The sequence below is a fragment of the Grampus griseus genome, assembly GCF_964374135.1.
Source record: "Grampus griseus genome assembly, chromosome: 1".
In the NCBI taxonomy this organism is placed as follows: domain Eukaryota; kingdom Metazoa; phylum Chordata; class Mammalia; order Artiodactyla; family Delphinidae; genus Grampus; species Grampus griseus.
In genome coordinates, this window is record NC_139017.1 from 68,473,757 (window position 1) to 68,601,340 (window position 127,584).

Genomic DNA, 127,584 nt, shown 5'->3' on the forward strand with positions numbered 1-127,584 from the left:
CACATGCTTTGAACATGGGTGAACAAATACCTGTCTGAGTCCCTGCTTTCAATTCTTTTGGGTATATACCCAAAAGTAGAATTGCTAGATATATGGTAATTTTTTTTAAAATTTTATTTATTTATATATTTGGCTGCATTGGGCCTTAGTTGCGGCACACGGGATCTTCATGGCGGCATGTGGGATCTTTCGTTGCAGTGCACAGGCTCTTCATTGCGGCGGGCGGGCTTAGTAGTTGTAGCACGCAGGCTCGCTAGTTGTGGCATGTGGGCTCCAGATAGCGTGGGCTCAGTAGTTATGGTGCATGGGTTTAGTTGCTCCATGGCATGTGGGATCTTATTTTTTTTAATTAATTTATTCTATTTATTTATTTTTGGCTGCATTGGGTCTTTGTTGATGTGTGCAGGCTTTCTCTAGTTGTGGCGAGTGGAGGCTACTCTTCGTTGCGGTGTGTGGGCTTCTCATTGTGGTGGTCTTGTTGCAGAGCACAGACTCTAGACACACGGGCTTCAGTAGTTGTAGCACGTGGACTCAGTAGTTGTGGCTTCCGGGCTCTAGAGCGCAGGCTCAGTAGTTGTGGTGCATGGGCTTAGTTGCTCTGTGGTATGTAGGATCTTCCCGGACCAGGGCTCGAACCCGTGTCCCCTGCATTTGCATTCTTAACCACTGTGCCACCAGGGAAGCCCCGGCATGTGGGATCTTAGTTCCCCGACCAGGGATCGAACCCATGTCCCCTGCATTGAAAGGTGGATTCTTAACCACTGGCTCACCAGGGAAGTCCCTCTGGTATTCTATTTGATAAGGATTGTGAAGAGTATCCAGAGGTATGGGCAGAGAGACTGTGAAGTGCACATCACCCAGTCTCAAGGCCTCTTAGGTACAAACTGCCCACTTGGCCCTGAGTCTGCTCCTGCTGCCTCTTCAGGCCCACAAAGTGGGGAAGGGGCTTCTCAGGAAAAGGAGCCCACGTGCTCCTTAGGCATGGGGTGGTGAGCTCCACACTCATGAATGAGGGCAGGGACTGGAGTCCACTTGAGTCCCCATAATCCAGGGACTAGCTGTGGGACTTGAGGAAGGTTCTGGAGACCTTGCAGCTTGCCAAACTTTGTTATTTTTGCCATCCTTTGCCATCACTATCAGTGTAATGATTGGCAGTAGAGCCTTTAAGATGGGGGTCAGCTGTGTGTATGTCTTTTTAAAATAATTAATTAATTAGGTTGCACTGGGTCTTAGTTGCAGCATGTGGGCTCCTTAGTTGTGTCTTGCAGGCTTCTTAGTTGTGGCATGCAAACTCTTAGTTGCAGCATGTATGTGGGATCTAGTTCCCTGACCAGGGATCAAACCCAGGCCCCCTGCATGGTGAGCTCAGAGTCTTATCCACTGTGCCACCAGGGAAGTCCCAGCTGTGTGTATGTCTTTAGGGACAACTGGTGAAGGAAGCTGGGAGGCCTTTTTCTGGTCTACGGCCACTCTTGGGGTGAGGGTGAAGAAAGGAAAGCAAGCTGAATCCCTGATGGTTGCAGAGGTTTGACAGTTGTAAGACCCATGCACCGTTTCTGGACAGAGTTAAGTTTTCTATTCAAAAGAGTCACCCCAATTGTGGAATTTCAAGAACGGGGGCAGACTGTTGGGTAAACATTTTGGAGCAGATGGCAGGGATTAAAAAATAGTGTATGGTATGGAGGCAACAGGCTCCTGCTAAGCCACACTGGAGGATGGTGCTCTGAGCTCACTGGATGTCTCAAAGAGAAAGTGACAACTACCTCCTTCTGCCCTGGGGCAGGAACCCACACTGTGTCTGAGGCTAATTGAACTTACTCTCTTGGTTTAGCTGGACCTGGCAGTCAAGAATTAAGGGTGCTCCCAGGAATGTCTCTTGGACAGCATCATAAAGATACAAAAAAGAGGAAGCAGATGAGTGCCAGGGGCATTTGCAAAGAAGTCAGTGTGTCTTACTGCTTTCCCTGAATGCTCAGGGCTTGCCTTTGTGTGTTCTCTTCAGCAAGGTTCAGAGACTCAGAGCGCTCTGTCAGGTGGAAACATAATGCGAGCCACACACAGAAATGTAAAGTTTCTAAGAGCCACTTTGATATAAAGGTAACATACAGGGAAAGGGAAACGGGGGAAATTAATTTTGATAATATATTTTATGTATCCACTATACCCAAAATATTATCATTTCAGCCTGTAATCCATGTCATAATTATTGAATTATTTTACATTCTTTTTTTTTTGGACTACGTCTTTGAAATTTGGGTATATTTCACACTTGTGGCACACCTCAGTTCAGACCAGCCGCATTTTGTGTGCTCAGTTGTCGCATGTGGCTTGTGGCTGCCATATTGGACAGTGAGGTTCTAAGAGATCCAAGGATATTTATAATAGCGGGCATTTATTGCACAACTACTATTACATGTATTAAATCATTGAATCCTCATAGTGATACTCCAAAGTAGTTGCTATCTGCTAAGGAATATGGATGCATCCCTTGCTTTGTGGCCCCCTTCCTGCATCTTTAAAAAGCTGGTGATATAGCATCTTCTGTCCCTGATCTGCTTCCCTCTACGTCCATCATCACATGGCCTTCTTCTGACGCTGACTTCTACTGAGTCCCTTTCATAAGGACCCTAGTGATTGCCTCAGGTCCTCCCAGTGATCCCAGCATAACCTCCCCATCTCAAGATTCTTAATTGAATCACATCTGCAAAGTTTCTTTTGCCATGTAATGTAACACTCACAGGTTCCGGGATTAAGGTGTGGGCATCTTGGGGGAACACTGTTCAGCCCACACGGAGTGGACTTTGTTTTCATAATCATGTAAGGAAAACGCTGCACTGAGGCCACACGTCTTCTACTTCCTCTTCTCACTGTCTGTGTAGTCAGCTCACCCTGCTCCTAGAGACCATCTCCTCTGCTCCATCAGATATGAAGCACTGGCTGCTGCTGGGACAAGTGTGGCCATGCTTCTCCTGGTGTCCTGGTCGCTTGCCGCTGGGCATAACCCTGCTGGGACTTCCATGTGTCTCTTCCTTGAGGGAACTGGTGACTTGTGAGGAACCTTCTTCCTGCCTTTTGCTTCTCATTTTGGGGGAGCGGAGAGAGGAGACTGACCAGAATCACTAACGAGAGGAGGCACCTCTATCCTCTTACAAGGGACCTAAAAACTCATCTAGCCTCACCACCCTACCCCTGCCCTGCCAGCATCCACCACCCTGCTCCACTAGCCAAGGCTGGTGGAGAGGTTAGGGATATGGCAGATGGGAGGAGGCTGGGAAGAGTGGCTGAAGGAAGAACACTAAGCTACATGAGAAGGTGAGTCTTTCTAAGAGCAGAACCAAAGACTCAGCTCCTTGTGGAGAGACGTCTGTGCCCCAGAAGCGCATCCTGGAAGTGTGCCTAGGAATCATGGTTCTAGTGGGTGGTTAGGGATGAGCTCTCAGAAGCAGAAATGGGAAAGAACGGAAGACTCATTGTAAATTGGCTCTAAACTTCCCTTGCCTTGGTCTTGCCCAGAGGCCCTAATGTTCTCTCCCATCTTCAACTAACTTCCCATTCCTACCTTATGATTCATCCAGACCTGACCACCTGACATTTCCTAAAATATATTGTGATTTCCCATCTGCGTGCCTTTGTTTATGTCAGTTCCTTGACATACAATCTATTTTACTTATAGCTGCCTCTAAATCCCTCCTATGCCTGCTGAGCCCTGCAACTGGGTGGGCTACCTCCCTTCATTGAACTCTCCCAGTACTCTGACACTTTGCTTTGTGTCTCCATATGTATTTTGTCCTGCATGGCAGACTGTCTGGGAAAGGGGACTGTTATATGCAATTTTGTGTCCCCAGTTTCACCTAGCACAGTGTCCTACATATAGTAGAATGAAATAGATCTTTGCTGAGTTAAATTGAAGGAGAAAAAAATTGCCTTATGTTATTTTCTCTAGGTCATTCATGGTAAAGAGTCCCATGAGAGTCTCTTCCAGTCGATAAAATATTTTTTTGGCTACCATACTTTGACGCTTAACTCCTGGTCTTGGAAGCTTAGGTTGCTTTAAATCTCTTTGCTTGAAATGCTTAAACTTGCACATTTACCAAAATGAGCTCATAGCTTCATCTCATCCTGCTTACCCAAGGAGATTTACATTTTTTTCCTAAACATTTACAAATATATTAGAACAGTTTTTAAGCAGAGATATGCTGTAGTTTCCTCTTATCTTCCCAGCAGTATTTGCATATTAAAGAAGAACTTGGGGGAAAGTAGTGACAACCAAAAAGAAATCAGTGGCGGGCGTGCGGGGAGGGGGGTGGCGGGGGGTGCGTCTAAGAGAGTTGTGCTTGAGAAGGGCTTCTCTAAAACAACTCAAACTTTACCACCTAGGTAGCCTTCTACTCCCTCTGATTTGTAAACAGTATTATAACTTCTGCCTACCCACACCAATTTTGCAAGAGTTTCTACTCGTGACCACACTAAGTGAGACAAAAACTCAGAAAATTGAACACCATCAAATAGAAGTTAAAAGGAAACAATATCAACAGCCTTGATGAGATGCATCTAATGATGTACAAGGCTCATGTAGTGCCTCATGATAAATAATCATAAGTGAATCCTCTGTCCTTCAAAACGAAAAGCAATCTGTATTTTCACACAGTCATATGAAGTATTTTCTGGGGTCAGCTTGGGAAACGATGGTTTGGAATGGGAGACTCTTCCCTTCCCATAAGAGGAGAGAGCCAGTTACAGCTCAGATTACAAGGAAATATTGCCTTCTGTGATAGTAACAAAACTCAGAACCTCTGAAGTTGGGCCTGGAACAAGGATCTCCTGGTGAGTGGACCAACTGGGCCACAGATCTGAGGTTCTTTTGGCTTTTGAGTTTCACCTTCTCTTGGGTGCTCTCCTTGGTGACCACTCCCAGTGTCTACCATGCTGGGTTTTGGAGAGCTCTGCTTCCTCTTCAACACACGACTGAGCTGGCCTGAAACCTTTAGACAGCTATTTACTAAAGGCTAGGGTAAGCAAAAGGGAAACAAAGAAAAAAGTACCAGGAATCTGTCTTGTAAGATACAGTTTAGGCATCTTTATCTGCCTCCCTTCTTAGGTCCTGGTCTGTTTGGATGCCATCCTAGCATCTGTTACCCAGGTGACTACAGTCGTCCATTTACCTGCAAGTTGGAGCCAGGCTCCTAAGAGATGAAGAGTCCTTTCCACGTGCTGAGAGCCACCTCATCAGCTCTGCTGTCCTGTATGAAGACCCACGTTTACCCTCATAACTGACATCAAAGTCAGTTATCCTTTCTAAAGTCCCCACCCCGACCCCAAGTCTTGTCCTGCCTGCTGCTTCTTAGAGGACGAGGCAGTTGTCATTTAAGTCCCATCTGGCTTCCTTTCCTCATTCCTCCTGAAGCAGGGAGGATAGGGAGTGGGGAGAGGTATGCCATGAGCTGGCTCCGTGGACACCCTAAAGTCATGATGGCCAGATGCTGGGCGGAAATGTTCCTATGAAGCTTCTCAGGAACTATGACCAACTGGGGGTGGGGAAGCAGTGGGGGCTGGTACTTACCAAATGTGTGTAGGAAGAGGGAGTAAGGGGGCCCACTCATCCTCCTGTATCCACCATTCCCATGTTGAATCTCTCTTTCCATCAGGAAGTCCTTATGGTCAAATCTAACCCCCATCACTTTTCTCCACTGCAGAGCCCTGTGATGGAAAGTTTGGTGTGTTCTTAGTTTCATGTCCTTGCTGTTTCTGTGTGTGTGGCAGTATTCACGTCCCCTTCTGACCACCCAGACTAGAAATGTCTGTCTGAGGGGACAACCATCCCGCCGAGGTTGCTACAGCCCCTGACTCTAAATCCGTCCGTAAGGCTGGCTTCACGGTGCTGAGCTGGAGCTTGTGTGCCCGTCTGTGCTGAGCCGTATGCCAGGTCTGAAGGCATGGGAGGTCTCAAGGTCTCTTCCCTCCTGCGAATGGCCTTGAACCCACCCCCTCCTTCCCAGTGCGCAGTGACGAACATCTGTGCCTGGGCCCATTCTGCTTTTCTCTCTCAGCCACTTTCTCCCATTCACACCAGGCCTCTCCACCAACGGAAGTCCTAGCCTTGCCTACAGGAGCTAGAAGATGCGTTACTAGCTCTGCTGTCAGCTCAGCATACAGGACAGAACAAATCTTTCCCATAACTGGAGAGAGAGCATGACGCCAGCAAAAAACCCTTCTTTTTGTCTCTGAGTGAAGACTGTATCTGCTCACCTTATGTGTCTTCCAGCATTACCTGGGACCTCGGCCTGTAACTCCAAGGACTCTGGCCCAGCCCTGCTTTGTGTCTCTCCTGTCTTCTGCCACCAACAAGAATGCAAGCCTATGGTCAGCTGTCAGTCTTCTCGCTTACTCACCCTGCTCTGCCTAAGCTGAGGTCGCCTGGATTCTTTTTTTTTTTTAATGTTTACCTTTAAAAAAAATTGTTTTTGTATTTATTTGTTTATGTATTTGGCTGAATCCGGTCTTAGTTGCGGCACGCAGGATCTTCGTTAGGGGATCGTTCCTTGCGGTGTGCAGGCTCTCTAGTTGTGGCGCGCGGGCTCCAGAGTGCGTGGCCTCAGTTGCCCCATGGCATGTGGGATCTTAATTCCCCGACCAGGGATTGTACTTGCCTCCCCTGCATTGGAAGGCAGATTCTTAACCTGTGGACCACCAGGGAAGTCCCTCACCCAGATTCTCGGTCCCAGAGTCTGTTCCTTACCTTCTCCTGAGCACCCTCCTTGTGCGATGAGAGACTCAGCTCCTCAGGGTCTCCTGCTGCAGGGAGCGGATCCCTACTCAGGTAATTCAGGCAGGAGGGGTTTATGAAAGGATGGAAAATGGGAAACAAAGGTTAGAATCTTTTGTTTTATCTAGTTTTTTTAATAAAAAAAATGTGAATGCGATAAAAACGTTAGAAAATTTTTAAAGAACAAAGAAGTGCATTGTGAAAACTGTTTTTCCCCAGACCTAGCCCACGAGTTACCCAGTCTACCCACTATATGCTAAAAATCTTATATGCATATGCAAACTTATAGATGTGTGAATATATATGTGTATACCTTTTTATACACGGTGGAGGTGCACTGTACACGTGGGTTCACATGTTACTTTTTTTTTTTTTTTTTTTTGCGGTACGCGGGCCTCTCACTGCTGTGGCCTCTCCCGCTGCGGAGCACAGGCTCCGGACGCGCAGGCTCAGCAGCCATGGCTCACGGGCCCAGCCGCTCTGCGGCACGTGGGATCCTCCCGGACGGGGGCACGAACCCGCGTCCCCTGCATCGGCAGGCGGACTCTCAACCACTGCGCCACCAGGGAAGCCCTCACATGTTGCTTTTAATTTTCTTTCACTAACGCTTTATCTTTGGGCTCACTCCACTTGGTATTTATGGACATACCTCTTTCTCACGGCTACGATATATTTCATTATATGGCTGGGCCGTAATTATTTAACCAGTCCCTGATTAATAAATATTTTAGTTGTTTTCACTCTTTTGCTGTTTTATGTATATATATAAATAGTCTTATATATTTATATATATTATATATGTATGTATATCTATAGTCTTCTAGATACTATCTCCTTAGCATCACTCTGCATCCCAGAAGCCGAGGGGGGAGACTCCAGGCTTTACTGGTGCGAGGCGGCCCTTGAGCGTGGCTGGGTCCAGAAACAGAGTCCCCAGCTGGAGGTCAGGGTGTGGGGTAAGGGGAGGACAGGGAAACCCTCCCCAGGGGCCTGGGCAGTGGGGCCCCCTGGGAATGTGGGGAGGGGTTCCTAAGGGAGGAGCCCGGGGGGGTCCTGCTGACCCTTCCAACTGTGTGCTGCCCCGGTTCCTGTGTCCCGTCCTCTGCTCACCTTGAGACCCACCAGCCGAGCTGTGGAGCTCCTCCCCTCCGATCCTCCTTCTACCTCAATGGGGACACCCTGCGGAACCACGTGACTCCCCATGGTGGAGCCGTCTCCTTCCTCTTCCCGGTGATGTCAGAGCAGGATGCTGGGGACTGCACCTGCGAGGCTGAGAACAGTGTCTCCAAAGAGACAAGCGAGGCTGAGACACTCTCCGTGGATGGTAGGTCTTGTCCCCCAACTGGGCTGTGAGCCCCAGCAAGCTGGCCAGGGTCAGATCTCACTCCTCTGTGTTCCTCCCGCCAGGCTGGGTACAGAGCATGGGGAACTTGGAGGAGGGAGATGTGTAGAGGGAGAGGAACCTCAGATCACACGAAAATAAGCAGTTAGATGGGTCCTCTTTTTACAGTCACAGATGCTGTGGACCCTTTAGAGAACCACTTTTCTGGGATCTCACTAAGTCTGAGCCATTTGGATTGTGGCCTCAGACACAGGCAACTTGTCTCCTGTGGATAGGCCTTAAGGTGTGTGTTATAGACTGAATGTTTGTGTAAACCCCAAATTCATAAGTTGAAGATCTAGCCCCCAATATGGTGGTATTGGAAGATGGGGGTTTCTGGAAGGTAATTAGGGTTAGATGAGATCATGAGGGTGGGGCCCTCATGATGTGATAAGTGCCTTTGTAAGAAGAGACACCAAGAGCCCCCTCTCTCTCCCTCTCCCCCATCCCCCTTCCCTTCCCCTCCCCCACCCCTTCCCCCTCCCCTCCTCTCTCTCTCTCTCTCTCTAGGCGTGCAAAAAGAAAAGGTCGTGTGAAGGTACATCGAGATGGCAGCCACCTACAAGTGAAGAGAAGAGGCTTCAGGATGAAACCTACCTTGGGCACCCTGATCTTGGACTTCTAGCCCCCAGAACTGTGAGAAATTACATTTCTGTTATTTAAGCCTCCTAGTCTGTGGCATTTTCTTATGGGATCCCGAGCTAAGACAGTGTGTGTTAGAGAGAGAGCAGAGAGGCGGAGAGCCTGACCGAGGCACACACAGGGACACGAGTAGAGAGGCAGAAGCTGGAGTCCCGGGTGCAGATGAGCTCCAGAGACCCACAAGAAGCCCCACAACCTCAGCTTGGCCCCCATTTCTCCCCATGTCTGCCGATGCCCTTCTCCCCTGGCTACTGGGGTGGGCAGTCACACGGTCTGCATACCTTTCTGCCAAGGGGACCCTGCGACCACACAGTCTGGAGGCATTTCAGGAACCTGAACTCCCAGGACTCCCTGGAGCACCAGAGGAGAAACGGCAGCTGCTTTGCCCGGGTGCTGGCTGAAGGCTCGCGAGAGTGGCTCTGAGGCTCTGGACCCTGAGTGCCGACTATGACCTTGACTCAGCATCCTTCCCAAACAGTTCTGCAAAGCTGCCAGGACTCCCACCCTTCTACTGCACACGTGCCCATCTTAGCCTACTACGCCTGGAATCCCTTCCCTAGTAACGTGAGAAGATGGCCAAGTCTGAATCCACCTCAGTCTCATCAGTATCTCCTTGCCTTCCCTGGCCTCAGAGGACACTGTCTCTCCTCCCCTCACTCAGGGCAGAGCAGCACCCTCGGCTCCCTCTTCCAACCCTGGGTACCACAAGAAGCACAACAGAGCGGCTCAGGCTGTGGGCTAGAGTCACTGCTGAGGTCCCTCACCTATTGTCAATAGAGGACTGTAGTCAGGAGTCTGGTCATGACTGGACTGATTCGATTTAACTGGTTGGTTTATTCCTTCTTTCCTTCTCCCCTTGCTGGAAAAATGAATTTAACACATTGTGTCGTGAAGAATTAATTTTCTCAAAGAGAGGTCTGGCTTTTGCCATTGGCTACTGGAAGTGATCTTTAGACCTTTGGAATATCAGGTCTGATAAGCATGTCTTCGTTTGCATGGGGACTTGGCCACCAGACCGTCTAACAATGTGATGTGTGATGAGGGCTTTGGGCCATGCAGTATTACTTCTCCCCGCAACCTTTGGAAGACTAGAGGCTAAAGATCAGTCATGAGGGCCGTATGTCATCAAGCCCCAACAAAACCGGCACCAAGGCTTGGGCGAGATTCTCTGTGTGTATTGTCACACACTGAGACCAGAAGAGTAACACTGTCCTAGGATTCCATAGAGAGAGGACATGTTTGGTACTTTTCCTGGGCCTCTGCACTTCCTCCCTAGGCTGATTTTTTTTTTTTTTCGGTACGCGGGCCTCTCACCGCTGTGGCCTCTCCCGTTGCGGAGCACAGGCTCCGGACGCGCAGGCTCAGCGGCCACGGCTCACGGGCCCAGCCGCTCCGCGGCACGCGGGATCCTCCCGGACCGGGGCGCGAACCCACGTCCCCTGCATTGGCAGGCGGACCCCCAACCACTGCGCCACCAGAGAAGCCCCCTAGGCTGATTTTTAACCTGTGAGAATAAAAGCTTTCAGTGTGTTCTATGAATCCCTTTAGCAAATCTTTGAACCTGAGGATGGTTTGGGGAAACCCCTGAAACTTGCAGTTGGTGTCAGAAGTGAGGGTGGTCTTCTATTCTCTCTAACTGTATGCTTAGCTAAACTTGCACAAGTTTTACAAAATGCATACAATGTGGCAAGATAAGACACCAATCAGGAAAATGAGATTAGAAGAAAGCAGGGTAGAAAGATAAGCCAGTGCCAGGAACACAGTCCTATCCGAATTGCATGCTTCAGTGTTCTATCCTGGCCATGGGAGGCCACCCACATGGCTCTCTACTTGACAGCAGCAACTCTGAGGGGGTAGTAACGTCAGATTACGGTCACAAGACTGCTCAGGGAAACAGCCCTGGACCCTGCAGTTTCTGCCACTTCGTTGGAACTTCCTAAATATTTGTAGGATGAGTGGCTACTTTTATCTATCAGTTGATGACAGCTCTGATAAGATGAGGCAGCCTCCCAGATTCTGATCGACTCTGGGACATTGATGAGCTGGAGTTTTGAGCCTGTGGTGGTGTGGAGAGCTGGAACCTGATCAGTGTTGAATTTGCTGAGAAAAGGGTCATTCTGTGCAGAGCTGTCTGGGCGGCCAGCTGGCTTCCCTCAGGCCACCCCACTTTGTTCCCATCGGGCTCTCTTTGAGCGCCTCCAGTCTCAAATAGAAATGAACAATAACGAATGAACACAAATACAAATTAATAATGACACCAGCAATACTAACATTTACTGAGGGTTTTCTGTGTTGGGACATCACAGATAGAGTGTGTTACATCCCAAATTTGTTTCATCAAGTCCTGCCACCAAGGTACCAGAGGACCTGGGTTTTGGCAACCGTGTGGCCTCGGAGAAGTCCCTCCACCCCATGGACCCCTGGTTTTTATTTTTGTTTTTTGTGTTGTTTTGTAAAATAAGGGGTTGGACAAGATTAGTAGGTTCTGAACTTTTTTTCTTTCCTATTTTCAAACGAGTTCTGCGTCCGCATCCTGCATGTCAAGGAATAAATGCAGGCGCACGTCTTGGGTTGAAGCTCTGGCCCGGATCTGCTTCCCTTGGCAGTCCTGGACACAGTGCTTCCTAATTCCCAGGGGGACTCCCAGGAGGACAGATCCAGAGGCCCCAGAGTCCATCTCATGTTCTAGGAAGCCCAGCCCAAGAAGGCAGCGTTTCACAGCTCTACTCACTGGGAAAGAAACATTTTGTGATTAGAGACAAAGGCAGCTCAGGCTGGGGAACTTTCTCTCTGCTTCAGCAAAACACAAGAGCAGGCAGCGTGGGGCATTCTCAACCTTTAGCGTACAGCAGAATCCCCTGGGGACCTGGATGAGCAGGTGGCTTCACAGCCACTGCCAGGTCCCACCCCTGTTGTGATTCCCTGGGTCTGGAGTGGAGCCCAAGGAATCAGCATTGTAACCAGCCCTCTGTGTGATTCTGATGCAGAAGATACAAAACCTGCACTGTGAGAACAATAAACAAAGCATATGGCGGAGAGTCGATTTTAGGAAAGAAGGGCAGACGCATCGTACTTACAAGGAAGGTTGAGGGAAGGGTGTGGGTATAGGAACCACTCTGGGATTTGGATGCCCAAGAGATAAGGAATGAGGGCTTCCCTGGTGGAGCAGTGGTTGAGAGTCTGTCTGTCGATGCAGGGGACACGGGTTCGTGCCCCGGTCCGGGAAGATCCCACATGCCGCAGAGTGGCTGGGCCCGTGAGCCATGGCCACTGAGCCTGCGCGTCAGGAGCCTGTGCTCCGCAACGGGAGAGGCCACAACAGTGAGGCCCGCGTACCGCAAAAAAAAAAAAAAAAAAAAAAGATAAGGAATGAGTCATCAGGCAGTGTGTTTTAAAGGGGCTCAGGGAATTCTCTAGTGGTCCAGTGGTTAGGGCTCCAAGCTTCCACTGCAGGGGGCAAGGGTTCAATCCCTGGTCAGGGAACTGAGAAACCACAAGCTGCCGAATGGCAAAAAAATAAAATAAAATAAAATAAGGCTCAGCCCAGCATGCTGCGTCTCTGCGTACATAACGGGCTGATCTGGTGAGCAGGCAGGTGGCATGGAAAGCACCGAGCTGGGCTGAACCTGCCGGCAGCAAAGCCCTCTGTGTCCTCAGATCAGGGGCTGATCGGTGCTGCCAGAGAACAGTCTCAAATCAGCCTGTTCACATATCTTCTGTTAGAGACTTCCTACCTATTCTCTTCCATAGCCACAGACCCTGGCCAAGTACAAAGGGGTCCCAGGTCTTCACAGTCCCCAAGCCCACCATCTCGACACTTAACCAACCTTCCGTAACAACCACAACGCACACTCTTCGATCCCTCGCTCTGTGCCGCTCTATGCTAAGTACTTTACAGGCGTCATCTCACTTCATTTTCACAACCGCCCTACAAAGCTGGTGTTGTGAGGATCCCATTCTGCAGACGAAGGCTCCAAACCAAGCAGTTTGGTTCCAGATACGTCATCGTTTCCCCTGCCCACTCCACAATCTTTCTCCAGATCTTTAGGGCAATTTGTTGACCAGAAAAGCTAAGGGTGGCCTTGAACTCTTAAAGCTTAGCTATTTCACTGTGATTCTTTTTCTAAGATTTTGCTCCTGTTTTAGGGTAATCACATAACTTACCCTACAAACCAGGATACTTTCTAAGAGTGAAAAGGAGTATGATTAATAATTAGGCCAGGACAACAGACTTAAGCTGGGACTGTCCCGAGACACCTGGACCCAGACTCACTTCATCTGTTTCAGACTTTGCCCATTCTCCTGAAATACCTGCCTTTGACAAACTCACCTCAACCTTCAGTTTCAGCAGATAACTTTGCCTCCACTTTACAGAGAAAATTGAAACCACCTGACAGGACACCCCTTAACTTCTTGCCACAGTCAAAGAAGATGCTACCTGCATCTCTGATCATCTTTTCTTATTATAATGAAGGACCATCTTGCAATGGAAGACTGGTCCTTCTTCCTGGCCTCTGAATCCCAGTTCCCTCCCGATTTCTGGGGGTGGTGGGGGAGGCCTTGCTCCACTGACCATCTCCTTTCTTTCCTGCAGCTCCACTCCCTACTTGCTTCTTCTCTTCCCAGCATTTAAATATGTTCACATCTCTCCCATTAAAAAAAAAAAAAAAATCAACAGCATAAACAACAAGGTCCTACTGTATAGCACAGGGAACTATATTCAATATCTATGGTACACCATAATGGAAAAGAATAGGAAAAAGAATGCATATATATGTATAACTGAATCACTTTGCTGTACAGCAGCAATTAACACAACATTGTAAAGCAGGCATACTTCAATAAAATTTCAAAAAATCAGCAGCAATAAAACTTTCCCTCTACCCTGTTTTCCCTTCACCTCCAGCCTCTATTTCTCCTGCCTATCAAAGTAAACTTCTTGAGAGACTATGACTTCTAAGCTCTTGAGCAGGTCTCCAAGGCTCTAAGGTGAGCTGTCTCCAGGGCACCTCTGCCGCCCCCTCTCTGATCCTCGCCACCTCACTCTTGCCCCACTTGGTCAGGCTGCCATCTGTGCCTCCGTGTGCTCTGCTCTCTCCCACCCCGGGGGTCCTGCCCAGGCTGGTCCCTCACAAGGAACACTCCTTTCTCCTCTGTTTCACAATGGTTCCTCTGGGTGCCCTTCAGCAGTCTGCGGGCTATTTCGGTTCTCACCTGCCACCTTCATAGTTCAACTGAATAATCACTCTTTTAACCCTGACATTTAAAAAAGAAAAAGAAAGGAAGAAGGTAAACCACGTATCAGGCGCAGCCCCTTTGATGGAACCGAAGACACGTGCAGGTCTCAATGTGCTTTGCTGTGGGAGGGAGGTGACTGATTTGGAACTTATCTGCTAATGGCTCTGCTGTGTGGGTCCCGGTTCCTGATGAGAAGCTGAAGAGAAAATCTGATCAAAGGTTGGACCCTTTATTATCCCCCCATCCTTTCATCAGAACAAGACCAGCTTTTCACCGGCCCCTGTTTCCCAAGGCTGTTACCTCAGGAGAATTGGTGTGGGAATTGGCTGCATACTGCGGCACACAGGATCTTAGTTCCCCGACCAGGGATCGAACCTGTGTCCCCTGAATTGGGAGCATAGGATCTTAACCACTGGACCGCCAGGGAAGTCCCGAGACTCATTTCTCATTAACTTATTTGCCCCCTAAAGACCCAGGCAGAGGAGACAGGGCATCTAACTTTGACTGGCTGAACTACTTTATCATATATAATAGTATCTTAATCTAGGTTCCTCCCAAAGCAGGGCCTTTGACAAGAACTTGGGTAGAGGTAGTATTTTCTGGGAGATGATCCAGGAAGCCAACATAAATGAATGAGGAACGTGAGATGCGGAAGGGAGGAAAGCCCATAAAAGGTGTGGACAACCGGGCTCAGTCTGCTGAAGAACTCTGGAGAACAAGCCCCAGAATTATCCCATGGAAGGTCAGGGAGGCTGGGGCATTTATCCACCAACGCAGCACTCTATGGGATCCAGCGGTTGCCTCTGGGGTCTGTACACTCCCTACGCTTTCCGGCTGCACTGCACCCGGGCTGATGCCCTTCCATTGCTGCAGAGATAGCCCTGAAGCAGAAAAGCAGAGGTGCAAACTTCAGGGTGGAGGGGCACAGTCGTGAAACTGTCCACCACAGCACTGCAGAAGTCAGCTGGGTCATAGGCTGTGGTAAGGGGACCCTATGTGTTAACTGGAACTCTCCCTGCCGTGGTTCCATGGAGGTGTCTATGGGACAGGAATGGAGAGATCAAAGGCAGCGTGAGGGAGACCTCCCCCTGTGAAATTTGCAACCAGAATGAAGGAGAACCTGTGTCACTTCTCCTGGAACCCCCTCATCCATGGATGGAGAGTTGAGAGAGGGAGATTGGAAAGAGATTTCTTTTCTCTCTCTCTCTTTTTTTTTGGCTGTGCCACGCAGCTTGTGGGATCTTAGTTCCCTGACCAGGGATCAAACCCGTGCCCCCTGCAGTGGAAGCACAGAGTCCTAACCACTGTACCACCACGGAATTCCAGAAAGAGAGTTCTTTAGAAATAACTGTTATTTTATTGTCAGTCCCCACCTTATCCCTCAAAGGATAGATGATTTTATGTCTGAGGGGACTTCAGAGAGAGCGCGTGTGCCTGCAGGTGAGAGTAAGGGGACCGGAGCCTAAATCAGGGCTCGGAGAATTAAAAACAACTGTGGACTGAGATGGGACTCCCACGAGGCAGCCAGGAGTGTGGCGATGTGCTGTAGATCTCGGAATCTGTCAGGGGCCAGGAATGTTTTTGGAGGGCAACCGAGGACCACCTATGAGACACAGCCTGTTTGGTTGGCCTGGGTACCATACAGTGGGAACAGTTGGAGGGGTGGAGATGAGACGTGCAGCCAGGTGTCCAGGAGCTGAGGAAGGACTTTCAGAGGACCACCCAGGGGCTTCCCTGGTGGTGCAGTGGTGAGGACACGGGTTCGTGCCCCGGTCCGGGAAGATCCCACATGCCGTGGAGCGGCTGGGCCTGTGAGCCATGGCCGCTGAGCCTGCGCGTCCGGAGCCTGTGCTCTGCAATGGGAGAGGCCACAGCAGTACAGCAGTGAGAGGCCCGTGTACCGCAAAAAAAAAAAAAAAAAAAAAAAGGACCACCCAGAAGAGAGATGCATCCTTCCTGGGTCAAGAGTAGGAGAGAAAGAACCAGCAGAAACCTGTAAAAACCCACGAAACTGCTCCTCAGAAGAGTTCATCTTAACCATCTGCCAGACCCGTAGAGCGCAAAGCCACTCAGCCAGATAAGAACAATTCTACCAGCTCTCCACCCTCCTGGGGAGGGGGAACATGAACTGGGGAGGCAAGCTGAGGGGAGAAGGAGGAAGGGGGAAGCTGAGCAGAGAGCAGGACCTCCCCCATTGCCCTGCTGTAAGCTTCCAGCCTGAAACAGACGCAAGCCAGGGCAAGGGGAGATTGCTTGATTCTGTTTAAGTTTGGAATTTGGTATATTATTGCCTTGGCCAAAAATTTCGTTTTTTTTTTTTTTTTTTTTTTCCGTAAGATGGTTGTAGTAGCGCTTAGTTGTCTTTAACTTCATTTGAAACAATTTTGTTAGATTCAGTTGTGACAGCTGTCATTTCAGCGTGCATTTAAAAAAATCTTATGAATATTTGTGAATTTTTGTGTAGCCATTTTAATATTGAAGATGGAAGAAAAAAGCAACATTTTTGGTATATTATCCTTTATATACCTTTAATAATAAAGGATAATATTATCCTTTATTATTTCAAGAAAGAAAGAATATTATTATTATTTCATTTTAATATTGAAGATGGAAGAAAAAAGCAACATTTCTGGTATATTATCCTTTATTATTTCAAGAAAGGTAGAAACCTTTCTACCAAAAAAAGATTTGTGCAGTGTATGGAGAAGGTGCTGTGACTGATCGAAAATGTAAAAAGCGGTTTTTGGATTTTCATGCTGGAGGTTTCTCGCTGGACGATGCTCCACGGTCGGGTAGACTAGTTGAAGTTGATAGCGATCAAATCAAAACATTAATTGAGAACAGTCAACGTTATACCACGCGGGAGATAGCCGACATACTTAAAATATCCAAATCAAACATTGGGAATCATTTGCACCAGCTTGGTTACGTTCATCGCTTTGATGTTTGTGTTCCACATAAGTTAAGCGAGAAAAACCTTCTCGACCATATTTCCACATGTGATTCTCAAGTAACAAAAACGTCCCATTTTTAAAACAGATTGTGACGGACAATGAAAAGTGGATACCGTACAGTAATGTGGAGCAGAAGAGATCGTGGGGCAAGAGAAATGAACCAGCACCAACCACACCAAAGGCTGGTCTTCATCCAAAGCAGGTGATGTTGTGTATATGGTGGGATTGGAAGGGAGTCCTCTGTTATGAGCTCCTTCTGGAAAACCAAACAATTAATTCCAAAAAGTACTGATCTGGATTAGACTAACTGAAAGAAGCACTTGATGAAAGCATCTGGAATTAGTCAACAGAAAACGCATAAACTTCCATCAGGATAACGCAAGACTGCATGTTTCATGATGACCAGGCAATAACCGTTACAGCCTGGCTGGGAAGTTCTGATTCATCCTCCGTATTCACCAGACATTGCACCTTCGGATTTCCATTTATTTTGGCCTTTACAAAATTCTCTTAATGGAAAAAATTTTAATTCCCCAGAAGACTGTAAAAGTCTTCTGGAACAGTTCTTTGCTCAAAAAGATAAAAAGTTTTGAGAAGATGGAATTATGAAGTTGCCTGAAAAATGGCATAAGGCAGTGGAACAAACTGGTGAATATGTTGTTCAATAAAGTTCTTGGTGAAAATGAAAAATATGTCTTTTATTTTTAGTTAAAAATGGAAGGAACTTTTGGGCCAACCCAATACATGGGACAGAAGTTCTCATTTCTGAACTGAGAGCAGAAACCTCAGGGGAAGACCACCCCACTGAATAAGATTGAAGAGGCAGTGAGAGACGGAAATGGAGTTGCATTTGGGTCGCAATCCATGAGCCAGAATAAAAAATCAGATTTCCAGACCACTTGAAAATCATGTTTGGAGAAGGGCTTTCTCCACACTGGACTGGAAAGGGCTTAGTGAGGGTGGGGTAGGGGCTGGGGAGGGAGTGATGCAAATTATTTCCCTCTGCTCAATAAGTATAATGTACTGTTTATGGAGACAAGTTTAATCAATCTGCACACAGTCACCTTTTGTCTGATCAGCATATTCACTGCAGCAGCCATGAAGGTGCCCCTGGATCTCCTTTCAAGAGAGAACCTGTCTTCAGCTGTGAGGGATGCAGTTAACTGGCAGCCTCCATCTGCAGCACCTGCAGCACCCATGCACTTCCTGGGCAGCCTTAGCCAATGACTGCACACAGTGAGGGTGCGGGAGCTCCGCTGCAGAGCTCCCTGCTGAATTAGCGGAGACTGTCTGCTCAGCATCATGGTCCCGGGCTCTCCTTGCGCATTTCTGCTTCCTTTCCCTTTTATCTTTTACAGGCTTTACCCCCCACACTCCCTCCCACACACACATTAAACCTCTTTCTGTTTTTAAAAAAATTAATTAATTAATTATTTTTTTTTGGACTGTGTTGGGTCATTGTTGCTGCTCATGGGCTTTCTCTAGTTGCGAGAGCAGGGGCTACTCTTCGTTGTGGTGCGCAGGCTTTTCATTGTGGTGGCTTCTCTTTGTTGTGGAGCAGAGGGTCTAGGTGCGCAGGCTTCAGTAGTTGTGGCTCGCAGGCTCAGTAGTTGTGGCTCACAGGCTCAGAGTGTGGGCTTCAGTAGTTGTGACACGTGGGCTCAGTAGTTGTGGCACACGGGCTTAGTTGCTCCGCAGCACGTGGGATCTTCCCAGACCAGGGCTCGAACCCGTGTCCCCTGCATTGGCAGGTGGATGCGTAACCACTGCACCACCAGAGAAATCCTAAACCTCTTTCACTCCTAATTCCAGTATCTGATTCTCAGAGAACCTAACTCATGTGCTGAAACCTTCAACTGAATTTTTTCTTCCTTGCTTTAATATTATTTTTTAAATGATTTTACGTTAAAAAGTTTTCATACTCAGACTGAGACCTGATGTACCTTTTCAAAAAACCCAGCCCCTGGGGTTTGATAATTGTATAAATTGAAGTTTAAGAAGTATCTCCTTCATTCTCTTCTTCACTTAGCAGATCTTACTCATCCTTGAGGTCTCAGCTTAAATATCATTTCTCCATGGGGACCAGCATCCGTAGAACATACAGAGATGTCCCAAAAGATAGAGTCTGCCTGGGGAGATAAAGATGTTTTTATGGTCATATGATCACAGCAACATAGGAACTGCTAAGGGAGACCCGAGGCAGAGCATCCTGAAAGCCAAATGATAGGGCTGGATAGAAAGTGTTCAAAGAACTTGGGGAAAGTGCTATGTCTGGGAAGTCTGGGAGTACAGAGAGTAGGGATCTAGGAAGGCTTCATTTAGGAAGTGGGATTTCAGCTGAGTTTGAGGGACAGGAAACATGAGGCAGTGGGTAAACCATCTTGCCAATCAGGCTCAGAGAGAGAACTCTTCCCAAGGTGGACACGGAGGGGCTTAGTGAGATGGAGGAAGTTAGAGGGCTGCTACATAGGGTGAGAGTCATTTCCCTCTCCTCAGGACTGTCAGTTGGTCACTCTGTCTCTCGCAGCATCCTGGCAGCTTGTCTTCTTCACAGCCTTCGGGGCTGACCAAGTCACACCTGGAGCACACCGGGACACAGGGCTGTGGACATGGGGGCCCTTCCATGGCTGCTCCTGCTCTTGCTGTTCCAGGAAGGTGAGACAGACTGCTAGCTCCAGGACAGGAGTATCTCTTTCCCCCTCTGTTCTCCTGCTGGGTCTTGGGCTAGCAAGTCACCACCTTTGGGACCAAATGCTTCAGCTCTTCTGGAGTAAAGAGGACTAGGGTGTGGCTTCAGTGCAGGACCAAGAGATGAGGAAACCTGGGGATATGGAAGGGGAAGCAGCCCCATATCCCTTCTGGGGATATGGAAGGACAGCGAATGGAGAAGAGAAAATTTGGAGGGTGGGGCACAGATGGAAGCCGAGCCCTGGTAGGTGCTCAAGTCAGGTGCAGCAAAAAGCTAGAGCCAGAAGAGGCAAATGGAGGGCAAGGTTGAGTGCGGGTCCTAGAAAATACTCAACTGAGATTGAGACCACAGCCCTGCTGCCAGTCTCAGCAGCCTAGAGACACCAGCTGTGTTGTTTCCATCTTTTCTTTCTTTATCTGCAGCCGAAGGGGACTCTGGAGATGGCGTGGATCCCGAGGAAATTGTTGCAGTCCTTCAGGAGTCCATCAGTCTCCCCCGGAAATACCATTGGATGAAGAGGTTGAGAACATCATCTGGTCCTCCCACATAAGCCTTGCCACTGTGATGCCAGGGGAAGAGGGACATCCGGCTACCATCATGGTGACCAACCCTCGCTATGAGGGCTGAGTGAGCTTCCTGGAGCCCACCTACTACCTGCACATCAGCAATCTGAGCTGGGAGAACTCGGGGCCTTACCAAGCTCAAGTCAACCTGAGGGCGTCCCAGATCTCCACCATGCAGCACTACAATCTTTGTGTGTCCCGTGAGTTTACTGGGAACCATAAAGCTGCTTTTTCTGGCTCTCCTGAACTTCTCACACAAAGGATCAGGGGTCTTAGGACTCGGGGTTATGGCTTGAGGGTCTGGGATGGGAAGGCAGTCTGCCTCCAGTGTGTCTGACCCCAGTATCTGCACTGCAGGTAAAGTGACCTGGAGTAGCAAGACCCTGGACTGAGGCTGTTCCTGTGGATGTGCCCAACGCAGTGAGACGGGTCAGGGGTTTCGTTTACAGACGTCTAGGGAGCCTTTCTCTCCCAGCGAGATTCTGCATCCTGGGCATGAATGCCACCTCCATTCTTGAGCCTTTTGTCCTCCTGTGTGATTTGAGGGCTACTAATCAGGGTCTCCTCCCTACTTGACCCCAAATTTCCTCTTAGTGCCTGTGACATTGACTGATTTTCTTTTTCTTTTTTCATTAATTAATTAATCTATTTTTGGCTGCGTTGGGCCTTCATTGCTGCGTGTGGGCTTTCTCTAGTTGCAGCGAGTAGAGGCTTCTTTTGCTGCGGAGCTCGGGCTCTAGGTGTGTAGGCTTCAGTAGTTGTGACTCCCGGGCTTAGCTGCTCCGCGGCATGTGGGATCTTCCCGGACCAGGGATTGAACCTGTGTCCCCTGCATTGGCAGGTGGATTCTTAACCACTGTGGCACCAGGGAAGTCCATTGACTGATTTTCTACCTTGAATCTTGCAGGGGCACTGATTAAACTATAAATGCCCCTGGGAGGTGTGATAATATTTTCTAAGATCAAGGAGGCAGGACAGAGTCTGAAAGAAGGTGGGGTGCCAAGGTAAGAGAGAGAAGGCAAGTCATAAAGGGGAGGTAGAAGATGCCAAAGGCAGCTCTGTCTGCTTGGCCGCTGCCCTGGGGACTCTGGAACAATAGGTTTGATGGTGGCTAGGTGCTGTTAGTTTGGCTTGTTTGTTAAGTGAAGCAGGTCTCAGTGGGCAGCGTCCATACCCCAGTGTTGAAGAGCTTAGGAAAACAGACCCAACCCCTGATTACTTAGAGGGTCTTTGTGTTTCTCCTTCATCTAGGATGGCTGTCATAGCCTCACATGGCTGTGAACTTTGAGATCTCTGGGGAAGAAGGTACTGTAATATGTCCTTGACATGATCCACAGGGAGGCAGGCCTGGATGTGACCTACTGCTGGATATCCTGGGAGGACGGCGCTGACACAGCCCATGAAGGCCCTGTCCTTAGCATGTCCTGGAGGCCCGGGGAAAAGTCTGTCTCCTACACATGCAGGGCAAACAACCCCATCAGCGACGTCAGTTCTCATCTCATCCCTGCTGGGCCCTTCTGTGCAGGTACCAGGGCCCCAGAGACAGCCCCTGAGCGACCACAGGGCCTCAAGTCTACCCGCTCCCTCCCTCCCTTCTCCCCAGGAGAGTACATGGAATCTAGACCTAACTACTCCCGTGGAGACTTGACCCCTGGATTGGGGAGGGGCCCCCCACTTTCCCTGTGCTCCTTCCTAGTCCTCCCAGCTTCCAAAGGTCCCTTCTAGTCTCTTACTCAGGTTGAGATTACTCCTCAGACCCCAGCCCCTGAAATTCTGTGAATAGAATATACATTTCCTGGGATACTTGCCAAGGAACATCAACAGACTGTGAACTTGAGACCCCCTGTGTGGAATTTGGGGTAGGTGTCTGCCCCCTAATCCAGGCCTTCCCTCTGGTGAGCCCCTCTCTCTTTGCCTTCTTCTGTCCCAGATATTGGCTACCCTTTGGAGAAGTCTTCCACTTCCTTCTGTCTCCTGGCCAAGGCATTGCTCATCCTCTTGCTTTTTGTAATTCTTGCTGTGGGGCTCTGGCTCATCCGAGTCCAGACAAGATGCAAAATGCCAAGAATGAAGAAACTCAGGAGAAACAGAATGAGACCGAGAAAGAAGGGGAAGCCTGGCCCCAGCCTGGCCTGACGGCCCCCTGGGGACCCCTGCCCTGAGCATTGTTTCTTCCCAGCCCCAAGGGAGACCTTCCTCTCCTTCCCAGACTCATCTCTTCCCAGGGGGCCAAAGGGTGGGTGTCCCAAGGGCCATGCTCCCCGAGGGAAGATTGTCTGGCAATAAAGTCAAATTAGGTGACCTCACTCGGGAGGAGCTGTTTGGTCCTTCCCTGGGTGACTCTGGCAGAACCTGCTTTCCTGCATTTCTTCCATTCCAGTTACCCTCTTCCAACCCCACGTGCTTCCCTCACCTGCCTTTGGGAAGGAAAGTGAGTCTAAAAGACCCGCTCACAATGAAGTGTTGGTATGTTATTATTCATGCCTAACCCATTCCCCACCAACACACATAACATTTACACTTCAATAAGAAAAGTGGGAGATTCCTTTTAACCTAATAGAAGCTGTGACTCCCGAATGGGAGATTTCAGGCAATGAGAACGCTACTTAAGAGCGGTGTTATTCCTGCCAATCTTTCTGCTCTCACACCCTCCTTCTGCCCTGCCCTTAGCTACTCCCACCCACCCCACCCCACCCCAGTCTAGCGGCTGTCCGGCACGGGCGCTCTGAAGCACCCCAGTGCAGTCCTGCTCTGGGTCTGACCTTTCTACTCTGACCTTTCGGTCATCTCCCTGGTGCCAGCTTCTCTGGGGCTCTGGTACCTGCCCCACAGAGATGGCAACTCAGCCGGATTAATAGCAGAGGTCTGCCCTTGACCTCTGTTTGTGGTTGGTGTTACTGTCCTGTCTGTCCCTTCTCCATAGACTTCCAGGCCTTACACCTTCTCTCTGGACTCTTGTCCTGGGTTAATGCCCACCCCCTACACATACATTACCTGTGCCCCCCACAGAAGCCTTTAAGTTTATATGTTCTTTCTCTTTCCCAAGTCCAGGGATCAGTCCGAATTCCTCACCCTCTGATTAAGTCTTGGTCATTCTCCCCACATCAGATCTTGTAGATGTTACTTAATGTGGCTGCTGTGGCCGGGTGGGGAGGGGGGGTGAATTGGGGAGGGAATGGAAAGCCACTCAACTCACAGGACATGCCTAGGGAGTGAGTGACCTGGAGGAGGGTGGTGTGTAGGATACGGTAGGGAGATCACTGGGTGAGATCTCAAGAGATATGGGCTGTGCTCTGCCACTGGTCTCTGGCTTGGGACACTTTGCCCAGCAGATGTCCATGGGGGCACCGTCCCTTTCCACCAGGAACACGCGCTTTGAAGGAGAGGCAGGCACAGGTGCAACTGACTGGCGCTCTTACAGAGACAGGGCTAAGTGAACGCCTTGGCTCCCACAGGGGCGGGAGGGGCCGGTAACCCCGGGGGATTTTAGAAGAGGGTCTGAGGGGTAGAGACAGAGCCATGTGGCAGAAGCCATGCCAGACGTCTCTCTGCATCTGGCTTTCCCCTCTCAGTAAGAAGGATGCTGACCTCCAAAGTGTTTCCCAAGAAAAGGAACACTGAGGCTGTGAAGGGGCAGTGGGACGCACTGGGGAACCACGGGGACCAAGGATGGCTTTAGGGAAAACAGGACACATGGACCAGGCACTGGGACACTCCAGGAGGGGGGCTCCACTGGGACACTCCAGCCAGGGGTATGGTGGAAACCAAGAGTCAGGGTCTCCAGGGCTGGAAAGGAAGCAGGGCCAGGAGGTAAGCAGGGGCTTCCTGTCTAGGTTTCTGGGCAGCAGATGGAACCCTGTAGGGCTTGGGAAGGACGTGATGAGGTTGGGAAACCTGTCCCCAAAGAGCTCCTAAGAATAGTAACCGATCCACTCTACTCCCTGAAGGCCTGAGTCCTTGTCCTGCTGGAAGGCAGTCCCTGGCCTGAGGCTGGTTCTCTGTGCCGCCCTTTGGGCTGAGGAGGCCCACCTCCAGAAACGCACGAAGTTCTAGGACCAAGCCTGCAGCACCCAACTCCTCTCATTCCTTTAATACCTTTCTGGAGACTGAGTGGAAAAGGCCAACAGCCATCTTGCACACACAGGGGCAGGTCTTTTCTTATCTATTTCAGAGTCTGGCCCAGGAAGTCAATAAGGGAATGAATGTCACTGTATGGCTGGCCCAGGGCCCTCCCTGGAATTTGGCAAAATACCTTCTCACACCCAGTCTCTGGACAGAGAAAGGCTGAGGTCCTCAACCAGTCCAGAGCACCTGGAAGAGGAAGGCTCAAACCCTCAAGAAGGTGGAATATAAGCTCAGAGAGACCCAGGCCCCTTCCTCTGCAGGAAGCCAGGATAATAATCACCCGACAGCACTTTGCCTTTTGCAAAGTTTGCTGTTTGGAAATAGGTGAAAAGCAAACTGAGGGGAGGAGGATAATATTTGAGCATTGACGTGCCAGGCATTGGGCTAGCCGTGGAGAGGCGGAAAAGACACTGTCTGCCCTCAAGGAACTCTTTGTGGGGTGTGTAAGATATAATTACAACGAGCTGTGACAAGGGCTATGGGTGAAGTTGAGGGCGTGGTGGGAGGAGTCGTTGATGGTGTCCTGGAGGGAAGAGGTAAACAGAATTTTGACCTGTGATTAGCAGTGAGTTCAGGGAAGGGAGAGAAGGACATTCTAGCTAGACAGACGATAAGTGGGAAGCCACTGATAAGTGAACAAGCACCATGAATTCTAGGGACTATGGGGCCACATGTGCTGCCCTGTGATGAAGGGGTAAGTGACAAATGAGTCTGGAGAGGTAGGCAGGGCCCCTCTGATAGGCTAAGGGCTGGGGAGGAATTCAAGGACGAACAAGACCAACTCCACACACTCATGGAGCTAGAGTCTCGTTGGGTCAGCAGATAGGCACGCCAACAGCCAAAGGACAATCAGTGAGGAACGATACCTCTTTTCTGATCAGGTGACAGGACCAGTGCTCCTAGCATGTGGTCAGCAAAGTCCCTGTAATTGACAACATTGTCTGATCTTCTTGTCAACAAGTTGAAAATACGTGGGCTGGCTGAAGCTTTGGTAGAATGATGCTAGGTAGAATCCTAGCAGATTGAATACACTATACCAGAGCGTGATGATTACAGATCCAGGACAACCTAGAGGAAAATCTTTAGTTTTGAGCCTCAGGGACTAATTTTACCGACTTTAACTCCTGGCATGGTGAGGGAACAAGTTAGGGTTAGGTTCCTTTTCTTACCAAAAAGCCAACAAGATGCATCTGAATCAGAGCAAAATGACAGTAATAATAAAACACAAAATAAACTTCCAGAAAAAAAAAATGACCATATTATAAACTTAAAAAAATTGAAAATCATTTTAAATCCCAATTTTACAAAAAGTTATTTTAATGTCCAAAAGAGTTTAACTTATCTTCAAGAAAACACTGGAGACAGCAGAAATGAAACCTTTGAACCAGAGATGGAGCTGATTCTAACATGGGGAAGGGAGATCTTTCCCACTAGTTGGTGAGGGGCCAAGATGTAAAACAGGTTGCGCTCTTCGACCATATTTCCTAGGCATTCTGCCTGGCCTTGCTTCCATGCTGTGTCCACTGACATGTTTTCATTAGAGTGTCAGCACTGTTAGGTCAATCTGTTACATTGTAACATTGGAAGCAGCCACTTTGGGAAAATGTGCTGAAGGGATTGTGGGAGAGATCAGGCCACTGCTCCTGCCTCCTCCCTCACTTCCCATCCCCCTATTTTCATCTCAGGCTGTGGCAAAAAGCACCCAGATGTTTACACCTGGAAGAACTTTCCAGTAGTCAAAGTCCCTGAAGATGGGGTTTCCCTGGGGCGCAGTGGTTAAGAATCCACCTGCCAATGCAGGGGACACGGGTTCAAGCCCTGGTCTGGGAAGATCCCACATGCTGCGAAGCAACAAAGCCCGTGCGCCACAACTACTGAGCCCATGAGCCACAACTACTGAGCCTGCGAGCCACAACTACTGAAGCCTGCGTGCCTAGAGCCCGTGCTCCGCAACAAGAGAAGACACCGCAATGAGAAGCCCGCGCACCGCACCGAAGAGTAGCCCCTGCTCGCTGCAACTAGAGAAAGCCTGTGCAGCAACGAAGACCCAGTGCAGCCAAAAAAAAAAAAAAGTCCCTGAAGATGGAATGAGTCACTCTAAGGGGTGGTGAACTTCCTGGCCCAGAATGTATGGGGCTGGATGACCACCTGGAAGGGAGGATGTGGCAGGGATACTGGTCCTGAGGTAGGAGATAGATGGGCACTTGGGCTGGACAGCTGGTGTTTGTCGTGTGGAGTAAAACCAAAGCTTTGTTCTCACCCAGACACTCCAAGGACAAAGTTAGTGGCGGAAGCTGAGCTCTGCTTAAGTAAAGAGATAAGGGTCCCACTCCTGAGGTCAAGGGAAACCTCCCTGTCTGCACATGTGCAGGAAGGCTCCTTGGGGGTCAAAAATGGAGGGGGCACCACCCCATAATAAGTGTGGATCCCACACAGGCCTCTGGGGTGGGATCCATCTTAGCAAAAAGTTGTGCATGCATGTTGGGGAGGTTCCTAGGACTGGTCAGGTGTGCAAAAAGAATCGAGATAATCGGCCAAAGGTAAACAGAGACACAGAAGGACTGTCCTGTATAAGTGATTTAAATCACCTCTTCACTGCTCTCCTCCTCATTAGAGAGGATGCCCATACCCTTTCTCTCCAGGTGTATATTTCTACCTTGCTTCAGTCTTAAATAAACTGTTTTTCTGTGTGCTCTCCCACTTGTGCTGTGTCTCTAATAATAAACTTTGTACCGGGCTTCCCTAGTGGCGCAGTGGTTGAGAGTCCGCCTGCCGATGCAGGGGACACGGGTTCGTGTCCCAGTCCGGGAAGCATCCCACATGCCACGGAGCGGCTGGGCCCGTGAGCCATGGCCGCCGAGCCTGCGCGTCCGGAGCCTGTGCTCCGCAACGGGAGAGGCCACAACAGTGAGAGGCCCGCGGACCGCAAAAAAAACAAAAAAACTTTGTACCTGTTTTTACAGTTTTTGCCTCCTTGAAACATTCTTACTTTCAATGGAGGTAAGAGCCAGGGAACTTTGTCTCTAGCCCCTAGCCCCTGGTGGTCTGGCGGTTAGGATTCCTGGTTTTCTTCCAGGCTTCTCAGGGTCAATTTCTGGGCAGAGAACTAAGATACCTCTTCAGGACCGCTTACCGATGTCCCTCCGAGTTCAGTGTGAGCCGTGGTTAGACCTAACCTGTTGGATCCCTCCTGGTGTTGAGGCCATGATTGGGAATGGTGCACTTGGAGTGGCAGGACTTCAGCCCGGGGGGAGATCAGAGTGCTGCTTTTAGGGAAGGCTTCCAGGGCAAGACCCGGACAGACTTAAGACTGCTTAAGCCTGGGGGGGAAGGTGTCATGACCCTGCATCCCCAAGGCGGCACCAAGGTGAGGAGGTAGAAAGCTCTATGGGGCACACATGCAAGATGTATTTTTGCCTGCTGTTGAAGTTTCCAAGGGGGTGGGTGTGATGGAGCCCCAGCTGGGTCTGATTCCAGTTCTGCCCTGTGCTAGACAGGAAGTCTTGGGCAGGTGACTGCACCTCGTGGAGCCTCAGTTTTCTTATTAGTCAAACAGAGCCATACCTACTTCTCAGGGTTTCTGTACAGGTTACGTAAGAGTCATGAAGCATGTAGTCCAGGATCTGGCTCCCTGTAGGGGTTCAGTAAATGATCACTTATTTCATTCCTCCTCTCTCAGTCTCCCGTGCCAGGATGTCTCTCCCCTCTGGGCCCGTTTCTCTGGGTAGCTGGTGCTGGTAGCTAACTTGGCAAACCTCAGGCTGGGAGCGCCGCCTTCCCCTCTGCACACTGTGGGCGGCGCCTGGGCAAGATTTGGGAGCTCGCCAGTGCAGACAGGTATTTCCAGTCCAGCCAGAGAAGAAATGTGTGGAGGTGGGAATGGGGATGGGAGAGGAGATCAGAGGAGCGGGGTGGGTCCCCTGGGAGGAGGGCGGGGAGTCCTGCTCCCCGCTTGGTGCTCCTGCCCCCAGGCTCAGATTTCAACCCTAGCTGCCACTTCTGCGGTTAAGCCCGTTAGGGGAGGGGAGAGGGTCCAAGGTGGCTTACACAGGAAGGGAGGTGTGCAAGGAGCCGGCTGAGGGCCGGCTCCTGCGACCCCGGGAGCCCGGGACCTGACCGGCGTAGCCCCTCAAGCTTGCGGCGGGAAGCGGCCAACCGGCCTTTCCACCCTTCGTTGTATCGAGCTCCACCAGGAGGCGACCCGGGCCCACGTGCCACCCAGTCCTGCTCTCTCGAAACTACAACTCCCAGGCCGCTCGGGGGTCGCGCCCGCCTTGCCTCGCCTTCTGCTCGCTCCAATTGGCCGCCGCGGGAGGGGGATTGGCGGTCTCCAGGGCGACGGGCGGCGCTCTGGGCATCCGAGGCTGGGAGGCGGGTCCGCCCCCTATTGTGTAGCTGGACGAGTGGAGCGGAGCGGTGCGGAGCAGGTGAGGGCGGGAGCGCCCTGGGGGCAATGGAACGGGGTGCCGGCGGGGGGATGGAGAACAGTGCGGGAGTTATGGGGGACAGGAAAAAGCGGGGGACTTGTGGAGAGAAGTGGAATTCTTCGGGGAGCAGAACTAGGGGAGTTCTGGGGAGTGAAGTGGAATTCTGGGTGGGTGGATGGGTGGGTGCTCCTGGAGAAGTGGAGGAGTTCTGGAGGTAATGACTGTGCCGGGGGTGGGGGATGGGGTTGGTGGGTTCCAAAAGCAGGGAGAAGTTCCAGGGGTCCGGAGAAGGCGAGGGAGAAGGGAATTGGGGGCGGGGTACCAAAAGTGTACTGTGGGCTGAGGCTAGCGAATTCTAGGGAGGGAAATTCCAGGGAAGAGAGGATAGAAGTGGGTGAGTGGCGATTCGGGAGGAGACAGGGAGTGCCTTGAAGCGGAGATAACCTGGTGCAATTGGAGATCAGGTGCGAAAAATAGGAATTTGGTGTGTGGGAGTTGTGAGAAGTGGGGATAACTGGGATGGGGGAATGAGAGAGTACTGGGTGGGGAGATTATTAGGTGAGGACGTAGTGGCCGACAGAAGAGTTGGAAGGATCTTAGGAAACACAGAGGAGTTCTGGGCAAACCTGGATCCTGAGGTTTTCAGAAAACTGAGCCAGGAGGGAACTGGGGGTTCCTATGCATTTGGAAAAAGATGTGTCCATGAGGTGGCTGGGGACAGTGGGAAGCAAGGGCGATGGGTGCTTGCTGGTGAGGTATCAGGAGTTAGACGTGCAGGGCCATTCAGTCCAGGCAGGGGTGTTTTATAGCCCATTCCGAGCTGTGAGGCCAAGAGTGGGGTGGAGGCGCGCAGAGCAGAGTCCACTTGGATCTTCCAGGCCCAAGGCAGCACCCCCCACCACCATCACCACCACCACCCCAGCCTGCTGTGACTTCCTTAGATGCTCAGGGGCTGGAGCTATCAAGAGTTCCTCCCCTCCATGCTCCAGGGCTCACTTTGTACACCCTAGAGACTGGTTGACTTTTTAGCTTCTCATGGACCATGCCTCTGGGGTTAGTGAAGGGGGAGCCTAGCAAACCTTAGACCCCGAAGATACTGGAGGGAGAGTAAGTGGGAGGAATTGGGTTAAGGCACTTGGGTCATGGTGTCTGGCAGAGGGAGGGCTGCCTGGCAGCATCAAGAAGAGGAAGTGGCGTCAGCCGCCAGCCCCAGGACCTGCCCAGACCTGGAGGATGCTGCCTGGGCCCCCTTACCAGCAGATGGGGAGGCAGTCATCCTCTCCCAAGTGTCTGACTCATTCACGGCTAAAGCAGTATTGGGAGGCTGATGGAGAAAGAGGTACAGGGCCTCCAGCTTGCAGGGTTCACAGAGGCTGGAGAAATGAGGCAAGGATTTGTGCTCTGGGGGCCACTTTCTCTGGGTTTTCATCCAGGCTTTGCCCTTAACTGGCTCTGTGCGCCTGAGCAAGGCTCTGAGATACCCAAGGTCCTTATTTGTCACCGTGGGGTGGAGGCGATAATACTGGTTCTACCTTGCTATCTGCTACCTTGTTATCAGCATCAGGACTAAGGAAAGAAGAGGGAGAAGAGGCTGGGCTATGGGGGTTCTTCATCTCCCATGCTTTCCTGAGAAGTCCTTTTCCAAGTGTGTAGGAACCCAATTTCCCTCCTGGCTCAGCTTTGCAAGAGCCTTGGTAACCTGCGTATCCCCAGAATCCCTCTGCTTTTTCTGAGATCTTTCCAGCTCCTCTGCTCCCCACATGTCCTCATCTGTCTGGTCTCCCCACCCGGCACTCCCTCACCCCAGCCCTTCCCCCACGCATCTGCTCTCCTCTCTCCTTCTTCTGCCTTTGCTCACCTCCAGCTTTTCTCTAGCTCGGGGTTTCTTCTGGTTTCCAACATTGGCCCACTCTGCACGTTGCCTTGCATTTTGCATCTAGATCTGGCGGTGCTCCAGAGGACGGCTTCATCAGGTGTTACATGAGCCAAGCCCTAACTGTCCAGAAGAGTGAGAGCTGACCCCCGTTACCCAGTCAGAAGGATTGACAGGGCTTGCTGGGCTGTGCAGGTCCCTGGGCCCCTCCGTCTGGGCCCCTGTGGATAGGAGGGGCCGGGCGAGCAGGCAGCTGGGCTATGGTTTGGTGCCTCAGTCTGGCCATCCTCAGCCTGATCATCGGCCAGGGGGCTGACGGTGAGCTGGACTTCCTGGGCTCTGGAACTCCCCGTTGGCCTTGGGGTGGGTGGTGGTCCCCTGGGGTTCTCTGTGCGCAGGTCAGCGGAGGGGAGGAGCAACACTGGTTCTGCAGAAGTCGAGGATTTCCTCAACCACTTCACAAAGGCCTGGGAAGCCCACAAAGATAGAGAGGGTATCTCCCCTCCCAGCCCTGATTCTGGCCCTCTGCTGTGTCCTCATGCCACGTGCCCTGCAGGTCGAGGGAAGCCTGAGGTGGTGTCGGTGGTGGGCCGGGCCGGGGAGAGCGCGGTGCTGGGCTGTGACCTGCTGTCCCCGGCTGGCCGGCCCCCTCTGCACGTCATCGAGTGGCTGCGCTTTGGATTCCTGCTTCCCATCTTCATTCAGTTCGGCCTCTACTCTCCCCGCATCGACCCTGCTTACGTGGGTAAGGCTTATCATCAGGTGGGAGGTCGGGAGGTGTCCCCAACAAAGGTGGACTGGGTAGAGTGGGAACAAGTCCTCTTCTTAACAGCTCTGTCCCTGTCCCAAACTCATCTCCAGCTCCACTGCCTGAACTCTGCTTAACAAGTGTGGCTCTGCTCCCAAGCAGTGTTCATTCATTGAAGGATTCATTCATTTACACACACACACACACACACACACACACACAGAGACACACATGTGGTCTCTTTAAAACTCCACATGGTCTGTTCCAAAGGAGATCCCGCAGCCCTATTCCAAGTGTCCATCCTACTTCTCTAATCGCTCTTTCTAGCTCATGAAACCTCCCAGACCATCCTCATTCTCCCTATTCTCCCTCCTTGGCCCTCTCCTGGTCCCTAGCTCTGCTATCTTCTCACTGCCCTGCCCTCTTCTTCCCCTACTTTCTTAAATGCTAGTTTGGGTGTTCTAGGCTTCTAGGGAGTGGGCTGAGGGGGCAGCAGGGTGGGTGGGTCTACGACCTGGCTGCTTTTCCACTGCTTCTGATTCTGGGTACAGCAGAGTTCGTGCATGGACAGGGTGGGCTGGGGATGGACCAGGCTCCCTTAAAGATCAGCAAATGGATGGAGCTGGGCTGGGTTCCTGCTTCAGCTGGTTTCTGTATGGACTTAAAATAGTGTATAGGCCTCCCTAGGGGCCTTCTCCTGTGCCCCAGCTGGCTCCCTCGAAAGGCTCAGCTTCCCCCTAATCCCCGATGGAGCCTTAATCTGAGCGGTTTAGTGCAGGTCTCCGAGGACAGTGTGTGGGAGAGCCTAGGGCTGGGGCTGGGGCTGCTGGGGAGAGAGTCTGGCTGCCTCCTCTTCAGAGGGGAAGCCCAGGAAAGGCCACCTGGGAGGACGTCGATGGGGGCAGGGGGACCCCCTCCCTTTTCCCTCTTTAGTTTGAATCCTGGGAGAAGCCACAGGATTGGCTGAGCTGTCGCCGCGGGGCAGGCTGAGCAGAGAGGGGAGGAGGCTCAGGCAGGTGCTGCAGGAGGGAAGAGTTTATTTTCAAACTGGGGTCAGTTGTTGGCAAACAGCCTGGTGGGAGCGTATGTGTCTGCACAAGCCCCCGGAGAACTGATGAAAGCGGGGCCCCAATTAGGACAAGTGGAGAGACAACGGCTGTGCCCACCAGCCCTCCCTGCCTCTGCCCGCCGGGCTGGCAGGAGCTGGGCTGCCAGGCTGAGGCTCCGCAGATGCAGAACGTTGCCCGACTGACGGCAGGGCACGGGGAGGTGGAGGACAGGGGAGAGAAGGGCTTTTCCTGGGCTTCCCCCAGGGAGATGTGCAACTCTCCTCCCCCCAACCCCCTGCCCTCTGTCCTGTCTTGAGGTCCCTCAGGCGGACAAACCCCTGGACGGTAGCAACTTTGCTACCTGTGGGTTTTCTTTCTGTCTCTGTGGTGTTCCTTTCAGCTGCAAGTCTTTCTTCCTACCCCTGCCCTTCATGCCCACCCCTGCCCCAACTCTGGAGCTCCTGGTCGGGCAGGGCTTGTCTGGGGAGTCAGGGCCCTGGGGAGAGGCCCCTGCACCCATTAACCCTTTTACTGCCTCCCAGTGTGGAAGGGGCCTCTCAGCCTTTGTGTAGGGGACTCTGAACTGCAGTTGCTAGGCAACGGGAGGTGAAGGTTGCTAAGGACAATGCTGTCCTGTCATAAACCCTCTGGGCAAGCGAAGGGGAGATGGCCTGGGACTGTGTGTGTGAGGCCCGTGGCCTAGAATGTGGGAGGGACCATGAGAGAGACTGGGGCTTCAGGGATGACACTGAAGAGAAGGCTTCCAATCTTTGAGGACCCTAGAACCCATCTAGCAGAGGAGACTGGATTTATAGACGAGTATAAAAGTAGTAAAAAGCAGGATAAAACAAGCCAGGACTAAATCCTAGGATGAAGTTAGCTGCTGTACGTAAGGAACCCAGCACAGAGCCTGTACAGAGTGCCTGCACGGTGTGAAACCGTGACTCGGCATGCAGAGGAAAGAGGGTCCACCTCCTCTACACCAGCTTTCCTGGGGTGGATCTGAGATCAGCTCTTCTAATTCATGGGACCAGCTTTGGGTCTTCGACTTCTGTGCTATATTTCTTGGGAGTTTCAAGATACCCCATGTGGCAGAAGGGACATGAATTTTCTCTCTGTCCTGAGTCATTTGATACAAATCAGTTACCTTATCCTCCACTTAGAACCACCTGGCTCCCTGTCATCATCTCCCCTCACTACCTTTAGCCTTGCATCCCCTCTGCAGAGTCACCTCTTCCTGGAAGCCTTCCATACTCCTCCTGCTTCTTAGCCTCTTGGAATATTTGTTAAGCTTCTGTGTGTATATGAACTTGCACGTGTCCATGAGTGTGGATTCCGTGCCTTCCTAGAGCTTGCAAGAATGGGGACTGTGCCTCCTTCCTCTACACTCCCCTGCACGTGGGGAGGTCCAAAGACACTCAGGCTCCGGCTCTGCGGGTGGAGGGGGGCCCAGGACTCAGGAGGATACAGGACGGCCTGCCCCTGGCCAGCGTCCTGTTCTTCTGCGACTCTACAGGTCTAGCCATTCGTACCTCACAGAAAAGTTAGGACATACTCTATGCTTTATTAGATGTTCTGATCAACAGACGTTTGGAGCTGTTACCCGTTGGCTACCAACATCCCCCGAGTGAGCATATACTGACTATGCTCAGCGATCAGTGCCCTGAGCGTCCCTTGATCCTCACACTAGTGTGCAATGGAGAGCACGCAGCATCATGAGAAAGGAGGCCTGGCTGGATCACCGAGTAGCTTATTGGAAAGAAGCTTAACATCAATTCCTTCTTCTATAATGGAATTCTTGGAAGGATTAAGTATGGTGACAATGCCTAATATTACGTGGCCCATATCCCAGACTCTATTTCCCTTCCCTCTTCTTCCTTCTTTGTAGCGACCGAAGATCACCGTAATGAAACGTTGCCATCACACGGGACGTAGTAGAGGTCGCAGGGAGTTCCCCGGTGGCCTAGTGGTTAGGATTCCGGGCTTTCACTGCCATGGCCGGGGTTCAATCCCTGGTTGGGGAGCAAGCCACGTAGTGCAGCCAAAAAAAAGAAAAACGAAGAGGTCGCAGTGGGGTCTGCGGGGGTCCCATGCCAGGCAGTTTAGGGTTACTGAGGAATCCCACTGGTGGGAGGAAGGGTGTGATCATATTCAATATTTACCTGCATGACCTAGGCTTATCTTCTAGGTGGGGATTTAAACACCTAGCCCTTTAAGCAGCTCCACCCTTTCTAGAGAATCTGCGCCCTTGGACCTCATTCTTGGAAGAAAAAAGTCCCTTGCCTGAGCACAGCGCCGGCCTCAGCCTGATCATCTCCTCTTTTTTCCTTGATGTCTTCAGGGCCCGCACGGGTTTTGATTCTATTTCAGAAAGGTGAACCCTAGAGGTAGAATGCAAGCAGATGGAAGGGGGCAAGTGTGTGAGCAGCTTCAGACTGCCCAGTCTTAGAACGGGCAAAGTAGGGGCACAGTCTGGTTGCTTTCGTTTGGCATAACCCACAAGAATTAGAAAATGTCAGCTGTCCCTATCAAAGGTCAAGGCGGGGTGGGTCGCTGATGAATGTGGAGGTCGGGAGGCTGGAGGCAGCGGGACCTCTTTGTGGACTCTTGGTGTAACCCAGGAGAGAGATGCTATGGGACTAAACTAAAGAGAAGGTGGCAGAGAGGGAAACAGCATCCAGGAGGTAGAACTGAAAGGCTTACTGGACAAGCAGATGTGGGGTTAATGGAGAGAGCAATCTGGGTGACACCAGGTTTCTGGTAGGGTGACGTGCGTGACGGCACTGTTCACTACTACAGGGGAGAAGACGGAGAGGGTGTGTTGTCAGGTGAGGGGTGGTGCCAAGGTTGAATGCAGGCTGCTGATTTCAGATCATGAGCTCCTTCATTTGTTCAACCGCTTTTATTTAAGCACCCGCCGAGGTCAGGCACCATGCTGCCAGCCTTCCATCCACCCTACCTGGATTTTTTTCTCTCTCATTTTATAGATGAAGAAGTTGATGTTGAGAGAGAAGTTAAGTGATCTGGCCAAAGAAGTAAATGGCAGAGCCGGAGGCTAGGTCTCTGTGGCTCCCCAGCGTGTGCCTTGCTTTCTAGGCTGCACTGCCAGGGACCCACGAAGCTGTCTGGGGTGCAGGGCTCCGTCGGGGTGGGAGGGCGCCGTCTGCTTGCGCTGGGGCTGGGTGATTTGTGGAGCTCTATGTAGTCTGTCAGCCGGGGCTTGGATGCCCTGGAGCGTGAGGGGATGGGGTGAGGAGGCTGCTGACCTTGCTGCCTGGCTGGTTTGGACTCTGGCCACCCTAAGGCGCTTAGGCCGCTGATAATAGCCCTGGCGGATTAGGGGGCTTTGGTAGGCGAGGTGTGGATCCCAAACCCAGCTGTGGTTTCTGGGCCCCGAGTCCTCTGGCAGGAGCACTCCCGGGACCCCCCTTACAAACAGAGCTCAGGGATGGGCAGATTCTGTACGAATCCAGAGGAGACTGAGTGTTGGCTCTTCAAGCCCCTTCCCCCTACAGTCCTGGAAGCTGGGCGTAGTTCAGTGCCCACCTGCTGCTGCTCTGGTTTCTCTTTGTCTAAGCTGGGTCCCAGCTGCTGAAAGGCAGGAGCCATCAGAGGGGCTGAAGGGAGAGATCTGCCCTCAGTGACCCCAACCCCATCTGTGCCTCTCTGGACCCCACTCTATCAGGGTAACTGGGAGACACTGAGCCTGTTCTTGATGTCTGAGAATGACCAGTGTGACCAGGGGCCTGGGGCTCCCATGGGGTCCCTTCTGCACCCTTGATCCAGGGCTCCTCCCCCAGGGCGTGTCCGGCTTCAGAAGGGGGCATCTCTCCAGATCGAGGGGCTGCGGGCTGAGGACCAGGGCTGGTACGAGTGCCGCGTGCTCTTCCTGGACCAGCACAGACCCGAGGACGACTCTGCTAACGGCTCCTGGGTGCACCTCACAGTCAATTGTATGAGGCTGGGAGCAGGCAGGCTGTGGAGGAGGGAGGGGAGAGGAAGGAGGAGGGAGGGGAGAGGAAGGGGGAAGGAGGGGAGGAAGGAGGAGGGAGGGGAGGAGAAGGAGGAGGAGGGGAGGGAAGGAGGGGGAGGGGAGGAGGGGGGAGGGGAGGAGGGCAGTCCCGATGCCCCACCCTTGCTGACACCTCCTGTTTGCTGGCTCCCTGTTTGCATCTTACCCCTGCCACCCCCACTCCTGCCCTTTCAGTTCCTCAAACCTGAATCCAATCAGCCTTCTCGACTCTTTGTTAGGAACTTCCTCTTCCTCTCTCTTCCCTGCTCCTGCCTCCCTGGCCAAGAGAGTGTAATGGGTAGGAGGGGATAAGGGGTTATTGAGCCTTGAGTGAAACATCACTCACGTGTATACAACATTTTGTTTTTTCAAAACACCTTTTGACCCAGTACCTCATGAATTCTGTCTCAACCCTAGGAAGCAAGGAGGTCATAATTATTCCCATTTCATAGATGGGGCATGGGGAGACTGGGTCATACCACTGATTAGTGGCAGAGCAGTCTAGAACTCAGGTCACCTGACTCCCAGGACAGTGCTTTCCTAGAGGGCACCTAGCTCTCTCCCAGCTCTGAACACCCAGCCTGGTGGTCAGCTCCCTAACCAACTCTGCAGGCCAGTGGGGGAACGGGCTTGTGCGTCCTTGCTGGGTCCTGGGTGCAGCAGACAGGGTGGCCCTGGGTTGGGAATTCCTATGAAGCTGGTGGGCTGATGGGCTGAAGGCTGAGGCCCTGATCTGCCTCTCTGGTCCTCGGACGCTGCTCTTTGGGCTGATGGCCCTTCTGGCAATCCCTGACGCCTCTCTCCTTGCAGCGCCCCCTCAATTCCTGGAGACGCCTCCCCAGGTGCTGGAAGTGCGGGAACTGGAGCCTGTGACCCTGCGTTGCGCGGCCCGAGGCAGCCCCCAACCTCGTGTGACTTGGAAGCTCCTAGGACAGGACCTCGGCCAGGGCCAGAGTCAGGTGCAAGTGAGTCCCAGGGCTGGACAGGGTGAGAGTTTGAGGCAGGTAGTGGCCTGGGAGCGGGGCTGGAGGCCAGGAGGTTGGGAGACGGGCCGGAGGAGGGCTTGGCATTGGCTTCCCTGAGCCCAGCACGCTGCCTCCCTCTGCTGGCCAGACTGGGAAGTGCGGGGTCTGAGGCCCGCCGTGGGCCGGGGAGACACAAGAGTCCTTCCTCACCCACTCTGACTCTAGGTGCAGAACGGGACGCTGAGGATCCGGAGGGTGGAGCGAGGCAGCTCCGGGGTCTACACCTGCCAAGCCTCCAGCACTGAGGGCAGCGCCATCCACGCCACCCAGCTGCTGGTGCTAGGTGCTGTCTCGGGGGAGGGCCGGGAAACAGGACACACACGTGAGAGGACTGACCTGTGGCTGGAGGTGCACACAGCCAGCAGCGGGGTGGGGGTGGGGGGCGGGGGAGGCTTGTGCCTGAGGTCAGGGGCCCATGGAGAGGGAGGGCGCTCCCAATACAGGCTCTTCCTCTAAAACCAGCATCTTGCCTGTAAAAGGATCAGTGAACGGAGATAGATGTTTAGAGCCAGCAATGTGGTATAGTGAGAAGGGCGTGGGTGCTGGTGTTAGACCATGAGCCATGGAACCCCCTTGACTTCCAGTTTCCTCATCTATACGAAGAGGTTCCTATGTTCCTTGCAGGATTGTTACAAGAATTAGGTTCAGACGAGCACAGTGATCATAGTAATTCCTGGCCAAGCCCTTCCCCTTAGAAAGCAAGCTGAGAAGTAGACTCTGCCTTCACGGAGCCTCTTATCCACAGGGGGAAATAAGACGCAGTGGCGAAGTGCCTCTCTCCTGGGTACTGTGGGAGAGGCAGTGCTGGGCAGTGGTGTCGAGTCTGGTGTTGAGAAGGCCTGAGTATGAATTTGCCTTCCCCGCTGATCTCGGGCAAGTCACCTCACAGTCTCTCTGCCTCTGAGCCTTCATGTCTTCACCTATGAAGTGGAGACAATAATTTCTACCACAAAAGGCTCTTGGGAGGATTAAATGAGAATAGTGCAGGTAAGGTGCTCAGCTATGCCCGGCATGCCTGTAAGTGCTCTATACACCAACTCATATCATTACCGCTTATTACTGACCACTTATTATAGGAGCCCAGAGAAGGGAAACAGCAGTGCAGCTGCAGACGCTAGGCTCTCAGGGAAGGCCAGGCTCTCAGGGAAGAGCATTCTAGACTGCGGGTCCAGAGAGCAAAGGCATGGAGATGGGAGTGAGTCTGGCCTAGGCGCAGTGAGCTGCCCATACTGACCTGAAAGAGTTCACAAAGACTTGACATATGAAAAGACAGTTGGCCAGGCAGGGGTTACAAGGGCCCACAGGGCTGGGTCAAGAAGTTTGAGCTTAATGTGCTAGGAGCCAGGAGCTGTTGTGGGTTCTTGAGTAGAAGTGTTCTGTGGCCAAAGGTGGGGGGGACATTTCTGCATGAATGGCCATCAGAGTGGCAGTGATGGCGGAGCCTGGAGTCAGGGATTGCTGCAGCATCTTGGGGTAAGGTACTGGGTACCCAGATTAGGGTAGGAGACATAGAGGTGATTTCAGGTGTGACAGATGAAGGATGGAAAGGGTAGTGGGTGTAAAGGTATAAAGGGTGATCAGAGGGGTAAAACTGATTCCCCCTCCCCAACACACACACACACACACACACACACACCCCCCCCGGAAACTAGGTGAATGGAGGTGATGGGAAGGGGAGCTAGCCAGGGCAGAGGAAGAACTTGTGTTAAATAAAAGGGTTAGGACCTGTTTCCACTCCCAAGGCTTTGTAGCAACCAGCCCTGTATTCCAGAGAGCGGACCTGGGAAGAACTGTAGAAGTGACCCTTAGGGTTCCTGGCAGACTGGGCTGAGGCCTCCCCTCCCCCGTGTGCTCCCCCCAACAGGACCCCCAGTCATCGTGGTGCCCCCCAAGAACAGCACGGTCAATGCCTCTCAGGATGTTTCCCTGGCCTGCCAGGCTGAGGCGTACCCCGCTAACCTCACCTACAGCTGGTTCCAGGACAGCACCAATGTCTTCCACATTAGGTGAGGCATGGGGTGAGGTGGGGGTGGGGTACTGATGGGCAGTCTGAGTCCAGCAAGACCTGGACCCCCCTTCCCACGTGCCATACTGCAGCCGCCTGCAGCCCCGAGTGCGGATCCTGGTGGATGGCAGCTTGCGGCTGCAGGCCGCCCAGCCTGATGATGCGGGCCGCTACACCTGTGTACCCAGCAATGGCCTTCCACGCCCACCCTCGGCCTCTGCCTACCTCACTGTTCTCTGTAAGCCTGACCCCAGCTCCCTCCCCAGACTGCTCTCCTCCCCTGGGCCAGGCCAAGCTCCTCCCCGACAACTTGTCACTGCTTCCCCCAGACCCCGCCCAGGTGACTGCCATGCCTCCTGAGACACCCCTGCCCATGGGCATGCGGGGGGTGATCCGGTGCCCGGTTCGTGCCAACCCCCCACTGCTCTTTGTCAGCTGGACCAAGGATGGGCAGGCCTTGCAGCTGGACAAGGTACAGGCTTGGGGCAGGGGATAGAGGACTTAGCTTGGTGGTATTCTAGTCAGGACAGCTGGGGCAGCATTAGATCAATTCAGTGACTGGGGAACATGCTGTGTAGGTTGTCGCATGGGGGACAGAAGCAGAGACACCCATGCCTAGAGGGGGCAGCACAGCCGTGCAGACACTGCTAGAAGGCCAGGAGGCAGCGAGCACCTTCCTCTTAGGACTGGTTGAGGATAGATCAGCAACAGCTTCTGGGACTCTGGTGATGGGCCTTGAAGGGTGGAGAGACATTCCATGCAGAAACCAGGGCAGGAACAGTATAGTGCATTTATGGCATAATGAGTCTCCCAGCTGGGGGGAGCTACAGTGCCTATGGGGACATGACTGGTGCAGAGAAATCTGGAAAGACTGGTTGGGACCAAAAGGAGGAACTATGGATGCCAAGTTAATATTACCTCATTCCACGGGGATTGAGATCTTTTGTTTGTCGGCAAAGACCACAAATTCCTTGTGGGCTAGTATTTCATCTTTTAATCCTAGTCTCCCCAGGGCTACTGCAACTGTAGTGGTGCTCAATAAATTTTTGTCTAAGGTTTAAAAAAAAAGTCCAAAGGCATTCGGAGGCAGTGAAGTTGCTTGGGCAACGGTGTGATAGGAATGGAGAGGAAGAGACTGGACAGACAGAGGGGGTACAGAGGCTATTGAAATGAGAGTGTGGGTGAGAGGTTACGAGGCCTGAGCTAGAAAGGAGGACATGAAGATAGATGGGACAAAAGGCCTTCCCAGGAGGACAGACGTGGGGCGTGAGACAGAGTGAGGAGTCGGATGTTAGCCTTTAACACAGAACTAGGGAAGCCAGGAAGAAGAACCGATTTGGGGTGGAAGATGCAGAATGTACTCTCGAGTGCTGGGAAGACAGCAGGCCGGGAGACCCACACCTTTCAAGCTCAACCCCAGGGTGTGCCGTGCACACTGGATTCCCCGTGAGTGGCTCTCCTGGAGGCTGCAGTCCCAGTCTTCACCCCCATTGGTAGTGGCCCCTCTGTAGGAAAGAGAAAGGAAGGATGGAATTCACAGAGAGGTCTGGCCTAGGGGTAGGGTTGTGGCATCCTCTGCATAGATGTGGGTCCCTCCCGGGCATTGCCTCTCTCCATCTCTGGTCTTGCCTCCGCTGAGTTTCTCTCTCTGGTTGTCATCTCCTCATGCCTCCAGTTCCCTGGCTGGTCCCAGGGCCCAGAAGGTTCTCTGATCATTGCCCTGGGGAATGAGGATGTGCTGGGAGAATACTCCTGCACCCCCTACAACCGTCTTGGCACTGCAGGGCCCTCCCCGGTGACCCGCGTGCTGCTCAAGGTGAGGCTTGGGGGGGCCAGCGGCAGCGGGTCAGGTGGCCGAAGATGCGAACCTAGTGCTGACACCGGGCTGACAGAGGCGGGTGGGACAGACACATGTGGGGAGGGGGGGTGGGCTTCCCAGTCTGTGTTTCCCACGGTGGCCACGGCAGCAGCTGTCAGATGCCATCACAGAGGTTTTTGCAGAGATGGTGCTGGGGAGGTGGGGCATCGGTCACCTCCACACAGTAAGATATCCTGCCTGCCCCGACCCTTTAATTTGGACCAGGCTGCCCTCCGCTCTAGAGGGAAGAGAGTGGGAAGCAGAGGGCAGGGTGAAGGGTGTTCTGCAGAGGTTTGTACGTCTCCAGAGAGGCCCTCGTCTCTCCAGCAATGTCCCTCCAGCTTCCCTGCTGGGGAACAGAGAGAAAGCTAGAGAGACACTGAGAGATGGAGACAGACGCAGCATGACGGGGGCCCCGCAGAGGGGAAGGAACGACCCTTAGACAGCAGTGTGAGAGAGCCCCCTCCCAATGCCAGATCTGGCTTACAGGCTCCCCCAGCTTTTCTAGAACGGCCCAAGGAAGAATATTTCCAAGAAGTAGGGCGGGAGCTACTCATCCCCTGCTCTGCCCGAGGAGACCCTTCGCCTACTATCTCTTGGGCTAAGGTAAGGCTCCTGACCCTGCTCCTCCTGTATTCACGCCTCCTATGCCCCTGCCTCTCCGTACCCCTGGCCGTTTTGTGGGAGGGAGAAGGGGGAGGAGAGGGCTGTCAGAGGCAGGGCGGGGAGGAAACTGGAGCTGCCCAGAGAGATGAGTGGCGCCCTTGGTGAGGGGTGGCTGCGTGTGTCCTCAGGGCTGACCAGTGGTTCTGTAGGTGGGCCGGGGGCTGCAGGGCCAGGCCCAGGTGGATAGCAACAGTAGCCTCATCCTGCGACCGTTGACCAAGGAGGCCCACGGGCGCTGGGAGTGCACAGCCAGCAATGCTGTGGCCCGAGTGGCCACCTCCACGAATGTCTACGTGCTGGGTCAGTGGGGGCAGAGCCAGCTGGAGGCAGCCATGTGGGAAGGAGATGGGAATAAATCATTCTGGGGGGCCCAGATGGGGGATCTTGGGTGGGGTGCCCCTGGGATGATGGGTGGAGGGCCGAAGCCCTAGTCTCCCCCTAGCTCTTTGCTGTCCCTCAGCACCCTGACCATCATCCCTCTGTTCCCCCCACCCAGGCACCAGCCCCCACGTCGTCACCAATGTGTCCGTCGTGCCTTTGCCCAAGGGTGCCAATGTCTCCTGGGAGCCTGGCTTTGATGGTGGCTACCTGCAGAGATTCAGCGTCTGGTACACCCCACTGTGAGTGACCTGCCCCTGCCATCCCTCTCCCTCAACACCCTGATTCTCTCTCTGGCCCTCTGTCTTTTCTCCCAGCCCTCTATCCCAGCCCTGCCCTAACTCTGCTGCCCGAGTTCCAGAGAATCTCAGTGATTCATGGCCCAGGTCCTGAGACCCCGGATGCTGAAAGGGAGGGGAGAGGTCAGCCCCCGTTTCCTCCTGTCCTCCAGGGCAAAGCGTCCTGACCGAGCCCACTACGACTGGGTGTCCTTGGCTGTGCCCCTGGGGGCTGCTCACCTCCTAGTGCCAGGCTTGCAGCCCCACACCCAATACCAGTTCAGCGTCCTCGCTCAGAACAAGCTGGGGAGCGGGCCCTTCAGCGAGATCGTCTTGTCTGCTCCTGAAGGTGAGAGACCTCTTACCCAGAGCAGCAGACAGGGATAGGCAAGGGCTGTAGGGACCTGGGTGGGAGGGGGCAGAGGTGCTGGGCAGCTTGGGGGCCAGAGGGCTTTGTGGAAGATGATCCAGGCTTGTCTTTAGGGGCTCTGGGAGAGCAGCTGGGCACCAGGGGATGTCGAAGGCCAGAGGAGCAGGGGAAGAGCACTGGAAATCCCATCTTTACGAGTCTATCTGTCCCATTCAGGGCTTCCTACCACACCAGCTGCCCCCAGTCCTCCCGCAACAGAGATGCTGCCCCCCCTGTCCCCTCCGAGAGGTCTGGTGGCAGTGAGGACAGCCCGGGGGGTACTCCTTCATTGGGACCCCCCAGAACTGGTCCCTAAGAGACTGGATGGCTACGTCCTGGAGGCACGGCAAAGCTCCCAGGGGTGGGAGGTGCTGGATCGGGCCGTGGCAGGCAGTGAAATGCAGTTTTTGGTGCCAGGACTTATCAAGGTAGGTGTGGGAAGTGGGCACAGGGAGGGTCCTCCCAGCAGCCCTCCTGCCCTCTGCTCCACTCCCCAAACCTGATCTCACCCTGATTTGACTATCCTCACCTCCGGCTGTCCACTTCACCCGTACCTTCCAACTGCAAAGTCTTTCCGAACGGGGTTGGGGGTGGGCAGTGCTGAGCCCTGACCCCCTTCCTGGACCCCAACCCCCAGGACGTTCTCTACGAGTTCCGCCTTGTGGCCTTCGCCGGTAGCTATGTCAGTGATCCCAGCAACACGGCCAACGTCTCCACTTCTGGTGAGAATCTGGCAGGAGGGCAGAGCCCTGGGCATTGGGGGGCTCGAAGCCCACTAAGTCGTGACACCGACCCTCCCCCGTGGCCCTTTGCCCAGGCCTGGAGGTCTACCCCTCGCGCACACAGCTGCCGGGCCTCCTGCCCCAGCCAGTGCTGGCCGGCGTGGTGGGCGGGGTCTGCTTCCTGGGCGTGGCTGTCCTCGTGAGTATCCTGGCCGCTTGCCTTATGAACCGGCGCAGAGCCGCACGTCGCCACCGCAAACGCCTCCGCCAAGGTAGGCCACCTCGGGCCCCGGCCAAAGAAGGGCCCCGCCCCTCCATAAGCACCTCCTACCTGGAGGAGAAATCCCTCCCTCCTACATGGGCCAGGTGTGTTCCCACAGCCCGTGGTCCTGCTTCCCCACTGGCCTCCACTTTTCCCAAGCAGATGAGATTGGGCGCCTGTGTCACCTCTGGTTCTCCTGTCCTTACAGATGCACCTCTTATCTTCTCTCCGGCCGGGAAGTCAGCTCCCCAGTAAGTCCCTCCACTTCCTCGGCTTCCTTCTGTGAGCACCAGGGTTCTCTGCTTCCTTTTCTGCACCTTGGGGTAGGAGGGGTAGGAGAGGTGGAACAGAAGTGAGAGGGTGGTAAGGATGGAAGTGCAGAGGCCCCAGCCTGGGGGCTGGTCCAGCGTTGCCTGTGCCTCCCCTCCACCGCTCCACCCCTCCACCTTGTGGGTCCTTTTCTCCCTTGCTCTCCCTAGCTCTGCTCTGTTCTGCATCAAACCTCTCAAGGCCTGACGCTGGTTCCTGGGAGGGGGACTGGCCCCCTACCACAGACCCTGATCTCCTGTCCTTCCCCAGCTCTGCTTCGGGCTCGGGCAGTCCTGACAGCGTGGCGAAGCTGAAGCTCCAGGGTTCCCCAGTCCCCAGCCTGCGCCAGAGTCTGCTCTGGGGGGAACCCGCTGGACCCCCCAGCCCCCCTCCGGATCCTCCACCTAGCCGGGGGCCCTTACCCCTGGAGCCCATTTGCCGGGGACCAGATGGGCGATTTGTGATGGGACCCAAGGTGGGGACCTCCCAAGAAAAGTCAGGCCCTGAGCAGGCTGAGCCTCGGACCCCAGCTCAGCGTCAGGCCAGGTCCTATGATGGCAGCAGCAGCCCCAGTGGGATGGCCCAGCCCCTCTGCATTGCAGACATCAGCCCTGTGAGGCCCCCTCCAGCAGCGCCACCCAGTTCCCTGCCAGGTCCGGGACCCCTGCTCCAGTACCTGAGCCTGCCCTTCTTCAGGGAGATGAACGTAGATGGGGACTGGCCCCCCTTGGAGGAGCCTGCTCCTTCCCCAGATTACATGGATACCCGGCCCCGCCCCACCTCATCTCTCCTCCACCCCCTGGACTCCCACTCTGAGTTCCCCAGGGCGGCGCTTCCTGGGGCTGTGCTCGGGGTTGGGGCCTCCCCAGAGCCCCCGTACACAGCGCTGACTGACTGGACACTGAGGGAGCGGCTGCTGCCAAGCCTTCTGCCTGCTGCGCCTCGGGGCAGCCTCACAAGCCAGAGCAGTGGGCGGGGCAGCGCCTCCTTCCTTCGGCCCCCCTCCACGGCCCCCTCTGCAGGAGGCAGCTACCTCAGCCCCGCTCCAGGAGACACCAGCAGCTGGGCCAGTGGCCCTGAGAGGTGGCCCCGAAGGGAGCATGTGGTGACGGTCAGCACCAGGTGAGGGCAGTCCCTGCCCAGCCCTGCCCTATCCAGGTTCTCCCCACCCCTCTCCTATACCGTCTGCCTTCTCTGCTCCATTCCCACCCTGGGACCAGGAGAGCTGAGGTCCTTTTGCTGAGGTCCAGGGATCTTCAGAGGAAACCCATGGCCCACCCTCAGCTGGGGGTCCCCGGGTTCAGGCTTTTCTGGCTACCCTCCATTGCTCCACCCATACCAAACGTCTGTCCCTTTTAACAGGAGGAACACATCTGTGGATGAGAACTATGAATGGGACTCAGAATTCCCAGGGGACATGGAATTGCTGGAGACTCTGCACCTGGGCTTGACTGGCCCTCGATCCCGACTTGAAGCTGAGCCAGAGCTAGGTGTGGGAGCCCTCCAGGAAGGCAGGCACCCCTGGCCTTGCTGTCCTGCACCCACACCCTTAGAACCTAGTCAGTTCCCAGCTGGGCCCTGGGCCCCAGGCCCTCTCCTCTTGCTGTCTTGGCTTCTCTGCATTGGCAGGCCCTAGGGAGCCTCATGGTGCCGGTGAACCACAAGACTTCACCCAGGGAACCTTAAGACTTCTTCCTCTCGTTATTCTGCCCTCTTGCAGGTGCGAAGACTCCAGAGGAGGGCTGCCTCCTGAATACCGCCCACGCTCCTGGCCCTGAGGCCCGCTGTGCTGCCCTTCGGGAGGAATTCCTGGCCTTCCGCCGCCGTCGAGATGCTGCTAGGTTCCGGCTACCGGCCTATCGACAGCCAGTCTCCCACCCTGAACAGGCCACTCTGCTGTGAATGCCCTAATGTGAGGCAGGGGGAAGGCACACGGACCCTGCAAAGAAGGCCCCCAGCAAGAACTAGCTCCAGCCTGGGACACTGCCCCTCCTCCTTTGGTGCTCAGGCACGGACCCTGACAGTGGGCTTGGTGTGGGATGTGCTGAGCCTCTAGAGTCTGGGGACTGGAACAGGGATCTTAGGTCTGCCCGTGTGTGTGTGTGTGTGTGTGTGTGTGTGTGTGTGCGCGTGTTCACGCGTGCATGTGCGTGTGTGTGGTGTTTGTGGTGTGGGTGAGGTTTTTTTACAGGTGAATAAAGAAAGTCTGAAAAATCTTTCTGTGTGTCATCTGCTTTGAATCTGAGAGGGAGGTTGGAAAATCCCTGAACCCTAAAAAAGGAGGGTAGGGCTTCCCTGGTGGTGCAGTGGTTGAGAGTCCGCCTGCCGATGCAGGGGACATGGGTTCGTGCCCCGGTCCGGGAAGATGCCATGGAGCGGCTGGGCCCGTGAGCCATGGCCGCTGAGCCTGCGCGTCCGGAGCCTGTGCTCCGCAACGGGAGAGGCCAAAACAGTGAGAGGCCCGCTTATCGCCAAAAAAAAAAAAAAAAAAAAAAAAAGGAGGGTATTCTTCCTGAGGGTACTCTTCCTGAATGAATGGATGTACGTTCAATATCCATTCAAAAAGCATTTACTGAGTGCCTACTGAGGTCAGCTATTGAATGCCTACTGAGACCAGCCATTGAGCTAGATGCAGAGGAACTACAAATTTCACAAGACATGTCTGCTCTTGGGGAGTTCTTTCTGGTCGGTGAAGCAGGCAAGTAAAGAAATAGTTACAGGGCTTCCCTGGTGGCGCAGTGTTTGAGAGTCCGCCTGCCGATGCAGGGGACATGGGTTCGTGCCCCGGTCCGGGAAGATGCCATGGAGCGGCTGGGCCCGTGAGCCATGGCCGCTGAGCCTGCGCGTCCGGAGCCTGTGCTCTGCAACGGGAGAGGCCAAAACAGTGAGAGGCCCGCGTACCGCAAAAAAAAAAAAAAAGAAAAAAAAAAAAAGAAATAGTTACAGTACTATGTGATAAGTTCTGTGATAAACTATGTGTTGGTTATTAAGGCAGCATGAAGGAAGGAGTCAGCAAACAGTGAATGCTTACAGCTTGCGCTGGGATGAATTGGGACGATTGCAGGCATCATCACAGGAAGTGAGAACAATGATGACAGCCACAGCTGAGCACTCACTATGTGCCAGGCACTGCTGTAAGCTCTTTACATGTATCATTTAATTCTCTACCACTCTGAGGTACGTAGTAGTATTAGCTCTATTTTATAGACTAGGGAACTGAGGTGCACAGTGCTTTAGTAAGTTGCCCAAAAGTCACAAAGTTGGTGGTGGATAGAGCAGGTGAGAAGTCAGTCAAGGGAGGAAACGCATCCCAGGCAGAGGAACAGCCTGTGTAAAGGCACGGAGGATTCCTTGGCCTACCAGGGAATCACTGGAATATAGGGGTAGGGAGGATCAGGCAAGAGAGAATGGAAAAGTGGGAAGGCACTGGTTTTTTTTTTTAATTATTATTTTTAAAATTTATTTTATTTTTGGCTGCGTTGGGTCTTCGTTGCTGCGCGTGGACTTTCTCTAGTTGCGTGGAGCGGGGGCTACTCTTTGTTGTGGTGCGCAGGCTTCTCATTGCAGTGGCTTCTCTTGTTGTGGAGCACGGGATCTAGGCGCACGGGCTTCAGTAGTTGTGGCACGCGGGCTCAGTAGTTGTGGCTCGCGGGCTCTAGAGTGCAGGCTCAGTAGTTGTGGCGCATGGGCTTAGTTGCTCTGCAGCATGTGGGATCTTCCCGGACCAGTGACCAAACCCGTGTCCCCTGCATTGGCAGGCGGATTCTTAACCACTGCACCACCAGGGAAGTCCGGCACTGGTTGGTGATGCGCTTGAAAACCAGGCTCAACTGGGTCTTCTATCATCTGTGAAGAACTCCACTGATGGATGTAAGCAGGGACTCCACCCCAGAGGGACTGCTCAACTGAAGCCTGAAAACAGGGAGGAGGGAGCCCTCCTTCAACCCCCAAACGAGGCTCTCCTCCACCCTCAGAGACAGAAGAACTGCCAGCCTCTTCCTCCACTGAGGGTTCTTTTGATCCCTCCAGGATTAAGAAGAGGTGCCAGGTCATAGAGGAGGAAATGAAGGGGAAAGAAGTCAAGTCTGGGGACTTCCCTGGTGGCGCAGTGGTTAAGAATCCGCCTGCCAATACAGGGGATACGGGTTCGAGCCCTGGTCTGGGAAGATCCCACATGCCATGGAGCAACTAAGCCCGTGCACCACAACTACTGAGCCTGCGCTCTAGAGCCCGCGAACGACAACTACTGAGCTCATGTGCCACAACTACTGAAGCCCACACACCTAGAGCCTGTGCTCCACAACAAGAGAAGCCACCACAATGAGAAGCCCACACACCACAACAAAGACTTAACACAGCCCCCAAATAAATAAATAAATTATAAAATAAAAAAATAAAATTGTTTAAAAAAAAAAGAAGTCAAGTCTGAACCCTGGGTCTCAACGCTGATCATGCCTCTTGGGCCCTGGGCACGGAATCACCTCACTGCTAGTCTGGGGCTTGAAGAAGGTGGGGAGCAAGACCACCAAGACCAGGAGCTGTCCTGGCCTGCTAGCCCCAGTCCTGCCTCACCCTAGACGGTTGTGTGTGTGTGTGTGTGGAGTGGGGGCAGTGAGCGTCTTCCTGTACCTCCATTTACTTAACCACCCTTTTTAAACCAAGAGGTTTCTTCCCATATAAAAACGCCCACAGTCTTGAGCTAACCTAGGCAGAAAGTTTCCCACTGGGGCACAAGTTTAAGGGCTCTGGGGTAGGGGTATAGGTTCTCAAGAGTGGAGGCTACTGCCTCCAGGTCCTTTAACTCAGGTTCTTCTCCACCGCCCCTGTCTTTTAAGCACTGCCCTCAGCTTCTGGACTGCGGCGCCTTTAAACCCTCTCGGCCCTTGCCCCGCCCCTGGTCCGCCCCGTCCGAGGCGGGAGCAGGCTGAAAACCTCCGGCCGGGCCCGGCCCCGGCGCTTCACTCGCGCTGCAGACCCCGCCTGGAGTGCGCAACTCTTCGGTCCGCGTGAACGGTGAGCTGGAGGGAGGGGTCTCTAGAAAGCTAGAAGCCAGAGCTTGCGACTTGCTCCAGTGAGCTTGGTGATCAAGGGCTGGCAGGCAAGGGTCCGTTGACTGCTTTGCCCCTCCCCGGGCTGTCAGGTCTGTCCCCAGGCTCTGACCCCGCATTGTTGAGCAATGAGGTCAGCCGCTGTTGCTAGTGCATAGACGGGGCCGTCCGTCCGGATCAGGGACTCGGGGACTGCGTCCCGCCCGCCGGCTCCAGCCCTGGGTCTTCGCTGGGGTGGGGAAAGGGGGGCGTCAGGGATTAGCTGGCTGGCCCCCAGTGATGGAGCGTACAGGGTCCCGGCGCCCACCCTGGCCAGCTCGGCGCCGCCAGGACTTCCGAAGCGACACTTCACTTCCTAGTTCCAGGAGCACGTGTGGGTGCTGCCTGTCCTCTGCGTTCCCGAAGCCGACCTTTCTGTTCATTCTCCTGCAGCTCGTTTTTCTGGGGATTCGGCGTCGCGGGTTGGGGCGAGGGGGCTCCGTGCGCGGGTCCCGCATGGCCTCGCCTTCCCGGGTTCGGGCGGGGAGTTGAAGCTCCAATCGCCTCCAGGAGAGTCCCCCCGACCTGAAACATCTGGGCGGCTGCAGCCCTGACTGCGCCCCATCATGCCCTGTCTGTAGGAGGTGGTGTTGAGGGAGGATGGATGCTTTCCAGGCCTCCAGCCCCTACGGGAGCCGATGCCCCCACCCCTTGCCCCCTGCTGCTGGGAAAGTCGGTGGTGGCCGCGGGCGGGCGGTCGGGCGGGCTGCCCAGACCACTGCGTCACCCCAGCGGCGGGCGGTGGGTGATTCATCCCAGTAACGGCCCAGGGTGTGGCGAGGGGGGGGCGGCAGGACCGGAAATGGACTGCCACCTCCCTCCCCCACCCCCCTCCCTCTGCAGGCCTCCTGGAGGCTCCTGGAGCCGCTATCTGTGAAGTTCTGGGGCACCTTGGTATCTGTGAGCAGAAAGAAGTGGAGTAGAAGTGAGGATGGACTGGTGTGGGGATCCGGTGTAGGAGGAGGCCTGTGGCTCTCCTAGTTTTCTGACCCCAGAGCACCCGACAGAGGGACAGCTCCCCGTCTTTAACCCCACTCCCAGTTTCTCCTTCCTAGTCTACAGGGAAGACTGCCGAGGAGGCCAAGGTAGGGTGGGGCCGGCAGGGCCCTCCCCTTCTAGAATCAACAAATAAGTCTTTGTCCAAGTGCAGTTCTCCCCCCACCCCCCCACCCCCCCCCCCACTCCACAGCCCGGGTCCCTCTTTTGCTCTCCGGGGATTGGCCTCTAATCCCTTCTCCCCACCCCCATCCCCTCTCCCCCACCCCCATCCATTCTCCCCCACCCCACATCCCTTCTCCCCCACCCCCATCCCTTCTCCCACCCAGGATTTTCAGTTATGGGGCTCTCTAGCTAAGAATGTACCTTCTGTTCCCAGGATATTTCTTCTACTCCTGAACTATTTCCTTAAATCTACTTCTCTACCCCAAAACTTGTAATTTCCCTTCTCCACACGCCCTCCGTACCCTCCACAGCTGCTTCCTTGAGGAATCCCTTGCACCTGTCTGTACCTGTGAAGCGGCCCCTTTCCCAAGGATCCCACTTCTCCCCGCCCTCGCCCCGCCCCCGCCCCGCCCCCACTCGGGGCCTCCCCGCCACTCCTGCGCCGAGTGGATGTTTCTGCCTGGTGCCCCCACCCTGCCCCATTCCTGTGTTTGGTACACAGAAGCCATGGCAACGGCCCCCACCATACCCCTCCTCCTGCGCAAGCCAGTGGCTTCCTGTTTGTATAGGTTCAGCTTTCTCTTCTGCTCGCTGACTCTTGATACCAAGGGGGCTGCCCCAAGGTGGCCCTTCAGTCATAGGTCTCCCATCACCCCCGCTCCCTGTGGCTCTTCACTTTGGGGGCAAGTATCCCTGTTTCGCCTTTTCAAAATAGTCTTAATGCCAATTCTGGATTGGGAGGTTCCCCTGTGTCCTCTCTGCACAATGAATGGAGAGTCCCTTTGTCTTTCCAGTTCAACACCCCAGCCAGGAGCCCTGGAATCCTACTCCCACCCCATGTCCGCTTTTTCTTTGGCGTCGGCGGTGGGGTGAGGTCAGCTTCCAGCCCAGGGTCTGGGTGGGGCTGAGGGCTGGAGTGCCTTTTGTGGCCCCTCCCCCTTTCCCAACTGTTGTAACCTTGTGGGTGGGAGTGAGGGCTGTTCCCACCGCTGTAGGCAGCTCTGGAGTTTAGGTTACTCACTGCCAATCCACCCCCCAAGCTGTGCAGCTGTTGTTTTCCCTTCGGACCCCCAGCTCTGGGCATCTCCCACACAGCCTTTCCCCACTGCAGTAGGCAACTGGCTACCTTCCCTCCTTTAAGGGAGAGCCAGGGTAGGTCCCCTGAGTGTCACTAGCGTGGGCCACTCCAGCTCCAGCGGCCGCAGCCCCTCAGCGTGTGCCTGCTCGTGGGGGTGGGGAGGGAAGCCGTGGGCAGGCTGGGCCCGTCTGGCCTGCCTCCTCCCAGAGCTCTGCTTTACGGCTCTGGCACCTCGGGATCTAGGGCAATGGCTCCAGAGTGGAGCCGAGATGCTGCAGCTGGAGTCTGTGACCTTGCCAGATGTGCCCAGGCACCAGAGTTTAGGAGGGAGACCCAGAGGTGGGTCTGGGAGGCCGAGTCTGTCCTGCCCGTCCATACCATAAGTGACACTGGAGGGGTCACTCTTCGGTCCTGCGCTCCCCTCCTAACCCTGGTGTCTGGGTTAATCATTCTCCTGTCCTTTCTTTCCCTGGGCCATAGTGATCCCTGGGCCTCAGGCCACTTGGCTCCATGGAGACACAGCCCTGAGGCCCAGGTGACGACAGTGGAGCTGCTCCCAGAAGTGAGGTCTGAACACTGGGCTGGGAAAAGGGGGCTTACTGGTGGCAGCAGCCTCTGGCCCCCTCTCCTTGCTTCTCAGGCTCCCAGCCGCGGCCCTGTGCGTCAGGGGTCACAGGCTTACGGGGACTGAGTGGCTCTCGGCTGGGCAGCTGGGGCTGGGCTGAGGGGAGGGAATCTTGTCTCCCTTTCTCCACTCGGCCGGCCTGCCCTGCCCCTGCTGAGTGTGTGCTGGCTCGTGGTGTGGGTCAAGGCCCAGACTGACATTTATCTGGCCCGGCTTCCGGGCTGGGTGAAGTGGGGCTGGGTCGTCTTAATGAGGTTTAAAAATAACTGATCATGGGGAGGATCGCTGCCGGAAATGTGCAGCCCCATAGGCTGCAGTCGGAAGGAGCAGCCATGTTGCAGTGGGGGGAGGGGACTGGCCCGAGCCCCACCTCTGCTGGGGCTGAGAGGTGGGAGGACGTTTGAGGCAGCTGCTGTCCCTGTGGCCTGCCCCGAGGCCCAGGGAGGGGGTGTTGGGGTGGCTCAAACTGCTGTGCGGGGGACCCAGGGAGCCAGAGTGACTCCGTCCCTTAAGTCTGACCTGGCCTGGGGCCAGAGGTAGGGAGAGGCAGTGTTTCTCCTCCCTCCCCTTGCACAGAAGTGCCTGGCCTGGGGCATCCCCTTTTATGTACAGTCAGCCAGCTCTATCTCAGAGCAGAAAGAAGAGCCCATGGGGAGGGGATGGGGGCAGGAAATGGGGTCCTGGCTCCCCCTCGGCATGGGTAGCATTCCTAGGACAGGGCTCTGGGTGTGGGACCTAGGCAGGGAGGTGGCAGGTGGGGACAGACTGCCCACTGCGAGGTGCTGTCAACCCAGGCCAGTGGTCAGGAAACCACCCAGTTCTTCCTGAGGTCTTCCAACTAAGTTAAAGAAACCCCGCTGTGTATTTCCCCATCCCTCCCTCTCTTCCCGGGTTTCCCTAAAATGCCACCCAAGGCTCCTGGATTAGTGCCCTATTCCTGCTGTGACAAATTATCACAAACTGAGTGACTTAAAGCCACACACATGTAATATCTTGCAGAGCTAGGTTTCACTGGCTAAAATCAAGGTGTTGGCAGGGCTTGCATTCCTTCCAGGGGACTTAGGGGAGATTCCATTTCTTACCTTTCCCAGCTTCTGGAGGCCATCTGCATTGCTTGGTTCATGACCCTGCATCACTCCAACCTTGGCTTCCTTCTCACTTCTCCCACTCTGACTCATCTGCCTTCCTCTTTCACTCATAAGGACCCTTGTCGTGAGTGCATTGGGCCCCCCTGGAGACCCAGGGTACTCTCCCTATCTCAAGATCTATAATTCAATCACATCTGCAAAATCCCTTTTGCCATATCAGGTAACATTCCCAGGTTCTGGGAATTAGAACATAGACACCTTTGGGGGGCCATTATTCTGCCTACCACTGCTTCTAGAAAGGAAAGCAGAATTAGGTATTACCTCTTTTCTCATGGGAAGCCCCTTTGCCTGGTGAAATCTGTTAAGGGCCTACTCAGACCTACCTCTTCCAGGAAGCCCTCCAGGCTGCTTCTGCCAATACTCCTCTCTCAATTCCTATAACATGTGGTCTGACTGTGTAGTTTAATATTCATCATGTACAACTCTTGCCCTTTCATAGGTGCTCACTTTGTCTCTCTGATGGCACTGTGGGCAACTTTAGGACCAAGGACTTCTGTGTCTTCCACAATCCCCAGCACAAATAGTGGGTGTTCAACTAAAACCCAGTGGCTAATTAAGGGTAGATCTGTCCAGTCCCCTAGCTCCTGACATAGGTTTCTCCAGCCACTCCACATTCTTTCCAAATCATTCTCTTGCCCAGAACTGGAAAAGGCAGGGTTGGGGTTAGAATGACCAGTTTGCCTTTGCTAAAGCTGACCACCCCAAATGAGGGACGGAACCCCCAATCCTGGCCTCATTTACCCTATTTTCTATTCCAGTGGGTTTTATACTTCATTGTAGCAGTGGAACCATTCAAATGAAATCTAATGGGAAGCCTCAGTAGAGTAGACAGGCTACCTGTCACAGGGGTGGAAGAACCCAGAGGTGCCTTAACACCTCCTAGAGTTCTGAGCACTGAGAGCCTAGCCCATGTCCAGGGGTTAAGGTGAGACTTCCCTCATTTGGTGGCTGTTCTCACCTCCTCACCTCCGGGGCCCACCCTGGGGATATGGTGTGTGTCAGAATCCCCCACCCCACAGGCTGCAGAGTGCTGACCACAGGCCTGGATGTGTCCTCTCCCCAGTTCCCCCAGACACCACCGCCCTTTGGAATGGCCAACAGGGGACCTTCCTACGGCCTGAGCCGGGAGGTGCAGCAGAAGATTGAGAAACAATATGATGCAGACCTGGAGCAGATCCTGATCCAGTGGATCACCACCCAGTGCCGCAAGGATGTGGGCCGGCCCCAGCCTGGGCGCGAGAACTTCCAGAACTGGCTCAAGGATGGCACGGTGAGAGCTGGGCGCCGCTGACCAGAAGTGCCAGGAGAGCAGGGCTGGGTCTGAGGGACCGGGGATTGTCTCAGCTGAAGAATGGAGGGCAGCCCCCTCCCAGCTCTTCTTGAGCCGGGATATCTTCATCGTGCAGAGGCCCCCTGCTTTCCTCCCTCCCGCCGAGGGAAGTGGGAGGGTGAACGTGCCTCCCTGCAGTGGAAGCCGTGTGTGACAGAAGGAAGAGGAACTCTAAGGGAAGAGCTGGGGGAGGTGTGCTGTAGTTGGTAATCCTGGAATAGCACGGTTTACACTCTGGGCTCAGAGGCAGGGGGCTGGGCAGGAAGGAGCCTCCTGCTCACTCCAGGTAGAGTCAGAGCTGTCTTCAGGTAGGAGAGGCCCCTCTGCGGTTCACTGTCTCTAGCGCCGAGCATGGTACATTCTGATCTGTGGTAGGCAGGGCCTCACTTCTGCACACCTACTGTCCTCACCCAGGTGCTATGTGAGCTCATTAACGGGCTGTACCCCGAGGGGCAGGCCCCAGTGAGGAAGATCCAGGCCTCCACCATGGCCTTCAAGCAGATGGAGCAGATCTCTCAGTTCCTGCAAGCAGCCGAGCGCTACGGCATCAACACCACTGACATCTTCCAGACTGTGGACCTCTGGGAAGGTGGGTCAGGGCCAGGGCACCGTCATCCAGAAGACCAGAGGCTGGGCTGGGCCATGTCCACCAGGGAGAAGGGGCAGGTTTCTGATACCTGAGGACAAAGAGTGCTGTGTGTGTGTGTGTGTGTGTGTGTGTGTGTGTGTGTGTGTGTGTGTGTGTGTGTGGCCATATTGGGGGTTGGGTTGGAGAAGGGTCGGGAGACCAAGAGTAAAAGAATTAGGAAGCTGAGCCTGCTGACTTAGTGATAGAGGTGGAAGCCTGGCATGCAGGACCCCAGACCCACTGAGGCCAACACACCCCCTCCCCCTTCCCAGGAAAGAACATGGCCTGTGTGCAGCGGACACTGATGAACCTGGGTGGGCTGGCGGTAGCCCAGAACAATGGGCTCTTCTCTGGAGATCCCAACTGGTTTCCCAAGTGAGTACTGCTGGGGCAGCCCAGGCCCCGGGCCGGCGCAGTGATCCTTCCCACTCCTGCCCCTAGGAAATGCCCTTTACAAAGCACTTTCACATTCCTCGTCTCACTTAATCCTCATGAGCCTCCCGGGGTGGCAAGGGACAGTCCCTTTTGAGAGATGACCGGGTGGCTTCAGAGAGCTCAAGGCTCTCCAGGGCAGAGCTGGCACCAGTACTTAAGCCAAAGAAAGCCTGTGCTGTGTCCATGGAGGACATTTACTGGGGCAGCCTCCACCCTCCTCCTAACCAACGCTCCCTTTCCACCCAGGAAATCCAAGGAGAACCCTCGGAACTTCTCCGACAACCAGCTGCAGGAGGGCAAGAATGTGATTGGGTTACAGATGGGGACCAACCGCGGGGCATCTCAGGCAGGCATGACCGGCTACGGGATGCCACGCCAGATCCTCTGATCCCACCCACAGCCCTGCCCCTGCCTGCCGTGAATGGTTAATATATATATATATATATATATATATGTGTATATATATATATATATATATGTATATATATATTTTAGCAGTGACATTCCCTGAGAGCCCCTGGAGCTCTCACGCTCCCCTCTGCCAGCGTGGGGGCCTGGCCTGTCTCCTCTGGGGGTGCCTGACGATGGCCTCCCCACTGTGCTTACTAATACATTCCCTTCTCTAAATCCACCAAAACTGGACCAACTGGCCTCTTTTCCACGGGACCAAAATTAGGGGGGCATCACCCCCTCTCCCCACCATACCTCTTCTCTTTCTCTCTGGCCTCTCTTCGCCTGAGCCCTGTGCCCTAATCCATTCCTTGGCTGGGAGTCAGGGATGCTGCCTAATGGCCTTCTCCCCACAAGTACGCCTCGCCCACAGCTGTGGCTGCAGGGACTTAATTTATAGGGAGGGGTCTGTGGCGGCTGCCCCCCCAGCCCCAGCTGGACTACGCTCACCACACTTCTGAGGCAGCCTGCCCTGGCAGAGGCCTTCAGGCTTCTCATTTTCCATTCCCCTCTCTGTGGCTAATGGGTGGGGGTGAGGGGACTGGGGAGGGAAGGCTGCCCACCATGGGCTGGGGCTTGAAGAATCTGAGTTTGCTGGTTTAAATAAAGAATCTCTGTCTTTTTTTGGATGGACTCTGGCTGTGTCTGGGGCCACTGAGTCCACTGTTGGGAAGGGAGGAATGTGGGGGAAGGGCGGTGACTGGCTCCAGGGAAGAGGGCTTTGAAATAAAAGGTTACAAACATCTCCCCATCGTCGATTTCCTTCCCATTCTTTTTCTCACTTGGTTTAGGGGTGGGGTTGAGATGGGACAGGCCCTTCCAGTTGCCCTCGGGCTAGAAGCCATGATGACAGCATACGTGGGCAGGCTTCACAGGGAGGGGGGGCCGTCACCTACCCAGATGCTCCTGGCTGGGCCCTTCCCACAGCCAGAACAGTTCTCAGCCACTGCAGGAAGGTGGGGCCGCCGTCCACACAGCCCTGAGTCCTGGCAGGTGTCTGGGTGGGAGGCCCTCAGGCAGGCTTGATGCAAGGTGACCTCTGGTGGCCAGACCAGTCCGGGAAGGAGCTGGTGGTGGTGGCTGGAGGCAGGAAGCCTTGTTGATCATCCCAGGCACTTGTGAGCTGCTTGCTGGTGAGAACCTAGCAGCATTCCTTCTGGACGGGTGGCCCTGGACCACAATAATCAATTTTGGGGTCAGGTTGTCCTGAGCTCCCAGCCCTGACCCAGGCATGAATGTAGTTCCAACCCCACGGCCTTCCCATCAGACCCTGTGTCTCCCTAGAGGCTCTGGGCCAGTCCCCCACTTCAGCTCCCACCCGCATCAGCCAACCTGGCCTCCACTGTCCCTCTCCCCATGTCCACTTCCGTGTGTCTCTATTTCCCAAGGATGGGAAAGGCACAACGTTGTGCCTGAGGGTGACAAATTGTGCAGTGGTGGATAACAAGAGAGCTTCCATTCTCCTTTCGCCCACCCCACTGTGGTTCCCGCTGCCAAGAAGCACCTACTGTGTGCCAGGCCCCATGCCACTGCTGTACATTAGCCGTCAGCTCAGGGGCTCTCCGCCTTATCCGAGCCCCAGCCATGGGCGAGATGGTGTTTGCTTGCCTGCTGTGCTCCCTTGGGCTGTGGCACAGATAAGATAGGGTACAGCCTATTTGCAAATTCCCCGGGGATTAGCTGTCACTCCACCCCGTTATCTCCCATTCAGGAAGCCTCCGTGGAATGCCAGTGAGGAAGAGTGATGTCATTGCAGACGCAACATTGAATTCATTGATATTTGAACTAAAAAAACCAAACCATTTGCACCCTTCTCTGATTTAACTATAGCTATGAATTATGGGCCACAGGCCTCACGACTTTCTGGGACCGGCACACCACAGAGCCAAGACTGAGGACCACTGTCTTCTCCCAGCAGATTCCCATGTTAGTCCACAAGGTGGATATGACTGTATTATTTCCCTCATTTCGTTCCCAAATGAGCGTACTGGGTCCCAGGACAAGAAACTCACCCAAAGCCATATAAGGATTTAGTGGGCAGAGGGGTTTTGAACACAGGTCATCCTGGCTGGGAGCTGGCTGAGCCTATGCTGCTCCAGCCGGACTGGATTTGAGAGGTGCTCAGCCACGGGGCTCACCTCCCTCCTGGCTGGGTCCACCACCCACCAGCAAGCTCTGGGAGGCCCCTCCACGTCTCCCCTTAATCCACTTCGCTCCAGGTTCAGCTCCTTCCTTCTGGAAATGGCCTCCACTGACTCCTCAACATTTTGTTTTGTTTTCTGTTTGCTTTACAGCATTTTGTTCCGTGTGAAATCACAGTTTCATCCCTAATTTGGCCCCTCTCATCTCTCCTGGCACTCCTTCAGGCCCTGGAGCCCAGAATGGGTCCCAGCCCTGGGAATAGGGGGAAAAGCTTCTCTGAGTGGCAACCCCTTTTCCTGCCATCTCCTAGCAACTCATTCCCCGTGGCTTTCCACACTGGTGTTCCCTAACACCCTGCGCCTGCAGGACGGTTCCTGCTGCCCCGAACAATCTCCCCTTCCAGGTGTCACCGTGGCTACTTTCTCTCCTTCAGGTCTTTGTCCAAATGTCACCTTCCAGTTCAAACATACTGCCTTCCCTGGCCGCCGTGTTTAAAATTGCACACTCCACTCTCAGCCTGCACCCCATCCTCCTTCCCTCCTTTCTCCTATCACTACATGATACTAATGTAGTTTACTTATTTATCTTCTGTCTCCACCCACAGGATGTACACTCTGGAAGGGCAGGTTTGTGCTGGTTTTGTTGATGCACAGTAGTGCCTGGCGTGTTGTAGGCGCTGGATAAATATTGGTTGAATGAACGAATGAATGAGTGAATATCACACTGCCCTCATGCTCCCGAATCCCCTGGCCTGGTGTCCGGCCAGCCCAGGGTCCCAGTGACCCAGCCTGTCATCGGATCTGAAATGAAACCAGTTTCCATTTCAGTTTCCAATGCTTCCTCATTTCCTGTCAGTTTCCAGTGCTTCCTCATTGTTCATTTCTCAAAGGTAAAAAGCTGAGAAGAGGGTTCTCCCTATAGCCAGAGGAGTGGAGGTTGGGAAGGGGATGGAGGGTGGTTTGTGTGCTCTGGGCAAGTGGAAGGTGCTTGAGAATTTGGCAGAAAAAAAGTGGGAAGAGGGCAGGAGGAAGGGGTAGGAGCCAGCATTGGTTCATTTACTCCTTGCCTTCAGCCTTGCAGTGGAAGATCACTGTGGAGGTAAAGGGAAAGTAGGCTTGGCCCATGGTGGCTGATGGGAAGGAGAGCTGGAGAAGGAAGGCAGGCAGGAGGAAGAGGAGGGGGAGGGGGAGGAGGAAGAGGGGGGAGGGGAGGGGAGGCTAGGGGGAGGGGAGGGGAGGGGGAGGAGGAGGAGGGGTTCACAGTGTGGCTGACCTGTAGGGGAAAAGTATAGTTCTGTGCGGTCTGTTCATGTGCACTGAGTGTGCGTCCAGGTGTGCGAGAATTCACAGGGCCAGGGCTCGGCGGTGCGGGTGGGAGGAGATGAAACTGTGACCTTGTGTGGAGGCTGCCTGTGAGTATGTGTTTACCAAGGACTGGGGACTGGGGGTGCAGAGAGGTGTGTGTCAGGTGTGTGTAGGCAGAGGGTAAGCGTCTGAGTGTTTGTCCATGGCTCCCTGGAGAACAATATGTCCATTCCTGCCTGTGCAGCCCAGAGAGGCCTTTGAGAGCTTGGCAAAAGGCCCAAGGACCAGTGGAACAGGGAAAGGGCTGGACAGTAGGGCCCCAGGGAGGGAGCAATAGAGGGCCTGGGATTCAATTTGTTGAAGAGAAGGCTAAAGGTAAATTAGTAACCGTCTCCTTGTGAAGAAATGAGTTTTAGTCCCAGTGGCTAGGGAGGTAGGTTAAAAGAAAAGGCACGGAAGTTGCACCTAGAGAAATTTAGGTTAAACAAGGAAAAATGATCCTCCTGACCCTGAGGTGTTATTAGCCTCTGGATTCTCTTAAGGGTCAGGAGGAAGGTCTTCAATAATAGGACAAGTCTCATCTTAAAGTGGAAAATGAGCAATTCCGCCTGGGAACACTCATATACACACCCATTTTTTCATTCATGTATTCATTCCTTCAACAATTATTGGAGTTCTACCCTATGCCAGGCCTTATGGGGCCTATGAAGATTATTCATACATGATCTCTTTGCTCAAAAAGTACCTCGTCCTGTAGGGGAGGTAAAACATGGATAGGAGCCATGATAATTCAGAAAGCCAGTGATATGGGCCTTTGGAGAAAAGCAAGTAGGGCTCTTTGGGAGGATCACTTGCCAGCCTCCCGCAGCCCTGGGTCATTTCTGGGGTGGAGGTCGGTGGTGATGTCATGGTGAGCTGAGGCTATGTGTCTCGGGGATCCTCTCCCCTGATCTGTTGGGGGGAGTGGGGCTGCTGGTTGGTGGGGGTGGGATTGCTCCTCCGGAAGAAGGAGTAGTCACTGGCTCTGTGGTCAGAGGTCAAGTTTCAGTGCGGGGGGGTCGGGGTGGGGGGGTGGAGTGGGGGGGGCATGAAGGGGCTGTTCCTTTCCTGCCTGGAGTGGGGGTGGTCAAAGAAGCCTGAGTCAGGGTGAGAACCAGGGATTGGGTGGGGACAGATCAACATCACTGGGGGAGGGTAGGTGGGGAGTGGGTCATACAAGCATCTCCCCAAACGCTGGGGCTGTCACACCATTTCACCCCGCTGTGGGCAGGGCCTGAATTTTGAGTTGTGTTTCCATGAGAGAAATGTAGCTCGGTGTGGGGCTGAACCATCACGGTGATGATGATGATTCACTACCATTTTTCTGTTAGTCACTCTGCTGAGGGCTTGACCTGTATATGTTCTTCCATTATTTCAAAAAATATTTATTGAGCACCTATTCAGGGTGAGGCATCTACTGGGTGTTGGAGGATACAGAAGTCAACAAAACAAGTACAGTTTGTGCCCTCCTGGGAGGAACTAGAAGAGCAGACAATCAATTATAATGTGATTTGTGGCGTGCTAAGGGAAGTCTAGGTGAGAACCCAGAGGAGGGGACTTAACCCAGCCTCACGGGGAGGGGCATCAGTGAAGATTTCTGGATGGTCTGAACTGAGGATTTAAGTATAATTAGAAGCATAAAGGAGAGGCCAGTAGTGTTGAAGAGGACAGCGGTCTCCGGTCTCTGCTGAGCTGCAGCATGGGTGTGGGCTGGAGGTGGGAATGTACAGGGCTGGACAGTAGAATGGGTGTGTTTAGAGGCTGGAGGGGTGGGTGCTGAGAAATGCACATCCTCAGAGGGCCTTCAATGTCCATGAATAATTTTGGACCTTTCATTAAGGGCAGGGGAAGACATTGAAGGATTTTAAGCAGGGGGATGAGGAGATGAGAGTTGGGTTTTAACTTAGCCGACTTCCTGAGGCTGCAGGGTAGAGAATGGCCTAGGGTTGGAGAAGACTAGTGAGTGAGGCAGGCCAACTCCAGGAGGTTACTGCAGCAGTCACAGCAGAGGCAAGAGTGGCCTGGGGAAGGAGGACCAGTGGGGATGGAAAGAAGAGACTGGATTTCAAAATTGTTTAGTACTCTGACTGTGCAGAGTTGAAGAAGGGGGCGAGGGATACAGAAAGATGGGCTTCTGGATTCAGCCACTAAGCAAATGGTGTCTGTGGCTAGGATGGGAAATCCAGGAGAAGGGGCTTGACCACCACCACAGAATGTTATTCTCTCCTATTTTACAGATGAGGAAACTGAGGCTAAGAGAGCAAAAGTAACTTGCAGAACCTACCTAGCAGGTGGCTGAACTGGGACTTAAAACTTGTGGCAGAAGAAGTCCAAGCTAATTGCTCACCCCATCGTGGAGCTCCCTGGCTTGGTGGCTGACCCTGGGGAAGGGTTCGGCCTGCAGCCAGCATGAACTGTGGTTTTTCTGTAGGTGGAGGCCAGGGCCACAGTGAGGAAGGGAGAGGTCTGGCTTAGGAAGAGGTGCAGGAAGTTCAGCTCTGCAGCTGCCACCCCTCCAAGGCAAATGAAGATCTGGCAGCCACAGGAAGGAACTAAGAAACCCAGCCCCTGATCTTGCACCTTGGGGTTTCTGTCCTGAAGGTCCCCTGACTTTTTTGTTTTTTGCAGTACGCGGGCCTCTCACTGTTGTGGCCTCTCCCATTGCGGAGCACAGGCTCCGGACGCGCAGGCTCAGCGGCCATGGCTCACGGGCCCATCCGCTCCGCGGCATGTGGGATCTTCCCGGACTGGGGCACGAACCCACGTCCCCTGCATCGGCAGGCGGACTCAACCACTGCGCCACCAGGGAAGCCCAAGTTCCCCTGACTTTTTGGAGCCTTCTGACAGCCTACCGTTTCCTTCTAGCCATAAAGACTACCACAGCCCCCAGGAGAGTATCTGAGAGTTGTATTTTCAAGGCACTTCCATATCTATTAATTCCAGGGAGACTTGTCACCTCTTGGGGAGGCTTGAATATTTTTATAGCCTTTGGGGAGAAGAGACAAACTGAAACCGAGAGACTGAAAGTGATGGGCCAGGGTCCCAGGGATCTTGAGAGTAGAAAACACACCTTATGTGTCTTCAGATGGGGCATAGTTCTCAGAACATTAGTCGCAGGCCCAGAGGAGCTCAGCCCAAGTTCATGGTTTTGAATTGGTTCTGCATGTACTAGAATTCAGGTCTCTGGACTCCTGGTCAGTCTCCGGGTGTTGAAAATACCCATGTCAAGCATCCCTGGGGATGGGCTGACTGTAGGCCCCATCCTGTATTTTCCCCCAACCCAGCTACCCTCTAAGACTGGGAGCATTGGAATCCCCTGGGGTACTGGTTAGAAATGCAGATTCTAGTTAGTCCTATTAGACCTATTAGGCCGGGAATCTGTGGTGGAGGTGATGGGGGTGGTGTCTTGAATTTGCATTTCAAACTGGCTTCCCCCATAATTCTTAGGCGGCAACACTGCCCTAGGGGATTTGGAGAGAGAAGTTTCTCCAACAAGAAAACTGAGGTCTGAGCCAGCCCTGGCTACGCCTTGAAAGGGAGTTGTCCCCCCCGCTCCCCGCCCCACGCTGTACTGTTTGGCGACTGTGGCTGGGTTGCCGGGGGAACCAGGCTGTGTAACTTCCTGGCTTGGGTGGTTTTCCCCTCCTTGGTCTTATCTCAGCATCCGCCACCCAGTCCAGGGCCGTGCTGGTCACGTAGGAGGGGAAGCTGGTGCCAGGTGTGTGGAGACGTGTGCAGGGCACCAGGGCGACACTGGCCCAAGGACCTGGGGCGGGCAGGAGGGTGATGAGATTTTGAAGAAGTAGGGGAGGCTGCAGATTTGTTGACGACTTTCTCCTTGGCCTGAGGGTTATCTGCCCAGTGGGAATGTGGCCAGGTGGGGATGTTGAGGAAATGGGGATGTATGACCAGCAGGGGGCTGTCTCTGTCACGGCTTCCACTTCCACTCCCACCCTAACCATCTTCCTCCCCCAGCTCCGCTCCACCCCAACTCTTTCCCTCGTGCTCACTATCTTTCTCCTTGGCCCCAAATTTCTTCTTGTTCCTCAAACTCCCTTCTCCATCCCTGTCCCTTGCCCAGTCTCTCAGGTTGTAGCAGGAAGGATCTACAGTTTTGAAGAATGGGAAAGAGAGAGAGAGTTTGGAAGAAAGCAGGAAGGCAGCAAATTCCTGGAGGAAAATAATTCATGCATTTAAGTATTTATTTCTTTTAAGCCATACTGTGTTTTAGAGAGACTTGAGGCAATTTTGATAGTTCAAGTATTCCAGGAAGAAGGGGGCTGTGAAACGGTCTCTCAGGCATCCTTTGCAACTTAGAGGATTTACAGTCTGACTCCTGGTCGTTTATACGACACTGAGGACAAAAGACATTCTTCCCACCCGCCCCCAGTATCTCCCTGCTCTGTCGGAAGGAAAAGGGAAGAAGATCACCAGGCACTATGCAAACTGATTTTCCAGCCTGGTCTGCTCTTCCCAGAGCCTCTCTTTTGGGCTATTACCCACTGCGCAGATGAGGAAACAAGGCCCAGGTGGTTATGCAGTTCACCTAAGGTCTCTCAGCTATAAGTAATGGTGACAGGGGTCCAAGTCTGTTGGTCTGGCTCCAAAATCAGTCACTACTTTCCTTCTTCACTGTGCTGCCCCAGGAGCACAAGTCATGGGAGAGCACCTTCCAGGCTGCCTTAGATAGAATTGGGGGCTCTGAACAGCCTAGGAAATGATGATTTACTGAGACCTGACGGGCATCCTAGAGTTCCCATCATGGGCAGGTGTCACCACTAAGATGGGAGTAGAAGCTGCCCAAGGAGGTGGGTCCAGAGGAAGGAGCTGGGGCCTGTATCCTGGAGAACTGCCAGGATGTGTATATACGGCAAAGGAGTTCAGAGAAAACAGGAGAGCAGTAGACCACCACTAACCCACACCTCCATGCACTCAACACAAATTCTTCTATGGGAATGTGGAAGCCCCATCTTTTTGCCCTTTGTCCATGTGGGGCCCGGCTCCCTGCATGCCACATCCAGACTCCACAACTCTGATCCCTGTTCCTAAATGCATATCAGAGAGAGAGGGAGAGAGAGAGAGAGAGGGAGAGAGAGAGAGAGAGAGAGGGAGAGAAAGGGAATCAGTCTCCTTTCTCATGCTCTTAGGAGACATGCTCTAGTGAGAGGCCAGAGTTTTCATTTTAACCAAATGGCTCCTCTGGGTCCTGTCTCCCAGGCTCCTCCCATTTAAACGTGCTTGTTCATCACAGAGTCAAAATTCCTATCCCTCCTGCCTCAGCCAATGTGGGGAGCATCTCAGGAGAACGGCAGGGTGAGGCCTGCCTGACCCAGCGCCCCAAGGCCCGGTAGGGTGAGGAGAACCTGCGGGACCCAGCCCAGCCCCTGGGCTCTGCTCGCAGCTCCGAGGCACCCAGCAACTCTGCGGGATCTGGGCTCCTGGCTCCTGGCCAGCAATCCTGGGTTTACTCTGAGACTTCTCTGGGAGTGGCGATCTGGTAGGAAGCGTCAGGCAGCCAGAGGTGGAGTTAGGGTTAGGCGGATAATCTGGACCTGTCCTCTTCCTCAGGCGGCAGCAGCCAGCCTCTTAAACCTCCCTCCCCCGCCGCCCGTTGTTCTCATCCCTTGGCTTGCTAGGCAATGAGAATGCTGAAAATGGGACAGAGCACAGGAGGAGAGTGAAATGAGAGCTTAAGGACTGGGCTAGAAGGAGGAAGCCCCCAAAGGTGCACAGCGAATAGAAGAGACGGGAAGAAGAGGAAGGGCAGAGGGGAGAAGGTGGAACAGGCTGGTGAGGGGAGGAGAGGGCTGAGCGTGGCTGAGGTCGGGAGGTGAGAGCGAGGGCAATCCGCTCACACCCACTGGACACGGCTGGGCAATTGAGCCAATCGCTGAGACGGGAAAGGTTGCCTCCCCACTTCTCAGAGGTGGAACTGGGTTTTGTGAGACCTGAAGCTTATACAATTTTGGAAGCTCCTTTTAAGAAAAACAAAACAAAATTAATGACAGGAGTAAACATTGAACTAGAATAATGTCACAACAAATTATACATTAAAAAAGAAAATCTGGCAGGGATTTCCCTAGCGGTCCAGTGGTTAAGACTCCGTGCTTCCACTGCAGGGGGCACGGGTTCCATCCCTGGTTGGGAAACTAAGATCCCACGTGCCGTGCGGTGTGGCAAAAAAATTTAAAAAATAAAAATCTGGCAAATACTATAAACATCATAACATCTGGAAGAGTGACATAAGATTCGTATGAATTCACTGCCTGAAACAAGTCTAAAATAGTTTTCGCCCTTACCTTTTTTTTGGGCAGCTTATTCTTTGTCTCTTCACACGATAAAGATTTTATAATATTACTTTATATGGAGAACAGAATAATAATTCAGTTTTTTTCCTCTGGCATGATTTTGATCAACACTTTTATTATCGATAGATTAGAATGTTTCATTTCACAGCTTCTTGTTGTATCAATTTTTTGATTGTTGTCACATTTGGGAAAAATCTCTGAAATTTCTCTCTTATATGAGCTGTAGAATTTCAAGAGATTGTCCAGTAATTAATTTTTTTTTTTTTTTTTTAATTTAGACCGTGCCGGGTCTTAGTTGCGGCACACGGGAGCTTTGTTGTGCCATGTGGACTCTTAGCTGCGGCTTGCGTGTGGGATCTAGTTGCCTGACCAGGGATCGAAACTGGGCCCCCTGCATTGGGAGTACGGAGTCTTACCCACTGGACCACCAGGGAAGTCCTTCAGTAATTAATCTTAAGTGTTCTTTGAGTTGATGACACTCATTTACCCGATTGTCATAAGTCCTCATTTTAGTGTACTAATGTGTTTTATGCAATCTCCATCAGTGTCAATCTTTTATATCAAATCAACAAGAAAGTTAATATTTCCCCAATATGTTCATACAATTTTCTTCCCCTTGTTAGTTGGATTATTAAACAATCCAAGTGCTTGTTTATTCTGTTCAGAATTTGTCTATCCCTCTTATTGAATTACCTTTTCTGGTAATCTGAAAATTTTTGTTTCAATTTGCTTCTCAATTTCAAAACAATTTCTACTGATTCATCGTTCATTTTTATTATTTGTGTTTCATAAACCCATTAATATCTTTTATTGAAATATAATTGACATATAACATTGTATTAGTTTCAGGTGTACAATACAATGATTCAATATTTGTATATATTGTGAAATGATCACCACAATAATTTATCACCACACATTTTTTTCTTATGATGAAAACTTTTAAGATCTACTCTCTTAGCAACTTTCAAATATACAATACAATATTACTAACTACAGTTACCATGCTGTACATTATATCCCCAGGACTTTTAACTTTAATTTAATTAATTTATTTTTTTAATATTTTGGCCATGCTGCATGGCATATGACATCTTAGTTCCCCATCGAGGGATTGAACCTGCACCCCCTGCAGTGGAAGCATGGAGTCTTAACCACCGGACTGCCCTGGAAGTCCCGGGACTTATTTATTTTATAACTAGAAGTTTGTACTTTTTGACCCCCTGCCCTGCCTCTGGCAATCACCAGTCTGTTCTCTGAACCTATGTGTCTTTTTTTAGATTTCACATATAAGTGATACCACACAGTATTTCTCTTTCTCTATTTGACTTATTTTACTTAGCATAATGCCCTCAAGAGCCATCCATATTGTTGCAAATAGAAAGATTTCAGTCTTTTTCATGACTAAATAATATTCCACTGTATATATATACGCCACATTTCCTTTATCCATTGATGGACATTTAGATTCCTTCCATGTCTTGGCTATTGCTGCAGTGAATACGGGGTGCATATATCTTTTTGAGTAGTGTTTTTGTTTCTTTTGAATAAATACCCAGAAGTGAAATTGCTGGATCATATGGTAGTTCTATTTTTAATTTTTTTGAGGAACCTTCATACTGTTTTCCACAGAGACTGCACCAGTTTACATTCCTACCAACAGTGCACAGGGATTCCCCTCTCTCCACATCCTCGCTAACACTTGCTATTTCCTGTCTTTTTGATAATAGCCATTCTAACAGTTATGAGGTGATAGCTCATTGTGGTTTTGATTTGCATTTTCCTGATGATTAGTGACATTGAGCATCTTTTCATGTACCTGTTGGCTGTATGTATGTCTTCTCTGGAAAAATCTCTATTCAGATCCTCTACCCATTTTTCAATTTTTTTTTGGCTGTTGAGTTGTATGAGTTCTTTACACACTTTGAATATTTACCCTTATCAGATATATGATTTGCAAATATTTTCTCCCATTTGGTAGGTTGCCTTTTCCTTTTGTTGATGGTTTCCTTTGCTGTGTGGAATAAACCCATTAATTTTTCAGTAATTTTTCCATCCTTTAATACATACTTGTAAAGTTGACAAAAGAAGAAAATGTACTCTTTCTTTCTTTCTGGCTGCGTTGGGTCTTTGTTGCTGCATGCAAGTTTTCTCTGGTTGTGGCGAGCGGGGTCTACTCTTCGTTGCAGAGCGCGGGCTTCTCATTGCGGTGTCTTCTCTTGTTGCAGAGCACGGGCTCTATGTGTGCGGGCTTCCGTAGTTGTGGCTTGTGGGCTCTAGGTGCTCAGGCTTCAGTAGTTGTGGCTCACGGGCTCAGTAGTTGTGGCGCACAGGCTTAGTTGCTCTGCGGCATGTGGGATCTTCCTGGACCAGGGCTCAAACCCGTGTCCCCTGCATTGGCAGGTGGATTCTTAACCACTGCGCCACCAGGGAAGTCTGTATTATTTAAATTTTTTTTTTTTTTTTTTCTGTATGCAGGCCTCTCACTGTTGTGGCCTCTCCCGTTGCGGAGCACAGGCTCCGGACGCACAGGCTCAGCGGCCATGATTCACAGGCCTAGCCGCTCCGCAGCATGTGGGATCTTCCCGGACCGGGGCACGAACCCGCGTCCCCTGCATCGGCAGGCGGACTCTCTACCATTGTGCCACCAGAGAAGCCCTGTATTATTTAATTTTTAAAGACACTTTCCAGAAAGCAGTTTAGAAAGGCATATGTAAGTTGTTTCAACTTTTTGAGAATATATTATAGATCATTAAAATATCACTGTTATGTAGCAAGGTGTGGGAGGCAGAACAGTGCACCACCTCCCCTCCTGCGAATGTCCACCTCTTAATTCCCAGAACTGTGAATATTTACCTACAGGCAAAAGGGACTCTGCAGATATGGTTAGATTAGGGACCCTGAGATGGGGGGATTACCTTGGATTATCCAGGTGGACCCAACCTAATCACAAGTCTAAAACTCAGGGAACCTTTCCCAGAACGAGATGCGACTAGGGTGGAGTGCTCAGAGAGATGCAGTGTTACTGGCTTTTTTTTTTAAATTTTTAAATTAATTTATTTATTTAGCTGCACTGGGTTTTAGTTGCGGCATGTGGGATCTTCGTTGCTGCGAGCGGGATCTTCGTTGCAGCATGGGAGATCTATATCCCTGATCAGGATGTAACTCAGGCCCCCTGCATTGGGAGAGTGGAGTCTTAACCACTGGACCACCAGGGAAATCCCACAATGTTACTGGCTTTAAAGATGGAGGAAGGGGGTCATAAACCAAGGAACATGAGTGGCCTCTAGAAACTCTAGATAAAGGATTCAGCCTAGAGCCTTAGCAAGGAATGCAACCCTGCCGACACCTGGTTTTTACCCAGTAAGACCCTTGTTGAACTCCAGAATTGTAAGATAATAACTTTATGTTGTTTTAAACCACTAAGTTTGTGGTAAGTTGCTGCAGCAGTGGTAGAAAACGAATACACAAGGCTTGAAGAGTTTTCAAATGGAAAGACCATCTCATTATACCTAGAAAAATCCAAGTAAGCATGTGTGTTTAAAATTATCTAGAAGTCGAAAAGAAAACCTATCACTGTTGGAAAAACAGAAGTAGTCAATGAGTTTAGGTCCTTTGAAGGCAGCTTTTTTTCTCTGATGAGATGCATATTGTGTTTATAATTACATATGTTGCATCACTGGGTCTCTTCCAGGCCAGAGAGAACTTCAGTTTGACCAGGTCTTGATAAGAACAGAATACTCACTTACAGTTTTACATAACAGAGGCTTAGAATCTTTTCACAGAGGGACTTCTGGCTTTGTTCATTTCAAACCTTGTTTTTCCTCCACTTTGCAAATACTCTTGGCGTGAGCAGCGTAGCACATATTCCCATGGAGATTATGGCCAGTCCCTCCTGTCCTGACATCAGGTGAGGTGGCATAGTGGCTTGGTGGAAGGAGTGTTCCAGGCAGCCGTTCCTCCACCTGGACAGCTGGCAGTAACTTAACTATCTGTGTAAGTGGTGGAGAACCACACAAACCTGTTTCATTAAATGTATGTAAATGTAAAATGTATGCTTAATTCAGCTTACTTTTTTTTTGGCCGTGCCGCGCAGCATGCAGGATTTTAGTTCCCTGACCAGGAATCAAACCTGTGCCCTGTGTAATAGAAGCGCGGAGTCCTAACCACTGGACCACCAGGGAATTCCCTCAACTTACTTTCTCAAGGGGCTCAGGCAAATGGGAGACCTGAAGTTTAAGCACTGATAGCTTTGAGGTAAATTCAAACAAAAGCCTGGGAAGCAATTCCCTTACTCTGCATTTGGTCATCCCCCTCCTTTCTGCCTCAACCTCACACCTTTCCTTCAGAGAAGCAGCCTGAGTTGAGAAAAGAACACTAACTTTTGAGTTTGGACAGTTATCTCTCTTGGTCTCAGTTTTTTCTTTGGTGATGGGGATAGTAACTACCCCATAGAGATGTGGCTGTGAGAACTGGGTGGAAAACATAGGGGAAGCATCCAATCCACAGGGGACTGGTTACTTCATCTTCCCTCCTCTCTGGGTTGCTACGAAGAGGCTGGGGAAAGAACGGTGCCAGGAACAGAAAAGCCCTTCCCTCACTCTCAAGCCGGGAGGATCGTGCCAGCACCTGTATGGTAGCTATCCTGGCTTCTCCCTCCCTCTGATCCCACCTCCAACACTTTCTGCCCGCCCCACCCCCTAACTTGTCCTTCTGAGGATCCCAAAGGAGATAAGGCTGGAAAATCCAGGGAAGGAATGTGAAGCTTGCCGGAGTTAAGCCCTTTTAAAAACAACTGGAGGTGACCTGGTCTCCCTTCCCCCACTCCCCTGGAGCTTGTAAACAGCCCTCAACCACCCTAGCTCTGCAGCCGATCCTTGAGCCCTGAGTATGTCCGAGGAGGCAGTGACTGGCTTTACAACACAAAAGTCAGGTTGGAGTAAGCCCCAGAAAGGTGGGCTGTGGAGAGAGGTTTGGGCGTGGGAAAGTAGCTCAGAACCGAAGTCACCACTTCTTTTTGGTCTAAGAGTTCAGTTTATCAGCACTGGAGAAAAAAACAAAAGGACTCGGTCTTGTGGGAAGGCCTTGTGAGGCCCGGAGCAGGCACAGCTGTGGGGTAAGTCCAATCTTGTCCCTGCAGGTTGGGAGGTATAGGTGCCAAACCAAATTGGGAAAATCATAAAACTCCTAAAAGGCTTTCCAGAACAGTACATACAAACTGGGAAGCATGAAAAGGCAGGTTCCCTAAAGCCAGGTCCATAGATTTCGATTCAGATACTCTAGTAGGGTCTACATTTCATTTTTAATAAACTCTCCCAGGCGATTCAGAGCTGGAGGTCTGAGGCCCACAGTTTAAGGAAATGCTCCTGAAACTACATACACATCCTCACGGCTGGAAGTTCTTTCTTTGGTCTAACCAGACTCTCTGCTGCTGTGAAACTTGTTTCGTCTGATCCTGATTGCTTCTCTGCAGACTAAATTCTCATCAGCGTTTGGCTTGGCCCCTCACAAGCACTGGGGCAACGGTTACCATGGTAACCTAGATGGGGTGTAGGGGAAAAATCGTGACCCTGGGCCTGGCTCCTGGAGTGGCTGCCAGCAAGTCAGACCCCCTGGGCCAATGCTAGGACCTTGACGGTTTGGGTCCTGACCCAAGAGTTCAGCCAAAGCTAAGTGAAGAGCGGGGCGCGCCAGGGCGGGACAGTCTTTCAGAGCCAAAGCTCCAGCTCGAGCGCCGGCGGGAACGGTCAGAGGGTGGGGTTCGTGTTTCTAAAGCCACAGCGCGCCGCGTCTACCAGCCGGAGCGGATCAGAGCGGAGGGGCGGGGCCGGGGCCGGGGCCGGGAGGGGGCGGGGCCCGGGCCGGAGAACGCGGGCTCTTGGTTACTACGGTAACGCGTCAACACCAAGCGTCGGTGGTGCAGTAGGTGGCGGAGGCGGTGGAGGAGCGGAGTTAGAGAGTGCGGCTGAGATGGTGAGGTCCCGGGTGTGGAGGAGAACCTCGGATGGGGGCCTCATGTGTCCTCAATTGGGTTGGGGTTCTAATCTGGGAAAGTGGGCATCTGGGAGACTGACAGAAGTTGGGTCTGGGGTCAGGAAGGCCCAGGAGCGGGGATGACACCCCTGGAAGAGGCAAGGGAAGTCCTGAGGGGGGTCCAAAAGAGAAGTTAGGGGTGGGGTCGATAGCGATTGGAAATGTGATCTGGTGCTGAGCAGAGGAGGTGGGGAGAAGGGCTGTCCCAACCTTCTTCCCCCTCCCATCGGTCTGGGGCCTCCATGGGCTGGGGATTGTGGGATGTGATGTGGGAAAACCATTGGTGAGGAGGCCAGATAACAGGTTATGGTACGCGTTCTGCCTCTGACCAGCAGGGTGACAATGTGTAAGTCACCTAATGTCCTGAGCCTACAAGTCCTTGTCTTGTTACTGGGGCTCTGGGTCACTCATAGGTACTCAACAAACATTTGCAAATGAATGAATGAATGAATGAATGCAGAGGGTACCAGATTTGAAAGTCCCTGGAGAGGGATTGGGACTGTCTAGCAGGCCTGGGGTTCCCCAGGATGGAGAGAACAAGGGTCATGAGGGTTGAAAGGGCAGCAGGCCTGGGAGGAGGTATGAAGATGATGTCTGGGATCCCATGAGGAGGGTGTGGTCCCTGAGGAATAAGTGAGAGGGGCAGAGGATAGGTGTTGGAGCCTTGGGTTACTGGAAATAACCTTAGAATTTCTGGGTGAACACCTGGTGGCAAAGGAGTCTCTGATGTACCTGTGGACACACTTCATGTTCAGAGGTCACACTGCTTTTCTGGGACTCAGTGGTTCAAATTCAGGGTCCCCAAGTCAGGATTTCAAGAAGAGCCTTGTTAATTATAAAAGAAACAAATCTCCCACAAAGAGCATTTATGCATTTTACGATGCATGTTTATCTCCAGCTTTCCTGAGTGATTTACAGGCCCAGTGCTGTGTGTGTGTCTCTGAGGGCCTAGCGTCACACTTGGCATCTAAGGGCACACAGTAAATGTTAGTTCTCTTTTTCTCCTGTTTCAAAAATGTCATATTTCCAAGTCCAAATTCATCAGTGAGTTGCACCTGGGCTAGACTTGTGGGCTTTGGCTCATGCAAATCAGGGACTCCCCACCCAAGGGCCACTCAAGGAGGGGTTTTGGTCTGTTGACTGAGCCCTTCTGAAGTCCCTTGGACAGGACTGGGCATATGAGCACCTTTGAGAAGCAATGGGTCAAGTTAATGATCTCTGCCCTTCTGTGAGACCAAGAGTGTGTGTGTGTGTGTGTGTGTGTGTGTGTGTGTGTGTGTGTGTGTGTGTGTGTGTGTGTGTGTGTGTGTATGGTGCTACTTACTAGCTTTTGAGAGTGTTTGGAGGAGTGGGGAGAGGTGATAGTTGCGGGGAGGGTCACAATGAGGCAGACCTCCAGGATTCTTACAAAAACAATGAATAACATCCCCCAGAAGGAGGGACAGGGCCTCAGTACTGAGTAGCATGTCATCTTCAAATGGTACTCCACAGATGGCCAACCCAGTCTTATTTGAGGAAAGAGGTGACCTGAATGTATCACTCAGTGGAAGGTAAGGTACCTGGTTCATGGGCATCCCCACCTTCTTAGTAACCAAAGTCTACAGAAAGCAGGAAGAATCAGGCTAAGAGCTCAAAGCCTGAATTTGCCAGCCTGCGGTGAACCTATATGCAAAAGAGACACTAGGTCCCAGGTGGAGAGGACATCCAGGAAAGGACAAGCCTTTGTCTTTGTTCAGTTGACAGGTGTTACAGTTACGTCATGGAAATTCCACACTGCCCTGTTCCAGCCCTGTTCAAGATCTGTCTTGTTGGATTTGAGCTGAACATCCTGGATCTCGGGACATCTGGCACTGCAGCTTTTTTTTTTTTTTTTTTTTGCTATACGCGGGCCTCTCACTGTTGCGGCCTCTCCCGTTGCGGAGCACAGGCTCCAGACGCACAGGCCCAGCGGCCATGGCTCACGAGCCCAGCCACTCCGCGGCATGTGGGATCTTCTCGGACCGGGGCACGAACCCGTGTCCCCTGCATCGGCAGGCGGACTCTCAAACACTGCGCCACCAGGGAAGCCCGGCACTGCAGCTTTTTAAGGGCTGCACTCTCTGTGTTCAGAGTCAGGGCACCAGGTCCACTGCTTTGTTTTGTAGTCAAATAAAAATAGTTCCCCCCTCCCCCTGCCCCAGTCATAAAGAGAGTTACCTGCTCAGTGCAGAACATTATTCAATACAAGAAACACCTTAAGATGCTAATACTCACATGAAATTACTGTTAAACATTCTTGTGAACTTTCTTTTAGTAACACATTCTGGATGAATACCCTTCACATGAACATTTTTACTGCTGTACTTCCATGTTTCTTATAATCTGCTTTCTTTAACACTTAATATGGGGACTTCCCTGGTGGTCCAGTGGTTAAGAATCGGTTTTGCAATGCAGGGGTTGCCGGTTCAATCCCTGGTTGGGGAACTAAGATCCCACATGCCGTGGGGCAACTAAGCTTGTGTGCCACAATTAGTGAGCCCGCGTGCCACAAGGAAAGATCCCACATGTGGCAACTAAGACCCAACGCAACCAATAAATAAATATTAAACAAAAAAAAGAATTGAAAGCAGGGACTAGAACATATATATAAACTTAATATGTTAGGGAGATCATCCTGTATCTATAACGGAGTGAAAATCATCTTCTGAATGACCAGTTAATCTTTCTGCATCAGTCTCTCCCAGAGCCCCCAGCAATGGCTGAATTCTTGTAAACCTGGGATGGAATGGTATTTGAAGAGACAGGGAGTCAGCTAGGTCACCAAAAGGAAAATATCAAGGCAGAGCTGGCATCTTTTTCTGTCCCAGTCCTCGTCTTTGCCGATCATCCTTGTCTCCTCAGCGGTCTTTCCTTACCTTCAAGAGCTGCCTTGGGAATTCCTTGGTGGTGCAGTGGTTGAGAATCCGCCTGCCAATGCAGGAGACACGGGTTTGAGCCCCGATCTGGGAAGATCCCACATGCCATGGAGCAACTAAGCCCGTGTGCCGCAACTACTAAGCCTGTGCTCTAGAGCCGCGAGCCACAACTACTGAGCCCGTGTGCCACAACTACTGAAGCCCGCGTGCCTAGAGCCCGTGCTCTGCAGCAAGAGAAGCCATTGCAATGAGAAGCCCGCACACCGCAAGAAAGAGTAGCCCCTGCTCGCCACAACTAGAGAAAGCCTGTGTGCAGCAGTGAAGACCCAGTGCAGCCAAAAATAAATTTAAAAAAATAATAATAAAATAAAGCTGCCTTCCACCAGGGAAGACTAGCCGGCTTCTCTCTAGGTATGGCTCAGCTTCTTGGGGATAGTTATTTGGTCATGCAAGAAATAAAACCAGCCCTTCACCTCCTGAAAGAACCTCTTGCCTATTGCCTCTAGCCCAGAGGGATCTAACTTTCCATTTCTGCTTGGTTCTTCATTTTTTTCTAGTACTTTTACACAGTGACCTCCTTAATCCTTCTTGTTGCTTTTGGCAAAACTGGTTATTCTAACCCTGGTGTAAGGCTTGTGGCTTCAAAGTCAGCATTTCCCCAATAAGGTTTTTCAGCCACCCAACCCCAGAGCTCCAGGCTTCCTTCTGCTCTGCCCAGTGGCCGCTTTACTGTGGTCATTATCTGTTTTCCTTCCTATGTTCTGACTTCGAGGCTCAGGCAGTCGAGTATCTCTTGTGCGACTTCCTTTTGATCTGGGTATCAAGAGCATAGGAGAGAAGCGATGCAGTCCCAGCCCTGGAGGAACCTATAGTCTGGTGGACACCCAAGGCCAAGGGAAAAGCTTGTAGGAGCCCTTGAAAAGAAGCAGGAAAAAAAATGCAAAACAACAATAATGCTTTCCATCTGTGCTCCGAAGCCCTTTCTCGTACATTATTTTCCACAGTGCAGAGCACATCCGTGATATGGAAAATGTGGAGTGGTGGCATACTCGGGAAAGGCTTCCATCTCAATCTGGCCTGCAGCCCCCAAGAGGTCGTCTTGTTTGGCTTCATTCATTCATTCTTCCTCAAATACATATCGAGCTCCTACTACATGCCAGGCACCTCTCCCCTTAGTTGTCTACAGAATTCACGCCATCTCTCATGTTCCATTGCCCTCCATCTTTTCTGCTTATTCCCAATGCTTTGCCTCAATCCCACCTATAGTGGTTTCTATTCATCTCCTCTTATTCTATTTTTGGTGGAAAGGGGAGCTGTTGCTCCCCAGTTACCATATAATAACCCTTCAGAGTCTGTTATTAGGCATCCTTGGGGCTGCCGTATTTACCTTTTAATAAAGCCGAGTTTCTCTGCTCTCCTATACGGGGGCTGACCAAGGCTGTAAAGGGAGGCGCCCTCTGTAAGCCTCCTGCTGGCTGTGCCAGGCTGGGAGGGAAAGGGTGCACACAGCAGTGCCCGTTGTGTGGAACAGAGCCAGCTGGAGAATAATCGCCCGATTTAGTGTGAAAACCTGATTCAGGTGGAACAGGTGCTGCCGGGGTGGGAGGGTGTCTGTGTGGTCATGGCAGATCAGAGAGAACTTTCAAAGCACACTGTCCAGTGTTTAGTGACCTGGAATGCGTCTCCCTGTCCACCGTGTCCTGTTGACAGCTGCTCATTCCCAGGCTTGGTAGACCTGACGTGCCCAGTCCATTCCCCCTAGGTGTCCCAGATCAGAGAACTGCGGGAGATGTGGGCTCCTCCAGAGCGAGATGTGAATCAGCTTTAGATGAAGCCTGGAGTTGTCCTGCGGTCCTCACAGAAACTGCCTCCTGGAGATAGACTTCTCCTCTTGGGTGTGAGCTGAAGCTGGACTGACCTTGGGGAAAGGAGGTTGTATCAGTCAGGTTCTTGGTTATAAGCAACAGAGCCAGAACTTGAATTTAAGGAGAAGGGAATGTATGGAGAGGATTTTGGAGCGTGCACAGACTTCACACCAACGCTGGGCAAGTAGGCTTGGAAAATGAGAACAAAGGAGGCACTGCAGCTGGAACCCAGGCCTAAATGACAATCCAGAAATGGTCTGGCAAAGACCCTCGATGCACTGTGGCACCTCCAGCACCGGCAGCTTTACTGTGGGCAGTTGCCACTGGTACCCTTATCAGCATTGCCCCAGACACGGGGTGTGGCTGCCTCTGTCAGAAGGGGTTTCCATGTTCTCCTTCTTGCATCACTAGTTCCCTATTTATTGTCAGGCTTGGGGTATCTGATGGCTCAGCCTAGGGGTCCTTTGCCCAGGCTTGGAAGACAAACATCTAGTGTTTTTAGCTTCTACATTCACGGATGATCCTTGTCACTCTCAGCTCATTAGATGGGGAACTCCCCCAATCTAGAAAGTACTGGATGCTTAAAAGCTGACTAATGCACATGAAAGGGGTCCTGGGAGTGAAAGAGCATCACGGTGGATGCTCTGAACTGGTCTGCCTAACTGTAGCTGGCAGCTGTTACAAAACTGAACCACCCGCCAGCAGTGGGCGAAGTGCTTTTCCATCCTGCATGCCCTCAGGTCCCCACCACAACCTTGTGAGATGGTGGGGACATGAAGGAGGGCAAATAGTAGTGTCAGTTATGAAGGAGGTTTGGCACTCGGGCTGAGGAGTTTGGAGGTGAAGAGGACACTGCACATATCTGGGCAGGAAAGCCCACGTGGCCTCACAAGACTGTGCTTGTGGAAAACTAGAACCGAGCTGACACTGAGATCATCCTCCTGCCGTCCTGTGTCCTTTCTCCTTCCTTCCCTGCTGCACGGCGTCTTGGCCGTCTTTAGCTGGGGAGCCTCAGGAGTCCTCACTGAGCTGGTGTGCCCGCCTCTGCTCCTGTGGGGTGTCCCCTACGTTTCAGGGCTTACCCAGGGGCTTTCCCACATGCCCATCCAACATCCCCCCAGCACGGGCTGGCGAAGTGTCTACCTTGCCCGGGGTCCAGATGGCACTCAGTACTGATGACCCCAACTCTCTGCCTCTCCCTGCAGCCGTTAAGCACAGCCGGCATCCTGAGCTCCTCCTCTACCACTTCCAACAGGTTAAGGAATAGGCCTTGCTATCGGACCAAAGCCCTGAACTCCGAGGTGGATGAGAGCCTCTTCGGAGCTATCAAGGTAACCCTCACCCAGCCCCTCCAGGGAGCGGCCACTTGGAGGCAGTGACCCAAACTAGCATTGCTCAGGACAAAGCTAGCTCTGGGCAGGCCACCCCCTCCCAGGTAATTCTCAGACTGAAGACCGGGAGGGGTTCTGAGGCTCTAGTGCACGAGCTCGGAAGCCTAGTGGAGCCCAAGCAAACAGGGCACCTGGCTTCCTCCACCATGAAATCCTTAGGTCTTCACAGCATTTAAAAATCTGTTATAACGTTGAAGGGAGTCTCAGCTGCAGAGCACTCAATATTCGCTCTTTGCTCAGTGAGCGCCCCGTGATGGAAATGTTTGAGGGCCACTGGCCCAAGCTTGCAGATACAGACCAACATAATTACCCCTCCATCGGAGAACAGCATCAGAGTGAAAAAACACAGAATCAGCCTTCTTTCCCGGTTGCTCAGCTAAAACAGTTACTTTGGGCTTCCCTGGTGGCACAGCGGTTGGGGGTCCGCCTGCTGATGCAGGGGACAAGGGTTCGTGCCCCGGTCTGGGAGGATCCCACATGCCGTGGAGCAGCTGGGCCCGTGAGCCATGGCCGCTGAGCCTGCACGTCCGGAGCCTGTGCTCCACAACAGGAGAGGCCACAACAGTGAGAGGCCCGCGTACCGCAAAAAAAAAAAAAAGAAAATACAGTTATTTTGCTTTGGGAAACAGGCAGGTGTTTGTTTGCAAATGTCATCCCATCTAAGAGGCTGACGACTTGAGAAGGAGAGCCAGAGTGTAACTTGGAATAACCTTGGTACACGTGATGTTCAGACGGTAAGAAGGAAGAGAGGCAAGGAGAGAAAGAGGATGAGACATGGAGAGAAGGGTGGTGAGAGATTGAGAGAGGAGAGGGACGCTGCCTGTATGTTATCTAGTTGTTAGAGTAAATGCTAAGAGCTCTCAACACAAGGAAAACGGTTTTCTCTATTTCTTTAATTTTGCATGTATATGAGACGATGGGTGTTCCCTAAACTTATGGTGATAATCACTTCATGATGGATGTAAATCAGGTCAATATGCTGTACACTTATACAGGGCTGTATGTCAACTATGTCTCAAGAAAACTGGAAGAAAAATAGAAAAAGGGGCAGAGAAAAGCGAAAAAGAAGAAAGATACCAGTGGTGGTGTGAATACTAGTGTGAATAGCTCTGGCTGCAGGCACACTGGGGAGACGAGAGTTGACGTCTACCCCTGCCCCTCACTCCCCTCACTGCGGACAAGAAAGAACTTTCCAGAGTGTTCCAGATGGGCATCTTTATCCATTTAGAAGATGCCCACTCTGCAGCAGTTTCCTATTGACAAGGGAAAGAATCAAAGCAATGCAGTTTCACTTACAGACGTGTCGTTTATTTGTTTTGAGTCCATGGGGAGTCTTCTAGTTAAACTGAAGATAGATTTGGAAATGGCCGAGTTCTCCAAGCTTAGTCTTGCTGACTTGCAAGAGTGTGCAGGCAAAGTAATGCCTATTCCTGGCCTGTTCTTTGGCCTTTTTGCTGGGTGAGAGTCCAGGAAGTCTCCCAGCCCGGCAGTAGGGGGCAGAAGTGGCCTGTGGCCTGACTGAGTTGTGCCACTTGGAAGCAGAGATGGGCACCAGGTGGCAGCAGCACTCCAGGGACGGGTGTGCAAAGCGGGATTCTCCAGACAGGAAGGACCTCCACCGAAGCCATGCCCCTGCCTCTACTCAGGACCACAGATACTGCATTCATGACAAATGAAATTCTCTCCTGTGTTCAAAATTTCCTGAAAAGTGATTTCATTTTCTTACTATGTTACTCCTTCATGGTCAGAGCATTTTTTAAAAAACCTCATATATCTAATTTGTATTTGCCTTGCTGAAATCTGATTCACTGACTCCCTCACCCCATTAGATTTAAGGGCAGGTCTCCACAAGGGCCATTTAGCTATTTCTAAATTCCTCCATATGGCTTTTTTGGGGGATGAAAGTAAATGAATCATTAGAAAGGATTAAAAATAACAAATATCATAGATTAGATGAGTCTGTAACAAATTGTATACTTCAAACCCACAGCGTGGTCAGGAGAGCTAACTATTTTTTCTTTTGTAAACCACAGAGGGAGGAGAACCTAGAGACCCCAAATTTTCATTCCTGATGGTTTTAGGTTAGGAATGGACATATGCTAGCAACCCTCCCCCCGCGCCCCCATCCCTCTGGGAGTATCTGTACAAGGAATAAAGAAGGCTTGCTCTCAGAAGAGTTGGTCGGTACAGAGCACATCTGGCCATGTTCAAGGGCAGAGTACCCTGCTGCTCTCAGTGCCCTGGCTACTCTTGGTGGTCCTGCAGTCTAGGCCCCAGCCGGCCTCCTCTGCCGCTGGATGGGGTAGAAGCCCCAGGAGAGGGGAAGGCTGCACTTGAAGTTAGGGCTGACCAGCAGGAAGTGTGGTGACCAGCTTTTAAGCTGTCCTTCCTGACACCACAGCCTCTGACCCAGAGCGACGGCCCCATCGTGCTGCTCCGAGATAAGCATGCCATTCGGAAAAATCTCACTGCCCTGGGCTTGGACCACAAGCCAGAGACCGTCCAGCTCATCACCCGGGACATGGTCCGGGAGCTCATGTGAGTACCTAGCGCACAGAGCCTTTCCGCTGAGGACCTCTGCGTAGAGATGGGGAAACCCAACTGGTCTCATTCTGTCATTGCGGACCCCACCACTTTCCTATTCATTTCCCCCCTTTCGTTTCTTGGTTCTCCTTTTTTCTCCATTTTGGTTTCTTTTGTTTCTCCCCACCTTGTATCTATTACTGCCATTGCCCTTGATTCCCAGCTTCTTTCTCTTCCCTTTCTTCTGGCTGCCTTGGGTCCTATGGGGCTGGTAGAGGGGAGGTGCTTAGGGGTCCTCTCTGAGCCCCCATTAGAGCACTTTCCCATTGGTAAAGGGAAATGTCCAGATGAGTCACTTCCTTTTGGCTGCATCAAGAATAGGAAGCAAAGGGAAACTGACCAGATGCCTAATTAGCCCCTTGGCTTCTTGCCAGGCTCTGAGGCCAGAAGAGGAAATTCCCAAGGGCTCTTGGGTTCCTTTGGGATTAGCTCAGCATGGCTTCCTGACTGGAGCAGCCCCCTTGCTTGGGCCCCTCCTGTGGGGTTTAGGCCCAGCTCAGCCATGTGAAATGAGCCAACACCGTCACTCAGTGGTTTAGCTCTTGTGCTAGTGCTTCATTCTCCAAACCATTCTTCCTACTCTGGCTCCACTCACTAAAAACTTGAATTCCCAGAAAATGCAGCCTGTGTCACAAGCTGGGGAGGCTCGGCTGGGACACAGCTCCAGGAGCACTGTCTGGTCAGCTCTGGCATGAAATGGCCAGATGTGGTAGCAGCCCTACAGGTACTCCTGGGGCCCAAGAAATGTCTCCTTCTTGGACTGGTCCATTCCTAAAAAACACGTTGGAGGTGACTTGTCAGGGCTGCTGAGAGCAGCGTGAGATGCTGTCTCAGATTTAGATCATTTTTTGTTATTCCACATCCCAGATGTTTGGGGCCACGCCACCCAGTGAACCACAAGATCTTGGCTAAGCCTCAAGTCCACTCGCTCATTCGTCCACCTCCTGGACCCCTCCCCTGCACCTGCACCAGTTTTTTTTTTTTTGCAGTACGTGGGCCTCCCACTGTTGTGGCCTCTCCCGTTGCGGAGCACAGGCTCCGGACACACAGGCTCAGCGGCCATGGCTCACGGGCCCAGCCGCTCCCGGCATGTGGGATCTTCCCAGACCGGGGCACGAACCCATGTCCCCTGCATCGGCAGGCGGACTCTCAACCACTGCGCCACCAGGGAAGCCCCCCCGCACCAGTTTTATTGGAGGAAGTTTAACTTCCTGCCTCCTAGCCATGTACCTGTTAAATCGCCTCACCCAGAAGCATCTTTATCCCCACCCCTCTGCTCCATCTTTAATGTGTGTCATTTGTTTGTAATCTTTATAATTATCTATTGGTTTGTTGAATGTGCTGGGCAGCTAGAAAGGTCTATAGACATGTCTCTGACTATTGTTGATCAGAGAGTTTAATTAATATTTAGGTTTCAAAGCTTCTCTCTTCTCTCTGGGCTGGATGCACAGGGATGCTTTTGTTTCTCACTGGCATCCACTTCATCCTTGTCTGGCATCCCCTTGCTCTTTGTATGTCATCCTTGAGGAATCATCTATTTTAAAAGTTCAATTCAACAACTTTATTATGAGTCCTCAGTCTGTGCCCAGCACTGTGCCAGACGCTGGGCTGCCTGTGGGGTTAAGACAGAGTCCGTATCCTGGAGGAGCTTGTGAGCCAGCAAGGGAAACAGAAGTTGCCCACAACACTGGCAGGGAGAGCAGAGGGAAGGAGGTGGTCTATGTATGTATACATGGGGGAGGGTCATACACGGCGACGCAGAGAAGGTAGCATATGAACCGGACTTTTTAGCAAAAGTCCTTAAACTGTCCCTTCTTTAGCCCGTGACGCTACTCCACCCTTGCCTGGGACCGCTTTTCCCCAGTGGACCCGTTGCGCAGTTGGCTGTCTCTCCTGCCCTTGCCCGAGTCCCTGCAGGCGGGTGGGCAGTGATGAGGGGCAGGGAAGAGAGCCGAGCAGCCTGCAGTGTGGTGCTGAGAGCTTGCCCTTCCCTCCCCTCCCCTCCCTAATTTTGTTCAATCCTTGTGTCAGCATCCCCACCAAGGACCCCTCCGGGGAGTCCCTTATCATGAGCCCTGAGGAGTTTGAGCGGATCAAATGGGCATCCCACGTGCTGACTAGAGAAGAACTCAAGGCCAGGGAGCAGGCCTTCAAGGAGGAGAAGGAAGCTATTGTGGTAGCTACCCCTGTCCCCCATCTATGCAGAGGGGGGTTGAAGAGAAGGGCTGGGGAGAGGCCGGCTTCCCACAAGACTGGGAGCTCTAGTTATGGGACCCTGAAATGGGGTGTGAACGTGCTAAAGAGGACGTGTTGTAGAATTAAGAGTGGGTGTGGGGAGGAACCGCAGGGCGGCGGGAAGGGTGAGGAAGCCAGGCTGAGAAACCCCTGGGCTCCGACAGTGCGGTGGGGTGAGGCGAAACTCATCTGGGGTCAACCGTGGCAGCCGGGCTAGTGCCCAGGGCACACAGCACAGGCAGTAACCCCCCACTAATCCCGACGTGGCTCCCATAGGACGCAGTGACCACACGCAAGAAGATCATGAAACAGAAGGAAATGGTTTGGAGGACCAGCAAGAAGCTCAACAATCTGGAGGAGGTGGCCAAGGACAGGGCCCAGAACCTCCTTCAGAGAGCCAGGCAGCTGCGGATGGAGCAGGAGGAGGAGCTGAAGGACGTGAGCAAGGTGAGCTCTCCCTTCTCCCTCCCTCCTCCTATCTCTCTTTCTCTCTCTCTTTTTGTTTTTTTAATTTAATTTATTTTTGGCTGCATTGGGTCTTCATTGCTGTGTGCAGGCTTTTCTCTAGTTGTGGTGCGCGGGCTTCTCATTGCAGTGTCTCCTCTTGTTGCAGAGCACGGGCTCTAGCCGCCCAGGCTTCAGCAATTGTGGCTCACGGGCTCTGGAGCGCAGGCTCAGTAGTTGTGGGGCACGGGCTTAGTTGCTCCACGGCATGTGGGATTTTCCCGGATCAGGGCTTGAACCCGTGTCCCCTGCATTGGCAGGTAGATTCTTAACCACCGCGCCCCACCAGGGAAGTTCTATCAAGCTTCCTTTTTTTTTTTTTTTCCCCTTTGGCCGTGCCACACAGCTTGCGAGATCTTAGTTCCCTGACCAGGGATCAAATCCATGCCCCCTGCAGTGGAAGCACAGAGTCTTAACCACTGGACCGCCAGGGAAGTCCTCCCTCCTCTTATCTCTTATTCGCACACCTGACAGCATGGGCTCCAGCTGGAGACAGGGTGCAGGGGTGAAAGGTCAGGGTCTGGCCTTGGCAGGGGAACGGGGTGGAGAGCTGCACTTGCCACGTGCCTGCTGTGTGACCTTCGGCAAGTCACTTGCCCTCCCTGAGCCTCACTTCAGTTGTAAAATGAGGGTGGTGAAACTACTTAGCGGAATTATTGGCAGGATTAAATATGTTAATATATGGGAGAGGCTTTGCGAACTGTGGGTTGATAAATGCATGTGAGGATGTTACTTGTATCTTTATCCAGCTAGTTCAATTCTGGCCGCATATGGTGGTCCCAGGCAATTGGGTTCTTTTTGTCGTGTTCAAAGTGCTTCCCTTAGCTGAGAGCATAAAGGCCAGAGGCTCATTGGGAATTCTATTGTGTAACTCAATTGCGTGTGGTTCACTTCCTGGCCAAAAGAAAAATGCTGACTCCCCAGCCCCTTCATCTACAGTTTCTGTCTCTCAGGTAAATCTTCTCTACTTCCTTTTATTTTCCAAAGCTTTTACTCCATAGTTCTTATTGATGGCTCATGGTTTTTCATTCCGTTATGTGTCATGTTGGGCTCTTCTAGTTTAAAAATCTAGTGGCTTGGCCTCTGCAAGAATGTTTGTTTCCCCGAAGTGTAGAACAGCGGGTCTTCACTTGGGGTTCATGGGTCTCTAAGGGGGGACCATGAACTTCTGAAGTTTTATGGAAATTTTGTGTGTACAGATGCAAATGAATTTTATGGAGGAGAAAGCCCATAGCTTTCATCATATTCCCAAAGCGTGATCTATGACCCCCCAAACACTAAGATCCAATACCCTGAAAGACGTTATTGTTTTTTTTTGTTTGTTTGTTTGTTTTTCGGTACGCGGGCCTCTCACTGTCGTGGCCTTTCCCGTTGCGGAGCACAGGCTCCGGACGCGCAGGCTCAGCGGCCATGGCTCACAGGAGCAGTCGCTCCGCGGCCTGTGGGATCCTCCCAGACCGGGGCACGAACCCGTGTCCCCCACATCGGCAGGCAGACTCTCAACCACTGCGCCACCAGGGAAGCCCCGACACTATTGCTTTTCTGGGCTTGTGAGCACACTCAATAGGATTCTGCTCCCATTTCTCCCCGCTCCCACTTCCCTATCCCCGTGATGCATTCCCCCGCATCCTTACTCCCAGGCCTAGTACCACAGCTTTATTTCCCCTCCCCAGATCATCCTCAACGCTAAGTGCCACGCCATCCGGGATGCCCAGATTCTGGAGAAGCAGCTGATCCAAAAAGAGCTGGATGCAGAGGAGAAGCGGTTGGATCAGATGATGGAGGTGGAGCGGCAGAAATCCGTTCAGAGGCAGGAGGAGCTGCACAGAAAGAGGCGGGAAGAGAGCATCCGGTAAAGAGATGGCTTTGGCACCTTCCCCTCTTAGTCATTTCCATGTGTCTTTAGGTCCATATAGCCTTGCAAAGGGGGAAGACATTAGAAATGGTCATTATCCTCCTCTGTTATTATCTCAAAACCTTTATGGAGTGATTCAGAGAACCACAGAACTTCTTAAAACTTATTTCCAAGATCACAACAGGTGCTTCATAATCTGGCCCCAATTCAGCCTCATTTTGCACCATTTCCTGCCATCCATTCTATGAGGCTTTCCTTCATTTCCCCCAACATGCCAGGTCTTGACAAAAGCTCATGACTTTTGTTGTTCCCTCTCCTTTGAATACCCTTCTCTTTCCTTTCCCCCCGAAAAACGCGCTCTCTTCTTTTAGTATGTAGCTTTGCCGTCTCCTCCCCTGAGAAACCTCCCTCACTTCACCTGGCAGGCTTTAGGGCTCCCTTCTCTGGGTCCCGCCACACCCTCTTTATACTCTGGCGCACCCCTCCTTGCACTGTGGCTCCCTGACCCTCACCAGGCTGTATGCTCACTGAGGACAGGGTCCCTGTCTTATTCATTTCTGTAGCTTCTGGGCCTTCCAGAGTGCTTGGACTGTAGTAGGTGCTTAATACATGTTAGAATGAATAAATTCAGTCCCCTTCATTCTGCAGGAAAGGACAAGTCCCAACGCAGGTAAATTATAGAATCATAGTATCCTGGATTTAGAACGCCAACTATATAATCGAAGAATTACCTCTATAAATAGTCCTTGTAAAAAAATAGTCATTGCACCACACTGAGTGGCAGTTCTTTCTCCCCATCTGTATTCTGTTCTCATGTACCATTCATCTTTGTACTTCTAGTAGGTACCTGGCTCACTATAGCAGGCTCCCAATAAAAGTTTATTTCATGGCCAAGTGGCTCTTCATTTTTTGCATAAATAGTTCCAATGAAAGGAAAATCCCTGCCTTATCAGCAGCTCTAATGATTTGACCTGGTCCTTATGTTGAGTCTAAACCTGCTTCCATGTAACTCTTTTACTCATTGCTCTAGTGTATTTCATCTGGAGTCATTCAAGAGCTCTATCTTTATTTATTTATTTATTTATTTATTTATTTATTTATTTATTTGCGGTACGCGGGCCTCTCACTGTTGTGGCCTCTCCCGTTGCGGAGCACAGGCTCCGGACGCGCAGGCTCAGCGACCATGGCTCACGGGCCCAGCTGCTCTGCGGCATGTGGGATCTTCCCGGACCGGGGCAGAAAGAGGGCAGGAAGGCTGGGAGAGTGGGAGAAGACACACTCCTTCTACGGGAAGGAGTACGAGATTGACATTCAGATAGAGCTCTTGGAATTCCCTGGTGGCGCAGTGGTTAAGAATCCTCCTGCCAATGCAGGGGACACGGGTTCGAGCCCTGGTCCGGAAAGATCCCACATGCCGCGGAGCAACTAAGCCCGTGAGCCACAACTACTGAAGCCCGCGTGCCTAGAGCCCGTGTTCTGCAACAAGAGAAAAGTACAATCTATGAAAGAAAAAAATCAATAAAGTGGACTGCATGAAATTAAAAAAAAAAAAAAAAAAGAAGAACGGTGAGCCCCAGAACCAGGAGTTCAGAAGGGAGAGGACCAACCTGCCAGGACCCTCTGGGGAAGGACTTTGGTCTGGGTTCGTGAAGCATAGCCATGTTTAGGGGGCACTTGTCACATTGTTCCTACGATGCCTCCCATCTTGGGGGTTATTTGGGTGGAGGTTAGAACAGAGAGACACAGACCCTTGGTTTCTAAGACACCGTGGCACTGTTTCTTCCCAGAGGAAGACGGCACATTGTGGAACAGATGGAAAAGAAGCAGGAGGAGCGATCGCTGCTTGCCGAGCAGCAGCAACAGGATAAGGAGCAGATACGGGCGTATATGGAGCAGCTCCAAGAGGAGGATCTAAGGGTAACAGGGCTGCACAGATAATGCCAAGTTCCACCGGCAACAGCAAAAAAGCCCTCCAACACTGGGGTCTGAGTGTGTGGGCTGACGTGCCGTCAGGCACACGCTCATTTCACATCATCGTCACCATCAACTTTTTATTGCCTTATGATACATTTGTTTGGCTGTGGAGTCATGCTGGGGGAGGAGCAGTGATTTGGATACCGTCCCTGCCTTACTGGGACTTGGGGTCCAGGACTGACATATCCGTGTGAATGGCCACATGAAGGAAAGATATGGCTACATGCTTTGCACAAATAAACATAGGGATGTTTTATTGTCTTCCCTCAATTACCTAGGGATATTATAGACTTCGTAGGTGAACAATAGCAGTGTCTTAGTTCTAGACTCGCTGCTGTTGCCTCATCCAAAGTACATTGCATCCCAGTGTCATTAATTGTGTTGAGGAGTCAAACCCTTTGTTCCTGTTAGCCTCAATAAAATTAGTAAGCATATCGTTGCAAAAGTAATGATGACACATCTGTTCAGACCAGGAAGATGTAAACAAATCTTCTTCTATTGGCTTCATCTGATCTGTTGCAGTATACAAAGGCCCCTGGCATAGTGAGGTACATGGCAAGCATTTGGGGCATTTATTCTTTTTTCTCCTCAATTTTTCACTTAAAAAAAATTTTATACACACAGACAAGTTGAAAGAACTGTACCACACCCATCAATGCTTCACCTAGATTTAGTGGTTGTTAATCTGCCTGAGTTGCTTGTCTCTTTTAGATGTATATATGTATTTTGATATTGTTAAACTGTTTGAAAGTAAGTTGCCAACGTCTTGACACTTTGCTGCTGAATGCTTCAGCCTGTATCTCTGAAGAAAGACATTTGCTTACAAGTCAACAACACCATTATCAACAAAATTAGAATCCAATGATTCTATAATATCATTTCATATTTACTCTACACTCAAATTTACTCAGTTGTTACAAAAATATATTTTCTTTCGTCCAAACCAGGATTCAATCAAGGTTCACACATTGCATTCACTAAGTCTTTTAAGTCTATTTTGATCTAGAAGAGTTCCCTCACTCATTCATTCATTCATTCATTTTCATAGCACTGATACCTTGAAGCATCCAGGACATTTGACTTGAAGAATGTCCCACATTCTGATTTGTCTGATTGTTTCCTCATGGTACCATTTAACTTGTGGAACACATATTCTTTTATTGTTCTCCTCCTTCCCCATGTTTATGGGTGATTGAGTTGTCATCTCCCAGTGAATTTGATGGTGAGGAGCGACAGGGGGCCCTGAAGGATCTCATGGGGGGCCTTATAATTATGAGGGCTTCTCAAGCACTTGCAGTATGAGGGTCTGTGTGAGGGCTGGGAGGCTGATAACCAGATGGTCAGGGAAGATGAGGGGCAGGCAGCCTTGTGAACTGCATGAGAAGGGGAGCAACAGGGCCATGAAGACAGACAAGACCTGGCCAAGCTCCTGGCTCAGGAGAGAGAGGGAAAGGGACAGGAAGGACAGGTCTGGGATAGATATGCAGGAAACTGGAAAATCCAAATTGACTGTGGGGAATGGGCATTGGTGGGTTCATTGAGAAAATTCCAGGTGTCACTGAGTCAACACAATTACTCCGGTGTTAGGTCATTGTCCTTTTCCCGTCCTTCTAGGCACTCCCTAAGTCTCCAGGAAGTATCATTGGGCAGAGGTAGAAACCTCTGCCTCCCCAGCCTAGAACTGCATCATCTCCCGGTGATGCAAGGGCAGCTTTCCCCACCTTGCTAGCAAGATGGAGAGAATGAAGGGAGTTTTCTGGGGTTGCTTCACGATGGCTTCAAAGATGAGAAACGGGGGAAGTCCTTTGGTTTCTTGGAAATGAAATGAACCCACAAAAACAACAAACCAAAAAGTAAATAAATAGGCAAAGAAGTAAGTAAATATATGGTTATATGTATGTCATAGATCAGAAGTCAGCAGCTTTTCTAGCTTTGAGGGTCAGTGGGATTAAATACTGCCTGGGGTACCAATGGCACGTGTAAAACTGATGGGGAGAAGGTAGGAAGGAAAGGAAGAAAGGGAAAAGGGGAAAAAAGAGTGTGGGAGTTAGAGTGTCAGGAGGGGAACTGTGGCGTGAGCAAGGAGGCAGGTGCTTGGTGGGTGAGGGGATGCTGGCGGCCGTGACTCAGGCACCACGTGGACCTGGGGGGAGGCACACAGCACTGTGCTGGTCTGGTTCAGGAGGCTTCCTGGAGGAAAGACCCCTGAACTGGTCAGTGAGCCAAGCTGGGGGAGGGTCAGCAGTGTTGCCTGGGATGCGTCAGGGCAGAAGCTGGGCTGAGGAGGAACTGGGAGGCCAGGTAGCGGTTAGTCTTTGAAGAAATGGAAGGAGCGGGAAGCAGTGTGGGAGGTGGGGTGAGTGGATGGGTAGGAGAGTTTGAAGCAAGGAGTCCAAGTTCGAGACGGTAGGGAGGCCACTGCCCAAGGTCCCAGTGCCCCTCCACATTGGGACCTGAGGGTGTGCTTAGAAGTGGTCTGATCACTGGGAGCTTTCAAAGGCTCAGGCTCATTCCTTAGAAGGGATCTTGTCACTCAGGGCGACTGGGACTCTGATGTCCATCACTCATTGTTTTTCTCGCTGAGGTTTTTTCTCTATCTCACTTGCCACTCACCTTGGCCCCCTCTTCCCTGCCTCATTATTGAGTATTTGCTGTTTCCCTCTCAGTATTGGGAAAGAGAAGAAGTGTTACACATGGTCCCTGTCCTCTGGCTGGGACAGAAGGAACACACAGGAAGCGAATGGGATCCTCACGGCAACGTATGATTAAGTCCGAGGAGGTGTGGCACCATCTTAAGTGCAAAGGGAATTCAGAAATGCAGAGAGAATGAAAACTTGGGGCAATCAAGTAAGAGCTCCAGAGAAGATTGGAACTTTAGTTTGGACAGACCAGGTTCCAAAATTCTGGCTCTGGAGTTCATTAGCTGTACGGCCCTGGGCAAGTCGCTTAAACTCTGAGCCTCAGTTTTTCCACCTGTACAAGAAAGATAACAAGGACTACCTTTCAGGGTTTTTGGGGTACATTTAGGTGCTAGAGGTAGGTTATATAAAGTGTCTTATGAATAAAAAGTACTCAATTAGTGCAATACTCTATTTTTTTTAACATCTTTATTGGGGTATAATTGCTTTACAATGGTGTGTTAGTTTCTGCCCCATAACAAAGTGAATCAGTTATACATATACATATGTTCCCATATCTCTTCCCTCTTGCGTCTCCCTCCCTCCCAAATACTCTATTTTATCTATTTTAATCATCACTATTGAACAGAGACCAAAAGTTTGGGTTTGAATAGGGGAAGGAAATTGAAGGCAGGAGGAAAGCGTAATGAACAAAGGATAGGATTTTGCCTGACATGGGGGAGACACTGAGTAGAATTTTAAGAGCCTCCACTTCCTGGGAGTTCATAGAGTTCCACAGTGTCAGGGGCTGCCGCAAAGTCAAGGTGAATGAAGACTGCAAAGGGCCATTTGGCTGGAAGAGGTCATTGATGACCCTTGAAAGAACAGCTTTAATCAAGGGCAGTAACTGGAGTTAGACTTCAGAGTGTGCATCTCTCTCCCTGCCTCCATCTGTGTCTCTCCATCCCAAGAGGCCAGTATCTTTTGATCTTTCCCCTTCTACTCTGATGCTCTCTCCCTTCGGTGGCAGGACTTGGAACGAAGACACCAGCAAAAGCTGCAGATGCAGGCTGAGATCAAACGCATCAATGACGAAAACCAGAGGCAGAAAGCAGAGCTGCTGGCTCAGGAGAAGCTGGCAGACCAGATGGTGATGGAATTTACCAAGAAGAAGATGGTAGGGACCTGCTTACCGATGCCTGGGACTTCTGAGCAGGAATGGGGTGTCTGTCTCAGGGATATGCAGGCATGAGAACTAAGCTAACGCAACAGAAGATAGTTATGTCGTCATCCTAAAATTCATGTCCTTAGTTCAAGGGCCTGGCTTCTTTTTCTCTTCAACTTGGCCAGTCCCCTTGTTCATTACCAGAGAGTAGCCTGGAAAGGACACCCCAATTAGGGTATTATTGTCCTTGTTAACACCTTTGATTAGAAGTTGGGGTGAGGGTCAGGTGCAGGCAGGGAAGAAAATTAAAACTATTGGTGAAAGTAAAGTTTTCATGGATTCCTCATGACCTGGATAATTATATCTTCAGTAATCAATCATGGGTCAGCTGCCCCATAAACTTCTTGTGAAAATTCCTGTATTGGGCATCCATCCTATACTGGATGCTAGGCTCAGAAAATAGAGCCTTCAACCACCACCCCCTGTAGTACTTATAAGAACAAATGCACCACGGAACAGGGAGCAATACCCTCGAACAGTTATAGGGAGATGCAGCTCATGAATGTCTGGACTCATTCTGGGGCAAGAATGAGTAATGTCATGGTTGGGGTCTGTGAGGAATGGAGGGCAAAAGAAAGCTTTTAGGCACGGTTTGGATGGAGTGAGCATGGATTTCTATAAGAAGAGAAGGAAAGACTTGAGGTGGCAGGAAAGTTATTCAACTCCTCATGCGTGAGTCCTGCCTTCCCTACCAGCTTTGAGGTTCCATGATGATACCATACTTCTCTATGGTAGAGATTCTTAATTATGGGCAGGGGGAGGGTGTGGGTGCAATTGGAAAAGGCATATTTGATATACCTCTATACTCCAGATGCAAACGAGAGAAAATGAAGCTCAGCAAAGCTCATTTATTGGCTGTGGCTTCCTTACTGGATGCCAGGGATATGCAGGCAACAGAGTGAGAACGCGAGACTGGGGACACGGGGGTTCCAGCATAATAGCGATCACGCAACTACCATTAATCAAGCACTTAGTCTGTACACAGGCTCTGTGCTAAGGGCTTTGTGTGTTGTCTTATCTAGTCGATACAACCACCTTGTGAACCTAGTCATTGACTGATTGAAAAGATCCTGAATGCTTCAATGTGTGTCCAGTATCAGACAGGCTGAATGTACCTAGAGTAATGCTACGTACAACGTATGGAACTCAGCAACTGTTTTCCTGAATGGACGAAGGTGGCGGTCATAAGCCATTCACGTGTAGGAATTGGTGAACAGTTTCACTGGCTGCAGCAGAGAGTCTCTGGTGGTTGTGATGGGAAACGAGGTAGCGAGATGATGGAGAGCTGAGAGCAGTTGTTGGGAATGACTTGGACCTTGAGCAGAGCTGCAAGTGTGGAACGATGAGGAATTGCCATTGATTTCTGAGCAGGAGAGGAATATGTCTTGTCTTCGTACATGAAAATGTCATTGGCAGGAGAACCTGGGAGAGGCAGGAAACTGACAAAGGGATCGGGCACTTGGGCATGCCCACAGCCCACCAGAAGAATCCAAGTGTATCACAAGCCCTTCCCTGACCTCACAGTGGTCTCTGTTCTTACAGCCGGGGCTGCCGCTTTAGAGCTAAAGGCAGAGATTGGTGGTGGAAGCCTCCAGAGTTCCCTGCCCTGCCATCTAGGGCAACGTGGAGCAGAGAGACCAGCTTGACACACAGCCAGCTGTGCACAGCTCACAAGCTGACAACTCATTGGGTGCACAGAAGTCTGGAAAGGTGGAACGAGGCTAAGGAACATTCTTTGTGGGATGATCACATTTCCACCCAACCTAAGCCATTATTAGTCTTATGACTAACCAAGAATCATAGTTGGGAAGTTGTGTATGGAAAGTTTTTAGGGATATGTCTGCTTTTTCAGAGAAGTGGCAAAGGGAGCTAATTTTGATAGTTCATTCCTTAGGTATCTGCTAACCCCTGGGGGGCCGCACATCGCACGGTTGGCCATTTGCCCAAAAGGACTAATGAGATAACTTCCACCTCCTGTACTTTACAAGACAGGCAGGAAGCCACAGTTGTTATTTCTAGAAACTTGGCCTAGCAGCCTTGCAACTTGGAAATTGTGCAGTAGCAGAGAGAGCATGAAGGCTGGGCTCACCTGCATTTGAATCTGTTTGGTAGTTTACTAGCTGTGCCATCTTAGACAGGACCCTTGAATTCTATGAACATCAGTTTCTTTATAATATCAATCTAATGAGATGTTGTGAGGACCATCTGGGATATTACAGGAGAAGGCATTTTGTAAGCAACGAAGCATCTTACAAATGCTGATTAGTTTCATGTCAATGCATTGCTAGTCATTTTGCCCTACCTTAAAAGGAGTCAGGAAGGGGTAGAGGGGATATTGAATAGACAAGGGTCTCAGTTTCTCTCTGCAAGCCTGGGGCAATGGGAGCCATGCTGTGACGCCTTTTCTTCCTGGCAGGCTCGAGAAGCAGAGTTTGAGGCTGAGCAGGAGAGAATCCGGAGGGAGAAAGAGAAGGAGATCGCCCGCCTGAGGGCAATGCAGGAGAAGGCCCAGGATTACCAGGCAGAGCAGGTACCTATTCAGTCTCAGCTTCTCTCGGCCTCTCCCATCCCCTTAACTGTTCCTCTGACAGCCTGTAGAATGGTCTCAAGGGTGAGGGTATAGAAGAGAGGATGAAAGTTATCACGACTTCAGTAGCTGGAGGACGGAGAGATGGGCCTGCTTCCAAGCCCACGGCAAGCAAGGATCGAGAAGTGTATTACGCGCTTAAGGTCCAAGAGAAAGACTTTGGCTGCCACATAAAGAACTTTCAACCTTAACTAACCACTGAAATGTGTCACCAGAGGAAACTGTGCCATCTCCATCATTAGCAGTCATTAAAGTTAGAAGCGATCGCAGGACAGCCGGGAGGTGTTTCAGGTATAGGGAGAGAACTGGAATGAGCTGGAGGTGGGGGAAGGACAAGATGACCCCTCAGGGTATCTTCTGACCTGAAAGTTCTATGACAGGATTCCCTTTATTCTTTCCTAGCATAACCCTGCTGCTAGAGAAATTCGGGGGGCTTCTCAAAGCAAGCTGGGGCAGAGTCCGAAGTAGGTGTCTTCGTAAAGGGACCTGAGGTTACTCTGCATCCTCACTGGTCTCCCCGCCCTCTCCTTTCCCAGGATGCCTTGCGGGCCAAACGCAACCAGGAGGTTGCCGACAGAGAGTGGCGCAGAAAAGAAAAGGAAAACGCACAGAAGAAGATGGAAACTGAGGCCAGACTGCGGAAAAGTCGGCAAGAACAGGTGGCTTTCAAGGAGCACGCTCTGGCCGTTCAGGTGCAACGGGACCGGGATGAGTTCGAGAGGATTCTTCGGTAAGAGGAGCTGGGAACCTCAGCTTCCCTTCCTGGTACTGTGGCAGGGATGGTCCGTACTGGGTGGAGAGGCAGTTTCTGGCATGTCCACGGACAGATGTGCATCCACCCTGACCAGGTTGGTGGGGTCATTCTAACTAGATGGATAATTGAAATATTTCAAAGACACTTGAGCAAAGAATTTTATTAAAGAATTGGAAAATAGCACCTACCTGGAAGTGATTAAGGAATTGGTTATTATAGGGATTATTTCCCCGGGAGCATTAAAAGTGTAAGTAATGGTATAAATCTGGTCTCTTCTGCCCTCCCCACCTCCATGTCCCTCGACAAGTTTGGGCTGAAACTGCAGCAGGGGAGGTTGAAGAGAGAGGGAGAGAAGAACTCACACACTCAGGGTTGCAAGTCATCAGAGCAGGGCTTTGAGGGAGGTCTTTTGACAGATATGTACTAAGCACGTAAAGTCAAGGCTCTGTGTTGGATGCTATGGGAGATATTAGAGATGAATAAAGCACCATTCTTGCCCATTCATCTAAGAAGGATGTTAGAGACTCGTATTTGGATGGGCTTCACCTGTATTTCTCCATCTTTCTGGCCTTGTCAGCTCTTTATCCTTTTATTTTTGTTCTCTATGTTGGCTTAGTTATAATTCCAACACAGAAGTGGAAGTTAAGTGTTCACATCTCTCACTGTCTGTCTCCCTTCTCCTACCCCAAAGCAGTGAGCAGTCTCAGTAGTTCTACTTTCTACCAGTTAGATCTTCCACCACCAGACCTGGCCCCTGGGACGTTCTACTGGCTCTAAGTGTTCTGGCCTAACTGGGAAAGACTCTCTTCTTGCTCTGGTCCAGACTCTATAACATCAAAAAATTTTTTAAAGGAAACAAACAAGGGAATTCCCTGGCTGTCCAGTGGTTAGAACTCGGCACTTTCACTGCCAGGCCCATTTTCGATCCCTGGTTGGGGAACTAAGATCCTGCATGCTGTGCAGTGTAGCCATTAAAAAATAATAACATTTAAAAAATAATAATAAAATAGGAAATAAACCAAACAAAATTTTAATTAGGGTGGAGGGCTACAAAAATTACAGAAGTTATGCTCAAATAAGTAGAGATTGAGTGATGCAGCCTATCTTTCTTTTTTTTTTTATATAGCAAGTTCTTATTAGTTATCCATTTTATACATATTAGTGTATATATGTCAATCCCAATCTCCCTATTCATCACACCACCACCCCACCCCTCTGCCACTTTCCCCCCTTGGTGTCTGTACGTTTGTTCTCTACGTCTGTGTCTCAATTTCTGCCCTGCAAATCAGTTCATCTGTACCATTTTTCTAGGTTCCACATATATAAATTAATATACAATACTTGTTTTTCTCTTTCGGACTTACTTCACTCTGTGTGACAGTCTCTAGATCTATCCATGTCTCTACAAATGACCCAAGTTCGTTCCTTTTTATGGCTGAGTAATATTCCATTGTATATATGTACCACATCTTCTTTATCCATTCATCTGTTGATGGACATTTAGGTTGCTTCCATGACCTGGCTATTGTAAATAGTGCTGCAATGAACATTGTGTCTTTTTGAATTATGGTTTTCTCTGGGTGTATGCCCAGTAGTGGGATTGCTAGGTCATATGGTAATTCTATTTTTAGTTATTTAAGGAACCTCTATACTGTTCTCCATAGTGGCTGTATCAATTTACATTCCCACCAACAGGGCAAGAGGGTTCCCTTTTCCCCACACCCTCTCCAGCATTTGTTGTTTGTAGATTTTCTGATGATGCCCATTCTAACTGGTGTGAGGTGATACCTCACTGTAGTTTTGATTTGCATTTCTCTAATAATTAGTGATGTTGAGCAGCTTTTCACGTGCCTCTTCGCCATCTGTATGTCTTCTTTGGAGAAATGTCTGTTTAGGTCTTCTGCCCATTTTTGGATTGGGTTTTTTTTTTTTTAATATTGAGCTGCATGAACTGTTTATATATTTTGGAGATTAATCCTTTGTCCGTTGATTTGTTTGCAGATATTTTCTCCCATTCTGAGGGTTGTCTTTTCGTCTTGTTTGTAGTTCCCATTGCTGTGCAAAAACTTTTAAGTTTCATTATGTCCCACTTGTTTATTTTTGTTTTTATTTCCATTACTCTAGGAGGTGGATCAAAAAAGATCTTCCTGTGATTTATGTCAAAGAGTGTTCTTCCTATGTTTTCCTCTAAGAGTTTTATGGTGTCCAGTCTTACATTTAGGTCTCTAATCCATTTTGAGTTTATTTCTGTGTATGGTGTTAGGGAGTGTTCTAATTTCATTCTTTTACATGTAGCTGTCCAGTTTTCCCAGCACCACTTATTGAAGAGACTGTCTTTTCTCCATTGTATATCCTTGCCTCCTTTGTCATAGATTAGTTGACCATAGGTGTGCAGGTTTATCTCTGGGCTTTCCATCCTGTTCCATTGATCTATATTTCTGTTTTTGTGTCAGTACCATATTGTCTTGATTACTGTAGCTTTGTAGTATAGTCTGAAGTCAGGGAGTCTGATTCCTCCAGCTGTGTTTTTTTCCCTCAAGACCGCTTTGGCTATTCGGGGTCTTTTGTGTCTCCGTACAAATTTTAAGATTTTTTTGTTCTAGTTCTGTAAAAAATGCCATTGGTAATTTGATAGGAATTGCATCAAATCTGTAGATTGCTTTGGGTAGTAGAGTCATTTTCACAATATTGATTCTTCCAATACAAGAACATGGTATATCTCTCCATCTGTCTGTAACATCTTTAATTTCTTTCATCAGTGTCTTATAGTTTTCTGCATACAGGTCTTTTGTCTCCTTAGGTAGGTTTATTCCTAGATATTTTATTCTTTTCATTGCAATGGTAAATGGGAGTGTTTCCTTAATTTCTCTTTCAGATTTTTCATCATTAGTGTATAGGAATGCAAGAGATTTCTGTGCATTAATTTTGTATCCTGCAACTTTACCAAATTCATTCATTAGCTCTAGTAGTTTTCTAGTGGCATCTTTAGGATTCTCTATGTATAGTATCATGTCGTCTGCAAACAGTGACAGTTTTACTTCTTCTTTTCCAATTTTAATTTCTTTTATTTCTTTTTCTTCTCTGATTGCCATGGCTAGGACTTCCAAAACTATGTTGAATAATAGTGGTGAGAGTGGACATTCTTGTCTTGTTCCTGATCTTAGAGGAAATGGTTTCAGTTCTTCACCATTGAGAACGATGTTGCCAGCCCTAGCTTTAAGTTCAATTTCACCTTTTTCTAGGTTAGCATCTGGACCTAGGGTCTCCAGGGCCATGTGACCACCACGATGAGCATCTCCAAGTGCTAGGAGCATCTCTTCCATGGCCAGCATTCCAACTTTTCCTACTTCAAGAGCATGGCCTCCTCTATGGCCTATATATGGACTTCCTGCTTCTGGACAGAGGGATGCCTTTAACTGTCAGCCTGTTGACTAAGCAGAAATAGCTGACCTTCCCTACCCAATGGTTCTTAGAAATGCCTGGAAGCTTTCAAAGAGTACTGGCGCCCAGGAGCCAACTCCAGAGATTCTCATTTAACTGGTCTGGGGTGAGGCCCAGGCATCAGTAGTTTTGAAAGCCCCAAGATGATTGTAATGCAGCCAGCCTCCAGGATCCCTGCCCCAGCCCTGTGAAATTACCAGGCCCTTCCCTGTTTAGATTTCCAATTGCCTGCCACCCCAGGGGCTCTCTCATGACACATACAGTTTCCCCATTTCCACCCTGTTTCACATAATGTGAAACAATAAAAAACTGTTCTCTATATAGGAAAATAATGGCAAGGCAAGGAGGAGAATCTTTCTGCTTTCATAGATGTGTCCGAGCAGTGGGGATTTGGTGTATAAGTACCGAGGGGCAAGGAAGTCAGCAGTTTTCTTCTGATAAACCTGGAAGGTATAGAATTTTAGGAGGTGTCTACATGGTGTAAAAGAGCTGCTGAGCACCGAGAGGACATGCCATGCATGGTGGAGCTTGGAAGATAGCTAGAGGGAAATGAGTCTGTGAAGTGGTGCTTTTGGTTGGGGTATGAGTGACCCCAGCTGAGACGTCCTGGCCTAAGGTGATTTTAAATTTAGCTTTTGTTTTTGATTACATTGAGGAAGAAAGAAGGAGTTAGCTCAGGATGGCCTATGACTGCATTTCCTCTGAGATGTGAATACATTTCATTTGAGTTTTTTTTCTGGGAACATCTGGCCTACATTAGCCGTTTTCCTTCTGATGTCAGGGTTCGTGAAGTTTTCTTGTGGAAGAGGCTCCTGAGAGTAGTAAGAAAAATCAGAGATAACAGGCTAAGTTCCTTCTTCTTCCAGCAACTAAGAACCAGCATTGCAGAGTTGACAACTTCTTTGAACCTCCTAAACATCCTCTTTGTTGGTTTTGTTAATGTCATTATTATTGTTAGTGGAAAGGAAGGAAGAGAGAGAGAAAGAAAGCTATCTCAGAACAAGCTGGAGAGGAGTTAGGCATCGTTAATAGGAGAGAAGAGTGGGAACAATAGCTTCCAGTGGGTGACATCCTGGCTGTAGGGCCAGCTACAAAAGTTGCAGGGCTCAGTGAAAAATGAGAATGTGGAGCCCTTTGTTCAACAATTAAGAATTTCAGAACAGTGACAGCAGAGCCTTAGCTCCGGGCCCAAGCGTTGGGCCCTTCTAAACATGCCCGTGGCATAGAGTCACACGCCATGAGCCCGGGCCTGGCTGGGATCAGCCTTTGGGGCTGATCTCTGAGCCACAGAAGAGAAGGGCCTGAGTGTGGAGGGCCTTGGTCTCTGCAGCGTGTCCTAGGAGGAGCCTACCCAGCAGCTGCCCCAAAGACTTCCCTGGGCTGGGACAGCTCAGCCTAGCCCATTCGACCGTGTCCCTCCTCTAGGGCTCAGAGAGAGCAGATTGAAAAGCAGCAGCTGGAGGAGGAGAAAAAGGCCAGGGGGCGCTTACAGTATGCCAATGAGCTCCAGCGCCAGGTGCGGGAGAACCAGCAGAAGCAGCTGCAGGACCGGATCGCCACCTTCGAGGAAGGCCGGCGCCTCAAAGAGGAGGCCCAGAAGTGGCGTGAGCGCATTGAAGGCATCAAGAAGAAAAAGATAGAGGAGCTGAGGTGTGCCGGCATCCCTTCCTGCCCAGCTCCTCTCCTCTTCCCCAGGGATTAAGGGAATGAAGGGATGGTGACAGGGGTGTGGAGAGGGCCTGACTCCAGGCCCACATGGGCTGTGGCCCTCTGAAGGGGGCTCCTGGAGAAAGTTCTGGGATGGGGTCTTCCTGGCTCTCTGGGAACTCCTTGGCAGGATGCTGGAGGCTTGACAGGGATGTGTTTGGGGGACCAGGGTTGGGGTACACGTCCCAAGGTTCTGTAAATGCCTGCTTCTGCTGCCTCCTCTTTGGTCTCCTTCTCTATCCCTACCCGTTACACCCTTTCCACCCCTTACACCTGTGTTTCTCCTGCAGAGCCACCGGCCTTCCTGAGAAGTACTGCACTGAAGCTGAGCGCAAAGCTAACATACAACCCGACACCTCTGTGGACTGAGGGTGCCTCTCGGCCCCTCGGGATGCCTTCAGCGGGCAGCTTCCTCCCAGGCTCTCGGTGTCCATAACTGCAGCTAATCTAGACACTTCTGAGTTACAGATTAAATCTATTCTACTTCTCTAAGGAACAGTCCAGCTTTCTTGCTGTGGGGATGTGGCTGCCACGGGCACTGAACGAGGAGCAAAATTGGTTACGGGAGCCCCAGGTTGTGGGCCGTATGATGCTCAGAGGCAGAGAATGGAAGGATTCTCTCACGGTCAGCCCTCCCGAGCCAGATGGTCCCTTTGTCCTGGTGTCTCCTGGCTTTTCTGTGACTCTCTGGGATGCTGTCATCATGTCCACTTTCAGCTCAGTCTTATCTCTGTCCCCATTCCACGCCCAGCTCAGAGGCACTTTAGGGCAAGGAGCTAGAGATGCTCTCTCAGGGTGGGGCTGGGGCAAGGGCTGGGTTGGGCGGTGCTGGGGAAGGAGGTGTCAGAGCTCTTACCAGTTTCGCGCCTGTGACCCAGATCATGAATGTGGAGAGGGTGATGTTTGAACCTGTGGCTCACGCTCCTGTCTCAACCCTCTCATGCCAGAGCCCTTTCAATGCCAGGCAGTGTCACAACATAGGCACCCACTCCATCCTCCATCGGGGCATGACGAGGGCCCAACGTCTCACGCTGCCAGCCTGGTCCCCTCGCCCAAACACAGCCCCCCGCCCCACTCAAGTGGCCGGCTCTCCTTAGTCCACCTCTCTCCAACAAGTGAGGCTCCCCAAAGCTTTATCCCCAAAGATAAAGATCTGTGTTCGCTGGCCTCGCTTTTCCCCCAGATATTCTTCATTCATTCATTTACTCATCCAGGTACCTCTGAGTGCCTACCATGTGCTGGGTACATTCTAGTGAAGTCAGTTCTCAGTGAATCAGCAGACCTGTTTCCATCTCCACAGAAGCTTCTCATCTGTGTCAGTCAGTCTGCTCTTGCTTCCCACTGCCCCCGTGCTGCTTCCCACAAAATTTCTTGTAGCTTTAGAAGGGTCTCCCCCTATTTGGAAGGACCTGGAGGATCTGGAGGAGGCTGTGTGCTAGCTTTCCGGGATGAAGCCATTTCCCCCATTTTTGTATGCCTTTGAGGGGAGAGGGCCTCCGTCCGGCTCCCATCACTATGGCAGCCTCCTTCCCCCTCGGTTTCATTTCTCAAATCCAGAGCCGAGTCTTGTCTCCTTCGGTGGGTCCTGCACTAAGAGGAGGCAGAAGATAGCTGCTGGGTGCGTCCCCAGTGTTTACAATGCCAGGTTACAAGGACCTCCGGCAAGAGTCCTCTTTTCACAGGGCCCAGGGAGAGTGGGCAAGCTGCTTCCTGTGCTTCCTCTGCCTCAGGACAACTGCAGCTTCCCCAGGCACCTTCCTCACCTTCCCCACCACAGAAGACTGCAGCCCCCTTTTCCCCCAAACCAGGTGGGCAGCCCCACCAGCTGCTAGGGGAAGAGGCTTTCTCACCTTCCCTGCTCCATACCCCTAAGCGCATACCTCCTACCTAAAGAAGTTAATCCCTTCCTCCCTAGGGGTCTTGGGAAGATGTGGTACCCAGCCTGGGATGGGAGAGAAGACATGGCAATGCCACTGAGGCAGCTGGCATACTTGCTTAGGTTCTCTCTAAGCATTCCTATTGCATGATTAAGAATACCTGCAGGGACCAAAGAGTGAGACTTGACTTGTTTCAGGGGACCCTCTTCCCAGGAAAGTCAGAAAGGACCTCAGGCGCCTGGAGCTTGCCCAGCTCGCTACTGATCTCTTCTATCTCGGGGCTGAGAGGAACAAGCTCCCTTGGAGTACGGGCCAAGAAGTGGACCTCCCCCCAGCTGCCCCCACCTGCCCTGCTCAGGAACAACCAGCCTCAGACTTGTTGCTAGAGGTTGGACTTTTGGGTGGGCAGTGTTTTCTCCTAGGGATGGCTTCAACTTTCCCTCCTAGGGCTCAAGGGTAAAAATAAACTCTGTGCACCCCTCCAAGCTGCTGAATCATCTTCGGGGTATCTAGGAAGCTGCGAGATTCCAAGCTGTAGAGCAGCGCTGGGGAAATCTGGAGATAAGTAAGAAGTGCTGTTTAGTGCATTGTCTCTGTTGATGTAAGGATATTAGAAGCTTGCAAAAAAAAAAAAAAAAAAGGGGCCCAAGCTACTAACTTTGTCGTATGTGTACCTCATTGACTTCCCAGCTCCCTTCCCAGTTCCTTGGGTCTTCCGGTCCTTTCAATGACAGACTGGGCTGGTGCAGCCTGGTCTATCCAGTGGCTGGGTGCCACCTTGGAGCACTGAGTCAGGTCTGCAGGCAGCTGCCTCCTGGGAATGTATGTCCCAGCTCCTGGCTGGGCTCCATGCTCTCCCTGCCCATGTGTACGTGTTGCCTGAGTCACGGGGCTTGGAGGCGGTCTCAGAACATTTGCACCTGCTGCAGAAGCAGCACCAGTTGGGCATGACTCAGCAGCCCACCCTGGTGGGCCAGCCAGGCTGTCCCTGACTCAGTGGGGGCCTGGGATGTCCTCCAATACCCCTGAAAGCCTCAACATCCCTGTCAATGACTCGGGCCCCCCGCTGGGCATTAACTGGTTTCAGTAGAATCTCTCTGATTAAGCTCGAATGAAAGAGGCTCAGGAGAGTTCAAAGCCAATCAGGGCTTCTGGGGTGAGGAAGAGTGGCAGCTGTTGAGGTGACAGTGGAGGGGAGATGCTTTAGTCTCAGACAAGAAGTCTGGGTGTTGAGGCCATGGAGCGCCTCACTGTTTTCTCACTCATCCGACCCCACTGCTGCTTCTGGGGAGCTTGGGGCCTCGGAGAGGACTGCTGGGGAGGGGATGGGTCACTCCAGACCAGAGGTCTCTCCCCAATTCTAGGCTGCCGCCAAGGTGACCTGCCCCCCTTTTCCTCCCCCTCCCACACTCTGAGAGATATCCTGGCAAATCACACCAAGGTTACCCGGAAGAAGCTCATGTCCAACATCACAGAAGTCTAGAGTCCCAGAAAGGGCTAAGTTATTCTTGATTTGACTGGCTTTAAATAGCTTAGACTTTCCCTCTGCCTTAGCTCCCAAAGCTCCCAGACTCCCAGCTCTGCGTTTCTTCCTGCATTTTCCATGTCCTCTTGGGAGCGGGGTAGTCATCACCTCCCTGCCCTTTGATGACTTTGACGAAGTCAAAGCCACACCCAAACATACACGGTTCAGGATGATCAATCTTAGCCGCCTAGTCTATCCTGAGGGTCTGGCTCTGACCCCAGTGAGCACTCAGGAGGTCCCAGAGGTTCAGTTCTCAAGGATCTTCCCTCCTCAGTCCAAAAATACCCATCAGCTGTCTATCCTGACTTCACTCTCTTCTCTGCTGTGTCTGGCAGGGCCCTGGTTTATTTTTCAAGGACTGAGATACTCTTCCGGTCACCTCTCTCCACTCTCAGTCCTGCCCGACACATCCTTAGTTATCCTTCAGATCGCCGTTTAAAGGTCATTTCCACCAGGCCAGGGGGGTCTTGCCAAATATCACCATAGCTCAGCAGCCTGTGACGAGGGGTTGGTGCCCCTTCCCTCGTCTGTCTCCCCCTCCAGACTGGGTGCTCTAGAAGATAGAGTCTTGTTAGCCGCTGCTTCCCCAGGGCCTAGCACAAGGCCCCGTTGGTTTGTTGAATGACTGAAGGATATGGTTGATCTCAGCCAGGTGCAATACCTTTTATCTTCAGGGTCTCTTAATTCTTCTTCAGGGATTCGCATACTCTTTAAAAGCAAATTCTTCTTTCCTTCACTGTTCCCTTGATAACAGTTCAGTTTATAACATTTAATCAGCCGCCCTCTGCTAAGATGCTTTGCTGATAAAGTAGGTTAGGCCACTCCTTTTAGGGATGGGAACCATTTCAGGGCTGTTTGCTCCTAGGAGTCTGGGTCAGCTCCAGGATATCATCACCCGCTGAGAGAGAGCTCGGCATATCCAGGCTCCCTCCTAGGGTCCCCCTTCTTCTGAAGTGGACCAGCAGGAATCACTGAGGCTTGGGAAGCCTAAGAAAAGACCCAGGGAATCCCTGGGTCTCACGTGTCAGAAGCTCTGTCCACTAGCCTTGATCTGGGCCTCAGTCCTTAAACCCCAATCCCACTCCTGAAACTGAACCCCACACGTGGATCTTGTCTTTCTCTCTCCAGCTCACTGTAACCCTTCGTCGTCTCAACGCAATTGCTCCCATCACACCACCTGTACCACCTCTAAGCTCCACCACTCTTGTCATCCAAACCAGGGCCTCACCTGGGGGTTCTCCAACCCCAAACCTTCGCTGAGAGCTGGTGGAAGGGCAGCAGCTGCTGGGGCTCCCTGACTTCTCTGTGACTGTGTGTGCCCTGTGCCTCTGTCTGTCCTCTCTAAGCATGGCATCGTCAATCCCATGGCCCTCCTACTCCTAGACCATTTCCTCTGAGGTTTTCTCTACATGGCCACTCCAAGGGCTGCTTCTCACTCCATGGATGTTGCAGGGGTGAGCCTGGGTCTACAGGGGGACTTGGGAGAGGGGCTCGGGAGCCTGCTGACTCTGTGTGTGAGGGCTTAGAAAGGGTCAAGCTGCAGATCCAGGGCCCTGGAGGGGAAATGGGGAGCTTGAACCTGAGCCTGGGAGGCCTGGGGAGAGGGGTTGGGGGTAGGTCCAGGCAGGTGAGGGGAGAGCCTACAGGCGTTGTGCAGAGTTGCTGTGAAGGGCACTTTGGAGGAAGAGTAGATGGGCCACATCCTTGGCCTGTCCCTCCCTGCGATGTTCTGGGGTTGGGCTGTACCTCCTCTCAGAAGCAATCTCTGGGCTTCTCTGGGTCCTTATCTCACCTCTTCTCTCTGCTTCTGTACCTCTGTTCACTCCTTTCCAAGCTTCTGTCTTTGTGTTTCTGCTTCTGCCTTAGAACAGACGCTAATACAACCCAATCTTGGGGGGGTATGCAGAAAAGAGGGGCCATTCTGCCCCCCCGGGGAGCTATGGATTACTCAGGGAAAAGCAAGGGGCCCTTTTGGAAATTGGTGTGCTGGGACCCTGACTGTAGCCTGGGCCCTCTGCCTCCTGTCGCTCTCTCAGCCTCTCGTTGGGCCATTTGGATGGCACATGTGTTTCTCTGCTCCTTTTCTAACCACTGCCTCTCCCAATCTCTTTCTCCCTGGGGGCACAGAGGCAATCCCAATAGTCTCCGAGATCTGTCCAGACCTTTATGGGACCTGAAAAGGAAGTGGATGGGGCAATGGGATGTTTGGGGCTGAGACTGGTGGGGAAGAAGAGAGGGAGGAGTTGGGGGCGGTGACCTCCCAGGAATGGGCCCTCTTCCTCTGCTGAGGATGAAGCCCACAGAGTAATGTGAGCTGTGGGCTGGTCCCAGGGGAGGGGCCATGGGCTGGACTTGTGCTATGAAAACTGAGCTGATGCCCCAGTGCCCTCACTCCAACACTGCCCCCTCAAAACCCTTGCAAGGGTCAGGGCACAGGGCAGGAATGCTGACAGTTTCTTTAACGGTCCCCAGATTGCAAGGAGGTGGCAATTAGACGTAGGTGGATCAAAGGAGAGCAACAACGTGCCCTGCCTTTTGAGGCTTTGAGGGGCCCCTGTATGGAGCCCTCAAAAATGGCTGTTCTTCCGAGAGCATCTAGGCCCTCAGTCTTTCCCAACTCCCGTCTCCTAGACTCCAAAACCAGGACTCCCTTCCTCCCTAGTAAAACTGCCTCTGATGGACCCCATCTTCCAATTCAATTTGGTTTCAGAGCCCCACTCACTGCTGTACGTTCCTGCATCCCCTCCCCAAATATCCTTCTGGGAGCTTGACCAGGTGGTGAGCTTAGGTCGTGGAGCAGAATTTCAGAGGTTCCATTTGTTGTGGGATTCAGTTGCTTCATACCTCTGAGATGGGCTCATGTGTATCTGGAACTCTTGCCAAAATCTTGGGACCCCAATCAACACGTGCCATTGGTATTCTCCCAGAGCAAAGGGATGAAAATTCTAACCAAACTTCGATTTAGTGAACGGAGGCTAAGGTCTTTCTATATCATAAATAAAACCTAAGTTTTGATCCCCATGAATCCTCTGTCCATAAAACTTTAACCCAAGTCCTAACCCTAACCACAGCCTATTCTAACTCAAATCCCAAACTAAAGTCTAACACAGTTATAAATCCAATCCTAAATCAATCTCCCCAGCCTTCAGTTTAGCTCTAAATGTATTCCCAGGAAAAACTCGCAATGAAGCTAAAACACTATTCCTTATCATAACAGGAATCCCAGCCATAAACCGTAGCCTCAATTCTAGCGGTTGTTCTAGGCTTAATCTCAGTGTTAACTCTCATCCCAACCTCAAATCTGACCTCAACCTTACGCATCATTCCACCTAACTAATCCCAACCTTAATCCCAGCAACAGGCTTCACTCCAACTCTAACATCAGCTAAAATCCAGAACCCAGTTAAACTCCAGCCTTATACTTCAGAGTAATGGAACCACGAACTCACTCCTCTCTTTTCAGACTCCCTCTTCCTGGTCCCACCTGTTCACCCCTGCACCCATCACTGACTTTCCCCATGGGTGGGTCTGGTAACACACAGGGTCACCATGCCCTTTTCTTGGTGTACTCTGGATTGAGAGTCAGGACGCCTGCATACCCCCCACTTAGGCCCCAGCAGCATCACCTGTGCTGAATCCTCATGTTTCTCCAGGCTTCTGTTTCCCCATCTGTGAAGTGGGGATAATGATCCCTGCTCTCCAGAGTGCGCAGGGCAACCCCATAATCCTCAAAATAAATTAGGAAATAAGGATCTTCACTGTGTACATTTTGTGGGTCCCAGAGCACCCTGTTATTGTTGGGAGTGCAGCTGGGGGGCTGGAATGCAGAGATGCACGGAGTCCTTGTGCTTCCTTATTGTTCTGTCTTATTTTTTCCCGGGGGTGGGCCCTGGCAGCATCCTGAGCCCCCCCACCCTTCTTGTGCATCTGTCAGCGACGAGGGCAGGCCCTTGATTCCTTTGAGAGGGCTGAGCTGTTGAACAAGGCAACTCATGACCAGACCCCTACCACTGTTTATGGGGCAGTCCTGGAATCCAGGGGAGGCCCAAGGCCTGTTCTGGGACCCCCTGGATCAATGAGCAAGGGCTGGCCCTCCATCTTCTCCCTCTGCCCAGCAGGACCTCCCCACCCCAGCTCCAACCTGCCCAGAACTGTGATGGCTTAGTCACCTGATGCCAGTCCAGGTTCTGAGGTTCTTGGTTTCCCTTCCTGTGCATAGAAGCCAGGGCACCAAGCGATTCCTAAAAGAGGGGCACGTAGAGGGGCTTGGCGCTCCTCAACAAAGATGCAAGGACACATCCTGGTGAGGGGTATACGGGCACTCGGGCATACCCCTTTCCTGGCCCTCCTGGCGCTATTCTTCCTGTCCACTCACCTCACTCACTCCACACACCCTGGTCCCTCTCCTCTCAGGCCTCACTGAACTGGTTTTAGATCTGTGTGGGAGATGGGGGTCTGGATCCCCTGTAACACCCCCAGATCCCAGGGATCCCCTGCACCTGGAGGTGACCTCACGTCAGGTATGGGTGGGGGGCACAGCTACAGAGGGGGCAGCCAGGCGAAGACCCTGTTCCCCTACACACCCCTTCCCTCCTTCTTTCAGATCAGGAGGTCTGACTCCCTTTGAAGTCTTGGGGCCCTTTCATCATCCGGGACCTCCGTTCCAGCCCCAGTGACCCCTTCCCTGGTGCCCTTTCCCACAGACTGGATGGGAGGGGGTCTGGAGGGTCAGGGATAGGAGGAGGGGACCGCAGTTTGAAATGCTGGAGCCTGTGCTGGGCGGGCATGTCAGACACCAGTGTCCTGGGGCCAGTGTGAGCCCTTCAAGGCCTGACCACCCTTCCATCCCCAGCTTGGCTTCTCCTTCCTCTTCTCCATTTCCCCTGGGGAAGGAGGCAGTAAATGTGTGGTGAGGGGAGCCCCGTGGACACTGTAAAATTGGGCAACTGTCGTCACCCCGAGGCTGGGGCCAGGAGGAAGTGGATGTTTAACAGGTGCCTAATTACATGTCCCGTTGGCTGTCTTGCGCTACTGTCAGCATAGGGAAGAGTGTGGGGAAGGGCTGGGTAACTCCTTTGTAAGCCACTGTGTCACCCTGCTAATTAGGGCTCCTGGGACTCCTCCCCAAGGCGGGGACCAGGCCCCCCCCCCCATAGTGATAACTGGCCGCTCCCCAGCCGGGCCCTCACTGCACCTTCCTGCCACTCCAGGTAGCATCTGGGCCCTCAGCTCTCCCTCCGTCTACTGGTCCCTACAACACCGCTGGCCCCAGGGATCCCAGCCCAGGAGGACGAAACGCTGAGCCTAGAGACATGAGAGTCCATGGAGCATTCCACCTTCTGCTCGTGTGCCTGAGCCCAGGTATGGTGCTGGGGAGGGGCAGGGGGGGCCTGCATGATGCCGGATGGGCAGGAAAAGGGCAGCGAAGGGCTCACAGAGGAACCTGGAAGGTGGACTGAGATGTCTTCTCACCCTCGCCCTGCTGCTACCGGGGTTTGGCTGTTGTCAAGGGGGCCTCTCCCCAGGAGAGCCCTGCACCTGAAGGTTTGGGGCACGTGTTCTTGTATGGTTCTTCACGGTGTCTGTGAACGTGTGGGGCTCATACATGTATGCACATGTTGTGAATGGGAGCATAGGGCTCGCCCTGAGTTACTGGGGGAGCTGGGGGTGGGGTAGGAGGGGCAGGTGAGCAGCAAAGCTGGCTGGGGGTTGAGGAAGAGCCTGGGAAAGATTCCCTTTCCATGGGTCTCTGTGCTTCCAGCAGGAGGGCCTCTCCCCCAACCCTGTTTGCCTTGAGAGGGCAGAGCCTCAGGCTGGTGGAGTGTGAGTGGGCCAGGGAGAGCCGGGGCCTGAGACCTCTGCTCAGGGCCCCTGTGCTGTGAGAGTTCCAGGGTAGCACCCACCCCCTCTCGAATAAGCCTGGGAGGGTGTGGAGGGCAACTCCCAGAGCCCCCTCCCTGGGGCACGTCTGGAGGGCAGGGCTCAGGATTGGACATCATGGCTGCCTGCCTGGGATGGGGCAAGTCCCAGCAAGGGCCCATCTGGGTGGGCATTGCTGGAAATGGCTCTGAGACCCTCCTGGGGGTCTGGGTTCAGGCTAAAGGGGCCTGGGGGAGGAGCTCAGGAAGGGAGGAGCATTTTCAGCCTTGGTGTGAGAGTACGGGTATGTGTGAATGACTGCATTTCTAGCAGGATGCCTGCAACACCCTCTCTGTCTGGCAAGAGCTGGCCGGGCAGAGCTCACTCAGGAGCTGTGCTGTGGGGACCTGGGACATCTCTGTGTATGGTGTGTCTTAATGTTATAATGCACCAATCCCTTCTGTGGGAGCCACCTTTTCTCCCCTCCCTTTTCTTCCCCTCCCTTCTCTTCCCCTCCCTCATTTGCAGAGGGAGGGTTAGGAGCTCTGGAGGAAGCTGAAAAATTCACAAAGGACTTACAGACTTAGAGTAGACATGACTATTGAGGTGTCTCCCTCTTCCCTGGCGAGCCTGTTGTGATTTCCTTCCCTCCCTCCGAGTCTCTGCGCCCACCTCTCTCTCCCACTCTGGTCTTCTTCCCTCCCTCCAGCCTCTCTCTTCTCTCACATGCCCTGGAAGTACTTCCTCAGTGCCACAGCAAGAGGAATGAAGGTGAGACACCAGGGATGACTTCCTCAGGAGAGCGAGGGGTGCAGAAAGGCTGGAACCCTTGGCAGGAGGTTGAGAAAGCTTTTAGGGAGACGGAAAGGCTAGGGTGAGGCTCCCTGGCCTGGGACAAGGGTAGACACTCTGCCTAGTGCAGGGTGGAGGCACCCTCTTCCAGCCTGTCCTTCCTTCTCAAGCCCCCTTCCCGGAATACTTACCTTCCTGTCCGGCTGGCTCCCAGGGCATGGAGACCATTCTCTTGTTGTGGGTTGCTTTCGGCAGTCCTTCTCCAGGGTGGGGCCTCTGCTCTCTGCTGAGCTCTGGCTCATTCGTGGTTTGCCTTGTGACAGCCCAGGACCTGGCAGATGGCATCAGGATCCTTATCTCAGGAGTGGGCTGGTGTTAGCTTGGCCTGGCGCTAGAGGAGGCATCACCAGGTCCCATTAAAGCCCCCAGCAGCTAGCCTGCCTGCTCTGGGTTAACCTGGAGCCTAGCGGGGGTTAGGACATGGCTGACGGCCCAGCCAGGATTCCGAGGGGCAGGTTCAGTGATGCCTGAGTTGTTAGAGGTGTTGAAAGGGTGCCTGCTGGCTCTCTAGAACCAGACTAAGCTTCTGCAGGTATGTCTGGTCTTGCATGAATACACATGCGGGGCTCTAAGTGTGCACAGCGGGTGTGTCTTCTGGATTAATGCGCACTTGTGTTTGTGTGTAGATGTGTGTCTGTATGGATTCGACAGTGTGTGTGTGTGAGAAGGTGGGACTGCATAGGTAGGTATCTGCATTTTGAAGGCTTATAAGAGTGTGTCTATGTGTTGATCTCTTTGGCTGTGACAGTGTGCAACTGTGTGTGTGAGATGCTCTTCAAGTGTGAAGGTGGTCCCAGGAGAGAGCCAGAGAAGGGCAGAGCACGATGAGTTGCTGAGACCAAGGGCTGGGGCTCCAAAGGACTTGCTGCCTCTCACAGGAGGAGAGTGAGCCAGGCTGGGGGAGGGGCCAGCAGAGGGAGGATTGCAGGAGGCTGGGAGGTGGCATGCTGCCGGCCCAGCCAGGGTTGGGGCCCTGGGCACACCTCCACCTTCATATTCCTCTCTGGGTCCAACCGGTTGGGGCTAGCACTTGCCTGGGGCTTCAGGTTAGGGAGGGAGAGATCACTCCTGAGCTTCCAGATCCTGGCTCTTCATCCCAGGCTGACTCAGTGCGACTGAGGCTGGCAGTAGCGGGAGGGGCCCCAACTGGAGCGAGCACGTGGAGGTGGCCACACGATCACACAAGGGGAAGGACGCAAAGCGCACAATGCCACACGCCTTCACGCGAGGCTCACCAGTCCTACAGATGCGTGTGGCCATGGTCCCAGCACTATCGTTCACTATCACACACAGACCCAGCTAGGCTCCCGGTCACAGTCACGCACAGGCACGCACTATCACTCAGAGCACTTACACAGCCAGGCACTCACTGTCACACGGGCATACAGCCAGAGACACACGCTGTCATACACAGACACACAGAGACATACGCATTATCCTGCTCCTTGGGCTGGAAAGGGACTCCAGGGGCCACGGTGTCCATCCTCCTGCCTCTAGACACGATCACCTCACTTGGCCCAGACAGAGGTGGCTTTTAACCAACGAGCCTCTTCCATCAGAGCACTTAACAACTCTATGTGCTCCATGTGCCTGTACACACACACACACACACACACACACACACACGCACACACATGCACACACACGCGCTGTCATGTAAATATATAAGCAGACACTCTACCTGGTCATGTGTGTGAATCTCCCTACAGTACACACAAGCAGCCACAAACACTCGTAAACATGCAACGTACATATGTGTATACACCCATACATGGATACACAATCGTGCAAACATACAAGCATTCTTTTTTTTTTTTAAGATTTTTTTGATGTGGACTGTTTTTAAAGTCTTTATTGAATTTGTTACAATATCACTCTGTTTTATGTTTATGTCGCGGTTCCTTGGCCGCGAGACACGTGGGATCTCAGCTCCCCGACCAGGGATCAAACCCGAACCCAATGCATTGAAAGGTGAAGTCTTAACCACTGGACCACCAGGGAAGTCCCCCATACAAGCATTCTTAACAGCTATATATATATACAAACTGTATAGATGCAACCCTACACAATCGTACAATAGAGACATGCTTACACAAGTCTGCATAGACATGCGTCTATCAATTCACGCACACACCTATGCACACGATCAGAGCAGCCCCTCCTCGTTGTGGAACCCTCACTGAGCCCTGGGTCGCCACTGACAGGAATGGTGGAGGGAGGGGGGCTGAAGCTGGCCACCCAAGCCCTGGTCCTGCTCCCCTTACCCCATCTGCCCTGCCTGTGTCCTAGCACTGCTGCCCGCTGTGCGGATCAGTGGGAATGAAAAAGAAGTCCTGAACGTGGCAGAAGGTGACAGCGTGAGACTGAACTGCCCCTACATCCTGGACCCTGAGGACTCTGGTTCTGATGCGCTGGGCATTGAGTGGATGCAGGTCAAACCAGAACCCTCACGTCAGGAGAAAGTGGTAGGTGCTGGGCACAGGATTCCCCTTACTCTACACTTCATGGTATCTACCTGTTGGGCAGCCAGCACCCTGAGGGGAAAAGCAGGGCAGATAAGAAAACCGAGGCCTTGAACTTCCCCCAAGACTTCTCAGAGAATGAGGGAACAGGGAGGAGCTCTGTAATCACCGATCAAGTCAGCCAGTGAGTCAGCTTCCTCCCACCCCACTCCAAAGGGAAGACGAGGCACTGTCCTGGCCCAGACAATATACTTCCAGCTCCGATGATAGTCTTTGCTTTTGAGTACCAGTCAGCTGCTCTGTGTACCAGCAGCTTTATACACCTCATCCCATTTAATCCTCACAGGCCCCTGGAAGGTAGACGTTAGGCAGAGAGTGCTTGATCTCATCTGATCTCACACATTCTGTTAAAAGTCAGTGGATCAGGCATCATTGTTCCCATTTTTCAGCTGAGAAAGCGGAGTCTCAGAAAAGTTCAGTGCATTGCCCAAGACAGCCAAACCACAGGGCCTTCCTTGGCTCTCCTTGTCTCACCATCTCTGTTTTCTTCTCTTCACAGTTCCTTAGTTACGGGGACAAGAGGGCCAACCATGGCGACCTCCCCGATCTGCAGCAGAGGGTCCACTTTGCAGCCGCAGATCCCAGCCAGTACGATGCCTCTATCAACCTCTCGAACCTGCAGATATCCGACGCAGCTACCTATGAGTGCCGGGTGAAGAAGACCACCGTGGCCACCCGGACGGTCATCATCACTGTCGTAGGTATGACCAAACTCCTCTGAGCTCCTCTTCCCCAGACGTCAGAACCAAGAGCGGCTTGGCCACCCTGAGCCTGGCTCTGCCTCTTGGCTGGACCCTGGCTCACAACTGCCCCCTCCCCTGCAGCACGGCCTGTGGACCCCAAGTGCTGGATTGAGGGCCACATGTCATACGGCCACGACGTGGTGCTGAAGTGCTTCGTCAGTGGGGGCAGCCCGCCTTTCACCTACAAGTGGAACAGGATCAGGTGGAGCGCCCACCCCTACCGTGCCAGTTCCTACCAGTCCCAGGACACCTTCCAGTCTGAGTTCTCCTACGACGAGTCCTTCAGCTCCATAAGTCAAGGTGAGGGGACCCGGGGAGAGGGGAAGATTGGGACGTTGGGTCCCGCTGGGGCTTCCCTGGTTCATCAGTGGCGCCAAGTCAAACATAAAACCGCTGTGGGAGACCCCTCCTGTGAGCCTGTTCCAGAAGCTGCTATGGAGGGAAGAGGAGGCAAAAGGGGAGAGTCCGTTGAAAGCAGTATGGTTAATTTGGAAAGAGCATGGTCTGAGGTATAGCTGGGCTTGAATCCTGGCTGGACCATAACTGGCTACAAGACCCAGGCAAGTGGCTTCACCCCTCTGTGCCTTAGTTTCATTCTACAGTATATGAAAAGGGAATGATAATGTCTATCTTCCAGGGGCAGGTACGGATTAAATGGATGAGGTGTATAAAGCTTCTGGCACAGGCAGAAGCTGCCTAGTACTCACAATCAAAGACTAGCAGAGCTGGAAGAGACCTTAGACTTCCTCTGGTGTAACCCTGTACTCGCTGTACAAATGAGGAGACCAGGGCTCAGGGAGGGGACATATTTCCCTAAGGTCACAGAGTGAATTCATGGTTTCTCTCCTGTTGCTGGGAAAGGGTCCCTTCCTTGCCTCTCTGTTTCAGCAGGGAGAAGGTGACTCACCTGGAGAGTGGGGTGGACCTGTGTGTGTGCGCACACCCTTCCCTCCTTCCATGCCCCACCCTGCAGTGGTCTAGGCTGGGGTGAAGCTCTCAGAGACCAGGCCCCTCGGCCTCACCATAGCTCTCTGATGCTCCTTCAGTTTCAGGCATGAGCCACGGTGAGCTGGTGTTGATGCATCTCTCCCACAAGCATAATGGGCTGTACCAGTGCACAGTGGCCAACCATGCAGGCCACAGCGTATGTGTGGTGGAGGTGAAGGTCTCAGGTGGGTGCAGGGGCAGTGGCCCTGGAGGCCCCGTGGCTGGGAGGGTTGGACTGGAGAAACTTGTGCTGTATATTGGAGCCTCAACTGGCTCTGCCTTCCCACTGCCATCAGTGCATAGCTCTGCCAGGGGCAGCTGGGAAGCCCTAGGAGAAAGATGCAGACATGAGGGGTTAACTTGCATCTCTCCATATATTCCTCCCTGTGTGTCCAGGGGCCCTGAGATCCCCTGGGTCCCCCATCCTCTTTCCCACAGACACCCTGCCCCTGCAACTCCTGGTTAGCCAGGCATCTGTCAGTCTGCAGAAAGCCTGACTAATCTTTATTTCTCTCCCCAGGAGTCGCGCACATAGGAATAATCATTGGCATAGTGCTGGGCTGTTTACTCTTGCTGGGCTGCCTGATTTTGAGCATCTGGGGGCTCGTCCGCTGCTGCTGCAGGGGGCCCCGCGGTGCCTTCTGCTGCCGTAGCCAGGTCCGCAGAAATGCCTGCTGCGACTTGCCTAATGATATCAGGTAAAATCTGATGCCTGTTGCTGTGCTGCAGGGGGCTGGCGCCCTGCCCCTTCTCACCCCTGCCTGCCACCGGCTGGCTGGGATCCCCACCCCAACCCTGCCTGCCATCGCCATGGAGTGCTGGGACCCCAGCATGTTGACCGGCCACTCGTCGTATGTTTTTTCTCTCTCCCCCTTCCCATGTCCAGTCTTCACTTCTGCTTCCCTGCCCTCCATCTCCCTCCCGTCTTTGCACCTGTCTGTCTGTCTTATCTAGACCGTAAGCTCCTGCAGGGCAGGGCCTGTATGTATTTTCTCACTTTTCCCCTGTATTGCACCGGTGAGAACTCTTGGACATGCTTACTTAAGAAGAGTTAATTAATATAAATAATAGCGCTAATAACTTATATTAGAAACAAACTAGAAATAAAAATAGAACAAGACTAGCAGTGCTAATGATTGCAATGCCCTGGGTATGGAGGAAAAGAGGGAGAAGATTAAGAGGCAGGTGAGGAGAAGGGGGGTGGGCAAGGTCAAGGTTAGTTAAGGAAAGGACAGGGAAAGCAGCTCCTTCTGGATCTCCAAGGTGACCTCTCTATCCGAGCCGGTGGTCCTGCGAAAAGCTCAGAAGGGGAGTGGAGGGCGCCTGGATGGGGCTGCCTGCCTACCGTGGGCTGTCCGGACACGTGTGGACAAGCCCTGTCTGGAGGGTGGGGATGGTGCCCCCGGGAGTCCTGCGGGGTCGCTGGCCCAGGAAGAGGCAGAGAAAAGAGTAGGTCGAGGCTGAGGTTGAGAGGCGAGGGGAGGCGGAGGGAGGCGCGGGAGAGGAGAGGTTGCCAAGACCCCCCGGCTCTGCCCAGGCCGTGCCCACGCCGCGCGGCGGAGGAGCCCGCTCACCCGCGCGCCTGCTGTTTTCCACAGAGAGGACGACGTGGCGCCCGGGTGCAAGGCCAAAAGGCGCGGCAGCAGCGTTACCCACATCTTGGGGTACCCAATGCAGAAGATCAGGCACTCTCTGAGCCTCAAATACGCGCCTCCTCACTGCGAAGGCCCCGAGGACTTGGCCTTGGGGTCCAGCGCCGCCGCCGCCGCTCTAGACTGCAAAGCGGACCAGTCCCGGGTCTACGTCAAGGTCCAGAGTGCAGAGCCAGCCGCCTGCGCCGCCGAGGGGCCGCTGCCGTGCAAGGATGGCCTCCTGGTGTGAGCGCGCGGCGCCCGGCTCCTGCCCGGCCAGGAGGAGGGTGCGGGCTCTTTGCCTGCACCTGGGGACGCGCTCGGGCCGGCGCCGACCTCGCCTGCCTAGGGCCGCCTGGCGGCAGGGGGCCTGGAAGAGTTTCCCTCGGGAGCGGAGTTGGGCGGCTGCGCCTCCTCCCCTAAAGTGGGAGGGGGAGGGGGAGGGAATAGAGACCATCTCGGCCCTCTCCGCATCCCCGCGGCCCTGAGGCTCGGGCAGAGGGAGGGAGGAGGAAGTGTCCGAGAGCGCTGGAGGCCGGAGACCAGGTGTCCCCAGCCAAGGCAGAGAGACCCGGGGGCCGGGTGGGTGGGGGTCTGGGCTGAACTGTGCGTGTGAGGCCTGAGCTCCGAGACGGCAGTGTTAGCACAATAAAGAAAATGTAAGACTCGAGACTGAGGTGACTGTGGTTCCACGGCGGGTTGGGCATGGGGTCAGGGTGGTGGGCCCTGCTCAGGGATGGGGGGGGGGCGTTGCTCCCTCTGTCGTCCCGCATCATTTCTGCACCATTTCCCCCCTCCCCCTCCTTAGATCGGGAACAGTTAGAGCTGGAAGGGGCTGTCTAATCCTATTCCTTCCCTATGCAGATGGGGAAACTGAGACTCCTCAGGCTTGATTTTAAATCCAGAATCCCACTTTTCTCTTTTATTCCAGAAATCAAAAGAAAGGAAACAAGGTACTGGCAGGGATGACATCTGTGAATATCCCCTGACCATTCTCAGCATCGTCCTTCCTTCTCTCCTTACCTACGAAATCTTGACTTCCTTATCTCTCCCAGATGTATGCCATCCTTCTCAAAAACCGGGAAGGGTTTCAGAGTCATACTCTGGGGGTAGAAAGACCAAATGCATCTAACCTAGTCCCTTTTTTAATGGAAGGGGGATTGACATTTTTTGGGCACCCTCTGAATTCCAGGTACTTTCCCATGTTTTGTCTAATTTAATCCTTACTTTAATCCTGTGAGGTGCAGTATCCATTATACAGATGAAGAAACTGAGGCTCAGAGGATCTAGTTATCTTAACCAAGGCCACAAATGTAATAACAGGTTTTGATCCAGGCATGTCTGACTCTGGGACATCAGGCTTTTTCTTTGACATTTGGATTCCTTCTACTGCATGCCTGACAAAAGATATTTTCTTGACAAAAGACCTCTTCTTGAATACCTGCAGTGGCATCTCACTACCTCTCAAAGCAGTCCATTTGGCCTCTGACGGTCAGAGATATATCCATATTTCTCCTTTTCAACCCAATTTTGGACCCCACATAGTTTTTATCCCTTGGTCCAAGTTCTACTCTTAGGGAGCCCTAAGCGTCACATTTCCAATTCAGCTGCCTCTAGTGGACCAAGTGGCTGTATTCCATACAGGATGACTGCAACAGGCAAAAAAATGGACCGATGCCTAGTCTAGGGGTTGAGGGTCTTCTGAAGAGCATAGTACTTGAAGGTCACTCTGTTCTACCTGCCTCTGCCCTGTTGCCATCTGCCTGTTGAGAGCCCAGGCATTTCCTTTTCTTTTTGTCTCTTCTTCTCTTGAGGAGAAGCTGGGCTTCCTAATTCTTTCTGCTTCTACCCTGTGGCCAGGTGAAGTGTGAGGTATGGATGGACCTCAGAGTTTGTTGACAGAGGAAGCCCCCAAACCATGCTTGGTTGTACATAACTAGGAAACCCTTCTGGTTGGCTTGGTTATTTGCAAAAGCGTGATGGCATCTCTGGTTCTGCCTTGATAGAGCTTGGGAAGAGAAAGTGGAGATGATGATGGGACAGAGGGAGCCAGGAACAAACGTCTTGGAGTGAGGGCGGGGAGGTGGGGATTATTGAGGATGGATGGGGATACAGCGGGTAAAGGGATTAAGCAGTGAGGGGAACAGAACTGCAGGAACCATCCATCCCCTCATTTATTTGGAAACATTTATGAGCACCTATAGGATGATTTGTTCGTAAATAGTTAGAGCTTTTGGGCTTCCCTGGTGGCGCAGTGGTTGAGAGTCCACCTGCCGATGCAGGGGACCTGGGTTCGTGCCCCGATCTGGGAAGATCCCACATACCGCGGAGCGGCTGGGCCCGTGAGCCATGGCCGCTGGGCCTGCGCATCCGGAGCCTGTGCTCTGCAACGGGAGAAGCCACAATAGTGAGAGGCCCGTGTACCGCAAAAAAAAAAAAAAAAAAAAAAAAAAAAGTTAGAGCTTCAAGCTGGGCCTGGCACACTTTTGCCCTAAGGCAGGGGATTGAATAGGGTGACTTGGGGAGGGCTCTCCCAGTCTGAGGAGCCTCCAGCTCAGCTTTCTGCAAGGAGGTGAGGGACAGAGTCAGTCAGCTGTACAGGTTGTGTTGAATGACATCATCTTCCCCATTCTAGCAACCAGGGAGCTGGGCTCAGACTTAGCCTTCCTTTGAAAGGTGAGAACAGCGAGGCTCTGGCAAGAAAAGCTCATTAAAGAGCCGTAAGAGATTTTAGAGAGACTCTGCAAACAACTTTTGGCAGGGTGACTCAACAGAGAAGCCAGGAGAGTTCCCGAATCCCTAAATAAATTATCACTGCACTTATCACCTCTGGGTGAGGAGGGAGGGAAGTTTCTGCTTCTAAGGTTTTGCTTCAGGGACACCTTGACCTTTTTTCATTTCTCCTGCGTGAAATCTTGTCAGTGTTAGAGGAGAACAATTTCTGGTGGTAAATGTTTACCAGTGGCTTTGGGAGCGAGGTTGAGGGTATAGGGGGCTGGGAAGCCCTGATGTGTATCATGTGCTATTTCCCTGAATAAAATTCTCCTATCATGGCTGCTTTCAGGCTACCAGCGTGATGTCCTGGTGTGGAATCGTGAGAAATGTGCAGTAACACACCATCCCTGCCGAAGTAAATAACCTCAAGACCTGAGACAATCAGGAACTATAGAAACTAATTAGGAAGGGATGAATTTTGAGTACTTATCTCCTGTGTCTCAGAAGAATTCACTTAATTGTAAATTGATATAGTTTAAATTTTAATAATGGCAGCATTTAATGATTGGCTTGCAAAACTTAGGCAGACCACGTCCCCAGGCAGGCAGAAGGCTGTGTACACAAATGTTGCTTCAAGAGAGGGAATCTTGGGGCTTCCCTGGTGGCGCAGTGGTTAAGAATCCACCTGCCAAAGCAGGGGACACGGGTTCGAGCCCTGGTCAGGGAAGATCCCACCTGCCGCGGAGCAACCAAGCCCGTGCGCCACAATTACTGAGCCTGCGCTCTAGAGCCCACAAGCCACAACTACTGAGCCCACAAGCCACAACTACTGAGCCCACATGCCACAACTACTGAAGCCCGCACGCCTAGAGCCCGTGCTCCGCAACGAGAGAAGCCACTGCAATGAGAAGCCCGCACACTGCAACGAAGAGTAGCCCCAGCTCGCTGCAACTAGAGAAAACCTGCGCGCAGCAGCAAAGACCCAACACGGCCAAAAATAAATAAATAAATAGAGAGGGAATCTTAAGTTCAGTCTTGATTTTTCTCATTTTTCCAGAGAGACACAGACAGCACCAAGTCAGTTGTCTTCATCCCACTTCCTAGTTCTGCCTTTTTGTGTCCCAGCCTTGCGGAAACTGAATCCTAGTTCCTCTGGTCGATGAAAACTTATTCAGATAATTTATATGTCCTTGGTAACCATCACAAACCTAACTTGGCATCCACAGAATTTCCGTGAATGGGTCTCCCAGGGCATCCAACCCTGGAAAATCTACTCAAGGGACATTCGGAGTCCTTCTTGACTCAGTTCCTTCTCTAGTCCTCTTGCTTAGGTTTTAGGAAGTAATTCTCTAGTCATCTTCTCTTAAACCTGAAATTCTCAAGAGCATGACTGTATGGAATCCCGGTGATTTTTCTTCTGTGCTCCTAGTAGAATAACTATCCTTGCTGCCCTGTTACCTTTCAGTTACCCTAGGCCCAGTCACATTGTGTGACTCTGGGGAGGGATTAATTTTTTTTTTTTTTTTTCCATGCTTCACTAGAAACAAAGGAGTTTTGAGAATTCATTACCCAGAGTCACAACTTAAGCAGCAACCTGTCTGGAGGTTTATCCCTGTAGCCTCTGCTCCAAGGGAGCCTCAGGTGAGTCTCTGGAGTTTACGCTCTTTGTCTATCCAGCCCACCTGGAGGAATCATTTCATTTATTCCTGGTGTACGGGAACAAAATTGTCTCCATTCAGTTCCTTGCAGTTAGATGAGGAAAAACATGGCAAAGGGAAAGAACGTTGAGAGATGTGGAACTGTACAGGCAGGGAGATGGTGGAAAAGCATGGGCATGGTCTTTGTGCCTGCCAGTGAGAAGAGGACAACATAGTCTTCTGCCACCCTTCTGTGGCCATTGCCCTCAGCAGTCTTCCCAGGTGTATTTTATTTTATTTATTTTTTTTAATTTATATTTTTATTAATTTATTTTTTCTGGTTATATTTTAGAAGGACAGCAGGATGGGACACTCTTAAGGAGGAGACTGAAGCCCTTGACAAAGGCAGGTCATTGAGCAGAGGAGGATGGAGTGAAGCTTTCAAGCTCATTTTTATAGTGGCTGAGTTTGAGGTGATGGTGGGCCCATGCTGGGTGTCTTGGGGAGAAAAGAAGGAAAAGAGGGAGGAAGAAAACTTGTACTAAATATTTGTGATTTAGTCATGCCCACATATGCAAAAGAAAAGTCCTCAGTTTTGGATTCAGACAAACGTAGATTCCTTGTTATTATTAAGCTCCCAAAGCCTTAATTTCTTCATCTTTAAAATGGAATAGTAATAGGGCTGTTTTGTGTGACGTGCTTATTACAGAACCTGGTACATAGTAGGGGCTCTGCGAATGGTTGATCCCAAGTCCCTAGTCTTCAATGTAATTTCATCTCCCAGAGGAGGGCAGGCCTGGAGGCAGAGATCTAACCACACAGGGGTGGGGGGTGGAGGCTGAGGCAGTGGGAGGTCCAAGGCAGGGAGGGAGTGAGGAGAATGAAGCCTTAGGATTGAATTTGGGGATGGCTCACCACCTGGGGGATGAGTCAAGCAGCCCAGGAAGCAGCAACTAGAAAAGTAGGAGAACCAGGCCTTGCTTCTGAATCCTGGGAGGCACGTGCATGTATTAATATTGATGACAGTCCTCTTTAGTAATGGTGATACTAATAATAACAGGAAGCACCTGAAACACAAGCTCGGCAGGGTCCGGAGCCAGGCATGAGGATGAGCTGCGAGAATTCTCAAGGCCCCTCCTTGGACCAGGGTGTGCCCACTGGGCCCAGTGCCCACTGCAGCACCCCATGGAGCACTGACCTGACAGCCCCTCCAGCAGGGTCTCCACACAGCTCTCCCAAAGCTGAGGAGAGACCCTCCCAGCTGAGGGCACAGAGATTTTCTTCAACGTTTTTGGGGGAATCAGTTCCACCTTGGAACTGAGCTCCTTCAGTGACGACAGGCCCCACTTGCTGCCTATCAGGCCCTACAGATGCCCTTGGTCAGGGCACCTCCCGTTCTTCTGCCTGGATGCCACGTGCAGCCTGTGGCCCCTCCCCTTCCTGCCCTGACTCGCCTGAACTTGCTCATCTCCTTGGCTCCGCAGATGCTGGGATTCAATTCAGCTCCCAACCCCGACTCCAGACCCAGCCCCCAGCGGGACTCAGCCCCTTGCTCAAGGCTGTTTTCCTTGCCTGTAACTCTCTCTCCCCCTCTCACATCCTCTTTCTCACCCAGCATCCGTTCTTCAGAAAGGTGGCCTGGCCGTATCCTGTTTCATGATTAGTCTCTACCCTGCTCCCAGATAAGGGGAAGTGGTGTTTACTTTGTGATCTTTGCCCTGTCCTGGGAATGTCCTGTCGTCCTCTTATATCCATCAGACTAGGCTTCCACTGAGGGCAGGGCTGTGTCACCTCTTTTCTCAACATCTACTCCCTTCGAGAGTTCAGAATCTCTTCATGAGCTGACCTTCCCTAAACTTAGTGTGATGGATAAAGATTGGACTAAATACTCCTCTCCTAACTTAGGGTGACAATAGCCAATGCCCGTAATGACTTCAGTGGCACATGACGGACAAAGCCACACATATCCCCCCAGATCCTTCTCAAATGTACATGTGAAAACTGCCCTCCCTGAAAGGGCCTGGCAGCCAATGAGCAGAGTCATGCAGGACCTGGCAAAGCTCCCACTGAAGCTCCAGGCCTCCCTGGACTGGGGCAAGTGGACACTCCAGGCATGGCTCTACTGAGCAGCTCAAGGTGCCCCTGTTCCTTTGACTAACAGGCTCCTTAGGAAGCTCTTTCCTGTACAGCATGAAGGCTTTCCATTTGGTATATTAAGGACTTGGGGAAATACCATCTTCTGATCACTGCCATTAAAAAACTGAGCAACAGGTTCTTGGGCAGGAGCCTAATCTGCTATGATAACATTGTTCCTGTGGGGAAATCAGATTCCTTCCTTTCAATACCCATCAGCCGTTCCAGGAATGGAACACTCAGTCGGAAAAAGTGAGGAATGAGGATGGGAATCATCTCCTACCTGGCCCCCCACCTTTCTATCTATCCACCCAGCTAAAACCGATATGCCCAAGGACCTGTGTTTAGTCCTGAATGGCTGAGGTTTTCCCTTCAATTACATGGCTTGTCCCTATACTTGTGCTCCTGAGTATATATAGTTATACCACACCCTAGGTTGTCTCTAGTTGTTGAATGCATTGTACCCTCAAAGCTGCCTGTCCATTGATCTTTATATCAAATCTAAATGTAAGGCCAGTATAAGCTTGAGCTCATTGTTTGAAATTTAAATGTTAATAAAAAAAATTGGGCTTCCCTGGTGGCGCAGTGGTTGAGAGTCCGCCTGCCGATGCAGGGGACGTGGGTTCGTGCCCCGGTCCGGGAAGATCCCACGTGCCGTGGAGCGGCTGGGCCCGTGAGCCATGGCCGCTGAGCCTGTGCATCCGGAGCCTGTGCTCCACAATGGGAGAGGCCACGGCAGTGAGAGGTCTGCATACCGCAAAAAAAAAAAAAAAAAAATAGTGTACCCCCAAATACATAAATAAGTAAATAAAGTGGATATGCCTACAAAACCCGAATTTATGCACCCAGGCCAGGCCTCTCTCCCACATTGCACACTCCCATAACTGCTTCGATGTGTAACAGACACCTCAAACTCAGCATGCCCCAAACCCTGCCCCGGGTCTTCCCCAAAGCTACTGCCCCCACTGCCTTGCCCACTGCAGTTGATGGCCACTCTGTCCTTCTTTAATACCTTTCTTTCTCTCACCACTCTCCCCACAACATCCAATCTGTCAGGAAGTCCTGTTGGCTATACCTTGCGTAGATCCAGAATCTGAACATCCGCTCCTCCACCACTGCCACCTAACGGCTCCCAGCCACCATCATCTCTTGCATGGATTACAGCAGCAGTGTCTCAACGGATCTCCCTGTTTCCTCCCTTGTTCACCTACACTTTGTCTCAACAGAGAAGCCGGGGTGATATAGAATATCCCAACCGGAGACTTTTGGCTTCCTCACTGAGGGGATGTCTGAAACATGGTCACGTGTCTTCCACCTCTATGTCCCCAACTTCTGCATCAACCATTTAGTTCACAAGTGTGTTTGGCGATGCACTTACTGCGTGTCTGTGGTAGGACTGCAGGATTAAACCTGATCCTTCCAGGAGCTCCCAGCCTCCCTAGGGAGACCATTAATCCATTTGGAAAAATTAAAGAATGATTCGCATGATTGTTGATTCAGCTTCATGCAAGGCTAGGAGAGGTGATGCTGTGAGATTCCTTGAGGGAAGTCTTCTGGGAGGAGGAGTGCCTAGGGCTGGGCTTTGAAAATCTGATTGGAGAACAAGGTGGATAAACAGTATATTTTAGGCTGAGAGGTAGGGGAAGAGCCTGCAAAAAGGGGCAAAGTGCATGAGCTTGTTAGGTTCAGGGACAGACAAAATCTGGGCCTGTCTGGAATGGAGGGTGTGAGATGGGGCTGCTAATTGCTGAGTCACCTCCATCTTAAGGCCTCCCAGAGTGGGGTTGGGGGAGAGGGGAGGTGAGGTGTGTGTGTCAGCTGGTATGCTCCCCACTAAGGGGTAGGGGTGAGCGTGAAGGGAGGTGTGTCCTTCTCCACGGTCCAGTCTGAGGGCCCTTATTTCTTTCACTGAAAGTGACCATGAAGCCTCATCTGTCCGGAACTCCAACTTCCTCTCCATCTTCCCGGGACTTACCTGACCCTCCTCTTCTCTTTAGCGTAAGGGACTCAGATGACTCAGTCCTCCAGAAATGAGGCTGTGCTCTGAGGGCAGCCTTTAAGCTATGTTGGTCCCCGAGGCAAAGAGGGAACTTGGTGATGGGATGTTTGGGTGTCCCTCAAACCGGGTGCTTGGACTGTCTCACAGGAGGCTGTGTGTCAGTGGAGAGGATGTTCACTGCAGTCAGTGATGGCTAGATGACCACAGCTTCAAGGGATGGGACACAGCAGACCACTAGTACACTCCTCTGCTGGCCTGAGAACACCGCCACCCCAAGGCCCTGATTCATGCTGCCTCACTGCCTCTGACTCTCAGCCCTGCCCTCCCCTCCCCTAAGTACCCATTGGCACTTTGGAAGAATAAGAAACATTCCCAGTCCAGAGCACTGAGTAGCCAGATAGTCTCTGCTTTAGCGCCTCTCCAGCTCTGTGGCTGAGAGCCCCCTGCTGGCAGGCACGGGTTTCCATTCCCAGGAAGCTGCACCCTCCTTACCGTCCAGCAAGGCATAGCCGACGACTCTCCTTTCCCCAGCCAGCCTGACCCTGAGGCGGCTCCTCTTGAAGTCCCCCCACGAAAGGATGCCTCAGAGACAGGCCCAGGGCCTCTGACCTGGCTGGTGAGACCTATCTCTATGGGACAATCATGGTGTCTGACGATGACTCCTTTCGAGTGACTGATGTGCTGCTCTTCTCTGTCTGACCATGACACGGCCTCTGCTTGGAAAGGCTCTCCTGAGACAGCATCGGGGCTCCACCTGGACAACTAGGTGGGACTCTGAATGCTGAGGGTGTGGGTTGCATTCAGAGGGTGTTGGGGTCAAGGACAGCCCCTCATGGCCAGAGAGGCAGCTCTAGTGTGCCCCACCATTATTAACCTCGGGTCCTGAATGTTGGGGCTCTCTGGGGTGACTAGGCAGGATTCAGGTCAGGTGGCTGAGAAACTGACCAGGACAGGATCTGCTGGGGCAGTTGGCGCTGAGGGTGCTGTGGGAGGACCCCTCTGCCCGAGCTGTCTTACAGCCCTTTCAACCTCAGGTTCATGTTGGGGGGTCTAGAATGTAATTCTGGAGCTGAATGTAAGAACTTAACTGGTTACAGGCATGAAACAGCTGTCCTGGGTGGGAGTGGACTGGGGCAGAGGGATCGATGGCTTCTCTTCCTTAAATCGATTTACATTTAAATTATTAGTTTGGGTCGTATGAAATCGCCTATATTTGAGCATTTTTTAACGTATAATAATGACCATTTTCATATGATGCCACCCAATACATTGTTCAGCCTCCAAATGTCTTGTTCCTTTTAAAGTCCCGTTCCCCGGTAATTAAGGGCCAATTAACTTTTAACTTCCCCCTAAAACTTGCCCTTCTTTCTGTATTTCCAGTTTGGGTAAGTGGCACCTCCACCTGCTTAGTTACTCAGGTCAGACGCCCCAGTGTCATTCCTGACCCCGCCCAGACCCCCCTTCCCATAACTAAAAGTCCTGTCTAATCTAGCTCCTAGGTATTTCTCGAATCATCCACTTCTTCACCCCGCCCCCGCCCTCGCGCACCTCAGTTCAAAGCTATCACCGTGTCTTGCCAGGATCCCTGCACTAACTTCATCTTCCTGCTTTCACACTCTCCCCGCATCAATCCATTCTCCACACAGCCCCCAGAGCGAGCTTTCAAAAGTGCAAGTCTGATCATATCATTTCCCTTCTTAAAACTCTTCAGTGGCCTCCGTTTACATTTAGAATTAAAATTTAAATCTTACCATGTCCTACCAGACCGTGCATGATCTGACCTCTGCTGTTTTCTCCTCCCAGGGCCCCCCTTGCTCATTAAACTCTGACCATGGGGATCTTCCTTCAGACGTTCGTATATGCCAAGGTCTTTCCGGAAGGTCTTCCCAGCACGCTCATCCTCAGTGTAGCAGTCCTCCCTACTTTGCTTTACTAACTACTGTCCCTGCTAGTCTCAGCGGGAACATCCCTCCTCAGAGGAGCCATTGGGGTTGCCCTGCAACAGCTATATTTTGCTCCCTCATTATTGTTGCTCACAATTTTCAGTCCTTTTCCTCTCTAGAGCTTAGCACAATTTTAATTACATCGTTGTGTGTATTTGTTTCATGCTGCTCTCTCCAACTAGATGGCAAGCTTCCTGGGTGCAGAGCCCCATCTGCCCTACTCACAGCTGTATTCCCTGTGTCTCTGGCCACGGTAGCTGCCTGCAAGAGACACGCTGAATGATGAACGCTGGAGATGCACGGCTCAGTCCTGCAGGGAATCAGGGGGCTGTTGTCCCCCGTTTGATTCCAGAACAGTTTGATTCTGGTCTGCAGTGTGAGCTGGGGGCTTGCTCTTCATCATGGGACGGCAGGGGGAGGGTCTCAGGTTCAGGAGGTGGATGGGAATCATGACAGAAAAAAGTCCAGGGAGAGGGGTCCCCATATTCAGGCCTGCCCTTAACTTTTGTAATGATAAATCAGGCTAACAAACTGTTACATAAAACGTGTCCTGTCCTCCTACTTTGACACATATACCTTCCAAATGGCCTGGAAGTCTAGATTTGGATTCAGAAATTTTGGACTATTGGAGTTTCTTTTTTTTAATATAAATTTTATTTATTTATTTATTTATTGGCTGTGTTGGGTCTTCGTTGCTGTGTGCGGGCTTTCTTTAGTTGGGGTGAGCAGGGGCTACTCTTTGTTGCGGTGTGCGGGCTTCTCATTGTCGTGGCTTCTCTTGCTGGGGAGCACGGGCTCTAGGTGCATAGGCTTCAGTAGTTGTGGCACGTGGGCTCAGTAGTTGTGGCTTGCGGGCTCTAGAGCTCAGGCTCAGTAGCTGTGGCGCACGGGCTTAGTTGCTCCGCGGCATGTGGGATCTTCCTGGGCCAGGGCTCGAATCTGTGTCCCTTGCATTGGCAGGCAGATTCTTAACCACTGCGCCACCAGGGAAGCCCACTATTCGAGTTTCATACCAGAACTTGGTAGCATAGGAGTAACTGGCCCTTTGCCCCAGAGCTAAGGCCAGCTCAATCTTTTGTTGAGAGTTTTAATCTTCAGTGAGTAACATGGGAACAGAAAACAGAGATTTATCCCACAGTGGCCCCTAAGGAAGGGGCCTGAGGCTTGCATTCCCCAGGGCCACCAGGCTTTGTTCTTCCCAAGGCCTGGTTGGTCAGGGTTTTCTTTGGTTCTCTAAGTGCTATAGACTGAATATTTATGTTCCCCAAAATTCATATGCTGAAACCTAATTCCCAGTGTGATGATATTTGGAGGTGAGATCTTTGGGAGGTGATTAGGTCCTGAGGATGGAGTCCTCAGGAATAGAATTAGTGCCCCTAAAAAC

At 51.9% G+C, this 127,584-nt stretch overlaps 5 protein-coding genes across 6 annotated transcripts; all 5 read left to right on the plus strand.

Annotated features, from left to right (window-relative positions):
* Nucleotides 1–19,587: 19,587 nt before the first annotated feature.
* SLAMF9 (SLAM family member 9) lies at nt 19,588–22,366 on the plus strand (the record flags this gene model as incomplete). The annotated part of the gene is given in 9 exon segments (XM_082671301.1): nt 19,588–19,633; nt 20,090–20,161; nt 20,164–20,291; nt 20,295–20,430; nt 21,482–21,492; nt 21,496–21,535; nt 21,538–21,552; nt 21,555–21,755; nt 22,161–22,366. Coding segments are annotated over 9 exon segments (855 nt in total).
* An 8,549-nt stretch (nt 22,367–30,915) lies between these two features.
* Nucleotides 30,916–46,504, plus strand: IGSF9 (immunoglobulin superfamily member 9; the record flags this gene model as incomplete). Of its 2 annotated transcripts, none has more annotated exons than XM_082675258.1 (20): nt 30,916–30,973; nt 31,212–31,400; nt 36,253–36,405; nt 37,275–37,429; nt 37,655–37,772; nt 39,354–39,495; nt 39,587–39,732; nt 39,824–39,966; nt 41,170–41,310; nt 41,842–41,958; nt 42,168–42,318; nt 42,515–42,638; nt 42,848–43,023; nt 43,261–43,511; nt 43,721–43,805; nt 43,901–44,077; nt 44,276–44,318; nt 44,647–45,498; nt 45,739–45,866; nt 46,097–46,504. In XM_082675258.1, the coding sequence occupies 20 exons, from the start codon at nt 30,916–30,918 to the stop codon at nt 46,276–46,278; spliced, it is 3,531 nt and encodes a 1,176-aa protein (XP_082531384.1). In that variant the 3' UTR covers nt 46,279–46,504. The 2 variants fall into 2 exon arrangements, with proteins under 2 accessions (XP_082531384.1, XP_082531385.1); XM_082675259.1 differs by having other exon boundaries at nt 39,587–39,725; nt 39,835–39,966.
* A 2,795-nt stretch (nt 46,505–49,299) lies between these two features.
* On the plus strand, nt 49,300–57,063 carry TAGLN2 (transgelin 2). Its single transcript, XM_082675278.1, has 5 exons — nt 49,300–49,389; nt 54,539–54,745; nt 55,220–55,394; nt 55,706–55,808; nt 56,115–57,063. The coding sequence occupies exons 2-5, from the start codon at nt 54,566–54,568 to the stop codon at nt 56,254–56,256; spliced, it is 600 nt and encodes a 199-aa protein (XP_082531404.1). The 5' UTR covers nt 49,300–49,389; nt 54,539–54,565; the 3' UTR covers nt 56,257–57,063.
* A 2,202-nt stretch (nt 57,064–59,265) lies between these two features.
* Nucleotides 59,266–100,146, plus strand: CFAP45 (cilia and flagella associated protein 45; the record flags this gene model as incomplete). The annotated part of the gene is made up of 12 exons (XM_082651958.1): nt 59,266–59,349; nt 78,109–78,234; nt 80,696–80,832; nt 82,909–83,053; nt 83,389–83,559; nt 85,290–85,468; nt 87,259–87,388; nt 91,094–91,240; nt 93,705–93,818; nt 94,412–94,605; nt 99,496–99,720; nt 100,068–100,146. The coding sequence occupies 12 exons, from the start codon at nt 59,266–59,268 to the stop codon at nt 100,144–100,146; spliced, it is 1,731 nt and encodes a 576-aa protein (XP_082508084.1).
* Nucleotides 100,147–108,491: 8,345 nt separating this feature from the next.
* On the plus strand, nt 108,492–116,023 carry VSIG8 (V-set and immunoglobulin domain containing 8; the record flags this gene model as incomplete). The annotated part of the gene is made up of 7 exons (XM_082671224.1): nt 108,492–108,540; nt 112,180–112,355; nt 112,912–113,113; nt 113,237–113,455; nt 114,202–114,327; nt 114,663–114,840; nt 115,741–116,023. 7 exons carry the CDS (start codon nt 108,492–108,494, stop codon nt 116,021–116,023), a joined length of 1,233 nt encoding a protein of 410 aa, XP_082527350.1.
* Nucleotides 116,024–127,584: the final 11,561 nt, after the last annotated feature.

Excerpts from the sequence above, each read along its gene's own strand:
- TAGLN2 (XM_082675278.1), top strand. The coding sequence starts at position 54,566 with ATGGCCAACAGGGGACCTTCCTACGGCCTGAGCCGGGAGGTGCAGCAG. Across the intron at positions 54,746-55,219 it reads ACTGGCTCAAGGATGGCACG|GTGCTATGTGAGCTCATTAA; the intron begins GTGAGAGCTGGG and ends GTCCTCACCCAG. Across the intron at positions 55,809-56,114 it reads GATCCCAACTGGTTTCCCAA|GAAATCCAAGGAGAACCCTC; the intron begins GTGAGTACTGCT and ends CTTTCCACCCAG.